This window comes from Callospermophilus lateralis, chromosome 5 (genome assembly GCF_048772815.1).
Source record: "Callospermophilus lateralis isolate mCalLat2 chromosome 5, mCalLat2.hap1, whole genome shotgun sequence".
Classification (NCBI taxonomy): domain Eukaryota; kingdom Metazoa; phylum Chordata; class Mammalia; order Rodentia; family Sciuridae; genus Callospermophilus; species Callospermophilus lateralis.
This window is the reverse complement of record NC_135309.1, coordinates 46,891,893-47,036,071: the sequence shown is the minus strand read 5'-3', so window position 1 is coordinate 47,036,071 and position 144,179 is coordinate 46,891,893. Positions and strand designations below refer to the sequence as shown.

Here is a 144,179-nt window from a genome sequence, read left to right as displayed (position 1 = left end):
CTGATTTCACAAGGTAGTGTTCAATCTGAGTTATGAGAATTAAGAATTTACTCTTCTGACAAGTGAGAGGTCGCAGAAAGACACTCTTGGAAGATGGTTCCCGTAGAAGTTGTAGCACTTGAAGGTGAAAAAGAACCACTTGAGAGAGAAAAAAACAACAACAACAACAAAACTCTGGTGTGCTTAGAAAATTGCCACTCTTCTCTTTCCATGGGTTTTCTCTATTCACACTTTGGATGAGTTTGTGTTGTTACTATTTTAACATAGAAGTGTTAGTTCCTTAGTAGTATACTCAGTGTTCTAGAGAAAAGCAAAATCTTGGTGGAATAAAAAATTAAAGTGTCTTTGATACTGGCTAAAACAAGTGAAATACTTCTCTTAATTAGAAGCCATTTGGGTTACTGCTACCTCTTCTGAAGCTTGGAAAAAGAAACGTAATCAAATGGAATACATTAGCCACATCAGCTCCATTTTATCTGGATGGGCAGCAGGCAGTTCCAAACTAATTTCATTTGGTCACTATTTTAGAGATATTCTGTATATTACCCTTCTAAGAGCTCTACAAATCCTATTGGATTAGACTGGATCTGATTTGATCCTTTGTTTTCTGACAGTTGTGGGAACTTGCGGGAAAAGCAGAAATACTTACCATTACTGAGCATCACTTTCTTCTGTTGACATTGAACACTTCTGAACTTCACAAAATAACTCAAGAACATACCATTTTCAAATTCCAAGGATGTGGGAAAACATGTGGTTTTATCTAAAGCATCTCAACTTTGGAGGAAACCATTGGCATAGTTAAAAATGAGAACACTCTTTTCATGGAATAATCATTCTTCTAACTTTTCCTCAAAAAGTTCAAATAAACATGTTTCGTGTATGCACAGGCATACGCACCCACAGAGATGGCATTTTGTAGTCAAACCACATTGAGAATGAAGACAATCTTGGAATGGACTTCAATGGGATAAAAGACACTAAAAAGCCATTTTTTGAAACACTGCAGAGTATAGATATATATCTATTACTTACCAAAATCACCAAAACAATGCTAAAGGTATAAAAAAGTTAAATAAATTAAAAAAAAATGACCAACCAGAATAAAGCAATAGATGAAGATAGGAACATTCTAGAAGGTGGGGAACAGAAGAATGAGTGGCCACTGACTTGCTCTGGTAATCACTGGCTGTATGACAAACTATTCCAAAACAACTGAAAACAATTATTGTCTTTTTCCTCATAAATTTCAAACTCCAAGAATTTGGAAAGGACATGGCAGGGTCAGCTTGTCGCTTCACAATGTTGGGGGCCTCAGCTGGGAAGACTCAAAAACTGAGGTGATTCCACAACTGAGGACTAAAACAATGTGTAGGCCTTTTCACTCTCGGGTCTGGAGGTTGATTCTGCCTCTTGGCTGGAATCTCAGCTTGGGCTGTTGGCTGGAGAGCCTCAGCTGACCCGATATGGTCCAGACTTCCTCAGAACATGGCAGCCTAGGATTTCTCACACAGCAACTTGAAGAGCCAAAGTCCAAACAAGAGTGCCCCAAGAGAACAAAACAGAAAATGTACCATCTTTTCTGATCTAGTCTTAGGACACTTTATTAGTCAATCTATCACAGGGTTTAGTCTGTATGTAACAGAAGATAACACAGACCCCCACCTTTCTTGGGGAGGGGTGTCAAAGTCTTTGCAGACATGTTCGAAAACCACTCTATTGACTTAGCAGAGCAGAAAGAGCTGGAATTTTGGAGTTCATAAAGGGGGATGCAGATGAAGATGAGGCCATTCCTTTTGCAGAATTCCAGTACACCTCAGGAACTAAGTACAGCTGAATTCATGGGTGAGAGGTAAGGTTGGGGCAGGAGAACTGGGTGAATCTCTGTAACAGCAGCATGTTGACTTCAGATCCTTTCCCCAGTTAACAGAGACAATTCTCCCATTCTCACCCCTAAAAAAGGAGGGAGGTTTGCTCTTTGGAGCAGCAGTTCTAAAGTACAGAGTCCCCAAGACACTTTTAGGTGATCTACAAAGTCAAAACTCTCTTTATAATAATGACTGAATATTATTGCTTTGTGTAGTCTCCTTGGTGTATAGGTGAATTTTCCAGAGCATATGTGCAACAAAAGATATGAAAATCCAACTGCTTTCTATTAAGCTGGACATTAAAAATATTTGCAAAAATGTAAAACAAGGCTACTCTTTTCATGAAATTGTTTATTTTTGTTTATTTTGGAAAATATTTGGATGGGGTCAAAAGAGAGCTGCTTTTTGTTTTATATTATTGTATTATTTAGCCTTTTAGACTATATACATCAATTAATAAATTAAAAATCTGAGGTTATGATAAAATTGAAATATTTTCATTTTGCAACCTCTAATGAATGTAGACATTAATTATTAAAGTCTGCTAATGTTCTAAAAAAGAGACAAACAGGCCATGGATGTTTCCTGGTGAAGAGCAAAGTGTCACCTTGGGAGATAGTCCTGTCCCAAATCCAATCTGCATTTGATCCCAGCCATTACCAATTTACAGAAAATACAAAGGATTTTAAATGACATCATAGGAATTATAATCAGCAAAATCCAGAGTATGGAAAACTACAGAGCAAAGCAATCCAGATTCTTTAACTGAAAAAGAACTAGAGGAGGAAAAAAGCAACTTAAAAAATGTTTATATGTCCCTAAATCTCTAGCAATGAGCTATTTAACTGGCCTCCTAGTTAAAATAAAATAACCAAAAAAGGAGGATTTATTTTAGTGTATAACTTCCCAGAAACAAAGATGCCCTTATGTTAATAGCTCTGTGATGACAAGAGGTTAGCATAGTTTAGTTTCAAATAGTTCATTATTCAGGAAGAGTAACTTCTATAGGAAAATGCCCATATATATGTACCTAAAAGTCAAACCATGAGGTCCCCAGTATGGTGGTTGGGATGGGCCCATTCTGCCTTGTGCGGGCACTGGTGGTGCCTGTCATCACCACACAGGGACAGGTTTCATTCTATGCAGGGCTGGCAACCAAGGGAAATTCCACAATAAAAGGGAAAAATGCCCCAAAGACAAATTTTAAATACTAATTGATTAAGATTAGCAAAATTAAATAAAATTATTCTACCCATAAGAATAAATTATAATGGATCAGAATCCCTAATCATTAAAATTTGACTTTTAGACAGAATCAAACATTCAGGGGCGTCTGCACATATCCAGATACATGCGCCCTTTCCACCAACCTATGCCAATCAATACGTGGAACTCCCCTGACGTGGCCATGAGCTCAGGAATTAGAATCTGACTCTGTTACTGCCAGTGGAAAGAGATTGGATGATACTTCTGAGACAGAAGCAATTGTAGTTGTGAGGACCTAAGATCTGGAACTATTGCTAACTCATCCCCAAAGACGAGAGCTTGCCTCAGAATGGAGCCCAAGTGAAGAGGAGCAGATCTCACAACTGCAAAGAAACTCTATCCCATTCACATTGTTTATTGCCCTAATTAAGATAATGAGCATTCCATTATGACCTCCCTGACAACTGTTTGTTTACCAGTTTGAGGAAAGCCAGTCCCACTTCGAAGGGCACAACTGGAAAAATCCCCCTAAATAATATAAAGGTAAAGGGTATATGACTGAAGAGGTTTTGCTTAAATGGAAAATGGCCTGCCAAGCTGTTACCCCAGCCCAGCTGCCCACAGCGGGGATGTGTGCACCTGTCTTGTGGCCATGATGCATTTCTGGCAAGAGACTAGCATTTATCAATTTTATCCTTCATATTAGCATCTGCTATTACAGCAGCATTTGGTCACATATTAATTTTCTAGGGTTGCCATAACAGATCACCACAAACTAGATGGCTTAAAACAACAGAAATTCATTCTCTTATAGTTGTGGAGGCCATCAGTGCAAAATCAGTGTCATAAGGCTACCTCCTTACCTCTTCCATTTTCTTGTGGCTACTGGCATTTTTGGACATTATTCCAGTCTCTGCCTCCAAAGTCTTATGGCCCTTGTTATGATTTTGATAGGTGGTGTCCCAAAAAAACTCATCTGAGAGAGAATGCAGGAAGCTTTAGAGGTGAAATAATTAGGTTATGAGAGCATTAACCCAATTAGTGAATTATTTTACTGATAGGGATTTACTGGGTAGTAAGTGTGGGTAAGTAAGATATGGCTGGAGTAGATGGTCCATGGGGCATGCCTTTGGGGTATATATTTTGTCCTTGCTGAGCACAGCTCTCTCTCTCTCTCTCTCTCTCTCTCTCTCTCTCTCTCTCTCTCTCTCTCCTCTCTCTCTCTCCTCTCTCTCTCTCTTCTCAGGTCTCCTGGTCACAGCAGAAAAAAAAAATTAAAACATCCCTCCCCTCTTCTCTGTCTCTCCGTTATAAAGATACTTGCATTGTATTTAAGACCCACAGGTAATCCAGGATGATCTCATCTCAAGATCCTTAACTTAATCTCATCTGCAAAAGCTTTTTGCAAATAAGGTATACAGATTACGAATATATCTTTTGTGGGTGGGATACCTATTCAATCCACAACAGGTAATTCATGTCCTTAAAAACCCATCAGAGAGTGAAGCATCTTCTTGAGGAAATTCTGTTTGACATGGTGGTGTCTAAACTCTCTCTCTCTCTCTTTTTTTTTTTTTTTCCAATATGCTAGAATTAAGTGGAAAACTCCTAATACTCAAGTAGCACCCCATGCCAACTAAATTACAATGTTTGGGCATGAGAATCAGCCACCAGTAGTTTCCCAGCTAATTCCAACAAAGCTTGAGATCACCGGTTTCAATCCATTTATTTCTGTACCTTTTCACTTACCTTTGAGTTCAAAACTCTTTGGTTTACTTTTTCTGTTTATTAAAACTCTTAAACCTTTCCCATATGGCTTCTTTATTAAAATGAAATCCCTTTATAAAAAAAATAATATCTTCCTGAATGTTTGCTGATGTTTTCCTTTTGATCCTGCTTACGAGCATTCGGAAACTATTCTCACCCCAGAGACACAAATTTGCCATTCCTTCCCAGTATACGCATCTTGGTCAAATGCAAAGGCCAGATGCCCTAGATTTAATTCCTTTGAGTAAACCTTTGGGTATATTGGATTTCATGTCACTTTCAAAGAACTACTCTAAAAGAAATGATTAAACATTTAAAGATTTAAGTTCTATAAAAATTAACCCCAGGAAAAAAGGGAAGAGATGGAGTTTTGAAAAATGTCAATAAAGACAGGAAAAAGAGATGCTTATATTTCCTGTATTTCAATAGAGATGGTTCAAGATGTTTTCCCATGAGGTGCATGACCTTAGGAGAATCTTAGACTTTGGTCCTGAGACATGTACATTCAGAAAGATGCTAGTTTCCCTTCATGCAAATAGAAGTTCAGGTTACACCATACTACAGGTAAACTAGTTCTGCATACTGAAACATGGCTGACTTACCATTCTCTGTATTAATTTTTTTATCAAAATCTCCACCATTCCAAATATTTTAATTAAAAAGATTTTCCAATGTGCATCTCTCATCACACTGATGTTTTTTTTTCTTTTTTGTTTTTATTTGTTCTTTTTAGTTACACATGAAAGTAGAGTCTTTTGGCATATTTATACAAACCTGGGATATATCTTATTCTAATTAGGATCCCTGTGTTGTGGAGGTACACGATGTTGAGATTCACTCTTGTGTATTCGTATATGAACGTGGGAAAGCTAAGTCAGATTTATTGCATTGTCTTTCCTGTTGCCATTCCCTACCCTACCCTTTATTCCCTGTTGTCTAATCCACTGAACATCTATTCTCTGCACCCCCCTTGCTGATCACACTGACTCTCTAAGTTCTCAGCCACAGCCAAAAATTATTACATCATCCAAAAGCTCACATATAATAGGACATAGCACATATTTGCCTAAAGAAGAATTTTATACCTATTTTATATTACTAATTTTTTCACAAGTAATGAGCTATTTATAAACATAGTTCACATTAATATATTTTACTTGGGCTGGAGTTGTGGCTCAGTGGTAGAATGCTTGCCTGGCATGTGTGAGGCCTGGGTTTGATTCTCAACACCACATATAAGTAAATTAATTAAATAAAGGTCCATTGACAACTAAAAAGAAATTTTTAAATGTATTATACTAAGCTAACATGATTTTTTACATCATACTTTAATATTTGCTAACAATTGATAAACTCCATGTATTGTACTTTGTCATGAGTCAGCCATGGGCTGTGTGTGTGAGCTATGCACATTTGAGTGTATGAGGGGACTGGCCTGACATTACTGCCTGATTGGGCTGTGCACTGTAAGTGTGCCTTTCCTCTTGCTCTACCTGTGATCCCACACAGCACCTGAGATGGATGAGGCTTTCCAAGATGTCAGTCAAGCTCCTGACCACAACACATCACCAAGCAAGACTCCACCCTTGAAACTCAATCTCTTGCCTTATTTGGATGGAACTTTCTCTAATGTCTTTTCCCCAATAAATAGAAGGTTTCAGGTGTGCTGGCTCTCTTGTATCTTCCAGCACTGGAGCTGACCCTTGGGGTCAACAAGCCGTCCTGCCTTAAAAACTTATGTTTGTGTGCTGCATGGTTTCTTTACCATTTTCTTAGTTATTGATATAGCCAGCTCCTTTGAATCCAGTTCATATCGCCACTCCAGCCAGCTGATGATAGTACTTACTATCTCCCTAACAGCTTACAGACACAGGACACAGGAGCCCTCATACCCAACAAATCTTCAAAAACAAATATTTTTTGAGTGCCCCTTTTACGAAATGTATTTTTCTAGCAATGAGATACCAAGATGTTCATTGCCATTCATGGACTGGATAGATTACTGGAGCCTTGAATGAAGAATAAGACTTCGACAAGGAGGGCCTCTAACCAAGAAAGTCAATAGCAGGAAAGGAGCACAGATAAGAAAATATGTCATGGTAGCAGATTCTGGCAGTGCTTAGCTAAGGATCCTTTCCTTCCTTTTCCTTATTACTCTTTTAATCTCAGCTTACCATATCTTACAGATCCTGAAAAAAAGAAAAAGACATTCAACTCCTGGGTCAGAGTCAAAGCACCTGGTTACTCACAGCAATAGCAGATGCCAGAGGATTCATATTTTCTTGTGCTAGTTCAGTGCAAAGAGAGCCAAGTGATACTCTCACGGACAGTGCATTGTGTTATAGGAACCCAAGATTTTACAACCAACAGGAAATACGGCTGCCCTGGAAGTACAACACACTGAACATGTAACCACATGGTTAAAGCTATTAGTAATCTAGCATAATTGAATAACAAAGATCCTATAAAGTAAGGAACAGAATATCTTCATTAGGTGCTGCACTTAAGGAGGACTCGGGAAAGCATGGAAACATTTTGCTGAGAACATTCTGTCCTAGATAATAGTCCCAAACTTCAACTCTTGAGAAAGAACTTTGGGTGTCACAGTCAGAGAGAACTTATAGCCATTTTCAGAAATAATCTTTCCTTTCCTGGGACAGAAAACCAGCTCCTTTTACCTTCTTGTAAATCATTTATTTCATTTGCCAGATCACTTTAAAATTATCTCATTTGAAAGATGAGTGTGCATCATGAAAATAAAAACATATTTTTCCTCATTTCTTTTCTCTGATAAAATAGCAGAGAAACACTTGTATTTGACAGAGGTAAATTTATTACAAATGAAAGAAATTTCTACTTAACCATGTGGGCAACAAACTGAGAGAACCCATTACCTTTAGGAGATAAATTATTCCAGTGAATTTTTTTTCAAAGATTCGGACAAATTTATGAATGGCAAATGTGTGTGAATCAGCTTGGGCTGCTATAACACTATAGCATAGGCTGGAAGGCTTCACCAACGGAAATTTATCTCTCCCATTTCTGGGGGCTGGAAATCTGAGATCAGGATGTCCCAAGGTCAGGGTCCAGTGAGCACTCTCTTTCTGGCTTGTAACTGGCTGCCTTTTTGTTGTGTCCTCACTTCACTGTAAATTTTTCTTCATTCAGACAGCCAGAAAATATGTAATTTTCTTAAATCTTACCAACAACTCTTCTGATTATGTGAGCAAGTACCTAGCAGCTAGCTAGTTACAAGAGAAAACATTGACATTTTAATTCCGTCAAGTAAACTGAGATCATATTGTCTCTTAAGGTGACATGTCTCTTTTGGAGACTGAGAAGGCAGAGTCCCTGGCAAGGACCATGTAGGAGGGAGGTATAGCCATATTTCTACCAGGACTTCCAGGTTGAGACCACTGCCCAGGGTTTCCGAGCTCTGTCCACCCACCACCCCTGCCTTCAGATGGTATGTCGGTGTGGGAGGGGAGTGTGCAGTGGAGAAAGGGATCTGAAATCTGGGACCTGGCTAGTGTCCTCCTGCTTCTCTGACCTCTAATCAACCTCCCTAGTCAGACTGGCCCCTTCTCTCTCTCCTGGCATTTACATTTTCATTTACATATAATTTGTAGTTTGATCCCTGGCTTGTCTAAAACCTGCCCCACCTACCTACAGTTACCACCTAGTGATCCATTCAAATTATTTTTTTTTTATTAGAGCTTTAGGATTATACATAGCAGTTGAGTTCCTCCCAACAAACTTATACAGGGATGGAAATCGATTTCAGTTCATGAGTCTCCCCTTGGCCCTCCTCATTTTCCCTCCCATCCTCTCTCCCTTCTCCCATTCTCTTTCTTCTACTAGACTTCCTTTCATTCATCTATTAATCTATATTTGGTTGGTTCTCTGTGTAATCTTATCCTTTCTCCCCCCTTTCCTTTATTTTACTCTAGCTTCTGCATATGAGAGAAAACATTCAACCTTTGAGTTTCTGAACTTAGTTAATTTCACTTGTTCTTCATTTCTATCCATTTACTGGCAAATGCCACAATTTCATCCTTTGGAATGGCTGAGTAGAACATACTTGTATGTGTGTGTGGAATCTCCGTATTCCTTTCCAGCGAGATTGTACTAGTCTGCAGTCTCAACAACAATGTAAAAGTGTGCCTTTCTCCCCAAAACCTTGCCAGCACTTATTGTTGTTTGTATTCTTGATCATTGCCATCCTGGCTGAAGTGAGATAAAATCTTAGTGTAGTTTTGATTTGCATTTCCCTGAAGTCTAGAGATGTTGAATTTTTTGTTTTAATAAATTTTTTGGCCATTTGTATTTCTTATTTTGAGAAGTTTCTGTTTAGTTCTTTTGCCCATTTAATGATTGGGTTATTTGTGGGGTTTTTTTGTTTGTTTGTTTTTTAGTTCTTTCCATATTCTGGATATTAATCCCTTATTGGAGGAGTAGCTAGCCAAAATTTTCCCCCATTCTGTAGGCTCTCTCTCTTCTAGCTCTTAATTGTTTCCTTTGCCCTGATAAAGACTTTTAGTTTGATGGCATCCCACTTATTGATTCTTGGTTCCATTTCTTGCACTTTGAAGATCTTGTTAAGGAAGTTGGTGCCAGTATCTATATGATGGGGTGTTGACCCAGTTTTCTTCTATCAGATGTAAAATTTCTGGTCTAATTCCTAAGTCTTTAATCCATTTTGACTTGAGTTTTGTGCATGGTGAGAGAGAGGGGTCTAATTTCATTTTTCTATTACAACTATCCCGTTTTCCCACACCATTTGTTTAAAGGCTGTCTTTTCTCTAAGATCTATTTTTGATACCTTTGTCAAATACCAGATGGCTATAGATATGCAAATTTGTCTCTGTGTCTTCTATTCTTTTCCATTGGTCTTCATGTCTATTTTAGTGTCAATACCATGCTGTTTTTGTTACTACAGCTCTGCAGTGTAATTTCAGGTCAGGTATTGTGATGCCTCCTGCTTCACTTTTCTTGCTTAGTATTACTTTGGTTATTCTGGGTCTCTTATTCTTCCAAATGAATGTAAGGATAGCTTTTTTCTACTTCTGTGAAGAGTGTATTGGCATTTTGATAGGGATAGCATTGAATCTGTATATTGCTTTTGGTAGTATGACCATTTTGAAAATATTGATTCTGCCTGTCCAAGAATATGGGCTGTCTTTCCATCTTCTAATGTCGTCTTCAATTTCTTTCTTCAGGGTTTTATAATTTCTGTTGTAGAGCTCTTTTGCCTCCTTGGTTGGATTAATTCCCAACTATTTTTTCTTTTGAAGTTTTTGTTCATGGGATGGTTTTCATGATTTCTTCCTTGGCTGAATCACTGTTGGAATAATGATTAATGAGTATTGATCTTGTAACCTAGTACTTCGCTAAACTCATTTATAAGCTCCAGAAGTTTTCTGGTAGATTTTGGGGTAGGGGGGTCTTATAGATATAGGATCATATCATCAGCAAACAGAGATAGTTTAACTTCTTCTTTTCCTATTGAAAACTTTTGACTTTCATTTTTTGCCTGACCACTCTGGCCAATGTTTTGAGGACTACATTGAATAAGAGTGGTGAGAGTCAACAGCCTTGTCTTATTCCTAGAGAAAATGCTTTTAGGTTTTCCTCCATTTAGTATGATGGCTTTGGGTTTGTCATAAACAGCCTTTATCATGTTAAGGTAAGTTGATTCTATCCCTAGCTTCTCCAGCATTTCTTTTTAAATTTTTTTAAGTTGTTGGTAGACATTTATTTTATTTATTTATATGTGGTGCTGAGAATCAAACCCAGTGTCTCACACATGCCAGGCAAGTGCGCTACTGCTGAGCCATAAATCCAGTTTCTTCTCCAGCATTTTAAAGATGAATGGGTTTTATCAAAGGCCTTTTTGCATCTATCAAGATGATTATGTGATTTTTGTCCTTAATTCTGTTTAAGTGGTGAATTACATTTATTGATTTGCATGTCTTGAACCAAACTTGCATCCCTGGAATGAAACCCTCTTGATCGTGGTGTATTACCCACATTATCTTGATGTGTTTGGAATGTGGTTTATTAATATTTTATTAAAGATTTTCACATCTATGTGGAATATTGGTCTGTAGTTTTCTCTTTTTTCTTGTATTTGTCTGGTTTTAGCATCAGAGTTACACTGGCTTTACAAAATGTATTTGGAAGTGTTCCCTCCCTTTCAATGTCATGGAATAGTTAGAGAAAGACTGGTCTTAGTTTTTCTTTAAAAGTCTGGTAGAACTCAGCTGAGAATCCATCAGACCCTTGGCATTTTTGTTTTTGTTTTTGTTTTTTGTTTGTTTGTTGCAAGGCTTTTAATTGTTGTTTCAATTTCATTCCTTAATATTGGTCTGTTTATATTTACTCTAGCTTCCTGATTCAATTTGGGCAGGTCATACGTGTCTAGAAATTTTTAGGTGTCTTCCACATTTTCCAGTTTATTGGAGTATAAATTTTCAAAATAGGTTCTGATAAACCTCTGTATATCAGAAGGTCTGTGGTGATACCTCCTTTTTCATCTCTGATCTTGTTGATTTGGGTCTTCTCACTTTTGGTTAGTTTGCTAAGGGTTTGTTTTTATTTATCTTTGCAAAGAACCAACTCTCTTGCATTGATCCTGTATATTGTTTTCTTATTCTCAATTTCATAGATTTCATCCATGATCTCGATTATTTTCTCTCTTTTTCTGGTTTGGGGATTAATTTGTTCTTCTTTTTCTGAGGCCTTGAGTTGGAGCATAAGCTTATTTATTTGGGATTGCTCTAATTTTTTAATGTAGGCTCTCAGTGCTATAAATTTGCCTCTTAGAACTGCTTTCATACTGTCCCAGAGATTTTGATAAGCAGTAACTGTGTTCTCATTCATTTCTAAGAATTTCCTGATTTCTATTCTCATTTCTTCTTTGATCCATTCTTCATTTAGGAGAGAAATGTTCAATCTCCATGTGTTAATGTGGTTTCCATTATTTTTCTTGCTGTTAATTTCTAGTTTTATTACATTGTGATCTAATAGAATGCATGGTATTATGTCAATTTTTTTTGTATTTGCTAAGATTTGCTTTGTGGCCTAGAACATTATCTATTTTGTCAAATGTTCTATGTGCAACTGACAGGAAGGTAAATTCAGCTGTTGGGAGTAGAATATTCTGTAGATATCTGTTAGGTCCATTAGATTTATAGTGTTGTTTAGGTTAGAGATATCTTTATTGATATTATGTTTTGATGACCTGTCTACTGGTGATAAGGGTGTATTGCAATCACCCAATATTATTGTGTTGGGGTCTACAATTTAATGTTGTGGAGTACTTTTTTTCCATATAATTGGGTATGTATTCATTTGGGGCATAAATGTACTATTGTTGTATCTTTTTGTTGGAATTTTCCTTTTACTAGGATGTAAAAGCCTACTTTGTCTCTTCTAATTAATTTTTGTTTGAAATCTGCTTTGTCAGATATGAGAATAGCTATTCCTATTTTTTTTTTTGTAGTTTATATACATGGAATTTTTTTGTCATGCTTTACCTGCATGTCTTCGTCTATAAGATGCATCTCTTGCAACAGCATATTTTTTGATCCGTTCTGCTCATCTGTATCTTGTAATTGGGGAGTTGAAATCATTAATATTCAGCATTAATATGGATATGTTTGTGGTTTCCTGCCATTTTGGTTTTTTTTAAATATATTTATTTGTTTGTTTGTTTGTTTTTATGTGGTGCTGAGGATTGAACCCAGTGCCTCACTTGTGCTAGGCAAGTGCTCTACCCCTGAGCCACAACCCCAGCCCCCATTTTGGGTTTTTGCTATATTTTATCCTGTCTTGAATATGACTTAACAGATTATTCTTCTATTGAACTTCCTCTGTTTGGGAGCTTTAGTAATTGTTTTTTAGTTCTTCTGTGTGCAATTTATCTTGGAGTATTCTTTTTAGTGCTGTATTGATACTCATGAATTCTTTTAGTTTATTCTTGTCATGGAAAGTTTTTATTTCCCCCTTAAATTTGAAACTGAGCTTTTCTGAGTATAATAACCTTGACTGGCAGTTGTTTTGTTTTAGGCCTTGGAATATCTCATTCTAGGTCCTCTTTGCTTATAGAATCTGAACTGAGAGATCAGAAGTGAGCTTTATTGGTTTGCCTACAAATATGATCTGAAGTTTCTCTCCTGCAGCTTTTAATGTTCTTTCCTTTCTTTCTTTTTATTTTTTTCTATTTATTTGTTCTAATCAGTTATACATGACAACAGAATGTTCTTCGCTTAATTGTACACAAATGGAGCACATTTTTTCACTTCTTTGGTAGTACACAAAGTGCGGTCCCACCATTCCTGCAATCACACATGTACCTAGGGTAATGATGTCCATCTCATTCCACCATCTTTTCTATCCCCATGCCCACTCTCCTACCTGTTCTTTGCCCAATCCAAAGTTCCTCCACACATCCCCTCCTATTATAGATTAGAATCTACTTATCACAGAAAACATTCGACCTTTGGTTTTTTGGAATTGACTTATTTCGCTTGGCAAGATATTCTACAACTCCATTCATTTATCTGCAAATGCCATAATTTTATTCTCTTTTATTGCTGAGTAATATTTCATTGTGTATATATACCACAGTTTCCTTATCAATTCATATATTGAATGGCATCTATGTTGGTTCCATAGTTTGGCTATTGTGAATTGTGCTGCTATAAATGTTGATGTGGCTGCATCAGTGTAGTATGCTGTTTTTAAGTCCTTTGTGTATAGATCAAGGACTGGGATAGCTGGGTCAAAAGGTGTTTCTATTCAAAGTATTTTAATGAATCTCCATACTACTTTACAGATTGGTTGCACCAATTTGCAGTCCCATCAGCAATGTATAAGTGTGCCTTTTTCCCCACATCCCTGCCAACACTTATTGTTGTTTGTATTCTTGATAACTATAATTCTGACTGGCGTGAGATGAAATTTTGGAGTAGTTTTTATTTGTATTTCTCTAATTACTAGAGATGTTGAACAATTTTTCATATATTTGTTGATTGATTGTATATCTTCTTCTGAGAAGTGACTGTTCAGTTCCTAAGCCCATTTATTGATTGGGTTGTTTGGGGGGTTTTTTGTTTGTTTTTGTTTTTGTTTGGTGCTAAATTTTTTGAGTTTTTTTTTTATATATCCTGGAAATTAGTGCTCTATCTGATGTGTGTGTGGTAAAAATTTGCTCTCTCTTCACCTCATTGATTTTTAAAAAATCTTATTTTTTTGTTTGTTTTGTTTTGTTTTGTTTTGCTGAGAAGAAGCTTTTTAGTTTGAATCCCTCCCATTTATTGATTCTCAATTTTATTTCTAGCACTTTAGAAGTCTTGTTAAAGAAGTCAGGTCCTAATCTGACATGATGAAAATTTGGACCTACTTTTTCTTCTAATAGGCGCAGGATCTGTAGTCTAATTCCTAGGTCCTTGATCCACTTTGTGCATGGTGTGAGGTGAGAGTTTACATTGTTACATATGAATTTCCAGTTTTGCAAGTTGAAGAGGCTATCTTTTCTCCAATGTGTGTTTTGGGTACCTTTTCCTAGTATGAGATAACTGTATTTTTGTGGGTTTGTCTCTGTGTCTTCTATTCTGTACCATTGGTCTACATATCTGTTTTGGTGCCAATACCGTGCCATTTTTGTTACTATGACTCTGTAGTAGAGTTTAAGTTCTTGTATTATGATTCCTCCTGCTTCACTTCTCTTGCTAAGGATTGTTTTGGCTATTCTGGGTCTCTTATTTTTCCAAATGAATTTCACAACTAATTTTTCTATGTCTATGAGCCATGACATTGGGATTTCAATTAATATTGCATTGAATTTGTATACTACTTTTGATAGTATTGCCATTTTGAAATCATTAATTCTGCCTATCCAAGAACACAGAGATCTTTCCATCTTCTAAGGTCTTCTTCAACTTCTTTATTCAGTGTTCTATAGTTTTCCTTGTAGAGGTCTTTCACCTCTTTTGTTAAATTGATTCCCAAAGGTTTCTGTTTGTTTGTTTGTATTTGGGTTTTGTTTGTTTGTTTGATTGTAGCTATTGTGAGTGGGGTAGTTTTCCTAATTTCTATTACAGAGGATTCATCATGATGTATAGAAATGCATTTGATTTATGGGTATTGATTTTATATCTTGATACTTTGCTGAATTCATTTAATAAAGTTAGATGTTTCTGGTGGAATTTTTTGGATCCTCTAAGTATAGAATCATGTCATTAGCAAATAGTGATAGTTTGAGTTTTTCTTTTCCTATTCATATCCCTTTAATTTCATTCATTTCTCTAATTGCTCTGGTTAGAGTTTTGAGGACTATGTTAAATAGAAGTGGGGAAAGAGGGTATCCCTGTCTTGTTTCAGGTTTTAGAGGGAATCCTTCTAATTTTTCTCCATTTAGAATGATATTGGCCTTGGGTTTAGTGTAGATAGCTTTTACAATGTTGAGGTATGTTCCTACTACCCCTAGTTCTTCTAGTGTTTTAAACATGAAAGAGGGCTGAATTTTGTCAAATGCTTTCACTGCATTTATTGATATAATTATAAGAGCTCTTTCATTAAAAGAAGAAAAAAGTCAACAAATAAATGACCTGACATTGCATCTCAAAGCCCTAGAAAAAGAAGAATAAATCAACACCCAAAGCAGTAGAAGACAGGAAGTAATTAATTCAGGGTTAAAATCAATGAAATTGAGACAAAAGGAACAACTGAAAATATTGACAAAACAAAAAGCTGGTTCTTTGAAAAAGTAAATAAAATTGATAAATCCTTAGCCACTCTAATGAAAAGAAGGAGAGAAAAAAAAAACTCAAATTACTAAAATTTGTGATGAAAAAGGAAACATCATGATACACACTACTGAGTTATAGAAGATAATTAGCACCTCTTTTGCAAATTTATACTCCAGTAAAATAGAAAATCCCAAAGACATTAACAAACTTCTAGAGGCATATGATCTGCCCAAACGGAATCAGGAGGATATACACAATTTAAACAGATCAATTTCAAGCTAGGAAATAGAAGATGCCATCAAAAGAAAAACCCTGGACCAGACAAATTCTCAGCTGAGTTTTACAAGATCTTCAAAGAAGAATTAATACCAATATTCCTGAATTATTCCATGAAATAGAGAAGGAGGGAACCCTTTTAAACTCTTTCTATGAAGCTCCTCTCACCCTAATACCAAAGCCAGACAAAGACTCATCCAGGAAAGTAAACTTCAGACCAATATCCCTGATGAACACAGATGCAAAAATTCTCAATAAAACTTTGGCAAATTACTACAAAAACATATTTAACAGATAGTGCACTATGATCAATTTGGGTTCATCCCAGGGATGCAAGGTTGTTTCAACATACAGAGGTCAATAAATGTAATTCACCACATCAGTAGACTCAAAGATAAGAATCATATGATTATATTTTTCCTTATTTTCTGTGTTAGGCATTTTATTATGATACAACTTGGCAAGCTTCTTATTTAACTAAGTCTATTTGGTGTCCTATAAGCTTCCTGTATATGGATGTCTATCTCATTTCTGATATGGAAAAAGTTTTCTGTAACGATCTCATTGCAAATGTTCTTTATACCTGTAGTTTGTGTCTCCATTTTCTCTCTCAGCCTGATGATTCTCAGGTTTGATCTTTTAAAGTTGTCCTAGAGTTCTTATATATTCTGGTCATGTTCTACATTTTTTTTCCTTTATTGCCTTCTGCATACTGAAGATCATATAGTCAGTCTTCAAGGCCTGAAGTTCTATCTTCAAGGGCTTAGGTTCTATTTTCTACACAATCTAATCTATTAGTGATGCCTTCAATCAAGTTTTTAATTTGACTGATTGTGTCTTTTAATTTTAAGAGTTCTGCTTGGTTTCTTTTCACTACTTCTATTTCTGTATTAAAATAGTCTTTCATCTCCTGTAATTGCTTTCTTAATTCCTTTCTTAGATCCTTTATTCATTGAACATTTTAATAATCAGTTTTTTTTAATCTTTCTCTAGGCTTTTATCCACCTTACTATCAGTGGGATCCTTTGCTGGGAGACTGTAAATTTTGCAGGGAGATTTGTTTGCCTGTTTCCTCATGTTTTCATTATGTCTTGGACTTGTGCATCAATTGAGGTTGATTCCCATACCTATTTTTTTTTCTTTCTTTTTTCTTTTCTTTTCTTTCTTTCTTTCTTTCTTTTTTTTTTTTTTGTTGTTGTTTTTTTGCACATGTCCTTTTGTGTGTGATCATCTTATTTGTTCTGGGTCTTCTCTCTTGTTTTTGATATATGAGTAGGTGCCAAGGGGTGGTACCTGAGGTCCCTTTCTGATTGTTCCTTCTTGAATCCTTGATGTTGGTGTGAGGCTTTTGTCTCCTCAGTTCTTTGAGTTGGAGTCATGTCAAGAGGAATGTTTTGTCTAGCAGCAGAGTCTCTAGCTTATGAACTTTCAGTGTCCCTGTAGGTTTCAAGCATCTCACAGAATGGAGAAAAATAAACAATAGTAACAACTATTGCAAACAACAAACAATACACAGTGTTAAAGACTCCCTTCCTACTATGATGTCTTCAACATTAATTGCCACCAATAAAGAGGAATGGTGGAATCAGCATTTGTCAACAGTAAAAACAATAACCATGAACTAGATGTGGCTTTAAAGCAAAATCAAGTGTCAATTATATCATCCACAGCAGTAATGATTATATTCATATTAATGGTGGCAGCAGGAATCATAAAAACCAATTAGTTCTGAAAGATTATAAAATATAGTTAAGTAGGGGAAAATAAAAATGTGTTAGAAATCTAGAAAAGACTTTATAATTTCAAAAAGTGGGCAGAAAGAAAGCTGAAGAGATGCAGTAAGTGATGTTTATATGGATGGAAGAGAAAAAATGGAAGCAAGATATTGGGAGAGAGGGAGAGAGAACAATACAGTTTGACTGGTAGCAAGAAAAGCTAAGAGAGAAAGAGAAATAAATAACTGAAAATAATACAATCCAAAAAACAGAACCCTCAAATGGCAATGCTAGGAAAAAATAATTACATTTAAAAAATGCTAAAAATGAGAGAAAAAGAAATAAATAAGTGTATGCATATATGTCCCTGAACCAATCAGCATAGTCAGAATTCACATGCAAGTGCACAAACACACACACACACACACACACACACATACACACACACACACACACACACACACAAAGAATTTTTAAAAAATAAAATAAATAAAAATTTAAACATTTTTTAAAAATCCAAAATCATAGTGAACCTTCTCCATTTAGGTGGCCAAAATAGTTGCCCAGGTGGGTGGTCACTGTCTATGTTCAACAGTCTTTTCTTCCAATTCTTCTTGAATTATGTACTGATAGAAAGAGCAAGGAATGGGGCTTGTTAAGCCCTTCCTGTTTTTGTGTTGCTCTCTGAGCTGCCAGTTGGACTGGCCTAAGATTGAAGCCATTTGATATAAGATTCAGCTTCCCTTCTCAACAGGGTGAGGTGGGATGGGTTAGGACCTACTGTCAGTTGGTGTGTTTGGTACACTCCCAGGGTACTTCTACTGCATCATACTGATGAAAGGAGTTCCGGCAGGTGGGGCTGAGGTCCAATCAGGCTCGTGGGCTTTGTTGGGTGGTGTGTGCTTTAGAGAGATGAGATCGACCTGCCCCCAGGGGTACACGGTAGCTGATCTCTGATGTGGCTCTGGTTCTCAGGACTCTCCCAAGAAATCCAATCAGGAGGCAGGGAGGCCAATCCGACACTCACTGCTGCCCAGGAGCACAGCCTTCCCAGCTTAGTTCCTGAGTGTATTCACTCCCACCACCCCCACCCCCCCACACACAAGCTCAGCTTCAGCTGGCCATGTGAGCTATCAGACCCAGGAGGGAAGGGAGTTGGGCTCCCCTCCACCCTTAAAACTCAAATTCCCCTGGGTACAGTCTACTGCACACCTGTTTCACTCACAATTCCTCACTTTCTGTCAAGCCCAGCCTGAGTCTCTTGACAGATGCCTGCCAGGACATTGTGGCTGTGTGTGAATGTGTGTGTGTGTGTGTGTGTGTGTGTGTGTGTGTGTGTGTGTGTTCTGATCTCCCAGGTCCCACAGACACCTCAGCAGCATGCTCATCCCAGGACAGCTCCTGCCTCAGCTCTCCATAGACAGTTGAGTTATAGAGCACATTTTTCAACACCAGCACACAGTGCATCCTCTGGATCCACTAATAGTCATAAGCATTTTTTTATCTTAAGTTTCTCTGTACCAAGACTATGTTTCTCCTTCCTCTATCTGGGGTGAATCTGCATAGGTAGTAGGGACAACAGGTTGGTTTCAATGTATGTTTAATTATTTGTTTATTGTACCCCAATTTTTTAATCCCTAAGTTACTTTGTGTGCCCAATATTAAATTTTAGTGCAATCCTCTTCCACCCACCTCACTGAGAAGCTGTACACCTGCCTATTTGGTCCCTTGCAGCTTGAGATGGAGCTCTTCTCTCCTCCTCCACCTTCCATCCAATCCATTCAAATTATTAACCCATCAAATGGATTAATTCATTGATTAGGTTACAGCTCTCATAATCTAAGCATTTCACCCCTGAACATTGCTACACTGGTAACGTGCGATGTTTTCAGGGGACACCTCATATCCAAAGCATAACAAATGAGATAGTACTTGCCTTTCTGGGCTTAGCCTATTTCACTAACCTAATGACCTCCAAGTCAACTTATGTTGTCTGGAATGACAGGATTTCATCAATTTATGGCTGAATAATACTCCCTTGTGTGTATTACCACACTTGTTTTATCCACTCATTAGCTGCTGGACACTTAGTTTGTTTCTGTTTTTGGCTCCTGTGAATGGTGCTGCAATGAGCAAGGGCATGCTGAGATCCCTTTGACATACTGATATACACGCAGTATGGGATTGCTAGATCATATGATAATTCTAGTTTTAATTTATTTTATTTCATTTTTTGTGGTGCTGGGAATTGAATCCAGGGCCTTGTGCATCTGAGGCAAGCACTCTACCAACTGAGCTATATCCCCAGCCCCTAGTTTTAATTTTTTTTCCATACGATTGTACTATGTCACATTCCCATCAACAGTGTACAAGGGTTCCTTTTTCTGCACACGCTTATTTGTCATCTTTAGTCTTTTTGATAATAGCCAATTTACTGGAATGAGGTGATATTTCATTAAGGTTTCAATTTGCATTTCCTGGTGATTAGTAATGTTGGGGATTTTTTCAAATACTTGTTGACCATTTGTGTGTCTTCTGAGAAATGTCTATGTAAGTCTATTGCCACCTTTTAATTAGGTTATTTATTTTTTGATATTGAGTGTTTTTCTGTTTTGTTTTGGTATCAGGGATTGAACCCAGGGGCACTTAATCACTGAGCCATAGCCCAGGCCCTGTTTTTAGTTTTGAGACAGGGTCTCCTTAAGTTGCTTAGGGCCTCACTAGGTTGCTGAGGCTGCCTTTGAATTTACAATCTTCCTGCCTCAGCCTCCCAAGCTGCTGGAATTGCAGGCATATGCCACCACACCCAGCTGTTAATGCAGTGTTTTGAGTTTCTTATATATTCTGGATATTAACCCCATGTCAGATATATTGTTTGTAAATATTTTCTCTCTTCTGTGGGTTGCTTCCTCACTTTATTATTTTGTTTTCTCAATATTGTATTCAATTATTGTTTCTACTTTTTTTTCTCTTGAATTTTCCTCTATTCAACCCTGGAGACATTTTTTGATCACTTAAGCCACTTATGACCTATTAAACTAAACTTTCTCTTGATTAATATTAGGTCTTTTCTACTTGGATAAAATTCCTAATTTTTTACTTAGATACAACAAATAATAATTATATTAATACCAGAAAGTAGCATACTCCACCTTAATTTTATCATTTAGCAACAGTTGGCTTTAGATAGCTCTTTATTTCTAAGACATTTGTACTGTGGCTACTGTGATTCTGATGGCCTATTTTACAGTGCTCCCAGCTCATGTAGATTTACCTGGGGGTGGGAAGAAAGTATATTCATTTTCCCCCAGGATCAACAATAGCAAATCAGAAGCCAATGCCTGAAACCTTAATTCCTCTGAAGATAGTGAGATGCACATCAAAGATAAGAAGACTTGGTTGCTCTAACTATAGTTATAAAATGTACAGAAATCCTTCAATTCAAAGGTGGCCCCTATCATACATTAGCTTTATAAGTCCAAAGAAAATATTCTGGAGGGAAATATACTGATTATGTGGCCTGCTCTTCTCTGCAGGACTTTCACTCAGAATCAACACTTTCCTAAGCATTGGCTTTCTTTTCTAACCACATACAAAAGTCACTTTAATTATTTCCTCCCATCACTTCAGCCTCAGTTCTCTCAGCACAGTGTAGGTGAGTAAAACAACTGAAGATCTTACCTGCTCACAAAGCTAACAGCCCAAGTCAGGAGCTTCCCAACACTTAAACCTAGGCACAGAAACCCCACCTGGTTGCCTCCTGACACTGGAAACCAAGGCCAAGGAGATCAGTCAGGATTTGGAATGTCAAACCAGCCACAACTTGATTGACAGAAGACTAATCTAAGAAAGATTTTTTTCAACAAAAGATTTTTTACACTCGCATTAATTTACTGGTGCTAGCTTCAGGCTATCAAGCTGTGTCCAGTTTTCTTAATGAAATATTGGAGAAGTTCCTGCTTTTCCTGCTGCGACACTGTTCAAAGATTAAAACATGAATGCAACCAGAAATAAACAATATTCCAAACATAAACAAATTGTAGTTATTGTGTGATTATTCAAAATAAAAAACAGAAAGCACTCAGACATTTGTATGCCCCTGTTCAGAGGAGCAGTATTCACAAGAGACATAAGGTAGAAACAACACAAATATGTATTGGTTCGACGAATAAACAAAATGTGGTATACACAAAAACAGAATATCATTCAGCTTTAAAAAGAAATAAAATTGACACATTGCTTTTGGGCTGGGCCACAGTGGATGTTTCAGGGGCAGCTGATCCACCACCACCTGTCAGCCCCACACGGTCTACTAGGGAAGCCTGAGCCCACTGTGCAGCTTTTTCCCTTTGTATCATAACCATGTCCACCAATGAGAATGCTTATTCACTAGCTGCCCAACAGACAGTTCTTAACAGAATCAAGAACAAGGGAAAAGACAGTACACAAATGAGGCAGCACCGAAGAGAGTTTAATGTGGAGCTGAGGAAAGCAAAGAAGGTTGATCAGATGATGAAAAGGTGAGATGTAAGCTCCTTTCCTTATGATGCTACTTTTCCACTCCAGGAAAACCGCAACAACCAGGGCACTGTGAATTGGTCTGTTGATGACATTGTCAAAGTCATAAACAGCAACAATTTGGAAAACCAACTCCAAGCTGCTAGGAAATTGCTTTCTCAGGAAAAACAGCCCCCATAGACAACATAACCCAGGTTGGTTTGGTTACAAAATTTATGTTCTTGGGCAGAACTAATAGTAATCTCATCCAGTTTGAGTCTGCTTGGGCTCTCACTAATATTGCTCTGGGTAGAGGAGGAGGAGCATAGTGACCCCAGCCCAGTGGGCAGAGGAGGAGAGCAACCAGGCACACATGGAGGACGAGAGTGACAGTACTGAGGTCCTGACATGTACCAACGTGTGGCTCTCCCGGCTCGCTTCCATCCAGAGACAACAGCCAGAACCTGGAAGACCGTCACCAAGGTCCCTGCAGGCCTGGTTACACCTACTAGTATCCTTGCTAGCCTACTTCTCTTGATTCCTCTTTTACTCTTCCTATGATACAATACCTCTATATTCTCACCTCCCACCTCATAAACCCCACATCCTACACCCCACCCCACTCCCTTTGTCCACCATTAGAAACTGTAGACCCTTATTCAAACCTACTATTTATATTGTAGATACTAATTAAACACATCATTTCTGTTTATTGCAACAAAACTATAATTGTCTAAATAGGAGTTATTTAGTTTAAGGCTGCATATTGTTCACATTGGTGGCTATAAATATTGATCTCCCCCTTAAAGGTGAGGTATTGGTAACCTGCAGGGACACTACAAGATTATATAATAGAAACTATAAAACCTCAGATCCACACAGCTAGAGAGAAAGACACATGAACTACATGAAAAAAACGAAGGAAGAAAGTGCCCCCAAACAAACCAAGATACTACAATAGTAGAATCCATTGACAGTACAGTAGATGAAATGTCAGAGAAGGAGTTCAGAACGTACATAATTAAAATGATCTGCAAAGCACAGAATGATATATGATATCATATTATATATGACATAATGTTGCTTCTGGGACATCACAACAGACCAAGGCTGTGGTGGATGGAGGTGTTATCCCAGTATTCATTTCTCTCTTGGCATCTTCCCATGTTCCCATCAATGAACAAGACATATGGGCTGTAGGAAACGTTGCAAGTGATGGTTCCGTTTTCTGAGACTCGGTTATCAAATATGGTACAGTGGGCCCACTGTTGGCTCTCCTTGGAGTTCCTAATATGTCAACTTTAGTATGGGGTTACTTATGTAATCTTACCTGAACACTTTCAAAACTTTGTCACAACAAGAATCCTGTACCCCCATTAAATGCTGTTGAGCAAATTCTTCCCACTTTCGTGGGAAACTTTAGTCTCTTGTATCATGATGATCCAGAAGTATTAGTGGATACCTTCTGGGCTATTTCTTACCTTACTGATGGTCCAGATGGATGCATTGAAATGGTTGTGAAAACAGGAGTTGTGTCCCAACTTGTGAAGCTTCTAGGAGCTTCTGAATTGCCAATTGTCACTCCCACTCTACCAGCTATAGGGAATATTGTGACTGGAACAGATGAACACACAGGTTGTAATAGATGCAGGTGCACTTGCTATCTTTCCCAGCCTGCTAACTAACCCCAAAACTAATATTCAGAAGGAAGCTTCACAGACAATGTGAAACATCACTACTGGCCTATAGGACCAGATATAGCAAGTTGTCAATCACGGATTAGTCCCATTCCTTGTCAGTGTTCTAAGGCAGACTTGTAGACACAAAAGGAAGCTGTATGGGCTGTGACCAATTATACAAGTGATGGGACAGTTGAACAGATCATATACCTCATTCATTGTATATGCAATGATGCCAAAGATGCCAAAATTATTCTGGTTATTCTGGATATCATTTCAAGTATCTTTCAGGCTGCTGAGAAACTAGGTGAAACCGAGAAACTGAGTATAATGACTGAAGAACGTGGAGGCTTGAACAAAATTGAAGCTCTATAGAACCGGGAAAATGAGTCTATGTAAAAGGTCTCATTAAGTTTGATTAAGGAGTATTTTTCAGTAGAGGAAGAGGAAGATCAAAATGTTGGGCCAGAAACTACCTCTGAACGCTATACCTTCAAGTTCACGATGGGACTCCTGAGACCTTTAACTTCTAGGCTGTACAACTGAGGCATAAAGTTTGTTGTATTCTTTTTAAATGTAGCTTATAATTGTACCTTTTTTTTTTTTACAACAAAACTATACTTGAACAGTTCCAAACTGTACTGTACGTACTGTATGAAATTTGTCCTCTAAATGGGTTTCTTATTGCTATGTGGAATTTCATATCTTACAGTGTCCTGTAAATAAAGATTAAATTCCACCCTTTTCTTTAAAAAAATGAAGTGAAATTCTGATATATGCAACAATACGGATATCACTGAAGATGGTATGTTAAGTAAAATAAATAGGTTCCAAAAAGACAAATTTTTTGTTACTTTTACGTTTTGATTTTACTTTGTATTTGTTTTTTTTAGTTACACATAACATTAGGATTCATTTGACATAATTATAAAAGCATGGAATATAATTTGGTCTATTCAGTCCCTAGTACTTCCCCTTCCTTCCTCTCCTTCCAACCTGATTCCCTTCCCTCTACTCTTAATAATCTTTCAGTTATTTACTTTCAAAAAAATTAGCATCTTATGGATGGACATGATGGTGCAATTCAGTGTGGTATATTCATATATGTACACAGGAAATTTAGGTCAGATTCATTCCACATTCTTCCCTGATCCTCCTCTCTCCTCGTCAATCCCCTTCATGTACTCCACCGATCTCTCTTCTGTTTTGATAGCATCCTCCCTCTCAAAATGACAAATGTCCTGTGACTTCATTCATATGAGGTATCTGTAATACAAACATTCATAGGGACAGAAAAAATAGTGTTACCAGAGACTGGGGGAGGAAGAATGTGGAGTTCTTGTTTAGTTGGCACGGAGTTTCAGTTTGGGATTGGGTGAATATTTTAGAGAAGGATAGTAGTGATGATTACACAAGAATGGGGATATACTCAATTCCACAAAACCGTACACTTAAAATTATTTAAAAGAAATATTTATGTTACATATAGATATAACATAACACACACACACACACACACACACACACACTCACATACACACACACACACAGCTGTGTCCTTGGTCTGAATATGAAAAGTTTCTCAGTTTTGAACTTGCAAATGTAATACTGAGGATTTGATTTTTGTCTTAAGGTACCAGCAATCTGAGAAATATTGTGACAAGTTCTAAACTCCCTGCCTCCACCAATGGTTAGTGCTTCCTGGATGCACCTTCTGGGCAGCAGCAGCCTGGTCCTGGAGAAGTGACAGCAATGAACCTGAGGCCCTCATCGGGTTCTGCTAAAGCATTTCTCCCTAATGGGAATGCTCCCTATTTACCCCCACTATTTGTGTCAGCTGAATTTTCAGGGTTCCTTGTTCCCTTAGAAACCATCCTAATAGAGAATATCACTTCAGCATTCGTCAAAGACAGACCTAAGTGAAACTTCACCATGTGAAACAAGGAGAGAAGTGAGTCAGGACTTCCCATCCCTCCCTCTCACTGGAGGCTGAAGAGGAAGTGAAGGATCCTCTTGTCCTCCGGGTTCCTCTGTCCTTGTACTAGGCTACACGAATGCCCTCTGACTTTGACCCTTACTGCGTCTTTCAACCTTTCACGTATCATAAGCTCTCTTGCAGTGCAAATGTCTTTCCGTGAGAGTTTAAAACTAAGGCAGTAAGCAGTCTTATCTGTGCCCTTAGAATGCTTTCTATCTGGAATGGGAAAGAGATTAGAAACACAGTCCCCTAGGCAGTCCCACGCGTCTGATCTTCATGCTAGCCTATTAACGTCTCATTTGGATGGCAGACTCAGTTAAGTTTTGGGGATGCATTTCTCCACCCAACCCAAAATATTGTGTATGCACACATGCTTGTCTGTTCTTTCTTGGAGATTTGAAAACAGATTTTAAATTTTAAAAAGGAATCATCAGAGGCTGGGGTTGTGGCTCAGTGGTAGAGCACTTACCTAGCACATGTGAGGCAATGGGTTCAACCCTCCACACCACACAAAAAAACGAATAAACAAAATAAAGTTATTACAAAAAAACATTAAATACTTTTTTTAAAAAGGAGTTATCAAATACAAACTTTTTAGCTGGATCAATGTAATAAATGGACTTTTTACAGTGGTAAGTTGGCCCTGATGTCTTTGCGGAGTTTTTATATTTCAAATGTGTCTGCATTAGTCCAGTGCACAAAGTGACAGTTCCCAGACCTAAGGCCTTTTGTGGGGAACAAAACAACAAAATTTGAACTGGAATAAAAAAGTTCCTGGGATTGGTTTGGCTCAATCTTGAAATAAAACCATTCATTAGAGCACTGCATTTTCTCTAAGCATTTGGCAGCAATTTCACCCACAAAAAGTTTACCATATCAACTTCCCATGGGAATTTTAGGGAGATAACAATCCTAAGAAAAAAGTGAAATAACTCTGTACTAGCACCTAACTTAGTGCCTGTAGTAATTTTAGTGCTTTTTTAAGTTTGAAAGATAATGACAATTCTTTTATTAAGCAAGCTTTAAAGTGTTTTTCTATACTTAATAGCAGTATTACTTGGAGTGTTAGTTTGTGTGATGCTTCATCTGCGTGTAGGCAACCATCCCAGAAGAGTAGATTCATCCCAAATAGACCTAACTCCTTGTTTGGGAAAAGATAGCACACACCAGGACTCCCACACCCAACAAGCAGCAAGCAAACTTAGGAGATTCTGCTGCACTCTCTCTTAAACTTCAGAGTTTGCCTAGAGACAAGTCAAGTCTAAGATTGGCCAACAGATAAAAATAATAATATGTGTCTACTCTCCCTATTCCTCAAACCTTATCCATCATAAGATTAAAGGTGCTAACAAGCATACTAGGCCCCAGGGAAACAGTATCAACCTACTACATTAGGGAGAGATCTGTGACCTCTTTTCATATCCTTGTGCTCTCAGTGCCACCCTGTGAAAGAGAATGGGCAGAGCAAGACATCTGTATTAGCAACTTTTGTTTCAAAGGATTAACCCTTAAATGCCAGGACTGTTTTATGAGTCTTAAATAGAAAAACTTCCCAAGCAGATCTCCTATTCCTCTTTATTTACAACTCACTCCATTTAATGGCATATTTCTTGTGTTCTCTGAACTGCCTGAAAGCTTTTTTTTTTTTTTAATTTATTTAGCCATTTTGGCTTTAACAAGACTTCATTTGCAATATGCTTTCAGCGTTATTTATTTTGCTTGTTCTTATTTCCTAAGCCATTTTGCACTAAATTTTACTTCACCTTGGAGCACATATTTATACTTTAAAACTGATTAGGTGATTTATTTTATTTGTTTGCTTTTGTTTCTTGATTTTATGGTTAGTAAAAATAAAACCTCAGATTAGGGTATATGCCTTATGAGATAAACTGGTAACCATTTTCATTTAATTTTAGAAGCCTTGATAACTACCTTAGATATTGTGCAAGTAAAGAGAATAACCACAATGAAGTCATCAGCTGTGTGGGTTCTAGAGCAAAGACAAACATCGGGACGTGTTCAGAACTCTTTTACTCACCAAAACAGCTCTCATTTTCTAGGTATAAGTCTTCTTTAGTTATCCTACAGTTATAAAACATAAATATCTAGCTGAACAAATTATTATGAAGTGAATCTTTTTCAGAACCGCTGTAAGATTAGAAGATTTGGCCAAGGCTCTGAGGCATGCCTTCAATACTTAGGAAGTTACAGCCTTCACTTCCTATTTGCACAAGAACTCAGAGAAAGAAGTAATGAAGTATCAAGGCTCTCTCAAGTCTTTCTTGGGTCTTCACAAAACCCTGAATATGCATATGACTTTCTGGATTCCAAAGAATATGTCAGCGTTTTTCAAATTCCCCACTTTATATATCTCATTTCCCAGATTCCCTTATACATTTTGAGTAGGGCTTGTTTGCCCTAAGTGGTATTGAAGCTCCAGGTAGTGAGAGTTAGAACAATTTCCCCTGATTGTTCTTGACAAATGCCTTGGGTTAAAGCTTTCCCAATGATCAAACTCTGAATTCAGTCAAATAAGAGCAATACCATCGCTTTCACTAATTGAATTTTGTTTTGGAAAAATATAGTTAGCATTCCATAAAATATTTATTTGTATTAAAATGTAATCAGTAATTCTAAAGGAATAAAATTAAGTTTTCTCAGTTTTAATACCTAATATTAAATATTGATAGATATAATACACATAAATAAAATCTCTTTAGGACCCTCAAAGATTTTTAAGAGTACAAAGGAGTTCTAAGAGTGAAAGTTTGAGAACTAGTGACTTAGCCAAATATAAATTTTGAATTCAAAAGATTTTTTTATTTAACACATTGTTTGTTCTTGTTCCTTCATGGTTGATTTGTCTCCAGAATCCTTTAAGATTTCTTCTGCTTCTTTGTTGTTCTTTAATTTTATTATAGTATGTCTATATATTTCTTCTATCTTTTTTATAATCTATGAATTATTTCTTACTTCCTCACTTTGGGGGAAATTTTCCATCACTATTTCTTAAAATATTTATTCTTATATACTGATTTTTTCCCTTGTGTTTCAAACCTCCTATTTATCATAGAGATGTTAACACTATTCCTTCTACTCTACACATTTTTTGACTTTTTAATATTTTCCATGCATTTATGTCTCAGGAGCTGTCCATGGGTTGCATGGGGATCACCGTGCATGGAAGCCTCATAGATAGAGACATCTGGTGTCTTGGAATGACCAGTGGACATTTCCTCTGGTCAGTTGCCTAGGGATAATGTGAATCTCTATCCCGCTGTGCCATGGTCCACACAGCACCTGAGATGGCTGTGACCTGCCAAGATGCCAATCAACCTGCTGACTACAAGACATCAGGAAGCAAGATTCCACCTCTGAAACCTTATGCCTGCCTTTGATGTTCCTCCTTAAATAAACCACTGGAGCCATTTTGTCTTTGTCTGGTTTCAGAACCCATGTGGACTAGATCTATCAGGGTTTCGCCTTTTGTAAATATATTTCTGAGTATTTGTGTTTTGTTATTCACTAATTATTTGAGATTTTAAGTTTTAGGTGGCTTGGATTCCCCTGGAAAAGAAGAGCCCCCAATGAGACACTGGCTGTCGACTCCCCAATACTTATGTCTTCCTGATTAATAGGCATTTTTCAAGGTAATCATATAAAGTTCTATTTCATTCTTTGTCATTTTTTCTTTAAAACAAGATTTCACTGTGTTGCCCAGGCTACTCTTGAACTCACAGTCCTCCTGTCTCAGCTTCAAGTAGCTGGGATTACAGGTGCACACCCCTCCACCCAGCTGCTTGATCATTTTTTTAAGTTCTCTTTTTATTAATTAATTTCTAATATTTTTATTGTGAAACAGAACAAAAAAGAAAAAAATATATATATATATATTCAAACGAATTATTAAAAGGTGAATCCTCATACAATACCCATCAGGGCTGGCTTCACTTCATATACTACTTCATCCGGGCATGCAATCTGCTCACTTACAGAGGAACCTGCATTTAGACAGCCATGCTTGGTTTAATATTCTGCTGTCTTTGTATAGGGAATTTTCAATAACTTTTAAGCCAGATGCCTCACATATTCATTTGGCACTAACTCCACAAATTAGATAGCCTAACTAATTATGTAGCTACTATCTATGCCAAGAAACAGGAAATTCGTCACACTTCAAAAGCCCCCAACATGTCTCTTACCAATTACAATTTCTTCCCTCCCTAAAAGAAGATCTGTCCTTTTATGATAATTACCTCATTATTTTTCTTATAATTTTAATATCAAGGGATGATCCTAAAACTTAGTTTTATTTTCCCTGCCTTCAGGAATGTCTTACATTCTGACACACTAATAAAAATAGTACACTAAAACCATTAAAATTTTAATTATGAAAATTGTAATTCTTCATTGCTGACAAGATGGCTGATTATCATAAGTTATGACATCTCCCTGCAACCAACCCTGAAGATGGAACACAGAAAAGAGACATAAGTGGAGCTAGGGCCTTAATGTAAAAGGAAGGGGAAGAAAAGGCTTCAATATGCTAGGCACCCAGTTGCAATGGTGTACCTAATAGAATTCCTGCAAAGACACTGAAACAGAGGAAAGGGATTTGGTCAATCCCAGAGTGTCAGAGAAAGCTTCCCAGGTGTAAATTTTGCTCTTAGCTCTAAAATAAATAGGAGTTACCTGCAATGAACCTGGGATAGCACACCACCACTAAAGAATTCTAAGACAATATGCAGCACAGTAAGAGGTGCCAGCTAAGCTTGGAGCGGTGAGTAGGAGCAAACGGGCTTTATCCCAACAGAAATGATTTTAAGATCAGTTGATGTGATCTAATTTGGATTTAAATGATGGGCTGCCTAAGGCAGAGTCAGTGAAGAGAGAGATCTATTTGAAAAATAGTAAAGAGTGAAATAGTCATTTGTGGTTGTGGGAGTTGAAGTAGAATTTATACAGATAAAGAATAACCCCTCAGTTCCTGACTTACTCATCTGTGTGAAGGGTGGAATCATTTACTGAGTCGGGAAACCCAGGAGAACACATGGTGTCCGGAGGATAAATGATGCACCTGGTTCTGTTTTAGACACAATGATTTTAGTTTCTTTGAAATATCCAATCAAGTTGTTGAATAAGCAGGGTGGACCTCAAACCTTTCATACAGTTTCTAATCACTATTAAAAAAAAAAAAGGCGAGAAGACACAAAAATCAATATTTTCTTCATACACACCTTTCTTACTCCTTGCTCCTTTTTCCATTTCTCAAGGAAATTAATGATGCAATAGACACTATGCTTACTGGGATAGTCTCATTTTCAAACCATGGCCCTATCTTACTTAACTCTTCTTATTGGATGCCTAAAATTATATTGAATACTAGGACCTTATTGAGAATAATGAAGACACTATATACAGAGATCTTTTACAGAAAAATAATTAGTGGAAGAATGACTTTCTACAATTTTACAAAGACAATATGTGCATCCCTTTTCCTTAAAAGGCTACACATGTAATTCTGTGTGAATTTAATGGTTAAATGCTAATTATTAATTTAAGAGTTCCCATGATATCATTATACTCATAAAGCAAGCTATAACTTCCATAGCATTAGTGATGGGTGTTTAAAGGAAGGGCACTGACAACAGGGTAGAAGGTAAGGCCCCTAATGTGTGAGTGTGCTGACCAAGACCAAGTCACCCTTCAAACTTTTCCTTTGTTATCTAATAACACGTCCCTTACAGAAGCATATATTCTTACTGTTTCTGTTTCTCCTTTCATGGCACGTTTAAATTCTCTGAGCACCTGTTATTAATTTATTAATTATCACCAAGTTAAAATCTGCTAAAAATGCCCAGAGGATGTGTTCTGTGGGTTCACAGCTGTACATCCAACAGAGTTTATGAGCTAATTGCCAATGATTTAGGAGTCTTCCATATGCTCATAGACCATTACTTGAGTAAAAAGTAAAATTTCTCATTATTTCCACCCGTAACATGTCCAACAGAATGCTATGCTATGCTAATTTTAAAAACATAGAGTAACTTAACAGATGTCACTGGTGGTCTTCTAACTTGGAGGCACAAGTCCTTCATTGAAGGAGGTATTTCTTTTGGCATTTTCATATTTCATTATTTATGAACTCTTATCACTAAGTAAGAAACAATGGTATATTATTGGAGTGCCTTCTCTGCCCCAAATTCTAAATCAGGTATTTTCCACAATATCTTGTTTAATACAGCAACCTTATGAGGTGCATCTTATCTGCCTTTTACAAAAGCAAGAGCTGAACATATTTCAAAAACATTCCCCAAGTCACATAGATAAATAAATGAAGGCATAAATTAATCCCTTGTATTTGGACTACAGAAATAATAATAAGGAACAGTTAGTAAACTATGTGCATTATGAATCCTAGAAAAATAAATCACACATTGACAAAGATTTCCCATCAGGATTTTCACTTCCAGTCAATTCTTGATTCTCATAGGATACAGAAAACAGAAATTACCTACATCATGAAATCTTGGGAGAGGCTCCACATTATTTCATCAGTTTGTTTTTTTATTTGGTGTGAAAAAGCATTTAGGTTGCAGAGAATTAATTACACAAAATCTAACAGTAACTATAGGATAATAATAAGCAGCATTGGTGTAAACCATACATATAGGCAAATGGCCTAGAATTTTTCCCTTATTTCTCTTTATGTTCAATAAAGAATCAGATATTTCTTTAGGGCACAATAGCACCAAATAGAACCACATTTTTATAACTGCTTTCTGTTTGCTCATTTTATTGTCAAAACTAATTACTTTTTCTCCACTACAACCTTCATTTTTTTCTTCGAGTTTTTGGCTTTTAAAATTTTGGGGGTCTTTTCCAGAGAAACCTAGGCTCCCTGCCTATTGTATAAATTTGAATAACTTAAGAGATTAAATGTAGATTTAAAGGTGGTGAGCCCTAAAAAATTCAATCCTTTTTACCTATAAAAAGCTCCAGGATATATTTGACCCTCTTCGGGAATACCAATTACGTATTTATTGGATCTTTGTAGTTGGTCTTCTTGGTAGCCAACCCTAGCGTATTTCTATTGGTCTCTCTTTTTACTTCATCCTCTGTTGTTGTTTTTTTTTTTTTTTCCAAGTGTATCTAATGTTATGGTCCCTGTTTTCAGATGTGTTACTTTTAATTTTTTGTGTTGCTGCTAATACAGTCTTCATTCAATTATTCTTCATTTTCTTGCATTATTTCTGCTCCCTTTTCATTTCTTTCTATTGTCTGATCATCTCTCGTTCAATTTCTTACATCTTCTTCTTTAGGTGTTTTGTATCTTTAAATTCATTCTTTGTCCCGTAGTTTTTGTTTTACTGTGGATAAAGCTCAAATATTCAAACAATTTAAAAGAATAGTAGAAAGAACACCCATACCTACTACCTAGTTTCAAAAATTATTAACATTTGTAATAATTGCCTTACCAATCTTTCTATATGAGCCATTTGAAAATAAAAAGCAGATATCATATAACACTTCACTCCTAAGGACTTCAGAATACAGCTTCTAAGAGTGAGGACATTCACTTAAATGAACACCTTACCATCAACTTATCTTAGCATAATGTTATTTTTAATAAGACTCTATATAATTACTATCCTTGAATAAAAAACAATAGCATATTATTGGAGTGCCTTCTCTGCCCCAGGCTCTAAATCAGGTGTTTCTCTTAATATTTTGTTTATCTTTTTTGCATTCATCTAAAACAAAATCTTTTCATACCTGTTTTTCTCAAACCAGAACCTAATTGTGTCAGATGTTTCCTTTGGTGTTAGTGCCTTCAGTCTCTTATCGAGAGCAGTCTCCCACTTTTCTCCCTGTGCCACTGAGTCTTGAAGAAGCACGACCAGTTTTCTTATAGGATGTCCATTGAGTTCATGTGGTATCTTTTAACTTATTCTGCTACTCCTTTATTTCCTAATATTGAATCATACTTACATTTCTGGATAGATTCCATTTGTACATGTGATATCATTTTTAATGTACTGAAAGGATTTTGTTTTCTAATATCTTATTTAGGGCTTGTACATCAATGTTCATCCCTAAGTCTATAGTTGATCTTTCAGGCATAGAGATGTACGGTGAGCCAGGAAAAAGTCAATGGGTTAAGGCTCACTAAGTCCCATTGTTTCAAACATGAGACATCTATAAAAACTTAAATTTAGCAACATATATATCACTTATGCTAACTTTTGAAATAAATATAATGTTTTTAGAGTTCTATAGTTTTGAGAAGAGTAACATGTGAATTATTATAGCATTTGAAAATATAAATATATATTCTGACTATATATTCTTTAGATTATGATTTCCAAGCTCATTTCATGTACCTGTGTCAATTTTGTTGAATTATCCACAGAATTGAACATATAGGACTTAACAGGTTAATACAAAGTATTTCCCTATAAAGCTGATCCTCTGTTGTGAAAAGATTGGTTCTGTGAGGGTGTCCTTAGGATCCTTTACATTTTAAAAGTTATCCTTGTCTGGGATCAGGTCATAAATGATAAAGGGGTATATAGTCTCCTTTCAACATGATGTTCCTTGCCATTCCTTGAAATAGAAGGTGCCCCAAACAAGGTTTTACCTAATTCTCTTGATCCATCCACAGGCTTGCTTTTTCCTGCATTAAGTTAAAAGGTTATTTTCTAATCCACCAACTTAACATTTTGATCTCTCTCCCTTTCCCATAAAAAGAGTCAACTCTGAATATTCTTTTTTTTAGTTTTATTGATTTTATTTTTTAAATACACAACAGCAGAATGCATTACAATTCTTATTACACATATAGAGTACAATTTTTCATATCTTTGTATACAGAGTATGTTCATGCCAATTCATGCTTTTATAAATGTACTTTTTTTGCATTACAATTCTTATTACACATATATACCACAATTTTCATATCTGTTTTTATATAAAGTATGTTGACACCCAATTCAAGTCTTCATACAAGTACTTTGGATAATGATGTACATCACATTCCACTGCCCCCTCTCTTTCCCTCCCACCCCTCTTTTCTATCTAGAATTCATCTAATCCTCCCATGCTCCCCCTCCCTACCCCACTATGAGTCAGCCTCCTTATACCAGAGAAAACATTCTCACTTCAGTCAGAATGGCAACTATTATGAAAACAAACAACAATAGTGTTAGCAAGGATGTGGGGAAAAGGTACACTCATACATTGCTGATGCAACGGCAAGTTGGTACAGCCAATATGGAAAGCAGTATGGAGATTTCTCGAAAATCTGCGAATGAAACCACCATTTGACCCAGCTATCCCTCTCCTCAGACTATACCCAAAGGACTTAAAAATAGCATACCACAGGGACACAGCCACATCAATGTTTGTAGCAGTACAATTCACAATAGCTAGACTGTGGAGCCAACCTAGATGTCCTTCAGTGGATGAATGGATTTAAAAAGTGTGGCATATATACACAATGGAATTTTACTCAGCATTAAAAGAGAATAAAATGGCATTTGCAGGTAAATGGATGGCATTGGAGAAGATAATGCTAAGTGAATATCTTTCTTTAAGTAATTTGGCTCAAATGATATTGCTTCTAGCAGATTTTCTTTATCTGTGATACGGAATTTAGTTGTTCACTAGTTTCATTATAGATTTATATTTTTTTCCTCTATATTTCATTCTTTTTGTTCATTTCTATAGGTTTTGAAAAGAGGAATAAGGCAAAACTGCTATCATTCTATCATCTTTCCAAAAATGTCTCTAACTTGAATATTTAAATTTTTGACTAATATTTGTTAAATATTAAATATTTATCAAAATATCAATTAAATATTGGATATTTTCATAGGCAGGGGTACTATTATATTTATATAGTATACGATTTAATGTCAAAAACAAGATACTAAAGTATAAACATCTAAAATCTCTTCTGACATTCAGTGTTAAGAGCAGTTATCCAAGCTTTGCTCAAAATATGAATCTTTGACACAGGCTTAAGAAACCATATTACTCACTTTTTAATTATCCTCTGTCTTAATAAGACTGTTGGTCTTCTCCACATTACACTAGGATCCTACACAGAGAAAACAAAGTGGGTAACCATTTAAACTGCACATAGTATAGGTAAGTATCAGCTAGCTAGTGTGGTGAGTAGGTGAGCAAATGAGTTCAAACAATAAGTAGGAACCACAAATAAGTGGTTTCAACATCACCCAGTAAAGAATAACTTAAAGAGTAGCAGCGTTATCTATTCAGAACATGGATTCCATGGGTGGATACAATTTATCAACTGAACCTGGGCCACAATATTTGCCAGCTCCAAGATAGCTTGCCCTGGGTCAACGAAATACTTCATAACTCTCATCACAATGTGCTACATACTTTTCTATACATCTTATAAAAGTTATTTCCCTGGTGGGTGTGATGGTGCACACCTCCAATCCCAGCAGCTGGGGAGGCTGAGGCAGGAGGATCACAAGTCCAAAGCCAGCCTCAGCAACTTAGAGAGGCCCTATGCAACTCAGTGAGACCCTATCTCTAAATAAAATATTTAAAAAGGGCTGAGATGAGGCTCAATGGTTAAGTACTTCTGAGCTCAATCCCTGTACCAAAATAAATAAATAAATAAAGTCCCTTTACCTTCACTTCTCCCTTTCAATTTAATCCATTTTTCAGTTCATTTCAAATGCTTTTAATTCCCAGTACCACAAATATATATGCTGAAAACTCCCTACTGGTTAGCTTATCATTGTTGTGATTAAAATACCTGATAAGAACAACTTAGAGAAGGAAAGATTCATTTTGGCGTTTGGTTTCAGAGAATCCAGTCCATGGTCAGCTGACATCATGGCAGAAGGGCCTGGCAGAGGAAAGCTATCAGTTCATGGCAGCTGGGAAATAGAGATGAAGGGGCTGGGGAGAAGATAAATCCTTCTATAGCATGCTCCCCAGTGGCCTACTTCCTCCAAGTAGGTCCTACCTCCCAGTGGTCCATTCAGCTACCAGTCGATTAGTCCTTCAAATTGATTGATTCCCTGAGGAGGTCAGAGCCCCCATGAATCACTGCCTAAAAACCCCACCTCTGAACCTCACTGCATTGGGAACCATCCTTTCAACACATGATCTTTTGGAGGAAATCTCAGAATCAACTCATAACACTTCCAGAATCTGAGGAGAGATATAGACATCCAGATAAGTAGGTCCTCCCATATCCAGAGGGCACAAGTTCGAATACCCCCAGTGGACACTTGAAACTATGGAATACCTATTTATCTCTATGTGTTCCCCATATATACTAAACCCTATATATACTATGTTTTTTCCTATATGAGAATACCTATGATAAAGTTTAAATTATAAACTGAGAATGATAAGTGATTAACAAAAAGTAATAGCAAAATATAATTATAATAATATGCTATAATAGAAGTTTTATAAATGTGATCTCTCCCTCATAACATTTTTTTTCTGTACTTGCCCTTCTTGTGATGATGTGAGTTGACATAATACCTACATAATGAAGATGAAGTGAATGGTGTTCTCATAATAGTGCACAAAATTTAAAATTTATGAATTACTTATTTCTGCAATTTTCTATATAAAGATTGTCTACAAGCCTATGGACCACAAATGGCAGCAGGTAACTAAAACCATGAAAAGTGAAACCATAGCTAAAGGATGGCCACTGTCATTTAAAAATTTAAAAGTCTAATTAAGTTCAACCCAAAGATACCTTCATCAAGGCATATTGTAATCAAACTGTCAGAAATAAAAAATAAACCGAGAATCGAGAAAGTAGCAAGAGAAAGGGGGCTCTTTAAAAACAAGGGAGCCATGCTGGGCACCATGGCACATGCCTATAATCCTAGCAGCTCGGGAGGCTGAGGCAGGAGGAACACGAGTTTAAACCCAGAGTCAGCAATGTAGTGAGGCCCTGAGCAACTCAGCAAAACCCTGTCTCTAATAAAATATAAAAAGGGCTAGTGATGTGGCTCAGTGGTTAAGTGCCCCTGGGTTCAATCTTCAGTACCAAAAAACAAACAAACAAGGGAGTCACCATAAGGCTATTAGCAGATTTCTCAGCAGGAACTGTGCAGACAAGGAGAGAGTGAGATAATACATTTGAGAGCACCAAAAGAAAAACAAACATCTAAACAAGAATACTTTACATAGAAAAGTCGTTCTTCAAAAATGAAGGCAAGATAAAGACTCTCCCATACAAACAAAAGCTAAGGGAGTTTATCACCACTAAACTACAGGAAATACTAATAAGAAAACATTTGAAAGAATAAGACTTAAGAGCTGAAGTAAGTAGAGTTAATCAGAAAAACACTAACACTGTGGTGTGTAAGTTATTTGTTTTTCTGGTATAAAAGACAAAAATATTAAAAATAAATATAGCTATTATAATTTAATGGATATACTTTGTAAATTATGGTATCAAAAACAAAACTTGGGATGGGAGGATGAAAATAGAGAGGTATTATATATGATTAAAGTTAAGTCATTATCAACTTAAAATAGACTATTATAACTATGTTTTATTGAAACCTCCTGGTAACTACAAAACAAAACCATAAAAGAGTCACAAAAATTAAAGAGAAAAGAATTAAGGTATGCTACTAGATGAAATCATCAAATCACAAAGGAATGTAGCAAGAGAGGGAAAAAAGCAAAGGAGCTACGAAATAGAAGAAAAAATAAACAAAACAGATTTGAAATCTTAACCTATCAATAATTGAATGTCAGTTGATTCAATTATCTAATCAAAAACAGAGTGGTTGAATTAATTAAAACATGAGACTTAACTACATGCTTCCTACAAGAGATTCACTTCACCTTTAAGGACTCACATTAGAATGAAAGCAAAAGAATGGAAAAGATAGTTCCCCAAATGAAAACCAAAAATGAACAGGGTAGCTATACCTATATTAGACAAAATATACTTGAAGTTAGAAACTCTAAAAAGACAAATAAAAGGTCATTATTTAGTGATGAAGGAGTTAATTCACCAAGAAGAAGTAACAATTGCAAATGTGTACTCCTAACCTTGATATTAACAAATCTGAAAAGAAAAATAGACAGCAGTTCAATAGTAATAGGGACTTTAATACTTCAATTTAATTTCAACAATGGATACATCATTCAGATGGAAAACCTAAAAGAAAACATTGGATTTAAGTACAGAAAAGTGTATGTAATAGACATCTATAGAACTTTCCATCCAACAGTGGCAGAATACTCATTCTCAAGCACACCTGGAATATTCTCCCAGTTTAGACCATATGTTAGACAACAAAGCATGTCTCAACAAATTTAAGAAGATTGAAATCATATCAAGTATCCCTAAGGAACCAGAAACCAGTAACAGGAAGAAACCTGGAAAATTGACAAATATGTGGCAATTAACACACTCCTGAACAAATGAGGTCAAAAAATAAATCATATTAGAAATTAAAGAATACCTTAAACAGAAAGGGAGATTCAGTATATCAAAACTGTAGCAAAAATTCTAAGAGGGAAATTCATAGACATAAATGCCTACATGAAAGAGGAAAAAAACAATTTGGAAGATCATTCAGTAAAACACACACACACACACACAGAGAGAGAGAGAGAGAGAGAAAATTATAGGCAGCTATTTACAAACCAAAAAGTCCTAAGAGGGCTCTAGAATGCATTAAAGGATCTCTCTGGGGCATCACAGTAGAGCAAAAACACAGACAATCCACAGGTAGACAAGATCACTAATGAGATCAATATGTGGGATGCCGTAAGATGGCTAGCAAGTAAGAAGAAAGGCCAACCAAGCAGGAACCACTGTGATCTCTACAAGCCTGCTCTACAGAGGACACTGGCTTCTTTTCCCACGAAGATAAACAACAGTCAGAGAGGGAAACTCTGAGCGGGTGCATGCCCTGGACATAGAATTTTGACTTTCATAAGAACTAGGCATCACCCCACCCCAGAGCTACCATAGCTACTTGTCTTACTTCTGTTCTCAGTTCTTCAGGTGGCTCACAACCACCAGTACCTCAAGTACTACTACCAATATGACAAAGGGGATGTCTGTGCACCAGGCACCAGGACTGTTACTGCCCAAGATACCAAAGCCATACTCCCTCTGTTTTCCCTCTGCTTCAAGTCACACAGCACCATAGCCACTCCCAGTTCCACCCCACAGGCACTGGTATCACTGCCACTGCAAGGAGGCCTGCAGACAGGACCCACTGCCAAGAAGGATCTCCTCAGCCAAGGCTGGGGAAAAAAGAGACAGCCACCCTGGATATGCACAGTATTAGCCACTGAGAATTCCTGCATTCTTTTTCAACTGCATTCTAAGTTGATTGCTATGGTTCAAATATGTCCCCCAATGTTCATGTGTTGGAAACTTAATCCCTATCATAGCAGTATTGGAGGTGGCGCCTAATAAAAAGTGATTACATCATGAGGGATTTGCTCTCATAAAAAGACTAATGTTCTTATCACAGAAATGGGTTAGCTATTGTGAGAGTGGGCAAGTATATGTGTACCTCATGGCCTAGGTGGGTAGCAGAGCATGCCATCTGTGATTGTGTTGAGTTCACACTATGAAGTTCACACAATGATGGAGTCACTTAACGAATGTTACTAAGCAGTGCATAACTATACTTTGAATTCTTTGCCAGGCAGTTTGTACATCTTCATTTTGAGGAGGTCAGCTACTAGGAAATTATTGTTTCTCTTGGTAATGGTGTCTCTTTGGTCTTTCATGACTCACTGTCTCACGGTGATGTCTGCGCATTTGGTGAAGCAAATGTCTTCTGGACTTTATGAACTAGATTTGGCATTGAAGATTCTGGAGGCAAGAGGTACCAGGCACTTTCTTGCCAGGGCACATGGTTGGACATTAGCTTGATTATTAGCTTGAGTATTAGGCTAATTAACTTGAATGTGGCAACCATGTTCACAATGTAAGCATATATCAAAGTATCCTGTTGTCATGTGTGTGTGTGTGTGTGTGTGTGTGTGTGTATAATTAAAGACAAATGCATGTCATTTTTATTTGTCAATTAGACCTCAACAAAGAAGAAATTCTATCTTAGCATCTGTATTCTTAGATCACTCCTGAACCAAGTGTCAATCTCACTCTGAGAATATTAGCATGCAGAAATATTCTTGCTATAAATATAATCATGTGCAGCATAATAATGTTTCTATCAATCACAGACTGCATATACAACAGTGGTCCCATTAACTATAATAAATTCAAAAAATTCCTATCACATAGTGGTGTCATAATCATTTGGTGTCATAGTTATATGATGTCATAGTACTTTACTTAGATGTTTGTGGTGCTTCTGGTATAAACAAACAAGTAGCTCCACCAGTAATACAAAAATACAAGACACACAATTATGTACAATACATGGTATGATAATAAATGACTGTTTTGGTTTCTGGTTTTATACTATACTTTTTATTGTTATTTTAGATATATTCCTCTACTTATAAAAAATTTACTATAAAACCATATGCCGTGTTAAGCCTCATACATCTTGTGTTTACCATACATATCTCTTAATTGCATCACTTTCTCTTGCGTGTGCTTTAACCCCAGGTGGTTTTGTTCAACAGGCTATGTTACACATATATACCATAAAGGTGCATAGTAGGCGTCTCCATCTAGGTTTGTGTAAGTACACTGTATAAGGATCACATAATGATAGAATTGCCTGGCAATGAGTTTCTCAGAATCATCCCCATCACTAAACGACTGTTACTATACCTGAAAAAGGGAAGCCAAGGAAGCAAAATCAGAGAGTAAAGATGAACCAAAACACAATCTTATTGAAGATCTCAGCCATCTTTATAGGAAGTCTTAAAGCTGGGAAGAAAAAAAAAAACTTCATACTTAAATTAGGGCAAGAAGGTTGAGACCTTATGCACCAATATCAAATGAGTCATTGGATAAGGGCACCCCTGGGAAAGGGATATGACCTGGGAAGGCATTTCTGTTCAGCTCTGGCAATACCAGCAGAGCTCTGATACCTGAGGACCTCTGCTGGCAGCATACCCAGTAATGGGGGAATAAATTCTCCCATCCTGAGGGAATATCTGGGTGAAATATCACAGTGTTTAACATAGAAACTAAAACTAGAGTGAGCAGTGTATCTTTTACAATAGTGTTTTAAAAAATAAATAAAATACATATATAATATTAAAATGTTAATTATTGTATAAGTGCCTGAATATTTCAACTATAACAGTCTTGATTTAACCTAGAGGGTTGTGATTAAGATTAAGTCATAAGAGAGATCTTAAGTGTTTATGTTTATCATTGAAAATATAAAGGTTATAAAGGGAACTTTATTAATTAAATACTAAGATATGGCTGAGGACTAAGAAACAGAATAGGGAAGTGAAAAGGAAAAGACATAGCATGTTTTTTTTTACAGACTTAAGCACTTTAAGACTCTTCTGGAAGAAATTTGAAAGAAATTATCCTCCAGAAAGATGGGTCCCAAGTAAATGCCAAGACTTCTTTTGGTGCTTTGGTTTAGTGGTCTGACCCTGAGAGATGCTACAGAAATTGACTTCTTTGAGAAGAAAAACCACTACTGCTAAGAGTTAGTCCTGCCACTTTTCTAGAGAGGTCCTCCCCATATGATTTTAGGGTTTTTCTCTCTTCACGCCTACGGAATCCAAACACCAATAGTTACAACACATCTCTTATGTGTCATCAATACTCCTTAGATATACATTGAAGGCTTATCATTGTCCAGGCATAGTGGCCTACACCTGTAATTCCAGCTACCCAAGAGCCTGAAGCAGGAAAATCTCAAGTTTAAGGCTGGCCTGGGCAACTTAGCCATATCATACCTCAAAATAAAAAGAACAGGGGTTGTTGCTCAGTGGTAAAGAACCCCTTGTTTCAATCTCCAATACCACAGAAAAAGGGAAATGTCATTGTCTCTCAAATTAACATATAGTACCTAATTGTAAGAATTATCTAAATGCCTAAAGATGACTGGAAAGCCGGGACAGGAGGTTTATTCGAGAGGGAAGGGCTTTCTGTGCAAGCTAAAATCTTTCTCAGCATTAGCAGGGTGGCTTACTGTACTAGGGAAGAACCGGACCAGGTTTTTGTTGTTGTTTCAGTTTTTTGTTTGTATTTTGGTACTGGGTACTCAACCCAGGGATACTTAAGTACTGAGCCACGTCCATGGACCTTTTTATTTTATTTTGTTTGTTTGTTTTGAGACAGGACCTCACCAAATTGATGAGCCTATCTTTGAACTTGCAGTCCTCCTGCCTCAATCTCTCAAGATGCTGGGATTTTAGGTATACACCACTGCTCTCTGCTTAGACCAAGCCTTAAGTCGTGATCATAACTGAAAATTATGTCTCTGAGCCAAAGAAATCTAAGTCCACAACAAGCACCCTTCAGTCAACCAAAGGCACATACCTAAAGTGTGTTAGGGTCAAAAGAAGAGAGCCTAGGGCCCAAAGGTTCTTTCCCGAGAGGGCATCTTTCATTTTTTAAAAGGGCCTTTCTCCAAAGTTCTTAAACTTTGGGGAATTAGGTTACTCATCTGTAAAACACTGAGAAGAAACCACACAATTTCTAAACTGTCTTGCATTCCTAAAATGATCTTGAGAACATGCCCTAAGATATCTACTGATCTTTTTCAATTGATATTGATGTTTACAATTGTTTGAAAAATACATACAACAGCACCATCTAGTGAACAAAAGGTAGTAATACTAGCAACAAGCAAAAAAGACAAAAGCTAATTAAATTGAATTTTTCAGGTAATATTTCTCAACTTTTTACAGAATGCGTGCCTCTTGGATCTTCTGACCATCACAAAATACAAAAAAAAAAACACACATACACAAAATTTCTTCTTCCCTCACCCCATCCATAGTACTGGGCCCCTGGTGCTCTACCACCAAGCCACATCCCCAGCCCCTTTATTTTTTATTTTGAGACAGGATCTTACTAAGATGCTGAGGCTGACCTTAAATTTTCTATTCTCCTGCCCTTAGTCTCCCAAATTTCTGGGATTCCAGGTATGAACCACCATGCCCACCATCACATACCCAAGATTTCTGCATATAATTTATGGAATACATGATCTTCCACAACTTCCCTGGTCACATGCATGGACCAATTTAAGAACCTCCAGTGGATATATTACTTCAATCTTCATACAAATGAAAATTATTTTAAAATAACCCCAAATCAATAAATGTTATAGCATATCTAGTGGTTTGATTGGTGTTGTTTTGTTTTGTTTTGTGGTAATCTAAACATAACTCAAACTCCTTTCCTATTTGGGGGATACTGGGAGGCAGGGTCCCACCTTTCACAGCAGAAGAGGCTATATCCTGCTTCCTACTGTTTGGCAGTAAGGGAACAAGCCTGAGCAGTCATTTTTGTTCCCATCAAACTTACATTCTTGAATGAATATGGCAAAGATAGATATACAAGGCTGAGAAATAGTTGAACAAAGGAATAAGAATCTAGCACTAAACATCCAGTGGAAGCAAAGTCAGGGAGAAGGTGCTGTCCTGACTTTTCCCTGGCTTGAATTCCACCCACTTACTATCTGCCCATCTTGGTATCTGGTCCTTCAGAATCTATGGATTCTGTGAACTACTTGATATCCTTCCAAAAAAACACCCTTTTTTGCTTAAGTCAGAACGTGTTACTTACAACTAAATAGCACCAAACTTTTTGATTGGTACATGCACCAAAATCCTTTTTTTAATATTTATTTTATAGTTGAACACAATATCTTTATTTCACTCATTTATTTTTTAGTGGTGCTGAGGATCGAACTCAGGGTCCTGCGTGTGCAAGACGAGCGCTCTACCGCTGAGCCACAACCCTAACCCCCATGCACCAAATTCTTAACAGTGACCAGAAAGGTGATTCTCATCAGCTGCAACTTATTTTATCACTTTCTTAATAGCATATTCAAGCTAAAGACCACAACTAGTTACAATTCCTAGAAGCCACATCTCTAAAGAGGCTGAGTGCAGGACAACACATACAGCAGCATGTCTGGGCTTTATCAGTGCCCCTCTCACCTAGAGAACTCCACACTGGTCTGTTCATATCTCCAGGAAGCCACTTTCTGTGTTGTTACTTCCCTACATTTCACACCAAAAATTATTTAATATAATCTCAAATCCTTTTGGAACATGACAGAATATCTCACGTATTTACATACTAATATAATGGTTTCTGATGATTAGCCAAGATGAATTAGAGTTCATTAAACATGTTCTAAGATAAACATTGCATATTCCGGCTCATATGTGGAAGCTTAAAAAAACTGATCTCACAGAAGAGAGTAGAATAATGTTTATTAGAGGCTAGGAAGAGGGGAGGAGGGATAGGAGGTTGGATAATAGATATCAAAATAAAATTAGATAAAAGGAATAAGGTCTAAAGAACACTAAGGTGACTAGTTTACAATTTATTATATAATTTATAAAGAACTAGAATAAAAGGGTCTGTATACTTCAGACACAAAGAAATGATAAATGTTTAGGAAATTATTCCATCATTACACATTGTATATATTTATCAAATTATCACACTCTATCCCACAAATATGCATTGTATCAAATATTTTTTTAAAAAACAAGTAAAGATAAAACTTATCTGGTTATAGTTAAGACCATTTCCATACCCCAAATCACTCTGCTTAACTATATGTTCCAGATACAGCTAAGCATATTTTAAAATAATGTGGTATAGTTGTTCATAACTTCTCATCTAATGATGCCAATCCTGGATATTTGTCCTAAGAATATTATATAAAATTTAAAAATATTTCTAATCATCATAGAGAAAAACAAGATTATGAATTTTACTATAATAAATAAAATTATTATAATAATTGAAAAAGTATATAGTTTGGATGCAGCAGAAAGAGGGAGACATGAAGACAAACAACTACAATGTGGTAATTAGTATAACGAAGATATGCAGACGCAGTAAGGAAAAATGAAGTTAAAAACTTAGGTGGACGAGGAATGTGTCAGATTCATGCTAAACTTCTTAAGAAAGTGTCAGATTATTGTTTAAAGTAGTTGTATCATAGTCCCAGCAGCAATGTGTGAGAAATCCACTTCCTCCATGTCCTGCCAACACTTGTTATGTTTGGTCTTTTTCATTTTAGCCTCTCTAATGGAAGCACAGCAGTATCTCAGCGCAGCTTAATTTGCATTTCCCTAATAATTAAAGGTATTGAGTAACCTGTCATGTTCTTATTTGCCTTCTGTATATCTTTTTTAGTGAATTATCGGTTCATGTTACCTAATGTTTTAATTGGATTGTTCGCTTTCATATTGTTGAGTTTGGAGAATTTTCAAGTATTCTGACAAGTCCTTTATTAGATATGTCTTCCAAATATTTTCTCCCAGTCTGTAGTTTATGTTTGCATTGCCTTGGTGTCTTTTTTTAAGAACAGAGTTTTAAATTTTGATGCAATCAAACAAATCCTTTTGTTCTTTAAGAGATAATGCTTTTGTTGTCATATTTAACAAATCTCTGTTTAAATCAAGTACAGACTAAATGCTTATGTTCCTCCACAAAATATGTGCTAATAGCTAATTGACAGTGTGGTGGTATTTGGAGATTGGAGCCTTTTGAAGGAGATTAGATCACAAGGGCAGAGCCCTCATGCATGGGATTAGTTACAAAAGAGCACTAAGCGGTAAGAGCTCCCTCACACCTTCCATCTTTTAAGGACACAGGGACAAGATAGGCATCTATGAACTAGGAAGCAGGACCCCCACCAAACACCAAAACCATTGGTGCCTAATCTTGAATTTCCCAGACTCCAGAACAGTGAGAAATAAATTTCTGTTCTGTTATAGCAGCTTGAACAAGCTAAGACACCAAAGGAAGAAAGATTTTCTTCTAAAAGTTTTATAGTTTTAGCTTGTACATTTAGAACTATGAACCATTAGGAGTTAATTTTTGTACGTGAAGCATGGATCTAAGTTCACAATTTTGCATATGAACAGTCAATTATTTCAACACCATTTATTGAAAGGGCTATACTTTCTTCACTAATTACCTTTGTACCCTTGTAAAAATCAGTTATCCATAGATAATTAGGTTTATTTCTGTGATCTTCATTATGTTGCACTGATATATTTGTACAACTTTATGCCAAGTTGGTTTATGCCTTGAAGTCAGGGAGCATGAGTCGTCCAAAGCTGTTCCTTTTACAGAGTAGTTTTGGTTGTTCTAGGTTCTTTGTATTTCCATACAAATTTTGGAATCTGCTAGTTAATGTCTTCAAAAAAGCTTGATTTTTACTGGGATTGTGGTAAGTCTATAGGTTTTGCAAAGAATGACATCAACAATCTGGAGTCTTTGAATCATGAACAAAGTAAATCTTAATTTTTTCATTCATCTTTGATTTATCTCATCAATATTTTATACTTTTCATTGTTTAGGTCTTTCACATCTTTTGTCAGTTATTCCTAGGTATTTGATACTTTTTATGCTATTATAAATGGAATTGCTTTTGTGTGTACCTGTCCCATGACTTAAATAACATTTTTTTCCTTACTGTTTGTTGTTATTACATAAGAACACAGTATGAGGCTTGGCATGTTGATTTTTACATTCTATAATCTTGTTAAATTTGTTAATTAGTTCTATTGACTTTTAGTAGTGGCTAATAATCTGCCCTAGAATCCTTTTTCTGATGACTTTGATATTCCTTTGGAGAACCGTTTTTCTTCTACACTTGGTCCACATGTTTGAGGAGATCATTTAACACAGACCTTACTAATTAGCCTAGGACATGCAAGGCCCTGGGTTCAATCCTCAGCACCACATACAAATAAATAAATAAATGTATTGTGTCCAACTACAACTAAAAAATAAATATTTAAAAAGAAAGAAAGGTGCCAATCAAATCCATGTTGTCTTCTTCAGCAAATCTAGTGAAAAGTGATTTCTAATCCTTAATCAGCACAAGGGTGGGTGTGACTGTTGGCACAAGAGAAAGTGCCTCTGTGGGTTAGTCATGTGTAGGGGCTGTCACGGAACTGTTCTTGTGGCTAGGATTGGCTGGAGTCAGAATCTTGATTTCTCAATCCTCTCCTCTTTCTTTTCTTCTCTGAGACCCTCTTCCTGGCTACCTGTGGGTGGTCTATCTTTTTGTCTCATTAGCATAATACAACTTCTTCCACTTATTATTATTTTTTTACCTACTTGTATTTATACTTAAAATGCCTTTCTCAGTCTCCCTCGTGTTTCCTGCACTAAGGTAGCTGCAGCCATTCACCTTCACTGGCTTGCTGGCCCTGGTGGTACCTGGTGGCCTTTAGTAAGTATTTCTTGGCAGAAACTCCTGGCTGGCTGACATCAATTTTGAAGACCTAGACGGCCCAGGAAGTGGTGTCTGAGAAGGTCGAGGTGGACGTGGGCATGGTGGACACCCTAACTGTGACAGCAGGACTGACAATTAAGTGCTTCTGTTTCTGATGGGCATGACCAGAAGCGTTCCAACTTGTGCTTAACTGGATGCCATAAAACGACCCTGGTTCCTTTGTGAACCCTATTGTTCGAAGCTTTTGCATGCTTAAGGATCTCAAATGACTAAGAAAAAATTTTTTTAAATTGTCATTCAAGCCATTCACACCTAAAGACTGAATTTTATCCATTTTGAAAATGAACTTCTCTCATTCTGCTCTCACTACACAGAAGTAACAAATGTGATAGTCAGTTTTGTATTTAGTAATGTAACAGAAGTAGGGATGTTTTCATAATTTTCAAAGATTATACATTCATCATGAATTAGTTTCTGATGATTGAAAATATTCATTTCCAAAATGAAATATAGGTGTGAGCAGTGTGTACCAGTATAAAGCTTTCACTTCATTTGCTTTTTAATTAGAGATTTAGGTGTTTCCCCAATTACAAACTGGTTTTAAATGCTGAACATAATATTGGTTTTAATACCTGCTTTGCATTTTCACACATGACCAGCTGGTACATATAAACTTTGATTTGTTGAATTTGGTGCTGTGTGGAATACTAACTACCTTATGAATTTCAACCTAGTTTTAATATTTTCATTTTGGGGAAAATCTTTTTTCATTTTTCACGATAGCTGTTATATATGCTAAATCTTTAGATACAGAAATATCAGTATTTGAACAAATTCAAGGCATATTGGTTTACTAACCCTTGCCTCATTAGGTTCAATTTATACCTGATTCACAATTTCAACTATATTTACTTTTAATATGTGTGACTTTCCCATTTTAAAAGTCAAATTAGACACCTTATTAATGGAAGTTGTTTGAGCTACTTAATGTTGATAAACACATCCTGTCAAGTGTTAGGAGTGTGAGGTTTCCATTCCACTCCAACAGGGTGGGTGGAATAAATTGATTGGCTAATGGATAATATTTAGGCTTCTGTAAAATAAGTGGCACTTGCTATGATTTGTGTGTGATAGGTCCCCAAATCAAAATGTCATTTCCATAATCAACAATTCTTTAACCCTTCTTGTTCTGAAGAAACCTAAGGGCACTGGTTAGTGTGGGGAGATGGGAGAGTCATTTTAATTTTTGAAAGTTGGAAAGAAGACAGCATTATATGGTTGGACTAGCAGCACCATCCATAAACTATCAGCCAGAAATCTTACTGTTTATGAATTTCCTATATTGCTATTATTTGGTCTTAAGTTGATGGATGAATATTTGTTCTATAGAAGATGGTAAGTATCTTTTTTATTTAACTTTTTTCGATGTATATGGACACGATACCTTTATTTTATTTATTTATTTTTATGTGGTGCTAAGGATCAAACCCAACACCTTGCATGTGCTAGGTGAGGCTCTACCGCAGAGCCACGACTGCATCCCTGATAAGTATCTTTTCCCTCTTCTTTTATTAGAAAATTAGGTAATTAATGGATTTCTTCAACAGGAACATCTCTATCTGTTAAAAATTATATGTATAAGATGATCCATAAACAAAAAATATTTTTATTCTGCCACATTTATTAATTAAATAGGGAAGGAATTTTATTTAAAGTTTTAAAACATCTGTCACTTGATCACCAATTTTCTACTCTGATAATACCTAATTTTAAAAATATTGGAGATCTTAAATTTTAAACATGCCTGCTCATTGTTTTTCACATATACTTCTAAAAGAAAAACATTGTACAGTACAAGAGCTATTCTTTTGGATTCAATGTATTAATCTAACTACCCAGTAGTCTTGACATCTTAGTAAGAGGTGATTGTTTTTTAGGGATGGATAGACTTCTACTGATGTTTTGGATCTTTGATGCTGAGCATGTTATACATTGGTGCTATCTAATATACTTTTATACATATTTATATAATTATATATTTAAACTACCCAGAGGCGAGTTTAATTTACCCGTGTGGATTAATGACTCCTTTTGAAATTGCAACATACACACTCTTAAATCAGTGTATTTAGACTTTCAAAGATCTGACTCATTTCTGAACATATTTATAAACCTCTCGATCTCCAGCAGCATATTATAGAAATCACCTGCTATTCAAAACTATTTTAAGTTCCACTTGCTATCAGACATTGTCACTAGAGAACACACAGAAATATCTGGTAAGACAAGTTTTCAAGAGCCTAAACTTGAAAAAGATGGTCCATTACTTGCATCTAATGGATGTAAATTTGCCTCTTTGTTCACTTTGTGTCAACAGCTAAACCTGTGAACATTTTCCTAATTGGTGGATAATTACTGAAAACAAAGTTTTATTTCATCCTCACTTCTTAAAATGATTTTTTTAAATAAAGTGCATTAACTTAATCATAACTCATTGTAATTGCATCATTTTCTTACCCAATCTAATAAGTTCTTCCTTTTAATTGAGGATTTTAGACCATTACATTTAATAATTAATTTATTAATTTTGTTGTTAGGTTTTGAGTCTGTCATCTGTTTTGTATTTGTTTTTGTTTCTATTTATTATTTCCATTTTTTGCTTTGTACCCTTTCCACTCTTTTCTGCCTCCTTCTGGATTTTTACAAATCTGCCTGGTGGGCACAGATGCTGTTTTTGGTCCTTTAATAGCCTGTATACTCCCTCAGGAGATCTCTGGGGTTCTCTCTATGCAGCCCTCTATCTCTGGTGTTCTATTCAATGAACTCTAGCTGCTAAGGTTTCCTCACTTTCACCTTTGTCTAGCCAATTCAGAAACTATGCAGTTCTGTTTCTCCTCCCTTTCCCTGTGCCATGGTCTAGAAACTCTCTCAAGGCAGGACATTTGGGCAATTATAAAGACTCACCTTATTCGTTTTCTGTCTCTGAGATTACCACCATTCATTGCCTGACACACAGTGTCTTAAGAGCTGTTGTTTCATGTATGTTGTTTTTTTAATGTTATACTGGCAAGAGAGTAAATCTGTATCATGTTATTCCGTCTTTTTGTTGCAAATGTGCAAAGACACTTCAAAAAGGAAAGGGTAGTATTTTTAATAGTCATATTGGAAAAATTGGACATCCATATGCATAAAGATGAACCTCCAATATAGATCCCACACCTTATACAAAGATTAATTTAACATGGATCATGAATATAATTATAAAGCATAAAATCATAAACTGTTAGAAGAAAGTTCAGAGTTCTTACCCATACTATCAAAATGAATATTCATATAATTTTAAAAAATGGGTAAACTATAATTCCTCAAAATTAAAAACTATTAAGAAACTATCAAGGGAATGAAAAGACAAGCCACAAATAAAGAAAAATATTTGCAAATCACATATCTTACAAAGGGCTAATACTCAGGATATATAATGAACAATCAAAACTCAACAGTATGAAAACAACTTTCAAAGTCCAAAGCAACATTTATAACCATTAGAGAGATACTATTTAAACCCATGATCAGATAGTATTGTAAATCTAATAAAATGGAGAAAATTTTAGAAAATACTTACAGTAAGAAGTGCTATCAAGGATGTGGAGCAACTAGAACTTTCAAGACACTGCTAATAAGAATGCAAAGTGGTACAGTCACTCAGGAAACTAGTGATATGATTCAGTAATAGAAGGAAATCAATAAAGCCAGTTATGGTGGTATGCACCTGCAGTCTGAGCACTGGATTGGGTGGGGGTATTAAGTGAGAGGATCACTTGAGTCCAGGAATTTGAGACCACCTGAGCTATACAATAAGACCTCTTCTTTAAAAACCAAAAACAAAAACTATTTTTTCTACATTTTTATTGGTGCATTTAGTTGTACATTTTGATAGGATTCGTTCTTACATATTTGTACATGTACAAAACATAATAGTATAATTTGGCCAATTTCACTTGCCCAGCATTTCTCTTCTCCCTCTTTGCCTCCCATCCCTTCATCTCTTTTCAGGAGATCCACCCCCAAACTTTCTTTTCCTTTTTTTTTCTCTAGCATATTTCTCTCTAGATTCCCCATATGAGAGAAAACATATGACCCTTGACTTTCTGAGTCTGACTTATTTCACTTAACATGATGGTCTCTAATTCCATCCATTTTCCTGCAAGCGCCATAATTTCATTTTTCTTTATGGCTGAATAAAATTCTATTGTGTATATATACCACATTTTCTTTATCCACTCTTTTGTTGGTGGACACCTAGGTTGGTTCCATAGTTTTGCCATTGTGAATTGTGCTGCTCTAAACATGGACCAGCATGTATAATTATAGTAAGATGACTTTAATTCTTCAGGTGAAATACCAAGAATTGGTATAGTTAGGTTATATGGTGGTTCCATGCCTAGTCTTTTGAGAAGCCACCATATTGATTTCCAAAGTAGTTGTACTAATTTACAGTCCATCAACAGTGTAAAGTGTTCCTTTTTCTCCAAATTCTCTCCAGCATTTATTATTATTTGTATTCTTGATGATTGCATTCTGACTTGTGTAAGATGAAATTTCAATTTTGATTTGCATTTCCCTAATTGCTAATGATGCTGAACATTTGTTCATGTATTTGTTGACCATTTGTATTTCTTCTTTTGAGAAGTGTCTGTTTGATTCATTTACTCTTTATTAATTGGGTTATTTGATTTTTTTCAATGTAAAGTTTTTTGAGCTCTTTGTATATTCTAGATATTAATCCTCCAAGTAGGTAGGTTGCAAAGATTTTCTCTCATTCTGTATGTTTCTCTTAACACTTTTAATTATTTCCTTTGTTGTGCAAAAGTTTTTTGATGCCATCCCATTTTGGCATCATTTCCTGATTCTATTGAGTCCTATTGGGTCCTATTGAGAAAGTTGTTGCCTGTGCCTACAAGCTGGAGTATTAAAGCTATGTTTTCTTCTAAGAGTTGCAGTTTCTGGTCTAATTCTGAGGTCTTTGATTCATTTGGAGGAGTTGTTTCTTTCTTTCTTTCTCCCTTCCTTTCTTTCTTTCTTTCTCCCTTCCTTCCTTTCTTTTTTTCTTTCTTCTTTTCTTTTTTCTTTCTTCTTTGCTGAGGACTGAACCCAGGGCCACACATGCTCTAGGCGAGAGCTCTACGCCTGAGCCACAACCCCAGCTCCGAGGAGTTGGTTTTTGAGAGAGGGTCTAGTTTCATTCTTCTACATAGGGATAACCATTGTCCCAACACAATTTGTTAAAAAGGCAGACTTTTCTACAGTGTATGTTTTTGGCATCTTTATCAAGGATCAGATGACATTAGATGGGAGGGTGTGTCTCTGTGTCTTCCACTCTGTCTGTTTGGTCTATGTGTCTGTTTTTATGCCAGCAGCATGCAGTTTCTGTTAATACAGCTCTGTAGTATAACTTGAAATTAGGTATTGTGATGCTTCCAGCATTTTTTTTTTTTTTTGCCTTAAAATTGCTTTAGCTATTCTTGATCTTTTCTACTTCCAAATGAGTTTTAGGGCTTTTTTTTCCCTGGTTCTGTGAAGAATGTCTGGTATTTTGAAATTTTACAGTAATTATGAAAATTTTAAACTAAGCACTAAATTGTGACAAATACTTATCCAAACAGATATTTTGAGAAGAGCATTCCAAAGAGAAAAGTGAAAGCAACTCTGAGGCTGAAAACCTGCCTGGTGTTTTCTAGGTGTAGCAAGGTGGTCAAAGGTAGCTAGAGAGGAATTGAACAGATAATAGTATATGGCCTTTAGTGATAAAATAGGTGAATATGTCACACAGGCCATTATAAGAACTTTGGTTTGAGTGAAATGGGAGGTCACTGTGGAATTTTGACAAAGAAAAGCAATATGAACCAATTTAATGTTTTAAAAGGCTCACTCTGACATTTGTTTTGAAAACAGGTTATCATGGCATGGGATAGGAAGGATGTAGAAGAAAGAAGATGTCTTAGGAAGCTGTATCAGTAACCTAGGTCAGAATGATAGTGGCTTAGTTCAGAGTGGTTATGATAGATGTGATGAGAAACAACTGAATTCTAGGTATTTTTTAAGGTAGACTTAAAAGAATTTTCTGATTGCTGGACTGAATTGAATAACGAGTTAAATAAAGAAGGCAGGGATGATTTCAAGATCTCTGGCCTGAACTAATAAAAGAATTGAACAAGCATCAAATGGAAAGAGTTTTAGATGGAACATGTTGTGGAGAAAGAACAGTAATGCCATTTTGAATACACTTGAGTTTGAGATTTTATGAATCAAGTAGGAGAGTCTACCTTGGGCTAGAATATCAGGAGTGCATCCAGGAGCCTAAAGCATACAGACTAAACAGCATAGTCCTTGGTTACAAGAGGAACTATGAATACAGAGTTCTAGGGCAGAGTGTTGACATGTGCTCTGGTATGCCCAAACTGGAAGGTGTGATCTCTTGTACAGTAGCTGCTTAAATGTGATCTTTCTTCTCAGGTACTGATTCAGGGGTGAAACTTATTCATTCTTCAAGACTTTTATCTAAGAATATAAGATTTTAAATAGTGAATGAGTCTCTGATCACAAATTCTTAAATAAATCTGTCTTGAAGTACTCATCTAAAATTATTCTTTTCTCATTATCTTTGCTGTAATTCGTGGAAGTGAGGCTGGGTTGTTTAATAGATGTTCCCATAATGCAGTATCCTGACATATCAGAAAGTGAGTGGTTGCAGGAACTCCAAGCTGCTCAGAGAATCAGAAGGAACAAATATGAATTATGGGTAAGTTTGAAATAAAGTATCAGGTAATCTGAAAAAGACAGCAACTAATAAATCTGTGAAAATATAAAGAGAGTCTTTAATTTAAGAAGGAAATAAGTAGGAAAAAGCAATAAAATTTAACATTGGCTTCAGCTGCAAATAAGTCTTTATGTACATATTATGAAATGAAAATATTTCCAATCACAAGATGTTTCTTTCTGGTCCTTCTGATCCCCCTACAAAGAAATAATCATCAATAGTACTACTTTGGATTACAATTTTTATATATAAACACGTATATATTATACATATATTATTATGTATAATAGCATTATTTCAAAAAGGTTATTTTCATCCCAATCCTAAACTCAAATAACTACCAACTGGGTGGTTTTGGTGGTATAGCGGTGAGCATACTTGCCTTTAATATAATTTCCAATTAAGTTGTTAGCTATTAAAGACATACATTTCTCTTTTCACGAGAACAAAATACAATGGTTCAGTACTAGATCCAAGGAAATACAATTCTCATAATGAACACTTAGTTAGTAAAAAAGGAAATATAAGGAACTGAAAACCTCAATATCCCTTGTTACATTCATCTGCTTTTTCTGAGTAGTTTTGTGTTGCCTTGTATTTTCTTGAAATACAAGATGAGAAGATATATGTAATTTTTATATAGCATAAAAATTATGACAAAGACAATATCAGTGGGACTTGACTATTTTTCCTTCTTTTGTGCATACTTAACTGATGTTAGAAATAACAAATTAGACAATAAGAATTAAGCTAAATCTTAGATTCATAAACTATGTTCAGCAGATGAAAGGGATAATTTAAATAACATTTACCATTATTCAGACAGCAAGCTGTATTGAGGGGCAATGAAGAGTGGAGAGGGCATTTAGGAGTCCTCCCGCCCTTTTTTTTTTTAGTACAGGGAATTATCCCAGGGACACTTAACCACTAAGCCAATAAAACCCCTTTTTTAAATTTTGAAACAGGGTCTCACTAAGTTGCTTAGGGCCTCATTAAATTGCTGAGGTTGGCTTTGAACTTGAGATTCTCTTGCCTCAGATTTCTGAGTTGCTATGATATCCCATACTTTTTTGAAGCCTTTCATTTCCTCAATATTTAATCATAGAGTAACTGTTTTGCCACTGTTTGTTCAGAATGATAAAAAATCAGGAAATGCTTCCTTGAGAAATTGCTTAGAATAATTTATGCATTTTAAAAGTATTCATTCTCAGTATTAAATTGCCCAATCAAAACAGGTCTAGTGTAAAATAAGCCTCATGCTTTTAAAAAATATTTTTAATTGTAGATGGACATAACACACTTATTTACTTATTTTTATGTGGTGCTGAGGAGTGAACCCAGTGCTTCACACATACCAGGCAAATACTCTACTACTGAGCTACAGCCCAAGCCCCACAAAAACTCTTGATTAAATAAACATTTTTTCTATTCATCCATTCCTTTATATAATCTCTAAGATACTTTTATTTCCTAAAATAGACATTTTCTTATTAATGCATAGTAGATTCTTGTATCTCAAAGCTAATTAAAATATGAAAAATCAGTTTTATACATTCACCAAAAGATTCTGTGCAGGTAACTTAGAAAAGCTTTTATAGTATGCTAAGTTGGGAGCCCATTTCTAATACTGACTGACCATTATAGACAGGAATGGTATTATTTTTCACTATGAAAATGAAACTCCAAAGACCTGTTCCCACTATAAATTTCCCTCTTCTTCATTGTCTCTGTGAGCACACAATATAGGCAACAAGTACATATTTGTTATTCTAGGTTTACTTTCTCATTGATTAATTAGTCATTTTTTTCAACTGGCTAAATGAGAACTATCTGACTTGTGTCAAATACACTGATAAACCATTTTTAATTTTCAAGTTGATAACAGAAGACTTGAAAGTATTTATCAAACATTAATTCTCTGAATTTCAATATGCATGTAAAAGCATTGTTTCAATTAGATAAAGAAATGGAATGTATGTGTATAGAAATACACAGCAGAAAAATTAAAGTATCTGCAAGAGCTTGTCTCCATTAGTGTTCTATGCTCAAATATCTTGATTATACTTCACATATTTCATAAAAAAGTGAGATGAGGGTTTAGCATTTAAATAATCTCCTACTTTGTTTTAAATTTAGATTATCCATTGCTTCCAAAGAAATTGTATTTTGAGTAAAAATCATACAGATGTAGAATTCAGGAAGATTTAAGCTGAGCACACACAGAACCTTCTCCCAAAATAAAAATTCCCCCAAAAGTTATTCTTCCTTCCTTAGAAATTGAAGGAACAGGTGTGACTTTTGAACATTCATTAAATACACAGGTAACCCAAATTAAATCAGGCTTCTTAATAGGCAGCCTTCACACAGTTTTATCATTAGAAGACACTCCAGCCTAACATTCAAAATAACTGAATCTACAGACGTATCTTCTCAGATGAAACATCTTCACAAATCCAGTTTTGTAGCATGACAGATAGGATCAAACAGTTTGATTCCTGTTCTTTGGGATTAGACATTCTGGTTTTCTTCTACTTGAAGAACAATTCTTTGAAAGGTGTGGATACTGTCCTTAAACAGCCCCCTTACCCTGCCAAATTATTGTTTAAATATCATTTCTGTTGATGACTACCAAATATACAAATTTGGGGCCCTTCACTTTCATAGTCTTATTTCAAAGGAACTTGAAGTCTTTTTATTATTGTATACATAGTATACTTTCCTATATAATACAACTTGATTCAAGATAGTCTTAACAGAGATATTTTATTATAATAGAAGCTCCATGAGGGGAGGAATTTGTTCACTTCTATACTCTAGCCTGCAACAGATCCTAGGATATAACTAACACATTGAACATCTAATTATTGAAGAAATATAACTACATGTTAGGGATCTACTACATTTAAGTGCCAACAGACACTGTTAAAATAACACTAAATACTTAATAATTGTGCACTGTACATAGTTTTCAAAACACTCTCATTCGATTCTTTCAATGAAATTCTGTGAAACAGATAGGGAAGATACTATTTTCACAAATGAAAATCAGAGGTCAGAAAGACCTGCTTTCATATTTCCTGTTGAAGTTTGTCCTCAAATGCAGGTATTATGACTCACATCCAGGGCTCTTGATGTAACATGGTACCTCTTACAACAATCTCAATGCAAGCATTAAATACCTCCACTTTTAGTATTCCACTCATCTCCATGGTTTCATTGCACAAGACAAATAATGGTGAATATTTCAGGTTGATGTGATGTGAACTCTAAAATATATCCAAGAACACCTTTGATTTTATCAATCTGTTTCAGTATAATCCATGGTCCATTTGAATTAACAGCACCAGATACATCTGTTAAACATGCAGATTCTTGAGACCTATTACAAAACTACTTATCTACAATCAGACCCTGTGTGGGGGCCAAGGAAGTCTTTTTAACAGGACTATCTGTACACTAAATCAAGATCCCCTAAATTTAATTATCATTTCTTGGCTTTTCTTAAAAACATTATGTTGCACATGGTAAAACTCTTACAAAATAATCTTGTAAGGTAGCTATGATGAACTATACATTTCCTAAAATACCTTTTTTTCTCAAGTCTTCACTACGGTTTTAACTTTTTACAAAATCTCTATATATTCTTAAAGAATATATAGAATACTCTATCGTGAGTTTTTTAATAACTGCCCTCCTCTTAAATGTTTTAACACCTGGTTTCATCAATTTAATGGTGCCACACTGTACCAAATAAAATTGTTACCCACAAGAACATTAGCTCCTCCTCGACAGCAAGAACTGTACCAGATATATCTTAGTATGCCACTGTACATGAAATTAAATACGTATTTATTATCAGTAAAGGGAAATGAACTACTCTCAGTAAATTAGTGAAAACAAATACTGATAGATATAAGGGTACTGTGTTTGGGATCTCTGATAAACTTCATGATTGTGGCATCCTTCGTGACTAGGAAGTTTCTGTGAAGACACAGAATGCCTGGCTGCTAGGAAGTTTCTGTGCAAAGACATGGAATGCTTGGCTGCTGGGAAACTCCTGTGCAAAGACATAGGATGTCTGGCTGCTGTAGCAATGTTCTTCACAAGGAAACTCTTGTGTCGGAGTCTTTTCAGTTTTGACCCTCATCTCAGTCACATAGCTCCTGGGGATATAGGGACTTGTAGTCATTCTGACCATGGAAATGTACAGGGAAGCATTCCTCTAGTGAGCAAACTCCTAGTGGGCAACTTGCACTCCATTTCCCATGCTTGGAATACTCAGCAGTTTCTCATTGAAGCTAGTAAGATCACTGGTGCAGTATCTAGTTTCTATGGTAATGTTCTTAGAGAAAAGGGCTCTGTGTCTTAATCAGCCTGGACTTTGATCTCAATTATCTAGCACCTGGGATTAAAGGAATACTAAATAATAATGTAGTCATAGTACTAACTATCTAATATAACTTTGGTTATATAAATAAACATAGCTGCTTAGAGGGGCAGCCACGTCTTTTCCTGCCTCTGCATCTTGTCTCTGTCTCTCCTTTTATTTTCCTTAGAGGTAGACTGATGGAAACCAAGTGTCTTAGGTACTACTACTACATGAGAAGTATTTGGCAAATAGCAGGTGCTGTTTTCTTAATGGAAAAATACTAACATTTCAGTGCAAGGTACTTAAATGTTATTTCTGAATATTTTACTAATATTTAAAAGATTTTATAGTAAAAAATTTTGAAATTTTTGCCATGGGGCAGATACAGATATAAAACTACCACCTTCTGTATCAATGTAGTATTTATTCTTCAAGGTATCTGAAATTCACTAATATCTCAGGGAATATTATTGATCATTATTATCTGAGTCCTATTAGATGATATCAGAAACGACAAGATCTGACTAATTCAATGAAATTTCATTTAATAAGTATATTTAAATTCATGTCTTTCCCAAACAGCATTTTAATTACATTCAAATTGTATTCACTTTAAATACCAACAAGTCCATTACTTACATATAGAATTAGACATTAGGAAACAGAATATTAAAACAAATTTTATTCTTTAGAAGTCCTTCCAAATTTAGAATACTATGAACTACTAAGTAAATACCTTAAAAAGTATACATTATCAGGAAAACACAGTAAGAAAAGAAATGTAATACACATACACAATAGAACATAATTCACATAGGCTCAATTTACATGTATTCTCCAAGTACAAAAAAAAAAAAACCTAAGAACTACTAATACAGGCAAAAATCACAGCTGACATTCTAAACTAATGCACCAATATACAATGTTTTCCCAGAGAAAGTAGAAGGGTTCTCAAGATTTTATGTTGACCCATGATTTTTCACTTCTTTGTTCTCAAATACAGAAGCAAAGAACTTAGTTTTGATTTTGTTTTTGTTTTTTGCCTTTAAGTAAGATTTATATCTTTTTATAACAATGACTCATAGTACTATCAAATCTGTTGCTATGGAGTTGAGTGACCAAGACATTTCATTCATTTTTTCCTGTACCTCTAAATTTTCCCTTCAAAAAGCCTCTAAGGAAACTTCATCAACACTTCACAAAGACATCAAACTAAATAACTGAGATAGCAAGAAATATGAGATTTGGCATTAGTGCATGTTTGCAAAAAATGGTAAAAATCCCCCATTTATTAAACCATAAATGCAGAAAAGGGAGAAATTGAAAGATAAATGGAAGAAGGCATTTGGAATTGTAGTCCTAGTGAGCTTTAGTTTCAAAGACATATAGTAACTAAACTACCAATAACTGCTGAGCACTTTTTAAAATGTGTATAAATTTGTTTGAATTTTTAACTTGTATAAATCAAGTTTCTGTAACCAAAACAAAGTGGTCATAATTACTGCGCTCCCACAAAAGAGGTATGTGAAGGTTTTTACATGAGAGGAACAAAGGAAGAGGTATGGTGAACATCAGGATAAAAGAGGCACATCCAGGAACGAAACTTAACACTTAATCTGATCTGATCAAAAATAGGAAGGAACTCTGCCTTTCTTCAGATATAACTGCATTCATAATCACAGAAAAAGAATATCCCTCCCTTTTTTCTTAATGCATCTGAGTTTAAAAATGGCAGAATAAATAGCCCTTAATTAACACCCACTATTTTTAGAATTTTGTTGTTTTTATATGATAAATATTAAGAGTTGTCTTCTCTAAAATGGTGCTCACGTGTACTGATATATTCAGGCCTGTCCTGCATTAAAAAGTCATAAGCAAGTGTTGTAATGAAATCATTTAAAGAAATGTTTAGCTTCAAATTAAGTTTTTTAAAAATAATTACTGTTGTGCCAAATAGTTGAAACTACTACTATTTTATTCATTATAAACATATAATTAACATTACATAATCATTCTCAATGGTCACTACAAAAAACTGAAAAGATCCTTTTCTCTTATAAATTAAGATGTTAATTCTGAAGCAACACTCTAAACAAGAAAAACCCATTCATGGCGCACGCACTACCTTATCTCAGTTTTTGAAAGTCAGTGCATTCAATGGTTATAATACGTATGATGTTCTCATATGTATTATAAGAATTCTGGAAGAATTAAAAAAAAAAGATAAATAATCTGAAGGTCATCCTAGTGGTAACAAACATTGCTGTACTTGAAGTCAAGCATGGTATAAACCCAAGTGTCAATCAGTTGTGGTTTTTTCTCCCAATGGAAGGCGTTCCCATAACTGGAGCAACTGTTCACCAACTTGAGGTTCCAGTTCCTAAGTAAATGAAAAGTCAAAATAAATATAAAAAAGAACTGGAATGAAAATATTTTTTAGTCACCAAAATCCATACTAATAAGAATGTTAAAAAGAAATCACTTTAAATTTCATTTTTCTACCAGGAAATGCCAAAATCCTATGGTCCACATTATTTTAATTCTTTGCTTTAAGATATATGAAGTAACCACAATCTGAAAATACCTCAGACAAATGTGACAAAATGGACAAATTTTCATAGAGTTTTCCTAGGATTCTGTCTATCTAGAAATAATGGATTTTGTTTTGTTATTAGAACAGATTTAGCAAAAGCACTCAACTTGAACTTCCAAAGGCTTATTGTAAAATCTAGCCTAATCAGATGTCCTCAGGTCTTTTTCAAGAAACTTTCTTATCTTAGGAACTATTTAAATTTATTTCGATATCATTATTATAAAATATTATGGAAGTGAAAAGAATGTCACTTTATAGTCCTCCAACAGCATGAGTAATTAAAAAAAAAAACTAACACCTTTCCCATGGTGATGAGAAATGGCACACACAGACTCAAATAAATAATTAGCTGTGAGATCTTAGTAGGCAAAACTGATCTCCGAGTCTCTTTTGTTTCACATAAAATTTGACTAATAACTCCCTTTATTTCTAAGAACTAATAAGCTATATAAAGCAGCAAGCACTGGTGTTTGGTGCTATATGTTAATTCACTGGGATTGGCTTAAGACGCTCATAAACAGCATCACCAAGGCAAACAAAATGTAATAAAAACAAAGGTTAGTAGAATATTAAAAGATCGTTTATTCACGTTACATAATTAAAACTGAAAAGAAGTTAAATACTGTTGTCATTTAAGACTTAAATCAAATGACCTCAGGATTACACTCAGCTTTTTTTTTTTCAAGTTTTTCCTTCTGGCAAGTTCTTTGTTGTTGTTATTATTGTTGTTCTTTTTAGATACACATGACAGTAAAGTGTATTTTGACATATTATGCATACATGGAGTATAACTTAATTATAATTAGGATCCCATTCTTGCAGTTATACATGATGTGGAGTTTCACTGGTCATGTATTCACATATGAACATAGGAAAGTTAGGTCCTATTTGCACTCAGTTTTAATCATTTCTTAGTGAGTAAGACAACAGAAACCTCCATGAAATGACTTATGAAAGACTTCCTGTAAGCAATTACAGTAAGAAGCAAAATTTATGAAATGTTAAAAAAGCAATGAACTACATAAGACACATTTTCAATCAACTTTTACGCCAACTCTATTGTATATCAAAATGTTTTCCATGTACACATGGAATATATAATTTGTATTTGTACATTTCCTCCTCTAAGCACTAATAACAAAAGAAAAGAAAATATTTAAATGCCAGTGTATACCTGCCCATCTCTGCTTATCTGTACTTTTTTGTTGTCATTCCAAGGATTCAGTAGATGGTGTGCAAATTGAAAGGGAAGGCTTTCTTTTCGTATCCACTCCACCTTAAATACTCCTCCTAGTCCAGCTGAGCCCCAGTCTTGGCTCTTCTCCCTTCCTATCTCAGAAGACATCCTGGAAAATCCCTGTAGGTAAAATTAGGGGGAAAGGGTAGAGGCAGGATGATATTAAAATATATAAATTTATCTGCTAAGGCTGAGTTTTTAAATTTTAAGGTAAAGATGTAATATGAAAGTAATGTACACTCAAAAAAACAACAAAAGGCCTACTTTGTGATTTTTTTATATACGGATTTATTGCTAAATTTTAGAGGAAAGACCAAGTCTAGCCTAATTCCAAATATTAACAGTTTACAAATAATATATCAATAGTTCTAAGCCCACATTATTATATAACAAATATAATCAAACCTCTTAACTTTTATTTCTAAAAATTATAATGAATATCAAATAGCAAATTCATTATTTTGTAAATTCAGATGTATAGTAAGTCAAGAAGAGTTACAAAACATGGTTTCTTCATTGTTAATACTTTCTTGGCCTATTTAATTTAAGCATAACCAAAAGGTCATGCTTTTCATTATTTTTAATCCACAGAGAACTAGTAATCTAAAATTGTCTTCAGAAGAAAAAACTGTTCATCTAGAAAAGCTGTGATAAGACAAGGCAAAAACAAAGAGATCCCAGTTCTAGCACCCCTTGAAGAGATATAAAACATTCCTAATCCTTAATTAAGAAAAAGGCTTTCTTGCCTCATGATGCAATAAAAAGCCAGAGTTTGTTTTCTTTTAACCTAAAGCCAGAACAAGCTCATTTTACTGTTTCAGGATGGCTCACCTGGAAATGTCCAGATCCTTGAACAGAAAATACCAAGTAAACCATGCTGCTCTCCCAAAAGGCTCGATTTAGCTTCCGCTCATTACTAGGGGTTGTAGACCAGATACCTTTTTGTTGAGAAATTTCAAGGTTTCTCAGATTGCTACTCTTCATTATGAAGTATCGAATAGGCATGTTTGGTCTTGGTGAAGGAGATTTTGAGCCCTATAAGAGAATGCATAAGTTCTTGAAAGGTAAATTGACCTTTCAAAACCAATGGCTCCATTAAGTAACATCTTCAAAAACAAATAAACTAAATATTTTACCAAATATTCAACAAAGGCAAATAGCTCTATCATGCCTGAAAACCTACACAAGGCCCAATCAAATTGAAGTTAAAGAGTCAAAAACAAGTACTCATTTTCAAAGCATACAAAATGCCTTGTCAAGAAAGTATCCTGGATTATCAACTTTGATTTATATTCCGTTTGAATTTCCAGAAAATGCTTTAATGAACTTTCAAATTCTGAAAGCAAAACTAAGATTACTCCAGCTTACTTTTGGAGGCAGTTTCCAGGTAACAAAGAGAAGCTCAAAAGAGTCCAGTAGCCTCACTGAATTGCAAATGCAGAGATAAGAGGTTTATAGACCAAGATAGCTATAACTTACATGGCAATGTATTAGATGGAAGGGAGTTGCACAGAAAGCAAGCTCCAGAGGAACTGCATAAAATTTTAGCCAAGTACTAACCAGAATATAACTGAGGGGAAAAAAAAGATATGCTAGAGCTAGGAAAGCAATCAACCAAATAATTCCCACAACTCACAAATGGCTGGTAATATATCATGTTATCTTCAGCCAGAACAGACACCTCATAACAGACAGGGCACAGATGCACAAAAGGGTCACAACTTAGTACTAGAACTAGATTAATACTAAAATGAAGACTGCTGTGAACCTACTCTAATATTTTTTACAATCAAACCACAAAAGAATTAAATTGATTGAAATTAAACTATATAACAAAATAAAAACTAACACTAAGGGAATACAACCAAAATCTATCAGCCATACAAATCAATAAGAAATAGAAAGAAAATGGAGAGTATGACCAGGGGGGGGGAAAAAAAAACAGAAACAGATATGGCAGATTTAGGAGACATTAATTTAAAAGAAGCTATTATAAATGTGTTCACAATGTTCTAGAAGGCAGAAGAAGTCATGAGCATTACTAAGAGAAATAGAAGCTATTTTTGAAGACCCAAAGGAAACTTCTAGAGATAAAAATATAATATTGTAAAGAATGAAAGGTAGGTAAGACACCAAAATTAAAAATATCAGTAAACATAGGGACACAACAATAAAAATATCCAAAATAAAGCAAAAAGAGAAAAATGACTGAAAAAAACTAAGAGATTATTTCTGACCTGCAGAAAGAAATCAATTGTGTATCCAGAGTTCCCCAAAAGAAGTTTACCCTTTTGGGTAAAGAGATGAAAAATATGTAAAGGTATAGTAGTCATAAATTTCTAAAATTGATGAATATTATGAATAGATAAACTAAAAAACAAATAGAACCAGACCAAGTCATATAAAAAAATCAAATTGCTGAAAATAAGTGAAAAAAAGGAAATCTTAAAAGCAGTAAGAGGGGCTGGGGATGTGGCTCAAGCGGTAGCACGCTCGCCTGGCATGCATTTGGCCTGGGTTCGATCCTCAGCACCACATACAAAGATGTTGTGTCCGCCAAAAACTAAAAAATAAATATTGAAAATCTCTCTCTCTCTTTCTCTCTCTCTCTCTGTCTCTCTCCCCCCCCCCTCCTTAAAAATTTTTTTTTTTTAAAAAGCAGTAAGAGGGAAAAAGACTATACTAACAATAGTAAGAATGACAATCAACTTCCCATCAGGAACTATGTAAAGCAGAAGAAAATGGAGTGACTTCTTTACAGTAATGAAAGGAAATTGCTGTCAACTTAGAATTTTCTACACAGTACAACTATCTTCCAAAAATAAAAAAGACTGATATCAAAACTACACAAAGATAACACAGAAAGATATTATAGAACACTATCCCTTCATGAACAAAACTCACGTAACAAATTTTTGATTTAACAAAATCAAATCCAGTAATATAAAAAAGATAATATCATGATCAAGTGATGTTTAAACATAATCAATGAAATCTACCATATTACCAGACAAAAAGGAGAATCATGCTATCATTTCAGATAACAGATGTAGGAAAAAAGCTCTGAACATAATTCAACACTTATTCACAATAAAAACTCACAGCAAACTAGATCCAAAAGTCTTACAATTACATCATGCTAAATGATAAAAGACTTAATGTTTTCCCCCTAAAGAGATGTCTGTTCAACATTTAATTCAACATTTTATTAGAGGCTCTAGCCAGAAAAAATGAGGTCAAAACAAAAAAATAGAAATCAGATTAGAAGGGAAAAACATATAACTGTGTTTATTAACAGATAGATGGCATTAGCCAAGCACAGTAGCACATGCCTATAGTTCCAGTCATTCAGGAAGCAGAGGCAGGAGGACTGACATGAGCCCAAGTAACACAGGAAGACCATGTCTCCAAACAAAACAAAACAAAACAAAACAAAAAACAGACGGCATGACTATCCATGTAGAAAATTCTGAGACACTTACATAAAAAGCTAACAGAATAAGTGAAGTAAGTAAGGTCTTTGGGATAAAAATACACAAGAAACCTCAGAAATTAAAATTTAAAAAAAAAATCAATCATGCAAAAACATGAAATACTAATAATAAATTTAACAAAGAAGGTATAATATCTGCACTGAGATCTATAAAACATTGAGGAAAATATTTTAAACATATAGACAAACATAACATGCTTCTGAATTAAAGACTTAAAACATGTTAACTGTTGATTTGTTTCAAAGAATCTATAAATTCAATGCAATATCACTTGAAATACTAAAAAAAAATCTATAAAACATGGAAGGCTTTCTTGAATTTACATAAAAAAATATGAAGGACCTAAAATAACTGAAACTATTTTTAAAAAATGAGCAAACAGACAAAATATTAACCAATATCAAGATTCACCATAATGTTATATAATCTAATCAATGTGTTATTAGCAAACGGAGAAAAAAATGTGAGAAAAAACATATATGTGCACGCACGCATACACACTCACACACACACACAAACATATAATCTCAGTGAAACTGAACAGAGTTCAATAAACAGACCCCAAATTTATTTTTTACATAGGCGCCAAAGTAATTCAATAGAAAAAAAGGTAATGTTTTCAACAAATGGTACTGGAACAATTGTATAGGCAAAAGTCAAAACATGATCATAAAGAAAAGTTAACTTGAAATAGATCATATATCTAAATGTAAGAGTACCAACCATAAAACTACAAAATTTCTAGAAGACAGGAAAAATCTTTGTTATCTTGGGTTGTACAAAAAATAGTAATCATGGGGCTAGGGTTGTGGCTCAGCAGTAGAGCGCTTGCCTAGCATGTGTGAGGCCCTGGGTTAGATCCTCAGCACCACATAAAAATAAATAAAATAGCGGTATAAAAAAATTATTCATAAAAAATAGTAATCATAAGGAAAAAGTGATGAAATAGATTCAATCAAAATCAAAAAACAGGAGCTGGGGCTATAGCTCAGTGGTAGAGTGCTTGCCTAGCATGTGTGAGGCACTGGGTTCGATCCTCAGCACCACATAAAAATAACAACACATAAAGTAAAGGCATGTTGTCCATTAAAAAAAAAAATCAAAAACATTTGCTCTTTGAAAGACACTGTTAAGAAAATGAAAAAGCAAGTCGAAGATTGACAGAAATAAAGTTACAAAGGAGATACAACTAAGACTCATACACTGAATATATATAGGAAATTCACTCAACTCAATAAGACAACCAATAAATAATAACAAAAAAATGAACAAAAATTTAAATAGACACTTCCCCATGGACTATATACATAGGATAGCAAATAAGCATGAGAAAAGATGCAGAATATCATTAGTCACTGGAGAAATACAAATTAAAACTACAATGGCTTATCACAATATATACTCTATAATAATCAAAATTACAAGGACTAATAAAGCCAAGTTTTGTCAAGGATGTAGAGGAAATGGAAGACTGCTGAGTAGAATGCAAAAATACCATTTTAGAAAATATGAGATGGTTTCTTGTAAAGTTAAGAATACCTTTACTATTCAAATAAACAATCCTACTTCTAGGTATCCAGTCCAAAATAGAAAACACATTTACATGCAGACTTGTATTCAAATATTACATCAGCTTTATTCATCATAGCAAACAAAAAAAACAAAACAAAAAATTAGAAACAACCCAAATGTCCATCAACTGGACAACTACCCAGAAATAAAAGTAATTAATAATACACTTAGTAATGTGGATGAATTTCAAAAGCACTGTATTAAATGAAATAAATCAGACACAAAAATAGGAAATTCTAGAAAAGGCAAAGCTCAAGGGACAAAAACAGTCAGTGGAAAGTTTCCAAGGCCTAGGTTGATGGGAATGTTTTCTGTACATGACTGTGATGCAGATACACAATTATGCATTTGTTGAAATTCACTAAATTGCAGTTTACATCGGCAAATTTTATTATATGTAAATTATACTTAAAGTATATTAAAAGAAGACAAAAAATTCAAACCCTAAGAATGCAAATTCAGAAAAACATTTCTATTCTTTCCATTGAACGAAAGTGTTTTAGCAAACATTTTCAACAAACCACAAATCCCTAATCAAATACTTACTTAATCAGGTATTCAGGAAAGTTAAAAGTTAACATATTCTGAACATATAAATAAATTCTATTACAATATTTTTAAGTGATAGTTTTCAGTTCCTTAAAAACATCTCATACATTCCTATCCCTAATCTATCTTCTCCATTTTTTTAATTTGTATATTTTAATATAATTATTGAACTGTAAAAATCAAATAATGAAATGAAACTTTTCAATTCTGAAATTATAAACCAAAATTATTTTAAATTAAGACAATCTTTTGTTCTTTGTTTTAACCCAAAAGCTTCTAAAGAAACAATGAGCTGCCTACCTATATGACATTAATGAATCGTTAGTCTTAAAATAAATTATTTGGCAAGCAAGAAACTAAAAAACGTACTCAAACTGTCGCCAGTATGCCAGCCTCAATTTTTCAGAGTTGATAATTTAAAAAATAGAAATGTTTATAATTTTGAAAAATATGTAATATCAGTAGTGCTACAAATGAGTTCCTTACTACATCTACTTTTAGATACTTTACCTTCCCTGAAGATGGAGGAGAAGGACTAGCACAAGGACTGGGGTAACTACTGCTGTCTGTAGATTTCACAGAAGATTGATCTGATCGGTCATCAGTGCTTCGTTTAGGATGTAAAATTCCTCTATCTTTGTACTTTTGAGGTGGGTGTAATGCTGGAGATGGAGATTTCATCAATACTCTTGAGCAAAGAGGAAGCAAATATCAATTATATTTAAGTTTGTAATACAAAGCTGATGCTATTTCAATCAAAAGTCCCAATGACATTATGATGTATGGAATAGTATTTTTTTAAAGGAATCTAATTTTCTATTATGTTTAAAAGCTCAGAAATAATGGAACTTGGCTGTGAAGTATAGTTCAGTAGTATGGTGCTTAACTAGCATGCATAAGGCCCTGGCTGGATCCCCAGCACAGAAAAAAAAGAAAAAGAAAAAGAATTAGCTGGGCTATATGAATATACTTTAAAAAATGAAGTAAAATATGCATTTTAAATGATCTATTAAGATCAGAAAGGTTATTTATTAAGTAAAATAGATTTTAAAAGCCTACTAAAAATTACAGTGTGGTGAAGTGAAAAGAATGCTGGACTAGAGTTAGGAGATACAGATTTCTAGAACAGTACTAAGTTTACAACAAACACCATGTGATCCTGAGCAACTCTCTTAACTGTGGTTTAATTTATCAGCTAAATTAAAGGATTATTCGAAGTAAACTCTAATATTCTTCTAATCAAAAATTCTATGAATAAATGCCACAAACATGTCACTCAGAAATTTTACAATTTTTTTTTTTTTTTAAAGTAAGAGTCTCTGTGGTACAACTATATATTAAGTATTTCCTGGTCACAATATAAAGTTCACAACATCACCTATAAAATATTCTTGACAAAACAGTGTATCTAATCAAGCCTTGACAGATAGCTTCCAGTTTACACAAAATACACAGAGTATAAGAATAAATGATGCCAAGAGGAAACAAAGAGACAAACCAAGAATGTGGGGTATCTCACAGTGTCAGCGACCTTGACCTGTTTCTTCAAAAAGGTTGAGAAAAAATGCTCTAGATCACAACAGACTCAAGAAACTTGAAAACCTAGTATAATCAATTCCTGGATGTGGATTTAAATAAATCCATAGTTTGAGATAACTGGGGAAATGTTAATTTTGAGGAGATTGGTGGCTACACTTCGACTGTACAGAAAAAAAAAGTCTCTATTTTTAAGAGATGCATATGTAAACATAGAAGGGTAAAATGGCAAGATGTGTGGGATTTACTTTGAAATATGTAAAGCAAAAAAGAAAAGAAGCAAGAACAAAAAAGCAAATTTTTTCAAACGGGAAAATCTTGGAAATTGTTCAAGCTAGACTATGGAGTTCACTGTGGAATTTCTTTTCTGTGTTTAATGATGGTTATAATAAATATAAAACCAGAAATATAAGTCTTCAATAATTCATAAGCTTCACTTGTCTTAAAATTATAATTACTCTGTCTTCAAAACAAATTAAAGGAGCTTATCCCCATGTTTGCTTCTCTTAAAATATCTTAGAATAGGATTCTTTAACAAATGAAAGAAAATGGCTAAAAGCCTAAAACATTAGCAATAAAATATATAATGAATGTACATATAAATTATTAACAAAAAAATATAAAGTATAAAAACAACTCTTCAGGTATATTTTTCTCTAGTTAACTGAGGTCCAATGAATCACCTTGTTACAACCATCATTCTTGCCCTGGTAATTAATGGACCTGAAAATTCAGTGACAGAACCTAAATGAAGGTAAAATCTTATTGAAATTAAAATGGTGGGGGCTGGGGATGCAGCACAGTGGTAGAGCGCTTACCTAGCATACTCAAGGCCATAGGTTCAATCCCCAGCTCTGCCAAAAAGAAAAAATTAAAATGATGTTGTCAATGGAACTAAATGCCTAGTTTTGTGATTTTCAAATTGGTCTTGTGCTCTGAGAAGGATTCTAGCTTTTCTCTCATGTGTGTTCTTTCCCCAAAAATTTCATTCAAGAAGAAACAAAAAGTTCCCACCAACCTTTCACCTAAATTTTCATTTAAGAAGATTCTCATATAGATACAGTGGCAAAATTATTAACTTATTAATAGGAAAAAGGTTTGTCCTTTATCACCAAAATATTATTTATAAAATGACATTTTAAAAAATAACATTGGTATAATTTTAGGATGAAACATTGGCAAATGCTATTATTTAACAGTTTCCACATCAAGAAAATTTCATTAAAAGAAATTGTTACCTAATCTGTTACTCCCTTATAGTGAAAAGTATAACTATAAATACCTTTTCCTAAGAAGCAATCCCACTAATTTTATAGCTTTTCCCTTGAAAATAAATATTCCTAGAGTAAAACAGTGATTACTAGAGGCAAGAAAGGGTAAGGTGGGGGTGGGGTGAGTGTAGCTTGGAGGGGTTTGGCTTACTGGCACCCGAACAGATATTAATTATAAGTTCTAGTGTTCTACAGTACAGTAGGGTTGACTGAAGTTTATAATAAGCTATTATATATTTTATAAAGACTTAGAAGAAAGGAGTTTGAAGGGTTCAAACACAGAAATGATAGGAGATACAAATACTAATTACCCTGATTTGATCATTATATACATGGTTTCAATGTACTGAAACATTGCATTCAAAGCCCAAAATATGTACAATTGTTATGTTTTAATTAAAAAGAAAAAAATGCTTGGAAAACCAAAAGATGAAATAAATCTACTTAAGAGTCCTCACTCTATTATTCACCATGCTACATGAACTCAAGGTCTTATCTATTAATACCACCAAAAGTCAAAAAAAAAAAAAAAATGAAATCCTAACTGGTAACAGAATGAAGAGTGGCAGGCAGCAACTTGCAAAGAAATGAAAATGGTTGAGGCTAATAGCAATATCACATTTAAACAACGAATTTATAAAATAGCCAGTTTCTAAATTATACTTTCTAATTTCACTTATTTTCTCTATTTCCCTATTTTTATTAAAATGAGCATGTATTGTTTTTATAAATGAAAAAAGGAAGCTTTATATATAAAGCTTCTAAGCTTAATTTCTCATGTCTAAAAATGTATGTGTGCCAGTATACAAATGCATTTATATACATATACTTAAAAGTGCTGCTATGGGACTAACAAGTTTTTATAAGGATAACAATGCCACATAACAATTTCTATGGGAATGATTTCCCACATCCTAAACAACCAGTCTTCAAGAAAACTTCAGAACGATATTTTCAAAAAGTGGGAGTGTCTTAAGTAGAAAATGCACTTTTTGAGTCTTTTTCTCAGTAGGGTCTAGACCAGAGAGAAAGGTTCAAGCTTATACATTGTAAGGTTTCTTAGAAAGTGGCTGAATTATTCCTAAACAACTTGGAAATCAAGTTTTTTTATTTCTCTTTCACTGAAGTCTTAACAGACAAGTTTTATGCAAATATGCAAAATCTAATCAAAAGAAGGTATTAAAAACTCCACCTGAGCCTTGAAAAGTGTGTAAACATCACATTCCATTATTTATGGTTTCAGTTTTTTAACTATGAAATCATATTCTTACTACAGAGACTTTCTTCAAACAATATCCAACTTTGCCTCATCAGTAAGATTTATTTGTCAAATAATCAAATCAGGACAGAATTTTTTTTAACTGATATAAAAGTAACTAAAATTTGATACCAGCAAACAACTCCATAACCAGAAATATTTCTGAATCATACCCAATGATCATTATAAACACTATTGTATTACTAAAATGCATTTTTTACATTAAGAACTTCTTTAGTGTGTGTGGTGCTAGAGATCAAAAACAGAGTCCATGCACACTAGGCAAGCACACTACCACTGAGTTACATGACCAACCCAAGAACTCTCTTAGTAACAACCATTTAATAAAATCATGACACCTTATTAACAATCATTTAAGAAATTCGGCACACATAATTGCAAAGTACTAGAAGCAACAAAAGAATCTGGCACATGTAACATGAAAACAATTTTTTTTCACGACAGTAAATTTGTAGCTTATTTATTATAATGCCTTTCCCTATAAAATGCAAACTCTGAGAAGAAACAGATCTTATCTGTTTTGTTCTCTGCTATATACCTTACACCAAGGACAACAGGCATTCAATATGTCACTGAATGAGTAAATTAAGTATTTTTATGTATGCTAGTCAGCAATACTCTTACTAGGTAAGGCTTACGGGAAAGTTTTTCTTTAAATGGACAGAGCCATTTATTTCTCACTGTGGAGAACAAGAAAATGTCACTCAATGTGTATCAACTAAAATATATAATTTTTAAATGTTGCTATCATTTCTAAGAAATCTTAAATTTGTGAATTCCAGAAATAAAACATTTGGAGTTTTTCCTGAAAAGAATAGCCTTATTAGATAACTCATAAGTGTCAGTAGCTTAAAATCCTTTATATAGCTTAACACTTGTTAAAATTATATTTTACACGTATAAAACTCTTTCAATCATATTATAATCCTTTTATGTAACCTAGATTTTAAGAAAACAATTATTAAATACTATAAATAATTCATTTTCTTGGAGAAAATCTCCTATTTAGATAGAATGTCATAAACTTACCTTTCTGCAGTAGTAGACTCATCGGAAAATTCATTATCTGCTGAACTTTTCCTACTATTATTTGATCTCCAAGATGATGCCAAAGGAAGTTCTTCTGAAGACATAGGTCTTGGCCTTTGGCCAATCCCAGATGGTTGTTGTAAACCCGCTGACTGTTCTTCAGTACTTAGAACTGCTATAATCGCTCTTATGGTAGCTTCATCAACTTGAGACCAAGGTTTAGACGGAGCTCTCATTCGACGTAAAAATAAGCTATGCCACTTCTGTCTCAGTTGCAGCAATAAACTGGCTGCCTATAACAAAAGTTTCCTCCATTCAAACAGATATAAGTAAAATTCATGTAACATATGCAAGATACTTATTAGCTAAGGTCTACAACTGTTTCCAAAGAACATATTTTATACTTCACGTAATTTACTAATGTCATTAATTTTGTTGCACGAATGAAGTGAAATCTCTCATTCATCATATTCTAAGCTTTTAAAGACACAATCAAATCAAATAGTCTAATAAAAGAGACAGTAAACATTGGTTATGGTATAATGTAATCATTACTGAAAATGTAGTAGCAAAGCAAATAAAGAAAAATACACTTAATTCATACTTTAGTGTCTGCAGAACATCCAAATGATGGTGCCCACAAGGCAGCTGGATCATTGAAACACTTAAGCTAGAAATACAAACTTGGGTACATCAGTGCATACACGGTTACTAAAGCTACACATAAAGATAAGGTTCGCAGGGATTGCGTAGAGAGTAAGAAGAAAAGAACAAGGCACAGAGAACTAGAGAATTTAAAGTTTAAGGTACAAACACATATGTGTATATGTACAAACACATATAGTCAGTGAACATCTTTAATTAAGTATACTTGGCATATAATAAAAGGCATATACATAAAGCATTTTTTAAAAAGTCAATGAAACAACTCCAAAAAGAATAACAACAGAGGAAGAATTAAAGGTTAATGTGACACTAACTAATGATTAAAAAGTTGAGGCAGAAGTGAGGAAGGAAAAAACTGGAGAAGGTCAGGTTAACAAAAAGGAGTTATTAACAGTGTTGATTATTAACGGTTATCAAAGACATACTGGTTTTGACAACATGGAGAAGACAGCTGACTTTGGCAAGTAACATTTCAGTGAAAAAAAGGTTGGTACGAATGGGAATGCGGGTTGGAATAATGAATGAATGCATGGAAAATAAAGTAAACCTAGCTCATGTTAATCACTGTTCACTTGGTTGAGCCCCAAAACAGATATAGAATGAGCTTTAAAAGTACAAGTGGAATTAAGGAAAGCCTTTGTCAAAAAATTTTCTAATTTGAAAAGATATATTTATTATTCCCTATTCAGAAGTATATGAAAAAAAGAAAACAGAATGATCTCATTCAGAAACAGAGTTGTCCAAAATAAAGGAATTCTCATGTAACCAAATGCTCAATATTTTCTTACACATATACAAATATTCAAATATTTCTAATATGGTTTGAATGCTTTTGTATCCCCCTCTAAAAATTAATGTTGCATTATTCACAATGCAACAGTATTTGAAGGTGTGGAACTGAAGAGATGACTAGAAAGACATGCTCTTACAAAAGGGGTTGATGAGACAGTTTATCCCTCTTGCACTTTCACCTTTTGCCATGTGAGAAAACAACATTTTTGTTGTCATTTTGGAAGAAGAGAGCAGCCCTTACCAGCACCTAGATCTTGGACTTCACAGCCTCTAGAACTATGAAAAATAAATTTCTGTTCTTTATAAATTATCCAGTAGTAGTATTTTGTTACAACAGCACAAGTGGACTTAGCCAATAACCATAAATACTGAGCCATACCTAGGTTTTTCAAGTCCTTTGCTGGGGTGGGTGGGGAGACCTGGTACAGAAAACCATGCACGAGTGCCCTCTTAAAACTTAAAAAAAAAAAAAAAAGCTATATTCCCTAATACTAAGGTCTCAATATTAAAGTTTAAATTTTTATCATACTGTAGAGCAGAGTAGTTCACACTCACTGAATGAAGAAATTTTTATTACTTATTAAAAAGCAACTTACCTCTGGCTCTAGTTTAAAATTGAGCCACTCATCAAGTTTTAAAGCCGCCAAATTAGCAGTAGTTCTATCTTCCATTTCACTGTCACTACTGTCATTGGGAATGCCATCCGCTGCTCCAACACATATTGAAAGAATAAATAATTTTTACCATCTTATACCACAGCAAAACAGTAAACAGAATAAATACTCTTTACGTGAACAAATCCTCCTGACATACTAACAATTTGTATGAGAACTTCTCCAAACCAAACAGATCATAAATTGAGTCACAATATTTGAAAAAAGAAAACAGGACATTTTAAAGATTAAAATTTCTAATCACAATGTAACAAGACAAAATTTAATGACATAAACTTAAAAATTGAATCACAATTTTTAAATAACAACTGGATGAAGAAAGAACTATGAACATAAAACAGGTATGAAAAAATTATATATAAAAAACTATAGAAGATAATCAAAGCAACTCATATAAATTTACAGGGTGCAATTTTAGAAAAAGAAAAAAGAAAGCTACATTGTAGAAAAACAGCATAAAACCCAAAGAAAAATGGAAAAGAAAAAGACCAATGCATAAGAAAGACAAAATAGTAGTAATAATTAATATAATAGTTAAAATTTTACTCCAGTTATTTGAAAATATTAATGCACAACCCTCTGTAGATTTAACAAAGAAAGCACAAATCCTTCTAAAAACATCAGCAATGAGAAAAAATCATAAAATACTAGATTATTCAATAATAACGTAAAAAAATATACTATGCATAATTACAGATTTTAAATCTTCAAAGAAATTTATTATATTCTTTTTTAAAAACCACTAAACCCAAAGAACAAGAAATAGAAAAACCCAAATCTACTTGAGGAAAAAATATTAAATATCCTTGAACACCAAGTCTCAAACACTCAAGGAAGCAAGTAATGACTAGTTCATTTAATGAGACAAATCTGAACCTAACCCTAAAACCTGATAACACCTAAAACCTAAACATACCTGAATGTACAGAAGCACACACCACACAAATCCTATATATTTAGCAATTTTAAATAAAATGCTAGAAAAATATTCATCAATGTAATAAAGTCTACTTAGTCCAAGGAAGGTTTATTTTCAGAAAAATAACAAATTCAATGAGAAAAACCTATATACCATATCAGCAGGCTAAACTAATTCTAACTCAAAAACTATTTTTAAAATTCAGCACATTTTGCTAGGCACAGTGGTGCATGCTTGATATCCCAGCAACTCTGAGAGGTTGGGGCAGAAAGATTGCAAGTTCGAGGCCAAGCTCAGCAACTTAATGAGGCCATAAGTACCTAAGTGAGATGCTTTCTCAAAACAAAATAGAAAAAGGGCTGGGAATGTGCCTCAGTAGTAAAGCACCCCTGGGTTCAATCCCCAGTACCATGCCCCCTCAAAAAGGAAAAAAAAAAGGAGCACATTTTTATCAAAAAAAAAAAAAAAAAAAAAACACAATAATTCTACCCTAATTTAATAAAATACTATTAAGGCAAAACTCAACATTATAATCAATGGTACAAATTTAGAATTTGAACCTTTAAAATTCAATAAGACAAAGTCAGTCATTAATATGGTTTTTCAAAGTCTGGAAAAGAAAGAAAAGAAAAAATATTGGTAACAAATGAATTACCAACCAAAGGTGATATAATTTAACAAACAGAAAATCCACTGGGTTATAAGAACTTTGTGAATAACAAGGCAAACAAAACATATTAATGTCAATAACAGTATTTCTATTAAGAAAGATCAGCAGGAAAATGACACAGAAACCTATTAGCCATAACAAAAAACACCAAAAAAATCTTCAGAAATCTTCCCATCTCCTGAAAAAAGTTACCTAAAAAAAAAAAAAAAAAAAAAAAAATGATATTGCTAAACTTAAAACAAGGTACAGCTAAATAAAACACTCTCAACTTCCTGGAAACAAATACTAAATAAAAATCACAAAAGAATTGTTGCTTGAAGAAAGGAGCACAAGAAGATGACTAGCAAATATTCACTCAAAAAACAGCATAATTATAAAAGAATAAGCTTAATAATGAAAGCAAAGAGTTACAGGTAGATCCTCCACTAATAGATACATAACTTACTAATAAGTAAAAATACTAAACAAAACATATAATGCACATGTTATTTATTTATATACAGAAATGTAAAAGAACAAGAACCTTAAAGATGCCAAATTTAATACACAATCATGCAAATAAAAAAGTACATAAGGATACGAAAAGAAAAAAAAAAGGATCCATAAGGATTATTCAATAAATGGCACAGATAAGGGGAAAGCACTGGGGCAGGGGGCTACATTTTAAACTACAATCAACCTGGTTAAAAAAATAGATCTTAAAATTAAAATTATAGAAAACAAAACAAAACAAAACTTATTACTTCAATAGAGGAATAAAACTTTCTTAGCTTTGAAAGCAAACAGAAAAGACTGTTTAATCTGAATATAATAATTAAAATACAATATATATAGTAATATAAATTATATATACTATATATAGTATTCAAAACAAAAAAAACATACATAAGGCTAAAATGTATACTAGACTGCATTAAATGTAATAGAAAAAGGGCTAATGTCTTTAAAATTATAAAACTATGATTCAAATTTTTAAGAAAATATCAATAATCAATAAGTAAATGGACAAAAGGTAAAATACTCAACTAAAGGGAAATAAACTAATACATGGAGAATTCTTTCTTTGGGCAGAAACAGAATTAAAAGTAAAAACAAATCTTTAAATATTTCATTTTTAAAACAAGTACCCAAAGATGGCATAATTGCAAGAAAATTCACTTTTAATGGCCCTAATATGACTGATATAGAGGAAGAACGACAAATATTTATATGCTTTTACTAAGCAATTTCCACTTCAAAAATTTTAACCCAAGGAAAATATTAAATGAATGAAAGTAGGATATTCAGGTGAAGGTGTTAAAGTACCAGTGCCTCCACTTTGTATACATTCTAATGAGTTACCTCCCATGCTATTCCTACTCTTTTCAAACTCAAACCATCCAATGAAAATGTTATTGTCAAAGTCAATAGTAACTACCACACTGCCAAAAAAGAAAATACTTGAAATTTTCAGTCCATATCTTTTTCAATTTCTCAAAGTAACAGTCAACCACTCTTTTCTTCAAACATATTTACATCCATCACTGGGCCATTATTTCTTCCTCTACTCTAATTTACACATTCTCTTCAGAAAACCCATTCTCACATCTTTAAATACCATTTACAACCTGATCACCTTCAAATTTGTATTATCTAGTCCTTTTTCCTGAGGTCCAGGTAATTATATTCAATTACCTTCTGAAGAAATTTCACTAAGGATGTTTTTTAGTCATCTCAAACTCAACATGTCTAAACAGAACTCTTGGGCTTTTTCCCTACACAACCTGCTCCTCCCAGTTTTTTGAATCTCAAGTAAGTAGCATCTTTATTCAGCAAGCTACTACAGCCAAAGACCTAAGAGTTATACTTTGATCTTCCCTTTCTCTTGTCAGCTACAATCAATCCAGCAGTTACTAGCATCTCCAAAATAATTCTGAATCTACTTTTCATATTAGTGGTCACCACCCTAGTTCCCAGCTATCATGTCATAAGAACACTGCAAGGGGCTGGGGTGTGGCTCAGTGGTAGAGCACTTGCCTTGCACACATGAGGCACTGGGTTTGATCCTCAGCACCACTATAAATAAATAAACAAAATAAAGGTGTTGTGTCTCTCTATATATATATTTAAAAAAAAAAAAAACCACTGCAAGAGCCTCCTTCCCGCCTCCATTCTTCCATTATTAGCCCTTAAGCAACGCTTCCACTCAACCAAGATAATCTTTTAAGAAAAACTTATCATGTAACCCACTTTCTTACTTAAAATCCTTTAATGATTTCTCTTCCACTGACTACAAATCCATGCCTTCCTTTCAACATTATCTCACTGCCCTCTACCACTGATCACTGTGCCCCAATCACATTGTCTTTTTTTCAGTTCCTAGATCATTTTCTAGTGTAAAATCTTGAGTTTTCCATCTTCCTCTACCTGTAGGACATTTCTATTTCTTCATATGGCTGGATGCTTCTCAAATGTTAGGTCTCAGTTTAAATCTCATTTCCTCAAAGTAACTTACATAGGCTCCTTCTAAAGGAGGTCACCCCTAAAGCAGTCCTCTTTTTATTTCCCAGATAGCACCATGAAGATTATCATTTATTGTCTGTCTACCATGTCTACTGTTAAGTCTGGAGGACAGAACAATCTTGTTTTCTATTACAGCTTCACGATTAGCACAGTAACTGACAAACATTTACTGAATCACTATATATAAAAAAGTTCAAAACCCTCAAAAGGCCCAATTGTAAATGAACCTTTTATATTCACTATGCCACTTCAATGAAATAAAATATTTTATAGCCATTAATATGAAATACTAAAAATGTGTTAAATATTCTAATTCAATAAAATAACAGAATACCAAAATAATAGTCTGAGGAAATAAAATTTATTAACAATTAGAAAAAATATAATATTAAAAAGCATTTATATAGAGATAATGGGATTATTAGTAATTAGGCTTATTCTTTTTAAAATTATTTTGTTAAACTATCATTTAAATTCAAATGAAAAACAAGCTTCTTCCCATCAGCAACATTAATAAAAAACACACAAACTGATGTCAAGTTATTTCAGAAACCAATTTAAAGCATAGTGGTATATTTTAGTATTTCCTAATTGTCTCACTATAGCAAAAGTGAGCTGCTTCTACTACACCAATTTTTGCAATTTCACAATTTTTATTTTAGTAAAAAAAACCTTTCATTTCAAATATACATTTTTATTTCCTTCATAATACACTTACCTCTAAAGGATGAAGGTTCCTGAAGAGCATTACTTGCCAACCTAGCTGGTCCACAGAATACCAACACAGTGACAGGTGTCACTGCTGAACAACATCTAATATTAGCTATTCTATGAGCTCTAGTCATTTCATCATAAATAAGCCAATCTGTGGGAAGTGCCTGGATTGCTGCAGCTTGACCATTAGCTGGAGGAATCTATTTGGAAAGTAAATCAAAACACTGTTAATTGTATTACCTCTTAATTTACAGGGAATGCTTATAAATGTAAAAAATCCCTTGATGAAATAGATGTATGTTAGTACTGAAGCAAAAATTAAAGCTACTCATTGATCATGTAGTTTTTAAGTCCTCATCACTGTTGCAATTCTAAGATTCAATCAAAATTTTGTTGCAATGTTTATACATATATAACTACTTTCTTAAAGCAGGCGGGTATCTGGAGTATTTTTCACTAATTTTCAGTTACCTAAATTAGTTTAACTCAAGGCCTAAGAGCATTAAAAAATGTTTTACCTTTTTATACTGAGGCTGACTGAGAACTGAAGTAGGATGAAATCGCACTTTTTTCTCCTTTGGCCCTGTCAATAATACATTCTCTCTGTCCACATGGACTAAATTAGGATACATGCCTGCCACCAAAGCAGCTTTAACAACAGCCCAGTTCTCAGAGTTTGTATTAACATCTCGAATGTCACCACCACCTCGTGCTCTAACAAAACCTAGAAAGAGGAAAAACACCACACCAAATTTTTCTATGGTGCAAAAGATACTTGAAAATTTGTGGGGTTTTTTTACATAAAATTATACAGCTCATATAAATTTAATGGTATGCAAATAACACAATTAACAGAATCTGTTCTAGAAAGTCTAAAAATACAGAACCAATATAGAAAACTTCAGATCTTCTCAAGTTAGATTAAGCATAGTATTTACTGGGGCCTAAGGGATTTCTTAAACTGCACTATCTTGCAATAACGTTCTCTATCAGCTGCTATTAGAAAAAACTAAGCTCACAGATGAAAACCCAAACTATTCTCCTGACTAGTATTAATGTTTTGATTATGATAAACATTAATGTGGAGGTGAAGTTAAGTAATTATATAGTATTCTAGCTTGAATTTCAAAATTCTTCATATTTTCTCATCTCTCTCTCATATGTAATATTTCCAACTCTAAATCCTTTGGCTCTTTTCTTATATTATTTGGGCACTTCGGCTAATTTGTGAATCTGTCTTTTGACTATCACTTGCCTTCAATGTACTATGCTACTCAACAAAAAGAAAGAAAAAGGGAATTCAAAGAAATAATTCTAAAAGAAGATAGAAAAATTAGAATCTTTTTGAAAAAAGATTCAAGTACCTTCAAGTGATTCCAATTGTTTTGGAATTTCAAAAAAATAAAAAACAGCACTCATATTTTTATAATTTCTATTTCACAGAGCTAAAATAATTGTTTGTTAATAAAAACAAAAGAAAATATAACAACTACAAGATCTAAGTTGATATTTGCCAACAAATATAAATTGCTCGTTACTGACAGTATCAAAAGAATATTATTCTGTCTATATGTTTTTCAACTATAGTTTCTACAATATTTTTCATCAAAAAGCAAAAGTTGAGGTCAGGTAGAAATAAATCAACTCATAAATATAAGATGTACAACATAATAATATCATAAAAATAATAGGAGTTGGCATTACTTAACACCAGAAATAAAATCATGTATGAGGTATGGGTGTGGTACTCTAAGCAACTTAAATAGATTCTTTAGGGAAAACTTACCTGATGCTCTAAGCTGACCAAGCAACTGTGTTCTCATGCCTATAATTATTTCCATGGTAGCTTGTGAAAGAAAATTCTTCTCACAAAAGGCTCGCTCCCACCCATCACTTCGTGCTTTCTGCCAAGCCTATAAAAACAGAATGATTATATAACAAGACACATTTAACAATCATTTCTATTTTTTCCTTTCTTTTTTTTTTGGAAATTTTTTCATTGGTTCTTTTTAGTTATACATGACAAGCAAAATAAGGGGCTGGGGTAGATTAAAAAAAAGAATAGATAAGAGGAGTAAACAATATGGAATGAAAGGAAGGGAGGAGGGATTGGATAGGTAAAGTCCCTAGAATGAATCTGACCTAACTTTCCTATGTACATATATGAATATACCACAATGAATCTCACCACCATATACATCCACAAGACATTAATTAAAAAAAAAAAAAATATATATATATATATATATATATATATATATATATATATATATATATATATATATGTAAATAGCAGAAAGATCAATAGAGTGGAGGGAATTCAGCAGGGTGGGAGGAAAGGAAGGGAAGAAGAAATACTGGGCCATGAATCAGAACAAATTATATTCAATGCCTTTATAGTTATGCCATAGTAATCATTTCTTGATGAGGCAACAAAGTAATTTAAAACCACTACACTAATCACAAGGTCAATTCTTAGTTATTCTATAAAATCAAAGGCTTTGTTATCAAATAAAATTTACCATTAATTTATACTCAAATGGTATTATAGCCATTAATTTATAAAATCCCAGTGAGAATTAAGTATCAAGTAACATAAATGAGCAGCTTTGTAAGAACATTTATCTTTTCAGATGCATTCGCTAACTTTATTTCACAAACATGTGAGAAGTTTTCAAGTAAACCACCATAATAATACTTTTAATGTCTAAGAATCTTGTCATTCTGATCCTCAAAAAATAACCTGCATATCAATCTCCTAATCTAAGACTGGTAAATGGGATTTCTAAAACTCATCTATTTATAGTATAAAAAAGCTATCCTTTGAAAATGAGTTCTCTTGCCCCAGAATATAATTATATATATATATATATATATATATATATATATATATATATATATATATATATATATATATAATTATATAAGTATATATATAAATAAATAAATAAATAAAATGGACTATTACTCAGCACTAATAGATAATAAAATTATGGCATTTGCAGGTAAATGGGGAAGTTGGAGAACATCATACTATGCAAAGTAAGCCAATCCCAAGAAACCAAAGACCCAATGTTCTTTCTGATAAGTGGATGCTGATCCATATTGGGAAGTGTGGGGCACATGGGAAAATGGAGGAGGAACTGTGATTGGGTAAAGGGAAGGGAGACAAGGGGAGGCAACATGGTGGCAGAAAAGACTTGGAATGAGATGGACATCATTTCCCTAGGTACATGTATGACTACACAAAAGATGTGACGCTAAATTATGTACAACCAGAAAAATGAAAAGTTGTGCTGTAATAATGTGCAATTAATCAAAATGCATTCTGCTGTCATATATACCTAATTAGAATTAATTAGCTAATTAAAAAAGAAAAACTTGGCTATAAACTACACTAGCTATGTAATTTAGGACAGGATAATAACCTTCTTTTAGACTTTGCTTTCTTATATGTAAAATAAGGGTAATATTTCTGACCATGCCAAAACTATAGAATACTTTGGAGATAATGTGTACAAAAAAATGACAGCAAATTATCAGCACATATTAGGTGCTTATTAATGGTAATTCAGACACTAAATTATATTAGCCTACATATGATTATTGCCATATGATTATATTTCATAAAAAATGTGTATTTATAGCCTACATTCAAGAGAACTTAAGGATAAAGAAGATGTCTTCTTTTCAAGTAATAACACACTCTTCCCCACATATCTGAATTTCCATGTTATTTTCTCAATTTCTCATATTATCTTAAAAGATTTTAAATGATATTGGAATTTTTTTAGGGAATTAAATTCTCGGCAGAGTATCTTGAGCACACAAGTAAAAGATGCACTCTTAAAATATCCAATAAATAGATATTAAACCCTGAAAATTTTCTCATAAGCACTGTTCTATATACTTTAATAGACAATGTTTCTTAACTAAAAATTTGGAGTATTTCTTGATCAAGACATGATTGAAAGAAACTCAATGTCAAAAAAAAATACACATACTTATACAAACATATAATATCCCTAACAAGGAAAAAATGATGGGGAAAAAAAAAAAAGAGCAACCAGGCTAGGGTGGTTTAGCACTTGTCTAGCGTGTATGAAGCACTGGGTTCAATACTCAGCACCACATTAAAATAAATAAATGAATAAAAATAAAGGTATTGTGTCCATCTACAACTAAAAACAATCTTTTAAAAAATCATGATAATTTTAACATATTAACAGCAAGAAGATATTTTTCTGGGCTTTTCAGCTTGGTATATAAATAAAGTTCCTATAAATCAAAAGAATAAGTAATTATGAAAAATTAAAAAGAAAAAAATATTGACTTATTTTTAAAGAAATCATGGGAAATATAGTTCCCAAACACAGACTAGAAGAGTCTCAGGTTAGAATGACTAGTAGAAAGAACCATCTCTTTCTATGAAAGGCAGGCTCACACTTCATTCTAGATGTCAGAACCTTAATAAACACACCAAAATTACCAAAAATCTGTGATGTAGTAAATGAAACAAAATTAATGGGATTATTATTGTTAATTGCTATACTTGCTCCAGAAATGCATTTACAGCATTTTCAGAAATAAACAACAGTACAGATACCTGGAATGCTCTGAGTAGTGCCATATGGTCACTGAAAGTTCCTGCAGTGAATCTTTTCCTGCAAAGCATAGCTGCACGCTTTTGCGAGGCCTGGGTAGGCAGTACAAAAGGATCTCGATAGGCCAGTGTGCAGGCAATTGTAAGGATAGGGTCCAGACACTTTAAAACAACAGCACACAGGACCATTTTACCAAGATGTGGTTCCACTGGCAAGTCGGCCAAATGATATCCAAGTTCAGTCAGATCTTCCCATGCATCCATTGCATCTATTGTCTAAACAAAGGAGAAAGAGAAGAATTTGGCATGTCCCAAAACTGTTTAACTCAAAAACCCAAACAATATAAATTTTCTTAAGCTACCAAAACTAATAAAAATATATTTTGCTTCAAATATATATTTAAAAATACCTATAATTTTGTCAACTATTAATTATAAGAGTTATGGTTCAAAGTACATGATAATCTACAATAAGATAACTATTTAGTTGAGACATGTTCTCCTTTAGTTTAAGTTTCAAGTAAGAAAAATCAGGTAAAATAAAACTATTAAGACACCAACCTTAAGCATTTGTACAGCATTTCTTACAATTAAAGCTGGTGGAGGTTCAGGAGCTTTCATAAGGAAATCAGCAATGGTACAATTAACTGGGGCTAACAGCTTGGTATGTAAACAAAGTTCCTATAAATCAAAAGAATAAGAAATTATGAAAAAATTAAAAAGAAAAAAATCTGACTTATTTTTAAAGAAATCATGGGAACTATAGTTCCCAAACACAGACTAGAAGAGTCTCAGGTTAGAATGACTAGTAGAGAGAACCATCTCTTTCTATGAAAGGCAGGCTCACACTTCGTTCTAGATGTCAGAACCTTAATAAACACAACCAACTCACACCAAAATTACCATTGCTTGCTCTGGTAATGTCTCCTCACATAGTTTTCAAACATAACACTCAAGAGTCATTACCCAAAAAATAAATTTTTTCTCCCCTCTTTATGCTTACTACATTCCAGAATCTTTTTTGCAATCAACAAATATTTAGGTGCTTTCTAGATACAAGGTACTACTATGCAGCAGGTTGGAGAAAAAGAAGACAAATGTCTTACTCTCATGGAATATACACCGATCCTGAATAACTAATTATTTAATTAATTATTTGATCACAATTGTAACAAATGCTTCAAAGGATACAGGGAGCCAAAGAGATAAAATGACATTTAATCAAGTTCAAGAAAGAGCAAGAGAGGGAGGCCATGGAGAAGTCAAAGACAGTTTCCCAGAGGAAATGACACTTAAACTAAGATGTAAAAACTGAGTAGGAGTTTATCATAAAAGAAATAAGGGGTAAGAATTTATGGAGAGGGGACAGTAAATGTTAAGGTCCTAAAATAAAAACAAACAGAATGTATTTGAGAAACTAAAACTTACTAGTATGAGGAGAAACAGGCAGAATAGCAAGAAATAAAACTATAGTCGTAGTCAGGAACAGGTTATTTAGGCTCTTGCTAAGAATTTTTTTATCTATCCTTGCACAACAGAAAATCACACATAGGCATTGGGAAATGGGAAATCATCTTAGACATATGAATGCCAAAAATATGGTTCTACATCTAATAAAGGCTTGGAAACCATTATCTAGCCTAATTCACTAGAAACTCAGTTAATGTACTTCTGATAGTTTTCCCTAGAAGCTACCCAGTGTATGGTTGTTCTGCGAAGTTAGAAAACTGTAAGAGAAGCAAATAATAAAGTCCAGGAAATCAGTTTCAAAATTACCAATGTAATCTCAGCATCCTACACAATTTTGGTATTATTTTTTGGATCTTAATTTGTTGTTTAAATCTATTGGGAATTCTAAAAGTGAACAACACTATGTAGTCAAGATAAGTAAAACACTACGTACACACACACACACACAAATATGCTTATAAACTCACCCATAAACACACTGAAACAATTCTTTAAAATTTCAAAGAATTGTGAATTGTTTTCTTACATAAAAAAAATCTTGTTATAGATATATCCATCCTTCAGAAGATATTTTAAATTTTTACTTCATAAACTGAATTTTTGAAAGTCAAATTAGTAGAAGTTGGCCCCTCTCCTTCTTCACCCTCTCAAAAAAGGCCTTTTAAGATTAAACTAATTTCTACCTGTAATGGCATTCTCAAAAGTTCTGGAGTCTGAAATTCCAACATATTTTGGAATCGGAGTCTACTAAACAGACGGAAACAAATTCCAGGTCTACATCGGCCGGCTCTTAAAAACAAAATACAAAATTAAGAATAAAGCAAACAGTAAAGATTATAACAAATAAACTGTAAAAGCAATGTTGAGCTAGGAAACAGAAAAATAAACCAGGATTAAAACATCCTTACTCATCCTCTATAAATCCTTTTAGAAGGCATTTCACTTACCTTGGACTCAACTATTTCATTTATTGAGGGAGATTCATAAATGACACCTATCTAATATACTTGCTAGGGTAATGATAAAAATCAAAAGAAATAATAAGCTTTTGAAAGCAAGTAAAAGTCAAAGCATAAATAAATAGTAATTTAAATTTAATCAGTTTTACTGAAGTGTTATCAAGCATTGTGTTTGGGGCCCCTTATTAGAGTTGTATAAATTATGTATTACACAATTCCAAGGAATTATCATTTATTTATCATAGAGACTATAATTTTCTGGGAAATAGCAGAAAAATATCAAAAGGAAAAGTAGTCTCTTCTCAGTCACTAAGTTAGTTATCTTTTTATCACTGTGAACAAAATACTTAACAAGAGTAACTTAGAGGAAGAAAAAGTTTATTTGGGCCCATGATTTCAGAAATCTCAATCCATGGTCAGACAAATCACTGCTCTGTGCCTGAGGAGAGGAAGGCCATGATGGAGGAAAGTTTCTCAGATCATGGCCACCAGGAAACAAAGAAAGAGCAAAAAATTAAGCAATTTTAATATCATGTGACCTTTATCTATAAGACCATAGTTTATTCATCACTGTATTGCTAACATTTACACAATGAAGGATTCAATAAATATCTCTTGAAACATAACCATGAAAATGTCTATGATTTCTTTTACTTCCAGTTATGTACAATTAACAGTATATAAACGCTAGCTAGATACAAAAAGCCACACTTGGTCTTAAGAGAACACCTGAGGGGAGGTTTCAAGATGGTAGAATAGAAAATGTCACTTTCCTGGCTGTTCTATGGCAAGAAACCAGACAGGCAGTTTCTCAGCAAGGTAGGTGAACAAAAAAGGGGAAAGGGAGCTTTACTGGAATTTAATACTGGACATTCAAAGCAGATCAGGAAATCAGGAGGTTGGATATAACAAAACTAGGAAGAAATCCCCAGCGCCACAGCACAAGCATCAGCCATAGTGGTCCCTCTGTGAACACAGAGGAGAGATAAGGGAATTAGAGAAACCTGCATTTTTAGGAGGCCTGAGGCTTGTATGGGTATAGAGATTTTAGAGATCAAAGACACTCCCCAACAAAACTGAAAGTTTTGCTGCATAATATCCTTGTGTGGGAAAGAAACCCCATCTTTTCTGGCTGCATGAAGAAGACAGTGGAAGGAATCATTTTACAGCTGCAGCATGTGGGCCTGCAGGTGAGACAGCCGATTGCTGGAAAACCCGAGTGTGCCCCAAAATACAGGCCTGGAAAACCCATATTACACAACATAGAGTGTGCCTAAGTGACCAGGAGAAAATCAAACGTGGAGAGAGGTTTATACAGGGGGCAACTGGTTGTGAAAATGCAACTGGATTTACCCTCTCTCCCTCCAATCTGGCTTCTTGCAGGATTGGCTGGGAGAGAAGTACCTGTCTGGGAATTTGAAAGGGCAGGGGTAGGAAAGATTGAGTTTGGAGACTGAACCTGAGACCAGGAAACGTGAGGTCCACAGGTGAGGTAGTGAACTAATAATTGGCTCATCCATCACATGAGTGAAACCCAGGGGAGCCCCCTGGGGTGTAGTCTTTCACCCTGGACTGGCAACTGCTGGGCCCTGGAGGTGTGCTGATTTAAAATCTCCAGACCAACTGGAATTCAATGAAGAACCTGGAGCCTACCTAAGCCTAAACCTGCCTCCTGGAGTTCCACCTACCAAATTACCTCGCTCATTCCAGCAATCCACACAGAGGGTGGAGCAGCATTACACTCCAGACAAAACCACTTAACACTGCTGAGAAGGGAAGCCGAGAAACTTTTCAATTCCAAAAGAAATAATTCTTTAACTTTTCATCAATATTTTTTTCTTTTCTATGTTTAATTGTGACCTTAAAGGTTCGTGGACATTATACATATTCATATTTGGTTTTTTTTCTCATTTCTACCATTTTTTTTAAAGAAGGTACTTTTATTTTTTTTTAAGAGAGAGGGAGAGAGAATTTTTATTTATTTTAGTTTTCGGCAGACACAACATCTTTGTTTGTATGTGGTGCTGAGGATCGAACCCGGGCCACACACATGCCAGGCGAGTATGCTACCGCTTGAGCCACATCCCCAGCCCCTCATTTCTACTATTTTTGAAGCCAGTTGTTTATCATGGGTCTCATTTTTGAAAACTAGAATGTTTAATTAGTATATTTCAGTTTTGTTTTGTATTCTTTTAATTTTTAAAATTTTTACTTTATGTATATTTTTTCTCTCACCTGAGTCCCTTGATTCTCTATTTTCTTCCACTAACAGCCAGTCTCTATTGTTCTTTCACTCTTCCATTAATTTTTTACTTCTATCTTCTCTCCTCCTTCTTCATAATCCTATATCACAAGCCATATCACTTCTGTTCTCTCCCTGTTCACCATTTGAAATTATAAACACTTTTGCAAACATACTGTTTTTATTGTAGGCAATAACTGGTCATTCCCGTTTGTTGTGTAAGCAGCATAGCAGGAAATACTTGGTTAAATGCTGTATACTGTTTGCACTGATAGTTGTTAATATTTGTCTCCCCCTAAATGGTGAGGTACTAAAACTTTCACGAACACTCTAAGTACACAGAGTAGAAGCTCTACTCCCTCAGATTCATACTGTTAGATGGGCAGAAACACAAACAATATGAAAAGGCAAGGGAACAAATCACCCCAAACAAACCAAGATACTCCAATAACAGAATCCATCGATACCACAGTGGAAGAAAAGTCAAAGAAGGAGTTTAGAATGTACATAAACTGATCTGCGAAGTAAGGATGATATAACAAATGAAATCACAGAGAAAATACAGGAAATGAAAGATCATTTAAAAAATAAAGGGACAGAGATTTTCAAGAAAAACAAAGCAGGAAATCCTCAAAATGAAGGAATCAGAAAACCAAATTAAAACTTCAATGGAAAGTATCACGAACAAACTAGACCACTTGGAAAAAAGTTTTAGGCAATGAAGACAAAATATATAATCTTGAAAACAAAGTTGACAGTGGAGAAAAGAGATTAAGAGACCATGAACAGAATGTCCAAAAAATATGGGTTAACCTAAAAAGACCAAATTTAAGATTTGTCAGGACAGATGAAGGCACAAGAGATACAAACTAAAGGAATGTACTATCTTTTCAATGAAGTAATATTAGAAAATTTTCCAAACCTAAAGAATGAAATGGAAAATAAAATTCAGGAGGCTTACAAATATACAAACTTGCAACAGACTCACACCAAGACACACTGTTATGAAAATGCCTAACATACAGAATAGGGATATAATTTTAAAGGCTGCCAGAGAAAAATGAAAAATCATGCTTAGAGGGAAACCAATCCAGACCTCAGCTGACCTCTCAATCCAGACGCTGAAAGCTAGAAGGTCTTGAAATAATATATTCCAAGCTCTAAAACAAAGTAGATGCCAGCCAAGAATATACTACACTCAGCAAAATTAAGCTTCATAAATGACAATGAAATAAAAACCTTCTGCCAGGAGCATTGGCATAGGCCTGTAATCCCAGCAGATTGGGAGGCTGAGGAAGAAGGACTGAGAGTTCAAAGCCAGCCTCAGTTAAAGCAAGTTGCTAAGTAACTCAGTGAGACCCTGTGACTAAATAAAACACAAAATGCGGCTGGGGATCTGGCTCAGGGATCGAGTGCTCCTCAGTTCAATCCCCAGTACATAAATAAATAAATAACAATGAATTAAAAAAATTAAAACTTTCCATGACAAAAAGTTTAAAAAATTAACAGAAAGTCTGCACTACCAAACATACTCAATAAGCTATTTTGGAAGAAGAAATAAAAAATAAAACTGAAAACCAGCAAAGGGAGGAACTACACTAAAAGAAGAGCCAACCAAAGGAAAAACTAATCAAATTAAAAAACAGAAGTCAATCAAAATGACACGGAATAAAAATCATTTCTCAATAATAAAATTGACTGCAAATAGCCTAAACTCATCGATCAAAAGACACAGACTGGTGGACTGGATTAAAAAACAAGACTCAACAATATGCAGTCTCCAAGAGACAGACATCATCAGCAAAGATATCTACAGACTAAAAGTAAAAGGACAGGAAAAAACATATAATTCACATGGATTTCATAAACAAGCAGGGGTTCTACCGCTTACCAGATTAAGTGGACATCAAGCCAAAGTTAATCAGAAGGGACAAAGAAGGACATTTCATAGTACTTAGGGGAACTATACATCAACAAGACATAACAATTATAAATATTTATGCACCAAACAAAGGAGCATACATAAATCAAACAAACCCTTCTCCATTTCAAGAAGCAAACAGACCCCAGCAGCCTAGGAAGCTGGGGCAGGAGGATCACAAGTTCAAAACCAGCCTCAGCAAAAGCAAGGTGCTAAGCAGCTCAAGTGGGACAATGTCTCTAAATAAAATACAAAATAGGTATGGGGATGTGGCTCAGTGATCAAGTGCCCCTGAGTTCAATCCCAGTACCCAGCCCCCGCTAAAAAAGAAGTAGCAAATAGACGGACAACACAGTAATACTGTGTGACTTCAACACACCTCTCTCAACACAGAACAGATCATCCAAACAAAAGCTAAATAAAGAAGCTATAAAACTAAAACACATAATTAATAATTTAGACTTAACAGACATATAAACAATATTTATGCATCAATGACTGAATATACTTTCTTTTCAGCAGCACATGGATCCTTCTCTAAAATAGACCATATATTAGACCACAAAGAAACTCTTAGCAAATACAAAAAAACAGAGATAATACCTTGCATTCTATCAGATCAAAATGGAGTGAAATTAGAAATCAATTATAATTTTAAAAATAGAAGTTACTATAATACCTGGAGACTAAGTAATATGCTATTGAATGACCAATGGATAGCAGAAGAAACCAGGGATGAAATAAAAAAATACTTAAGAGGGAAACAAGAATAGCAATACAACATACCAAAATCTCTTGAGACACTATGAAGGCGATTTTAAGAGGAATGTTCATTGTGCTGAGGTCATTTATTAAAAGAAAAGAAAGTTGGGTTGGGGTTGTGGCTTAGAAGGTAGAGTGCTCACCTACGATGTGTGAGGCACTGGGTTCAATCCTAACATCACATAAAAATAAATAAATAAAATAAGGTCATTGTGTCCATCAACAACTAAGAAAAAAAAAAAAAAGAATAGAAAGTTGATAAATAAATGACCTAACATTACATCTCAAAGCCCTAGAAAAAAAGAACAAATCAATACCAAAAGCAGCACAAGACAGGAAATAGCTGAAAGCAACAAAATTGAAACAAAAGAAACAATTCAAAAATTTGACAAAACAAAAAATTGGTTCTAAACCCTTAGCCAAGCTAACAGAGAAAGAGAAAAAACCAAATGACAAAAATTCATGACAAAAAAAGGATGTATCACAACAGAAATTAGTGAAATATAATCATCAGAAACTATTTTAAAAATTTATACTTAATAAAATAGAAAAACTTGAAGACATTGACAAGTTTCTGGAGACATATAACCTACCCAAATTGAATCAGGAGGACACAGAAAATGTAAACAGATCAATTTCAAGCAATGAAATTGAAGATGCCATCAAAAGACTACCAACAAAGAAAACCAAGGACCAGATGGATTCTCAGCCAAGTTTTACCACACCTTTAAAGAAGAACTAACACTAATCCTCTTCAAACTATTCCATGAAATAGGAGGGAATCCTTCCAAAACTCATTCTATGAAGCTAGTATCACCCTAATACCAAATCAGACACACAAATGAAAGAAAACTTCAGACAAATATCCCTGATAAACATAGATACAAAAATTCCCAATAAAATTCTGACAATTCACATACAAAAACATATTAAAAAGATAGTGCACCACGATCAAGTGGGGCTTATCCAAGGGATACAAGGTTGGTTCAACATACAGAAATTAATGAATGTAATTCATCACATCAATAGACATAAAGGTAAGAATCACATGATTATCTCCATAAATGCAGAAAAGCATGACAAAATATAGCATCCATTCATGTTCAAAATACTAGAAAAACTAGGGATAGTAGAAACATACCTCAACATTGTAAAAGCTATATATGTTAAAATTAAAGGCAATGTCATTCTAAATGGAGAAAAACTGAAAGCATTCCCTTTAAAAAACTGGAACAAGACAGGGATGCCCTCTTTCACCACTTCTATTCAACATTGTTCTTGAAACTCTAGCCAGAGCAATTAGACAGAAGAAAGAAATTAAAGGAACATGTTAGGAAAAGAAGAACTCATACTACTCCTATCTGCCAATGATATGATTCTATATTTAGAAGATCCAAATATTCCACCAGAAAACATCTAGAATTCATAAATAAATTCAGCAAAATAGAAAGATACAAAATTAACACCCATAAATCAAACTCGTTCCTATGCAACAATAAACCAACTGAAAGAGAAATTAAGAAAATCACCCCATTTACAATAGCCTAAAAAACAATAAATATTTGAAAATCAATCTAACAAAAGAGGTGAAAGACCTTTACAATGAAAATTATAGAATACTAAATAAAGAAATTGAAGAATACCTTAGAAGATGGAAAGATTCCCAATGTTCTTGGACAGATAGAATTAATATTGTCAAAATGACCATAATACCAAAAGCAATATACATATTTAATACAATTCCTATTAAAATTCCAACGACGTTCTTCATAGAAATAGAAAAGCAGTTATGAAATTCATTTGGAAAAATAATAGGTCCAGAATAGTCAAAGCAATTCCCAGAGAGAAAAGTAAAGCAGCAGGCATCACAATACTAGACCTTAAATTATATTATACAGTTACACTGACAAAAACAGCATGTTACAGCCACAAAAACAGACATGAATACCAATGGTACAGAATGGAGGACACAAAAACAAACCCACATAAATACAGTTATCTGATACTAGACAAAGGCACCATTTTTCTCATTGGAGAAAAAATAGCCTCTTCAACAAATGGTGCTAGGAAAACTGGAAATTCATATGTAGCAAAATGAAATTAAACACTTATCTCTCACCCTGAACAAAATTCAACTCTAAGATGACAAGGACCAGAGATTCTGCACCTACTAGAATCAAATATAGGCCCAAGTCTCCATCAAGTCAGCTAAGGAAACGAATTCCTCGACAAGACTCTGAAAGTACAAGAAGTAAAATCAAGGATCAATTATATCAAACCAAAAAGCATCTTCACAGCCAAAGAAATAATCAATAATGTGAAGAGCCTACAGAATGTCATGTACATCTCAGATAGAGCATTAATCTTCAGGACATGAGATCCACTCACACTGACCTCTGTGGGACCCAGGCTCACATCAGGCCTGGTCCACCCCTTCCTCAGCGGGGCAGACACTCTTCAGAGACCAGACTCTGGTGCAGGACTGCCCCTTCTGACCAGTGGAGTACCACAGGAGCCGAGATCCAGCCCAGACTGCCCACACCAGCCCATGTGGGATTCAGGCTCTCCATAGGCCGGTTCATCCCCCAACACTCCCTGCTCGTGGTTCATCCCTCCCCCAGCAGGGGAGACACTGCCAAAGCCTAGTCTTTGGCACAAGACAACCAGCAGACCATGGCAGGAGGTCAAGTCCAGTGGCCAGATCAATCCACACTGGCCTCTGGGGGACCAGGTGCACAGCAGGCCAGATCCATCCCTCCTCAGGCAGGGCAGACACTGCCAAAGCCCAGCCTTTGGCACAATACCACCCCTTCTGACCGGCAGACTACCATGGGAGGTCAAGCCCAGTAGCCCAGATCCACCCACTCCAAGTTACACAGGACCCAGATCCAGGATGCAGTAACATTCATTGAGGGACACCAGTAGGGTCTGGAAGACCAACATCAAGGTGAGGTACAGACAATCTGCACGGGTACTACAATAATATAGGGAAGAAACTGTAATATCTCAGATCCACACTGCAAGAAAGGAAGACACATAAGACAACATGAATAAACAAGGGAGGAAATTGCCCCAAACAAACCAGGACACTATAATAACAGAACCCACGGACAGCGAAGTTGATGAAATGTCAGAGGAGGAGTTCAGAAGGTTCATAATTAAAATGATCTGTGAATTAAAGACTGACCTAATTGAGCAAATACAGACAAAAATTGATCACTCCAACAATGAGATAAGAGAGCAAACACAGGTAGCAAAAGATTACTTCAAGAGAGAGAGAGACTCTGAAAAACAGTCAGTCAGAAATCTTGAAATGAAGGATACAATAAATCAAATAAAAAACTCAATAGAAAGCATAACAAACAGGCTAGATCACTTGGAAGAAAGAATGTCAGATAATTAAGACAAAGTATACAATCTGGAAAATAAAGTTGATCATACAGTGAAGAAAATTAGAAACCAAGAACAGAACATCCAAGAATTATGGGACAACATCAAAAGACCAAATCTAAGAGTTACAGGGATAGAGGAAGACACAGAATTTCAAACCAAAGGAATGCACAATCTCTTCAATGAGATAATATCAGAAAATTTCCCAAGCATGAAGAATGAATTGGAAAACCATTCAAGAGGCTTACAGGACACCAAATGTACAAAATTACAACAGATCTACACCAAGGCACATTATAATAAAAAGATCTAGCATACAGAATAAGGATAGAAACTTAAAAGCTGCAAAAGAGAGGCATCAGATCATATATAGGGGGAGATCAATTCGTATTTCAGCAGATTTTTCAACCCAGACCCTCAAAGCCAGGAGATTGTGGAACAACATATACCAAGCCCTGAAAGAAAATAGATGCCAACCAAGAATATTATATCTAGCAAAGGTATATTTAGATTTGAGGATAAAATAAAAACCTTCCATAATAAGCAAAAAGTTAAAAGAATTTACAACTAGAAAGCCAGCACTACAGAACATCCTCAGCAAAGTATTCCAGGAAGAGGAAAGGAGAAGCAATGATGAAAATCAGTAGAGGGAGGGATTACAAAATTTAATCAGAGGAGAAATAAAGTCACACTAAATACCAAAAATAAAAAAAAAAAATGGCTGGGAATACAAATCATGTCTCAATAATAACCCTGAATGTTGATAGGCTAAACCCACCAATCAAAAGACATAGACTAGCAGATTGGATTTAAAAAAAAAAAAAGACCCAGTAATATGCTACCTCCAAGAGACTCATCTCATAGAAAAAAGACATTCACAGACTGAAGGTAAAGGACTAGGAAAAATCACCACTCAGATGGACTGTGGAAGCAAGCAGGAGTTTCCATCCTCATATAAAGTACACTTCAAACTAAAGTCAATCAAAAACAATAAAGAAGGACATTAAATACTACTCAAAGGAACCATATACCAATAAGATTTAACAATTATAAATATATATGCCCCAAACAATGGAGCAGCTATCCATCAAACAAACACTTCTCAAGTTAAGAGTCAAATAGACCACAACACAATAATTTTGGGTGACTTTAACACACTTCTTTCATTATTAGATAGACCTTCAAAACAAAAGCTGAACAAAGAAATTATAGCACTCAATAATACAATAAATAACTTAGACTTAACTGACATATATATCCTTCAAAGAGAAAATATACTTTCTTCTCAGCAGCACATGGATCCTTCTCTAAAATAGACCATATACTATGCCACAAAGCAACTCTTAGGGAATGTAAAAAAGTAGAGATACTACCCTGCATTCTATCAGATCATAATGAGAATGAAATTAGAAATCAATGATAAAGTAAGAAATGAAATCCACCTGGAGATTAAATAATATGCTACTGAATGAACAATGGGTTACAGAAGACATCAAGGAGGAAATTTAAAAAGTTTTAGAGGTGAATGAGAACACAGATATACATATCAAAATCTCTGGGACACTATGAAAGCAGTTCTAAGAGGAAATTTCATTGCATGGAGTTCATTCCTTAAAAGAAGAAAATGTCAACAAATAAATGACTTAATACTACATCTCAAAGCCCTAGAAAAATAAGAAAAAAATCAACACCAAAAGCAGCAGAAGACAGGAAATAATTAAAATCAGAGCTGAAATCAATGAAATTGAAACAAAAGAAACAACTGAAAAAATTGACAGAACAAAAGTTGGTTCTTTGAAAAAAATAAATTAAATTGACAGATCTTTAGCCATGCTAACGACGAGAAGGAGAGAAAACTCAAATCCTAACATACATGATGAAAAAGGAAATATAACAACAGACACTACAGAAATACAGAATATAATTAGAAATTATTTTGAAAACTTGTACGCCAATAAAATAGAAAATAATGAAGGCATCGACAAATTTCTAGACTTATATAATTTGTCCAAATTGCATCAGGATGATATACACAATTTAAACAGGTCAATTTCAAGTGACAAAATACCAGACTCATAAAAAGTCTACCAACCAAGAAAAGCCCAGGACTGGACGGATACACAGCCAAATTCTACAAGACCTTTAGAGAAGAACTAATACCAATACTCTACAATTTATTTCAAAAAATAGAAAAAGAGGCAGCACTTCCAAATTCATTCTATGAGGCCAATATCACTCTGATTCCAAAAATAGGCAAAGACACATCAAAAAAAGAAAACTTCAGGCCAATATATCTAATAAACATAGATGCAAAAATTCTCAATAAAATTCTGGCAAATCAAATACAAAAACATATCAATAAGATCGTGTACCATGATCAAGTGGGATTCATCTCAGGGATGCAAGGTTGGTTCAACACACGGAAATCAATAAATGTAATTCATCACATCAATAGACTTAAAGATAAGAATCATATGATCATTTCAATAGATACAGAAAAAGCATTTGAGAAAATACAGCACCCTTTATGTTCAAAACACTAGAAAAACTAGGGATAACAGGAACATATTTCAACATCATAAAGGGATCTATGCTACTAAGCCCCAGGCCAACCTCATTCTAAACGGAGAAAAATTGAAGGCATTCCCTCTAAAAACACAGTTCTTGAAACACAGGCAAGAACAATTAGATGAAAGAAATTAAAGGGATACACATAGGAAACGAAGAACTCAATTTGGCACTATTTGCTGATGATATGATTCTAAACCTAGAAGACCCTAAAAGCTCCACCAGAAAACATCTAGAACTAGTAAATAAATTCAACAAAGTAGCAGGATATAAAATAAACATCCATAAATCAAAGGCATTTCTGTATATCAGATACAAATCCTCAGAAAGGGAAATGAGGAAAACTACCCCATTTTCAACAGTCTCAAAAAAAATAAAATACTTGGGAATCAACTTAATAAAAGAGGTGAAAGATCTACATAATGAAAATTACAGAAACCTAAAGAAAGAAATCAGGGCTGGAGATGTGGCTCAAGCAGTAGTGCGCTCGGCTGGCATGCGTGCGGCATGGGTTCGATCCTCAGCACCACATACAAACAAAGATGTTGTGTCCGCCGAGAACTAAAAATTAAATATTAAAATTCTCTCTCTCTCTCTCTCTCTCTCTCTCTCTCTCTCTCTCTCTCTTTAAAAAAAAAGAAAGAAAGAAAGAAAGAAATCAAAGAAGACCTTAGAATATGGAAAGACCTACCTTGCTTTTGGATAGGCAGAATTAATATTATCAAAATGACCATACCTCCAAAAACACTATACAGATTTAATGCAATTTCAATCAAAATTCCAATGACATACCTCATAGAAATAGAAAAAGCAATCATGAAATTCATCTAGAAAAATAAGAGACCCAGAATAGCTAAAGCAATCCTTAGCAGGAAAAGCCAAGCAGGTGGCATCACTATACCAGACCTTAAAACTATACTACAGAGCAATAGTAACAAAAACAGCATAATATTGGCACTAAAACAGACTGGTAGATCAATGGTACAGAATAGAGGACACAGAGATTAACTCACAAAAATACAATTATCTTATATTAGACAAAGGTGCTAAGAACATGCATTGGAGAAAAGAGCCTCTTCAACAAATGGTCCTGGAAAAACTAGAAATCTATATGCAACAAAATGCAATTAAACCCCTATCTCTCACCATGCACAAAACTCAACTCAAAATGGATCAAAAACTTAGGAATAAAGCCAGAGACCCTGCATATAATAGAAAAAAAGTAGGCCCTAATCTTCATCATGTGGGATTAGGCCCCAGCTTCCTTAATAAGACTCCTATGGAGCAATAATTAAAATCAAGAATCAAGAAATGGGATGGACTCAAACTAAAAAGTTTCTTCTCAGCAAAAGAAACAATCTGTGAGGTGAATAGAGAACCTACATCTTGGGAGCAAATCTTTACCCCTCACACATCAGATAGAGCACTAATCTCTAGAGTATATAAAGAACTCAAAAAACTAAACACCAAATTAAAAAAAAACCTAATAACCCAATCAACAAATGGACCAAGGACCTGAAGAGACACTTCTCAGAAGATGATGTACAATCAGTCAACAAACACATGAAAAAATGTTCATCATCACCAGCAATTAGAGAAATGCAAATCAAAACCACTCTAAGATTTCATCTCACTCCAGTCAGAATGGCAGCTATTATGCATACAAACAACAATAAGTGTTGGCAAGGATGTGGGAAAAAAGGTACACTCATACACTCTTGGTGGGACTGTAAATTGGTGCAGCCAATATGGAAAGCAGTATGGAGATTTCTTGGAAAATTGGGAATGGGACCACCATTTGACTCAGCTATCCCTCTCCTCAGTCTATACTCAAAGGACTTAAAATCAACATACTATAGGGACACAGCCACATCAATGTTTACAGCAGCACATTTCACAATAGCTAAACTGTGGAACCAACTTAGATGCCCTTCAATAGATTAATGGATTAAAAAATGTGGCATATATACACAAAGAAATATTACTCAGCATTAAGAGAATAAAATCATGGCATTTGCAGGTAAATGGATGGAGTTAGAGAAGATAATGCTAAGTAAAGTAAGCCAATCCCCAAAAAAACAAATGCCGAATGTTTTCTTTGATATAAGGAGGCTGATTCATAGTGGAACAAGGAACAGAAACATGGGAGGAATAGGCGAACTCTAGATAGGGCAGAGGGGTTGGAGGGGCAGGAAGGGGGCATGGGGTTTGGAATGTGACAATCATTATTATACAAAGTACACGTATGAAGACACAAGTTATACACTGTGTATATAACCAGAGATATGAAAAATTGTGCTCTATATATGTAATATATATGTAATAAGCAACTCAATTCACAATAGCTAAGCTATGGAACTAATCTAGGTGCCCTTCAACAGATGAATGGATAAAGAAAACGTGGTACATATACGTAATGAAATCTTACTCAGGCATAAACAAGAAAAAATTATGGCATTTGCTGGTAAATGGATGGAACTAGAGACCATCATTCTAAGTGAAATAAGTCTATCCCCAAAAACCAAAGGTTGAATGTTCTCTCTGATATACAGATGCTAAGTCACAATAAGTGGAGGGGGGGCTGGAATAGAAGTTCACTGGAATAGACAAAGAGGAAGGAAGGGAAGGAAGGAGGGATTGGAATAAGAAAGACAGTAGAATGAATTGGACATAACTTTCCTATGCTCATACATGAATACATAACCTGTGTAACTCCACATCATTTAGAACCACAAAAATGGGAAGTAATACTCTACGTATGTATGATATGTCAAAATACACTGTACTGTCATGTACAACTAAAAATGGGCCAGAAGTATGACTCAGTGGTAGAATACTTGCCTAGCATGCAGGATACCAGGGTTTGATCCCTAGCATCACAAATAGACAAATAAATCCTCACTCTTAAGAGCCAAAAATCACTAATTGCTATTAATATATTTCTCCCAGATTCTTGCATGCATGTGTTGATATATATACATTGATGCGCACATGCGCACACATGCACACACACACATATACATATGCACATACACATGCACATATATATATGAAAACTCATTTCACATAGAAACATAGATCTCTGGCCTTCCTTTTAACAGGTACCCAGCATGACATTGTGTAGCTATAACATAATTTATTTTTTTATTATTACATATAATAGTGTAAAGAATGTTCTTAAACATATATATTTGCACCCATGTGCAAGTATAATCAGGACAAATTATGAGAAGTGGAATCCATGGTCAAAGGATAGATCCAGTAAACAATTTCAATTTACCTTCTGAAGAAGTCAAACAATCAATAAAATTATGAAATTTTCTCCCATCAATAAATTATGAAGGCCTAGTGTCCCATGTTTTTGCCACTATATTTTGTACTATAAAACATTTTTACCAGTGTCAATCTGATAAGCAAAAGAACCATTTCATTAATTCGCATTATTTTGGTATATATGATGCAATATACAGGGCATACATAATCTTTAAATATAACCTAAATACAGCTTTTAAAAAAGTTGTAAATGGCTGGTTTTGCAATGATAATATACAAATTAAGACTAACAGGAAAACTAACATTTTACAGAAGGTGGAAAATATGATAGATATAGAATACTTATGAAAATATTTTCATTTTATAGGCAATTGAATGAATGTACATTAAACACACATTACCTGCCTTTTCGTTGTATGGCACTAGCTTTGGAAATCCACACCATTTTTAACATTGTAACAAAATTCAGTGCATCAAAGGATTTCTGTAATATTTAAATTATCTTTATGTTAAAATATGAAAGGCATTTAAGAGGAAAGAACAAGAAATATTATCACCATATCTTAACATGCCAAGATTAATTTAATGTTCTCTTCTTGATTACATAACTAGAACAGTACATTGATTGTTAAAAACCCAGATGTTCTGGTTACAAACATTCTAAGGAAAAAGAATAAAAACCAAACTAAACTCAAAAGAGCTATAAAACATCTCCATTCTGTGTTTTGCTGCTCTGTGCTATAGGTGAATAATGGCAACCAATTCTCATAGGAAACAAAAATAGAAAAAAACTGGTCTATTCTCTTGATCATTTTTCTATTACATTTACATTATAAAGAATATAAAGAATTATGAAGAATAAGAGTGATCTGGTAAAATCATTTTCTGAAATACTTTACAGGGAGCAGATCTTGTGGAATAAAAATAATTAAATCCCAAAGTGAAGAATTTTTAATCCCTCCACTTATCTCTTGCTGAGCTACTAACAAAGTTAGCCTATCCTGAATGCTACAAATGAAAAAATAAAAACAGAACCATTACTAATGCCATACTACCTCAAAAAACCAAAAGTGAAAACATGCTGTAAAGAAACACTTCAATAAAAGAATATATTCATACATAGAACACATACTTCAATCAGTGACTTATGTTTTCCCTTATACAAAAAAACAAAAAGAAGTCAGGCATGGTAATGCATGTGCCTGTAATTCCAGCAACTTGGCAGGATCACAAGTTCAAGGTCAGCCTCAGAAACTTGCAGGAATCTCAGTACCTTAGTGCAACCCTGTCTCAAAATAAATGGACTGGAGATGTAACCAGTGTTAAAGCGCCCACTGGGTTAAATTCCCAGCACACAAATAAATTAAAAAAACCAAAGTAAATAAAAATGTGTCTCATAATAGTTTAATTATGGTATTTTTAGAAAACATGTTGCTTAGTTTTTAATAAAATGTTTCAATTGTCAACTGAATGTAAAATAATGTATGACACTGCCACCACATTTAAACCATGATATACTTCACAAACAATATCTAACAGAATTAATTTCTAAATTTTTCAAGGTCCACTTCATCAACTTTTTAGAGCAATAAAATCTGAACTTTTTTGGCTCACCAGAGTTTTAATGATAATATTCACTACTGTTCTATTACAAAAAAAAAAAAAACTCACCCTCCTTTACAATATACAACTATAATGACTATGACAATATTCTATAAGAAAATTTTATTCTCTGTATGACAGTTCTAAAAGCTACATGAAAACCATTAAATGTTCTCACATAAAAAAATGATCACTTATATCCACTAGACAAACATGTTTCCTTACCACAATATGAATAATATCTCCTCCCTTGGAAAATCAATTACCTCTACCACTTTCAAATTGTTCAGTGAATGGATCCACTATGTGTTAGGAGCACTGAAAATTGCTAGGCATTCCAGTACCAAAAGGAATAAATATTACCCTTTATTTATATCAGGGGTTGGAAAAGGGCAAAGAGCCAAGGAGTAAATGCTTTAGGTTCTAAGATGGTCCTTGCTACAATTACTCAAATGTCATCACAGTTATGAAAGCATCTATATCCAATAGGTAAAAGAGTAGATGAAACTTTTTACAAAAGCAAGTAATAAGTCTGATTTGACTGCTGGTAATTGTTGAGTCCAAGTTTATGTGTTTTTGTGTGTTTTTTGTTTGTTTGTTTGTTTTTTGTTTTTGTTTTTGTTTTTTGATTCTTCCATCAGGTCCTCTTGAACCAAGTTATCATCTGAATATCTACTAATATGTAAGGCATTGGAGGTACAGCAGTGAATAAGAGGCACATGGTCCATGACCACATATAGGAAGAAAAGAGAAAATATGTAATAGAATTCCCACACTGCAGAAAATTTTCACCATAACTAGCCAAACTTTTAACTTTCTTTTTGTATTTAGTGAGTAGAAGCTAAACTCTTTGTCTAATTTGTTGAAATAACTAAACATCCTACATACTGATTTTAAGTAAAATATTCATTTTAGTGAAAACAGCATTTACTATTTTAAATTCATCTAGAAATAAATGTTTCCACTAAAGTGAATTCTGTTTATATAAGCATTTCTTGGAATGGAACTTCATTTAAGTAAAAATGCAACTTGTCCAAACATACCTCTTTCACCTTTCCAGAATCAATAACAAAGACAACGTCATTGACTGTGATGCTAGTTTCAGCAATATTGGTGGAAAGGATCTGAAATAGGATATTATTTTATAATTAATATGAAAACAGAAAAATGACTGAAAAAAATGGAAAAATAAGATTTTATGAAGCTTACTATTTTTCGAACACCTGCAGGTGGGTTTTTTAATACTTTCTTTTGATCAGATGTTTGCATATTTGAATGAAGCATAAAAACTTGATATCTGTTGACAATCGAAAGAGAAAATATACTATAGTCCCTGTCTGTTATTTTAAGCAACAAATAGAAAGTTTAAAATTTTACCTATGTGTATTGTCAGCGAACCGCTTGTCATCAAACAGGATACGATCTCTCAGACCAACAATTTCATCATATCCAGGTAGAAAAATTAATACCGCACCTGAAAGAAGAATATTTTTCAATACTGACCTTATGAAATCAGAGACAATCAACAACTAAGAAACTACATGATACAGTTTCAAGTATTAGTAAATTACCATAATATGATAATTTTCATTTTTACTATTAATGCAATTATATAAAATTTTGTACAACTAGCATTAATTTTTAAATTCAGTTCTTTTAGACGATACTTATTTACCAGCATCACAACTATGGCAGATATTATATAGAAGATGCATGATTAAATCCAAGTCTACTTTTTCATCATCAAAACTATGGTGATAAGCTTTCAGGAGCTCTCTGTCTTCTGCACTGAGGTCACTTCCATTTGTTTGAACCAGAGAACTTTCATCCAGATTTCCAAATTCCAGAGAAGCACTAAAACAACAACAACAACAACAAAAAGCTGATTCCCATTATGTCCTTTAAATTTCCAATATATCCTAAGGAAGATAGCTGACACCTACTGTACCAACTTTACAGTAAGTACAAAATTAAACATATAATTCATGTTTTGGTTTCAAGCACATTTGTTCAAAGCAAAATTTGACAAGAAGTGCCTTTAGAAAATCACACCCTGAAGACATTTCTCCACAGGAAAAAAAAAATGACCTATAAACACATGAAAAAATGTTGTCATCTGTCATCAGGGAAATACAAACCAAAACCACAGAGATACTACTTCACATCCAGTAGGATAGCTATCATCAAAAAAACAAAAAGTAAATATTAGAAAAGGTATAAAAAAATCAGAATCCAGGGCTGGAATTGTGGCTCAGCAATAGGGTACTCACCTAGCACAGGTGAGGCCCTGGGTTTGATCTAAGCACCACATAAAAATAAATTAATTAATTAAAGATATTGTATATAATTACAACTGAAAAATAAATATTTTTTAAAAACTTAGAACCCTCCTACATTCCTGGCATATATGTATTATGGTGCACCAACTTTGAAAAACCATGTGGCAGTTCTTCAAAACATTAAACAGAGTTACCATATGCCCCAGTAATTCTACTCCATTTCACAAAAGAAATGGAAAAATAAATCCATACATATCTGTCAATTAAAAAACTGTAGGCAAATATTCAGAATTATTCACAGTGATCTAAAAGTGGAAAGAACCCAAATGTTCAACAGTTGACAACTGAATATACTCTGGTATATCCACAGAATGGAATATATTCAGTAATAAAAAGAATGCTACAACATGGATAAACCTTGAAAAGATTATGCAAAGTGAAGACAATTACTAAAAACCAATATCAGGTGATTCCATTCATATGAAATGTCTACAATGGACAAATCTATAGAAACATTAAGTAGATCAGTGATTGTCCCAAGCTGGAAGTGTTGGGGGAAAAATAGGCAGTGACTGTTAACAGGCACAAGTTTCTATCTGTGTTTATGAAAATGTTCTAAAATTGATTGTAGTGATGACTACATAAGTCTGTGAACTTACATAAGTCTGTGAACATAAAAAAAAAATCACTGAATTGTACCCTTAAATAGATATATTATAATCATATGTGAATTATCTCATTAAAAATTAAAAACTTGTCCTGGGGTTGTAGCTCAGTGGTAGAGTGCTTGCCTAGCATGTGTGAGGCACTGGATTTGATTCTCAGCACTGTATATAAATAAATAATAAAGTCCATAACATCTAAAATAAATACTAAAAAAAATTAAAAACTTTTGGTCATCATTTACATTTTATTAACACATTGCTTCTAATAAATAATATTCTAATGAACTCTCCACATTAAAAAGAAATTCTGTAGGTAATTTTATACAAAAATCAAGTTAATTATGTTATTTTTCAAGAGCTCAGAATCAGTATAAATTACTGAAATCACTTGTCTTCTCATCCTATTATGTAAAAATATAAACTACTGTCATCAGTAATAACTATCAATAGAATTTCTAGGAAGTTCAATTCAACCCAATCTCAAAGAGCTTAGCAAAAAAATTATAAGACTGTTTTCAATAAGAATAATATTAAAGGGGCTGGGGTTGTGGCTCAATGGTAGAATGCTTGCCTAGCATGCATGAGGCACTGGATTTGAACCTCAGCACCACGTAAATATAAAATATTGTGTCCACCTAAAAAATAAATATTTTTTAAAAATAATAACATTATACAACTTTATAACTGCAGTATCTTGAATTTTATTCAAGTTCTATTTTAAAATATTCTATTTTATTGTTTCTTACTTTTTAACGGGTTAATGAAGAAAACATAGTATTTGTTTAAAGGTATAAACTTTAGCTATCACTAACAATAATTCTGTAAGTATAATTTTTTTTTTCCAGTACTGGGGATTGAACCCAGGGGTGCTCTGCCACTGAGCTACACCCCTGGCTCTTTTTCTTTCTTTATTTCAAGACAGGGCTGGCCTCAAATTTGTAATTCTTCTGCCTCAGCCTCCTGAGTAACTGGGATTATAGGCAAGTACCACCATGCCTGGCATACATTTTAATTGATAATGTCATGATCTATAGGATTTAAAAAAAAAAAAAAAAGCCCAGCTGGTCAAGACATAGTATCATCCAGATAATTGCTTTGTTTTGTAATCTGTAATTTGGTAATCTATTGTGTCTAGAATACTTAACAACATAAGAATATCTAGAACATTCAAAGTAGTACTACTAAAAGGATTGTACATTCTAGGAACTATGTATTTAAATGGCAATAAAACCTACTACATCAGAATTAACATTTGGACCTATCAAGAATTTTGAGACTCTGTAACCTATATTATCATTTTATGAAATATAAACAACAAATATTTTCATACTTCAAACATTTACTTATAATGACTGAGACTTACATCTACAGAATTAATCACAAAAACTCAAGTCAATGAATCATTTATATATTCTTAAATGGCAGATTTTTTACTCTATTTTAACTTCAGACTCTATATTTTTTTTTCTAATTTAAGACTCAGAGGTTGAAAACAAATAAAAACTATCAATGTATTATAATGTATTATACAATGTACTGTTTCCTTTAAATATCTAAAAATATAAATAATTTATCTAGCTATCTAATTTAAACTTATCTCAAATCCCTAATAAAAGATTAGGGGCTGGAGACAGAGCTCAGTGGTAGACTACTTGAGGTCCAATCCTCAACACTGACCAAAAAAAAAATAATAATAATTAAACTGGTTCCATAGGATTTTTAAAGTATCTGGATTGCCCTTCTGATTTTTCATTTTTAAAAATAATATATATTCACAATATTAATACACAAATAATTTCATAAAAGTTACAACAAAAACCATAATCACACAAGCCTTAGTCATACTACCTAGGAACATTTTAAATTGTTTTAGTCATTTTTTGTATTTACTGCCCCATTTCTAAGTAATATGTACTTTCTTTTAATAATTAACAATTTAATCATTATCTGTGAGCCTCTAATTAATTAAAGATGAGGTTACCACCTCACTTCCATAAACTTTCCATATACTCCAATACTTACAATTTTCCTCAGTTCTTCATTCAGCCTTGAGTTTACTATGACTATGTAAACATTACCTACTGCTGAGTCAAACAATGCTCTTTACTTTTGGCCTTTTTACTTTTCCCAGGGAAATCACGTTTTAATTTTATTTGCTTAGCTTTATGTGAACTTAACCACTAATTCTTCTCAAATTTTCCAAAAGATTTATAAAGCTTCTTAATATACTCAAATATATTAGTTGATTATTTTTTCCTCTTAGATAACACCCTCCTGGAGCCCGCCATCTTCTGTTCCTATGGGACTAGGCCTGCTGGACAATTGTTGTCCTCACACTCTTCTGTACCAATACCAAACCTTTCCTTTCACCTAACCTCTGTGTTGGATCTACTATATTTTCCTGTCATTTTTTGTTTGTTTTATTTGTTTTACCTCTTTTTTATGGAGCACACCTTCTAACAGTTTCCCAATAAAGGGTGCAGAGAATAAATTTTCGTATCTTGTTCTACAATTCTCCATCTTTTATATCTTCTTCCTACTTTTTAGTAATTTTCTCAACTTCATCTTAGAACACTTCTGAAATTTTTCTATCACATATTTAAATGAACTCTTTCTTGTTTTTTCATTCATTCAATAAATATTCACTAATCAAACAGTATATCAGGCACTTTTCCTGAACAAATGAAATAAGACATTTACTAATTTCTAGTGAAAAGAAGCTAAAGATAATAAACCAACAAAAAGAGTAAATAAGCAAATTATGTAATATATTGAAGAATAATAGGTTCTGTGGACAAGAGAAAAAAGAAAAAGCAGAAAAGGTTAAAAAAATGAAGTACAGGGTTTTAAGCTGCAATGTTAGGGTAAATTTGAGTAGGCCTCATAAAAATGAACTGTAAACAAAGATTTGTGTCCTATTCCTTTTTTATAGCACACTACTTTTGTTTCATGAAAGCAACAATAAAAGAACTGTATTCTTCTGTGTAAGTACCAGGCACTAACCAATTGTGTCTCTGAAGCATTTGAAATACTATATTCTTCTAATAATAGAAAAATTATAGTTTTGTTTTTATAAGTTTTTTTCTGAACACTGATGCTTAGTTTCATCTAAGTTCCAGAGGTTATTGTGCTAATGTAAATCTGTCTTATTTCTCTGGTTTATGAGTGCTTTCCTCTCAAAAGTCTAGTGATCAGTCCTTGGAAGTCTGTTCATTTTAAAAGCGTAAAGCACCAAAAAAATTCCAAGTACACATGTAGAGATTACAGTCATTTGATTTAAAGATGGTCATTTCATTGAAGAAACACTAAACCTCTTATAAATCTAAACATTTTCTCTAGTCTTTGGTCTATTTTTCCAAGAAAGAAATTGTCAAGTTTTCTGCCAAAGAACATATATACTTCAAACAGGAAAAAGTGACAGTGGATGGCATGGGAAAGGAGTAGATGGTATTTCAACTATCAATCTATGAACTTTCACTTAAACCCCTTTGTTGTTTGATACCTTGCCCTCACTTTCTTATTGCACCTGGTAACCCCAAGTCTAAAGCTTCTATGGCTAATTTTCAATAATCTTAAGTTCAAAGCCTCTCTGGCTTAATTTTATTTAATACACCTCCCATTTCCAGCCAAGGTGTATCATCTGGCGGCAGAAAAGAATGTGATGTGGAGCTCTAAAATGTTCATTACAAAATATGTCACCCAGTTCTGGTGTATGTATGTATGTATGTATATATTTATTTATTAGCTCTTCTTTCATTGCTTCATTCAAAGATATTAAAGAAGTTTGTCTCTCACTGACTGGCTGAGATTTCTTAATTCTGCTAATTCAATGATCACTAATCAATTAGCTACCTGGCATCCATAAATTTTTAACATCCTCCATCAGTTGTTGCATCCTCTCAGTCTCTTCAACTTTATCATTCTACACCTCTCATATTCTTTTATTGTTATTTTAATATGGAAAATGCAGAGATAAATACATGTGTTCTGTCTACTATGTTCTAATGGCAATCTCCTTTCTAATTTTTTTAAATAAAATAAAAAATAAGATATTATAATACAACATTTTGTGTGTGTGTGAGATTTTTTCCCCATTTTTTTTACTGGTGTATTATAGTTGTACATAACTAAGCCTGATCTTAAGCAAGTTCCTTAACTTTTCTAGGCTTTGGTTTTCTCATCCATAAAATAAGGACAATAAGGACTGGGACTGGGGCAAAGCGGTAGCTCACTTGCCTGGCATGTGTGAGGCACTGGGTTCAGTTCTCAGCACCACATATAAATAAATAAAATAAAGGTCTATCAACAACTAAAAAAAATATTTTTTAAAAAAGGGGGGTTGGGGTTCTGGCTCAGCAGTAGAAAACTCACTCGCCTAGCACGTGAGGCCCTGGGTTCAATCTTCAGCATAAAAATAAATAAAATAAAGGTACTGCATCCAACTATAACTAAAAAATAAATATTAAAAAAATAATAAGAACAAGTACCTATCTCTAAGGGTTGTTTTGCAGATTATGTACAAGAACTATGCTCAGTGGCAAGCACCCCATGTGGCGTGAGCCCTCAATGCAAGATGAACCCTGAGTGCGGGGGAAGCAATTACTGAATGTGGGCAAATACCTATTGTGGGCTTGACATACCCCACAGGGTGAGCACCCAGTGCAGGAAGATCTGGTGAACGCTCAACACCATTCAGTTCATATTAACCATTATACAGGGAATCAGTTTGCCAGGAGGTAGCTTTCCCCACCAATGACAGCTCTTAATAGTATAACCTCTTATCAGCAACTTTAATAAGTCAGAAAGAAAATTTTCTTATAACCACAGAAAAAAATTATCTGGATAAGAGAGACTACAAATAGCCTACATTTATATGTTCTATGATTTACATAGCTGGGTAGTTTTTAAAAAGAAGACAAGGTTAATTTTTAAAATAGTATAAGGTTTTACCTGTAAGATTCTAGTAGATCCACAATTTCAGTCTGCCCAAAGTGTTTAGCCCAATCTAAAGCCATCCTGTCAAAATTCAAAGATATTAGACTAAGACAGAAAAATAATTTGTTCTCAAAATTATAAAAACTATTCATTCAAAATTATATATTTATCCACTAGAAATATATTAACAATTATAACTCAATCTTGGAGGTTTTTTTTCCTTTTGGTGGTACTAAAGATTAAACCCAGGGGTGCTTCAAAACTGAGATACATCATACATACTCAGCCCTTTTTATTTTTTATTATGAGACCAGGTCTCACTGAGTTGCCAAGGCTAGCCTCAAACTTGTGATCCTCCCATCTCAGCCTCCCAAGTAACTAGGATTACACCCACTTTACAATTGTTTTCAATTTAAAGACAAACATAAGAATCAAAAAAAAAAAAAAAAGATATGTGCAGCTACACAAAGACAGAAAGAATGGATGTAATCTAAAATTACCAGCCATTTGATGCTTTACTATGGACATTGGCTCCCATGCTAATTAACTGCTCTACTTGACTCGTGAAACCTCGTCCTGCAGCAACCATCAGAGCTGTTGCACTTGTTTCACTATGTCTGTAATCAACTAAAAGAAGAAAAGGAAAAATGAAATTATTAAATTTACAAAATAATTAAAACTATTTTGTTTTTTAAATTTAAGTGGCAGAATTCACATGTTCCTTCACTTTACTTAATACATTATATAAGCATCAAATCACATCATCCAAGGAAATCTGCTAGGGATAAGCCCTAATATAAATAGGATGGAATAGAGTGTCAGTTTTAAGGTAAAAGGAATGATGGCTATTAAACTGTTTAAAGCTCACCTATATAATTAAAACAGAAAAGGAAAGTTACTAGCTTGTCAAACCCTCAATCATCTTAAATCTATATATTGTCATCAAATGACAAGATATACTTAAAGAATTAAAAAGTTAATCCTCAGGCTGAGGATGTGGCTCAAGCAGTAGTATGCTTGCCTGGCATACACAGGGTGCTGGATTTGATCCTCAGCACCACATAAAAATAAAATAAAGATGTTGCGCTCACTGAAAACTAAAAAATAAATATTAAAAAATTTTCTCTATCTCTCTCTCTTAAAAAAAAAGTTAATCCTCATTAGTGACTGATAATAAATGATTAAAAGCTTCAAGCAAAGTCCATGACAATTTTTTTGTTGGTTTTGCTTTTAATCCCCCTTATTCAAGACCACTATTTCCCAAAACGCTTAATAAGAATGTTTTAACCCATTTGCTATTGCTATAACTACAGAGACTGAGAGCTTCAACCTGAGACTCAGTAATTTTTAGAGGAAAGAGGTTTATTTAGCTCACGGTTCTGGAGGTACAAGAACATGGTACCGGCATTTGTACAGTTTCTAGTGAGAGGCAAGAAGTGCTCAACACATGGAGAGAAGTAGTAAGGGGCCAAGCCTGTGGGGGTGGCCTCCCTTACTAATAACCTCTTAGGGTATTCAATCCAATCTTGTCAGAGCAAGAACTCACAGTCTTGAAAAAAGCACTAATTCCTCTTAAAGACCTAATCACTTCATAAAGGTCCCAACACCTCTCAACACTACCAAACTGGGGATCAACCTGAATTTTGGTGAGGACAAACCATAGTAAGGAACAACACTGGCAGAAGTTTACTTCTCACAGAAGCCCTCCATAGGAAGATAATTTAAATTCCATTACAAGTTCCTTCCAAGAATATATTCCTAAAGCAATTCAAATATAATTGCTTAGGATTAGTTTGCCTAAATTACAAATTGATATTTTCAGAAAGAATTCATCCCTAGGAACAAACCTATTATAATTTAAGAAAGTTAACAAAATAAAAAAATTGATCTTCCATACATACCCAATTATTTTCATTATTTAATTAATACCCTAAAAAAAGTATCCATTATCACTATAAACCATAGGTTTTTAAATGGATAGAGAATATACAAGAGAATTACCTCAGACTTCTGTTTTTTATATTTTTAAAGAAGGTCTAGGTCCACTGCAAAATTGAGAGGAAGGTAAAGAGACATCCCACAGACCCTCTGATCCACAATGTATAGTCTCTCACATTACCTACCAAAGTGGTAAATTTGTTAACAACTGATGAACCTGTACTGATACCTCATCACACAAATTCTACTGGTGTTATACATTCTTTTGGCTTTGGACTTGTATTTTTATTTTGCTTTTTATTTTTGGAAGATAGATAGACAGACACTTGATTTTCACTATTAGAGAAGCAAGTTACTAGATCATGAGGAGAATAAGACAGCCTAGATAGCAAAGAACCGGGACCTTCTGGTAATAGCATCAAACTGAGGTTTCTTGCCAACAGCCATATGAGTGAACCTTCCTAGAAGCAGATCATCCAGCTCCAATGAATCTTTAGATGACTACAGCATTCCCCTCTACACCAACTGCTTAAATGTACGTAATGAGAGACTAGGAATCAGACTACTCAGGTAAATTACTTCTAGATCCTTAACTCTCAGGAAGTATGCAATAAATGTTTTAGACTGCTAAGCTCTGGAATCATTTGTTATGCAGCAAAAGGTGACTAATATGGTCAGCACAACATAGAATGTCTAGTCTTACTAATTATTAGCTACATTTACAGGAACACATGGGGAAAATGATGGTACTAAAAATAAATCTATAAAGCTCACAATTTCTGGGATCACAAGAAGAAATCCAACTCTGCTGCCAAATAAGGGTAGGGATATTAGAGATTAACAAAAAGTTGGAAAATGAAAAACTGTTCATACAGCTACTGTTACATTTTTTGTTTTCTTCATATGGCTAAAGATATTAGAATATTAGACTCAGGAAAATGTATAAACTATACATTAATAGACAAGGAGTGTGAGACCACAGGATGACCATTACCAAAGAAATCTAGTATTTGCTTAAGAAATATCTAAAAAGAGAGCCCAAGAATAACAAATATTTAAAATGTAATATATCTCAGACTTTAAATCTTGTAACTTTCAAGTAATATTGCTTAATTTTTCACAGTAATATATTTTCAAAATGGAAAAAAAGAGAATGCCAGAAAACTGAAGATTAACAAATATATACACTTTCAAAAAAATCATGAGCTTTAAAAAGTACATCAATATGAGCCAAAATACATTTACAAATAACAAGAAAATGACAAAGGATCCTCATTTATTTTAAGAGGTTTGCCAGACTAATAAGTATACAGGATTATAACTGTTTAAACAATCACACCTAAGTATTACCTAAAGTCTCTTGTTGCATATCACAATGTTTGGTCTTTGACCCAATCCCATCAACTCAATAAACTGAGAAAGTCTATTAATAAAATAAACAGTTGGATTTTTTTTAGGTTGTTACACAGAAACAATGGGCCAAATCAAAAGATAAGATAAAATTTAAAAGGAATAAATGGTATGTCTTAAATTCAAAATAAGTTAGAATAATAAATACAGGATTTTCAGAGACATAAAAATCAATAAGACAATGTGGTTGACAAAGAGGTAGACCGAATTAATATAGAGTAGAGATTACTTAGGCTAATAGACCTACTCTATCCTAAGACAGTAACTAAGAGATTAAACTGAGAACTAGATGCTGGGCTTTTTAGAAGGATAAACTAAAACATGTCCAAAGAAGGAAAAAAACAAAACAAAACAAAAAAACTTCTAGGAAAAAGAATAACTGTTCATACCTGCAAGTCTGTCAGACATAAATACATACTAAATTTCTTCATTATCACACTATAAGCAGAAAAGGGTAAAAGCAGATGGGTTTCTCTTCAACATATTACAAAATTATAATTAAAACAATCCAAATTTGAAAGAACATCCTCAAGAAAGTTAGTGAACTTACTGTCGTTAAACATATTCAAACAATTTATCATTTGGTAAAGATATCTAAAAGTAATAGCATTATTGAACACACATTTTGAAGGACTTACTATGAACTTCTAGAAACCCAGAGATGAGTAAAACAGATAAGGGTTCAGCCCTCATGCAGTGTACATGAAACAGGGAAAAATTAAAAATATATGATGTCAAGTATTGAAAGTACAAAAGGCAGTCAAAGATGCAATCACAGAAAGGACTTTGATTTTCCTTCACAATGTAATAGCAAGCATGGGAGAGTTGAGAGTAGGACAATGGCAGTTTTGAAAGAATAAATATGGTTGTTTTATGGAGAACAAAATGCAGCAACATAAGAATAGAAGGAATCAGTGGGCTACCACAATAGTTCAGGAGAGAAATGTGGGCTTGGACTAGGATGGTGGCAGGTGAAGTGAAATGTGATCAGATACAGATTTATTTTAGAGAAGCCAACAGGACTTGCTTTGGATTATATATGGTTTATGAGAGCAAAGTCAAGGATGATTCTACATATGCTTTGTTGCCTTAGCAACTAGGTGAATGGCAATGCTGACTTAACTAAAAAGGAAAACATGAAGGAAAGAGCAGGTTGGGGAGGAAAGTAAATAATGAAGGAATCAAAAGGTATTTGGGACATAGCCAATTCTATCTACCTAACAGACAAGTAACTAGAGATGGCAAGTGATCAGGTATATTAATGTCAGCGAGGAAGTTAGGATGCCAACTATAAAAATTAGAGGTCATAGGGCTGGGGATGTGGCTCAAGTGGTAGCACGCTCGCCTGGCATGCGTGCAGCCCGGGTTCAATCCTCAGCACCACATACAAAACAAAGATGTTGTGTCCGCCAATAACTAAAAAAAAATAAACATTAAAAAAAAAATTAGAGGTCATTTAAATATATATGTACTACATGACTAAATGAGATCCATGTAACAAGTAAATGTAAATAGAAGTAAGGTCTAAGGATCAAGGTCTGGGACATGCCAAGTTTAGAGGTCAAGAAAAGGAAAAAGATCCTCTCAAGGAAACCAAGAAGTTATAGTTAGGAAAATGAAAGAAATTAAGCTAAATATGAAATATCAGATGTTGATCAAAGATGGTGTTTCAAAAAGGAAATGATCAATAATAATCGTAATTACATTAATGCTGAGAGGTTTAGGTAAGGAGATTAACTACTTGACATTTATATCCTTTCCAACAATTCACTCTGCCTTTTGCCTAGAAGCTTATAGAGATCTGAAAAACTATCTAACAAAATGAGGATAACTCATTAGTGGAAATTACATCACATGACATAAAGTATGTCTATATAGCAAAAGAAAATACTAAAATTTTTCATTTACTAAATGAGCAATCTAGAGCAGAAGTTACTACCCATTGTTTTCTTCTGTTTTTTGTTTTGTTTTCTTCTTTTAAATCAGAAACCTCTTTGAGAACCTAAGAAACAACTTTCTAGGGGTTAGGGGATCAGAATGTACATATGTGTACAAAACGTATACATAAAAGCATTTTTGTAAACAAGTATCATGTACATACAGATCTCATAAAACTATTCTGAAGATACTAGGTTAAATACTTGATTTAACATAACACTTACTGATTCCACTACAATATGATAATAAGATCCTGATTTTCACATGAGACATAAAATAAGTACTCCAAAAGATCACCGGGTGTGAACAAAAAATGTAGTATATACATTTTGAACTAAACTACAGTTATACCATAAATAACTGCAAGAGTAATTTACAAATTCAAATAAACTTACCACTAACGTTTTCAGTTAAAATAAGGTGAAAGACCTGAGCAAATGCATCAACATCTTTATGTAACCATATGTCAGAAAGACAAGCATCCATTTCCTTGATTAACCATGGTTCAAGGCAATTCACATCTTTTTCTGTCTTTAAATTAAAAAAAAAAAAGATTATAATCACCCAACAACATTTGCTTGCAAAGAATGGAAAACGGCCACAATGGCTACAAGAACTACTAATCATATGACCATATGACGTTATATATTATATGTATTTTCGCAAAAGTTCCTCATTCCATCTTACAAACTTTATGACACACAATATTCTTATCTTTTTCTTACATTAATCTTTTATCTGAGAATGAGTTTGTCAATAAAGGACTATAATCCAGGCACAACATTAATTATACTTCTGATAGGATTTTGCTAAATGTATCTATACATCAGTGATTCCCTCTTCAGCTACAGGTTAGAGAAAGCACCACCTGATGCTTTCTAACACTGATGCCAGGTCCCACTTCAGAGCAAGAACATCAAAATCTTTGTTGTAAAGGACCAGGTTCCAAAGGACTTTTTAGCTCACTGGTTATGTAACTGTCAGCAAGGTCACTAATTTACATGGTCAAAATGCTGTTCAGACTCAAATGGATCTTTCCTATACTAAATAACAATTTTAAAACATTCTTTGGTCTTATTTTTTTTATTGGTACATTATAATTGCACATGACAGTGGGATCCATTATACCATATTCATACATGCACATAATTTGATCAATTTCATTCTCTAGTACATTCTCTTTCCCTCCTTTCTTCCCTCCCCTAATCCACTCTGTTAAAACTGAGTGAAGTATTTTTTTAAAAATACTTTAAAAAGTATTTTTAAAAGCTAATGTAGTTCGTTTGGATGTATTAGAATTTAAACATTGATGAAAAAAAACTGCAAGTATCTCTGCATTATGTTATTTATCTTCTCATGCTCAAAACAGTTAGATTCTTTTCTAAAAAGAAACTTCAGGGTTAGGGGTAGAACTCAGTGGTAGAGTGTCAGCACCCTAGCATGTGCAAGGCCTTAGGATCAATCCCAGCTTTGTGACAAAAAAAAAAAAAAAAAAAGAAAAGTTGTTCTTGAAAATATGCTGTCATCTAAGATAAACTAAGAGAACTACCCTTCAATTATGTAGTAAAAAATAACTAGTTCAAAAAATATTCCTTAACCTATATATTTTCATTCAAATGTGTGAAACCAGTAAGGTCTTACCAGCTGACTAAAGACAGCATCACCACCATCATCCAATAAATCATACTCTTCAGTCACATTTGGAACAGTTCTCTGCCTCTGAGATTCAGGCTTGAAAGTATTCTCTTGAGCTGAGTACCATTCTGTAAGGGTGGTTTGTTGTTTCTCTTCTAAATTGATTACCAAAGAAAAAATAATTAAATAAGTCCTTTCCTTTTTAAATGTATTCCTTTGTTTTAAAAATATTAAGTGAATCTTATATCACATAAAAAGCTGGCCTTATTTTGCAGTTACTTTTAAAACTATATCAAGAATATTTAGTGAAATGTATTATGCAAAACCATAAAGACACGTATAACTGCTTAAAAAACATCTTCATCTATTGGTAAGAAGCTTAATTCTAAGTCAGTCCAGAATTAAGAGTATTTTTATCCATTTGATACATATTGTTTAAATCAGTGACTAATATTCATATAGCACTTTAAAGAAAACCATTTATTAAACTCCTACCAGCTGTTTGACATATGATTATGTATAATTCAAAAGTTTGAAAAGTTTCAAGATCTAGGAGTTTCACAATTTACATATACGTGATTCTGCACTGCCTGGCAAAATAGGAGCTGATTAATTAAACTTTTGAAGTGAAGAATCCAAATGAGTTGATATTTGTCTATTATTGTACAGAATAAACAAAGGAATCAGAGCTTGAAACCAATATCATAATGACCAAGGCAGCTAAACGAAAAGGAATCTAAACCCCAATTCAAAAGGTGTAATATACTATAAATTATTACAAGATGTTTTAATAGGCAAATAATGTTATATTTGAAATACAAATATAACCCCAGAAGACTATCAAGATTTGTAAATCTTCACATTTTTATAAAAGATAAGCCCATCTTTGCTCAGATGCTACTCTTTTTACTCCCTCTTATCTACTTCCCACTCCCACTTAGGAGACAGGTGGTATGCAGCCAGCATACACTCTTTTTCTTCCTTAGAACAATGGTTGAATCTTTGGATATAAACATACTCAAATTTCCTCAATTCTGGCATCCCTTTTCAATTCCTTTTTATAGATTGCCACTTTGAAAATACAAACCACAATGCAAAGGTATATTTGCGATAATATTCTAACATAATTTTCCACAAATATATGCAAGAGAATAACACTTTGAAGCATCCTTATACTTCCATAGGATAAAGATGGAGTACTCCAAAAAAAAGACATTTTAAATAGTAATTTCTTTTATATTTCTTTGATAAAAAATTTACCTCGCTGTTTTTCTTTTTTGTACTTTAACATTTCTTTGTTTGTATATCCAGTAGTTCTTAAAATGTCTTCCAGAAACATTTCTTTTACTTCAAATGGTCTTCCCTGTACTAAATAATAGAAATTTTTTAAAAATAGTCAATTTGCAACTCAGAGATACTTGACATGAAAACATCAGAATCCCAAGTTAATGTAATATTCAAAAGCAATGCCAAAGCTCAAGTGATCCACACAATATTGTCTTTCAAATATAACTTCAGTTTTTAGACAACTGGATATAAGACAATTTGCTTATTTTTTCCAGTGTTTACTATCTACCTATCATGTGTCCAGCATCACATTAGAAACCACAAATACAAATGGCAAACAGAAATAGAGCTACTTTTGTACCCTTCAGGCACACCAGCAGGGGAGACAGACATTGATCCAATAGTCCAGAAAATAAACAATAATATAGTTGTCCTATGAGAGAGAAGTACAAGATAACATGACAGTACATAACAGAAGGATCTAACTACACCAAGAAAATCATCCTCACTGAGAAAACAAGGAACAAGAGAAGCATATAGACAAAGTAATTATACTCTTAAAAAGGAAAGAGTGTGCAATGAAGAAAAATAGCTGTGTAAATTCTGAGTAGTAGAAAGAAGAATGTTTTCAAGAAACTAAAAGGTTAACCTACTTGGAAAATGGTGGGAAACAAGGAGCAGAGAGAGAATTGTAGTTCAAGATGAGGTAAAAGAACTATATATCAAGGGTTTAAGTCTGTCCTGAATTAAGAGTATTCAAAAAATTTAAGCCCAGGAAGTATTAAACATCATAATTCCACTTCAAAAAAATGATTCTGGCCACAGTGTGAAGAACAGATTTAAAAAATAGTTGAATGGGGGCTGGGGATGTGGCTCAAGTGGTAGCAGGCTCACCTAGCATGCATGAGGCACTGGGTTTGATCCTCAGCACCATATAAAAATAAAATAAAAGATATTGTGTCCACCTAAAACTAAAAAATAAATATTAAAAAAATATATTTAAAAAAACAGTAGAATGGAACCAGACCAGATAGGAACAATTTTAATTCATCAGAATAACTTAAATGAGACTGGAGATGCTGAAGAAGTAGTAAGATTTTTGAGAGAGGAGGTAAACTATGCAGAATTTAGCACTACACTGAATATGACAGAATGATAAAGAAGTGTCAATTATAATTCTTAGATGTCTGGCTTGCAAAACCAGAAGGATGTTACTCTGATATAATGAGGAATGTAGAAAAAAGAAGCAGGTTGGGTATTGAGAATGGAGGTATGGTTTCACCCACATCAAATGTGCAGTGCTGAAACAAGTTTTCCATTAAGAGGTTTAGATTTTATGCTCCTAACCACCCAAGAAAATATTATGATAATGTACGGGTTTGTGATTTACGTGACTAGGTTAACAGTAGTATGATTAACCCAGACAGGCAACACAAGAAGAAAAGCAAATTTTGTAGAATAAGTATTTAATTTGGGGCATAGTAGAAGTGAGCTGCCTGTCAAGATATCTAAATTTAAAACTCTAGAGAACAATCTAAATTGAAAATAAAGATTCAGGAGTCATCAATATATACCAGAAAACAGAAGCAAACGGCACAATGAGAACTTCCAGAGAAATTAAGTATACATTTCCAATAGCTAGTGAAGTGTAATACAGAGCAGGGAAGAAGGAGGAAAGAAATCTAATGATAATAAGAAAGGAAGGGAGAATGAATAGAAAGAAAGAAATGGATCAAGGGAATAATCCTAGCAAATGCCATGACTTAGGCACTCTGCAAAGGAAGAAAAACCCATATAGAAAGCACTATAATGTAGAGTAAAAGCCAGGAGACAGTAGTGCTAAATATATGGGATGTGAGCATTTCAGAAAGAAAAAAAAAAAAAAAGAGGGCCAACTCTGAGAAATAACACAGAAAATTTAAGTTAAGATTGTTGACTAGAGGCTGGGGTTGCAGCTCAGTGGCTGGGTGCTTGCCTCATATGTATGAGGAACTGTGTTCAATCCTCAACACCACATAATAAAAAATAAATAAAAGTCTAAAACAATTTTTTTTACTAAAATCTGAATATTAGACTTGGTAATTACAGCAGTGTCCAAAAAAAAGTAAAAACTCATAAGTGAGTAGCCCTGTACACTTCAAAAATATAAATAATTTCAGCCTTTTGAAAATGTAAAATGGCAAAAGCTATTATTATTGAAAGTCATATAGACTTTTCCTACTCAGCAATTTCACTTTCAAGACCTATCTCTAGAATTAAGAGTATATAAAGAATATACTATAAGCATGCTCTTCTTAACATTTTTTATATATGGTGAGGGTTGGGGAAGGGATCTAGAACTAATCTGAATGTCCAAAAATAAAGGAATGGTTAAATAAGCCATGGTACATCCATATTATGAAACTCTAAAGCAGCTGCTTAAAATAATGAACGAGACTCAGAGCTACTGAACTGGAGAACTGTTCATGATTTACTGTCATATAAATAAAGCAAATTACAAGTAATATATCAGGTATGTACTCAATCTTGTAAACCTTATATACATGCATATGTTTGTAAGAGGCTAGTCAACCTTAGTTGATATATACAATGCTTTTAAAACCCATAGTATCAAGAAATAAGAAATGGAACAAAAAGAAGACAGGGGAGTTTTTCTCTATATATGAAGAAAACCCATACAACTATACAACTTCTGTAACTTTTGAAAAGGAATTTATAATTTTTTTTTAAGAATTGGGGGTACTGGGATTGTGGCTCAGCGGTAGAGCACTCGCCTAGCATGGGTGGGGCCCGGGTTCGATCCTCAGCACCACATAAAAATAAAGGTATTGCATTGTGTCCATCTACACCTAAAAAAATAAATATTAAAAAAAATTGGGAAAAAATCAGTTCTTATTAAAAAACAAGAGCAAAAGTTAAATGTCACAATATTAAGAAATGAACGAGGAGTACACATGGGAGCACAGACTAGTTTACAAAGGAATCTAACAATAAAGGGAAGAAGCTGTAGGTCAGAATTTAAAGGGAAACACAGGATCAAAACAAGGCATACTTCTTTTGTTTATTTTTTTACGTTGTAGGTAGACACAATATCTTCATTTAATTTTTATGTGGTGCTGAGGATCGAACCTAATGCCTCACATGGGCTAGGTGAGTACTCTACCACTGAGCCACAACTTCAGCCCCACATATTTCTTTTTAAGAGTACCGAATTGGATTTACTACACAACACCAAACAGCTTTAGAAGGAAAAAGAGAAGTATGAAACAGAGAACTATGATATCTATATCAGAGGAAACAGAAATGGATACCCTCTACTTCTAAGCATTTTCCAATTTCTGTTAGAAAAATATATACAATCATACCACAAACTGTTCTTTCATAAAAATTATAGATAAAGTTTATAATTTAACTTACTATAAATAACTGGACAACTTCCAAAATATCTTATAAAAAGATTTACATCCAAGGCAGCACTAGAAAGAATTAGTTTCAAAGTTGGATGCTTTTGCAACAAATCTCTTAACTTTGTAAGTAAAAAATCACTAAATCGATCCCTTTCATGCACTTCATCCTGCAATAAACAGAAATAAAACAATGGAACAATTAAAAGATTATGGAGGACTAAATCTTTAAAATATTGGCACTACAGGAACATTAATTCAAATTAAACGTGGACAAGGCCAATCATTATTAGTGGAACTTCTGGGTTATGGACAATTCAGAAATAATTGGACATTAACAACTTACTGTGGATAATAAAAAGTACTGCCTTTTATCGCACAGAATATGACTATAAAAACTATAATGAATTCAAATTAGCTATGTTTCTGTTAACATCAGTCACAGGTGCATTCTTTGGTTTTCATAAGTTTCCAAGAGCTCTTATTAAAAGCTTATAGATTAAAAACTTAATCTAATATTTTTATAACACAAACTGGTTAAGGTTAGAATTCTTTAATAAGAAGGTATCTCATCTTATTCCATCGGTGGCTAATTAACTTAATAGCTTAACCATGAAATTAAATGACTATAAAATATACACTTACAACTGGGAAATAAATGATATTAAAGAGGGATCAGATAACTAAGTATACAGATAAAACTTTCACAATTTCTGAAGAATTCTAATTACTTGCATTATTTTTACATATGAAAATTTTTACATTTTTAAAATGTCCTATTTTACCTCATAAGATCTGATAGTACAAAATACTTACTACCAAGTATTTACTTCTAATAATTATAGACACAAAGTAACTTGATTGAAATAGTCTTTTCAAAACAAAAAATTAGCTTTCATTTTACCCTGTTCTATAAATGTAATTATGTACTTAAGTATTAAGCAACCTGAGTTATATATCCCAAATTCAGCAATATTCTTACCACAATAACATGTGTCACAGTTGACAATGTACTATCGCCTGCCATCAGTGTACGAAGCAATACTCCATTAGTGCAAAATGTCAGAAGTGTCTTTGGAGAAACCCTTTTTACGAAATTAAAATAAAGTACATAATTACAAATCTTGTATGTAATTAAAACAGTTATGTTAAATAATGACCTTATATGTACTTTACTCAGTATTGCTAAAATAATAGTATACTGGTAAGTACAGCTTATTAGCAAAGTTATAAGAAATACATATTTTATGTCTAAGAAGCTCACAAATGTATTATTACTAACAGTTTTCTATTAACTAAGTACCTTGTTAAACAAGTTTAAAAAAAAAACTTAAAAAAACTTTTTGCTTGGAGAAAAAACTGCATCACAAATGAAATCAACCTTTTTAATCTCTACTGAAAACAAAGAAATGGTACTTCTTTGTAAAGAAAGTATTATTAGCTCTACTGGAGGTTGAGCATCCTTAATTCAAAAATCCAAAATTCAAAGTGCTCAAAAGTTTTGGATTTCAGAGCATATGGGCTAAGGATATTCAACCAGTACAGTTTACAAATACTCCAAAGTTCAGAAACCTCCAAAATCTGATATACTTCTGCTCCCAAGTATTTAGAATAAGGAATACTCAACCAATACTAATGACATTAAAACAGAGTCATTAACATTCAATGAGAGCTTACTATAAACTTTACATCAAAGCTGTGATTTACAGGCCTTTATTAGCCTTTTTTTATAGAGAAAATTGAGGTTCAGAGAGGTGAAAAAACTTGGCACTAGATTATGAATCTATGAAATGAGATTTGTATCTGTAATCCATAAACTCTTTTTTTTAAAAAACTATTCAAAACCTCACTAAGTTTAGGCATGACTTCGATATCCTAGTATAAACTTTTCAACAAACACATTCTCTATTTTTAGTGAAATACATACATTTAGTCTTTTCTAAACATTAAAGAAGATACAAGAACTGTCTTTACCTGCTTTCTAATCGGATCTGATAACCAATTGTTTGACCAATCCTTTCCCTTCTTTCTGCAGCAACTCTTTCTGCCACAGCAATAGCTGCTAATCGTCTTGGTTGAGTACAAAATATACGGCAGGGGATACCATTTTTAAAGCAATCATCTAAAAGGAACTGAGGAATCTGAAATGAAAATTTTAAAATACTGATATATATTTTGCATACCCTGAAAATCCAAATAAACCAACTGAAACACCAATAGAACTAAAAGTTCAATAACATGTTCAAATAAAATAATCATAAAATCAACAATTTTCATGTAACTGGTAATAATTAAAAATATAATTTGGGCTGGGAATGTGGCTCAGTGGTAGAGTGCTAGCCTAGCATGTGTGAGGCACTGGATTTGATCCCAAGCACCACATAATAAAAGAAAAAAAAAGCTAAATAAAAAAAAATAAACAAAATAAAAAGTATTGTATCCATTGAAAACTTTAAAAAAAAAGAAAATATAATTTAAAAGATCTTATTCTTGTTTTTGTTTCTGTTTTAATTCAGGGGCACTCGACCACTGAGTAATATCCCCAGCCCTCTTTTGTATTTAATTTTTTTGGGGGGGGGATTGAAGTATACTCTTTTATTGGTTGTTCAAAACATTGCAAAGCTCTTGACACAGAGACAGAGTCTCACTGAGTTGCTTAGCACCTTGTTTTTTGCCGAGGCTAACTTTGAACTCGCGATCCTCCTGCCTCAGCCTCCTGGGCTGCTGGGATAACTGGTGTGGGCCACCATGCCTGGCAAGATCTTGTTCTTGTTAGATATTAAAATTAAAATATTTTAAATTAAATTTATCAAAAATATTTAAGGATTATATGAAGACAACATAATGCTGTTGAAAAATAAAAGACCCGAATATGTAAAGAAATACATTATATTCGTAGATGGGAATAATCACTATTGTAAAAACTTTAGCTGTCCCCCAAATCATTCTAAGAATCAGTGAAATAATAATCTAAATTCCACTGTGCTTTTTTAAATAGTGAAAAGCATAAAGAAGACAAATAGCCTATAATCCCAGGGCTGCAAAGACTTTTCTAAGAATAAAATTCAAGCAGGTCATAAAGATTTGAAATGAAAAGTCTTACCCAGCCATAGCCATAATGCTCTCTATAAACTACTTATAGTTTCTCATGAACTATTTCAAGAAAAATAATTCACAAAATTCAGGATGTTTATGTATACAAACATTTTTATTAAAAGTGATTACTGTATTTAATGTTTAAATTTGCATTTTCTTTTCACCTATCAGATATACCTAATGCATTTTAACAGCTACACATTCCATCTTATAGATGTGCTATAATTTAACAAATATGACTACACATTAAGTAATTTTCAGTTTTTTAACCTGTTAATGGTTTTATAGCTTGCTATTAAAAACAATGCTGCAGTGAAATCTATTCTCATATACTTACGTAGATTTATGTATTATAAATTACTGGAAATAAAGATTTCAAAGTGTGTACATTCATAACCTCAATAGAAAAACTATCAAATTGTTCTCCAAAACAATTGATACTCCTACCAACAAAGCAAAAAGGCTATTTTCCAATATGCAAATACAGAATATCACCAATTTTTAAAATTTCTGCCAATGATAAATATATTTTGGTTTTTATTCTTCAAGTATGAGTAGGAAAGATCTTTTCATATAAACCTTATTAGCCTCTAGGATGAACTTTACTTATTCATCTAGAAGCATAAATGTAAAAGAACTGTCAAAAATATTTTTAAAGAAAAGATAAATATATCATTTTCAAACTACAGAAATTCAAGATAAAAGAAAAACTTCTGAAAGAAAACTGGAAAAAAATACTTTACCTACAAAGAGGCAAAAATAAGAATTACATCTGACTTCTCAATAGACACCATGCAAGCAAGAAAAGAGCAGACTAAAATTAAATGTTGAGAGAAAACAGTCAACCAACCTAGAATTCTATGTTACAAAATTTCCTTCAAAAGAAGTAATAATGAGTTTGTTAGGTGAACAAAAATTGAGAGAATTTGTTGCCAGTAAACATGCCTTGAAAGAAATGTATTTTTTTAAGTTCTTTAAAGATATAGAAAATAATATAGGGCAGACACTCAGATCTTCATAAAGAAAGGAAGAACAGCAAAGAATGAAAAGTGAAGGTAAAATAATTATAATTTCCCCTTATAATAACTATAATTTTTCATTATTGACCTAATGGAAAATAATAGCAACAAAAATGTATTTGATTATGTATGTTTATATATATATGTATATACATATGTTTAATCTTGTGTTTATATGTATATATGTGTATGCTTATATACAAGTGAAATGAGTGACAGTGACAATACAATTGACAGTACAAAGGAATTAGAACTAATTTGCTATTTAAGTTATTCACACTGTGAAGTGGTATTATTTGAAACTGAACTTGGATTAGTTGTAAATGTATATTGCAAATTCTATAGAAACCACTCAAAAAAGTAGAAGATAATGAAGAGAAGTGTTTTGCTATATACTGTAAACTACAAAAAATAAAAAAGCAGACTCTTGGTGCAGGAATAGATAATGAAATTAGAGATATATAACAAAAATTCCAGAAATAGACCCAAGTACACAGAAACTTAATATTTGATCAAAAACTATATTTTATAGGGGAAGAGGTTATTAGACAAAGGTTATATTTGAACATGTAGACATTGACAAAAAAATTTCTACCTGATATGATACAATAAATTCCTAGTGAATTTTTCAAATGACAATATGAGCATAAAATATTTATAGGAAATGTTTTTTAATTTGATGGTAAGAAAATTCCTCCTTTAGCATGGTTCAAAGTCAAAGATTGACAGATTTTATTAAATAAAAATTTTAGATTGCCAATATGATAAACATTGATTTTTATTTCTTCAACTATAAGGGAAATATAATATCTTTTCATACATATTATATAACATAAGCAAAGATACCATAAGTAAAACTAAAATCAAATTTAAAATTCTGAGAAATTAACATGTTTAACAGACAATAGGCATATATCCTTAATATATAAAGTGTTCTAAAAATAAATTCAAAACTTTCAATACTGTCAATACTGTTTTAATGCTAATTCTCTTCAGAGTTATTACACAATAACTAGTTAATCTAACTATTAAAATTTTTAATACGGTATTCTTAATCTGGTATTTGCAATTCTAGGAATTTATCTCATTGAAGCTTCCACAAATAAGCAAAGAAACATTAGGATACAACATAAGAAAGTAAATACAACACATAATACCAAAATTCCTGCTCTATTTCCTAGTTATATTAACCATGGCAGCTTAATATCCATAAATTCTAGCTTTTATTCCTTATCTCTAAAAAGATAATTAAATAAATCTACATACTTTGAAGTTATTGAAAGGCTGAACTAAGACAGCTCTTGTAAAAACTCAGCACACCATAAACATTTTTTTAATCATTGTTTTTTATCATTATAAAAATATTCGGGAATACTATATGTAGGTGTTTTTAAAATGAAGTATATCTCTAGATAGTAACATGGAAAACCTCCAGTTTCTGAGATGAAAAAAGTAACATGCCATTATCCCATGTTTGTTTTTAAAAAACATCATCACATATCAATGCTTATAAAGAGACCTTTGGGGTTTTTTAATATAAAATAAATCAGTGCTAAGAGAGATAAAAAACAAAACATACATTATCCCCCACTTCTTTCCCCAAAGAAAAACTGAAACGTATCCAAAGTTTCTCACAGCAGGTAGTGAGTGTGACGGGAAAATTATAATTCTGTTTTTCACTTTCTCTGTAATATTTTCCATAATGTTTGAGTTTTATAAAACAAATATGAATAAGGGGAATTACAAATCAATCAGACATTCAAAGAGATTCTTCAAAGTGACTCTATGGAATTTCACTAAGGCATACAAGGACTTATCCTGAAGAAAAAACATATTTTGTCTTCAGACAAAAATGAATTATTTAGCTCATTTTAAGGTTCAAATGACTAAGTCCTACAAATAAATAACTGAAAAAGTTTTTAGATATAGTCAACTTCTCTGTTATGGTTTGAATGTGTCTCCCAAAAGTTTGTGAGTTCAAAACTTAATATCCAAATTCTTATATTAATGGTGTTTAGAGGTGAGGTCTTTTCTGATGAGGATCAGATGAGGTAAAGCAGGTAGGGCTGCCATGACAGCATTACCAACTTTATAAGACCAGAAATCCAAGTTAGCATATATGCTTTGTTTAGCCAAGGGATGCCCTGTACCACGTTATGATTCTGAAAACCATCACCAGTGACCAGTGCCATGTTCTTGGACTTCCCAGGTTCCATTAACTAAATAAACCTTTATTCCTTACAAACTGACTACTTATTAAGCCAACCAATATAACTATAAGAAATGTTGGGCTGGGGTTATAACTCAGTGGTAGAGTGCTTGCCTAGCACGTGTGAGGGAATGGTTTTGATCCTCAGCACCACATATAAATAAAAACTATATTAATTTTTTATTGATTTTACTTTAGCTGCTATGTACAAAACGCCATGTATGCCAAGTGCTTTATAGAGATAGCCTCTCTAAATCTTACCCTTAAAAAAGTAGCAGTTAGTCTCATTTTATAAGTGAAGACTCTACCTCACAGAGATTATAAAACTAGCCTAAAACTTCACATCAAATAAGTGAGGAACTGAAATCTGAACTCCAGATCTGAGCCCATGTTTCTTCCATAATAACAATCTGCATTGGTATTATTTTACATTTAAGATAAACTACTCTATAGTTATAAAATAAATAATTTATAATATTTCCTTTCTATAAATTCTCAAAATGTACTCCCAGTAGTATTTCTGAAATAACCACTAGTATAATAACCATAATTCTATTTTTCTGTTTATAAACACAAGTAGAATAAACTTGATATAAAACTACAATATGGGATAGAGAAACAAACCTGTGTGGTCTTTCCAGACCCAGTTTCTCCTACAATCAAAACTACTTTATTTTCCTTAATTATTTTTACAATTTCTTCTTGTTTCTCAAACACTGGCAAAGACTGCCTGAATGAGTCAAATTCAGATTCTCCTCTTTTCACTGGAACTTGAGGTATGCCATTGTTGAGTCGCCCACTTGTTTTACTCATTTCCCGGTTTTCTTTTGAAAATGAATGGAAAAACAAAAAAATTATAATCAACATTGAAAAAGAAGTGTTCAATGCTTCATGCTTTTCTCCTATACTTACTATAGAATATACTACAAATTTCAGTACCAACATAGATGAATAAAAATTGATTCTTTAATAATCATTAAAAACACAATTTTGATAATCTAAATTATTTTCAGGTTTACCATAAGTTTCCATCAGTAGTATCACAGAAAATTAAAATTTTATAGTAGGAAAGAATGTGCATTATATTTATAAGAATTGTGACATACAATATGAAAACATATTACAGAAAAAGAAAAAATAACCTATATATTATAAATTTATACATGTATGATTAAGTGAGAAACAGGATTACATGTGTAAATACAAGGTTGGAATGCTTCACAAATTTCCTAATTGAGCCTTTTAGCAATATCCACATTTAACATAAGGAATAAAAAAGATGTTTTATATTCTCCATATAGCTCCAAATAAATTTTGTCTGCCTATATTTAAAACAAGTTATTTGATATTGAAGACCATATATTTGCTGCAGACCTGCTCCAAAATACAGCAATAATTATGCAAATCTGTCACTATAGGTAATAAAATAAATGTCTCACTTTGGGAGTTATTTTTCCAAATAGTAAAATTAACAACTTCATTTTCTAACCAAAATAATAATTTTTCTACAGTGGAACAACTTAATGAAATAAAGAGTCTACCAATCCATTAACAGATACTAAAGCCCCATTTCAAAATTTTATTCATTAATGCATCAAGGCAGTATATATATCCCTGTTTAGTTTGCTGGCTGGTTGAATGACTTTAAACAAATCATTTAACTCTTCATAGGGCAAAGGTTGCCATGAGGCCTTTTATAATGGGTTAGTATACTGCCTAGCACACAATATATGCTCAGTAAATGTTAGCTATTACTATAATGCTTAAAAAAAAAAAAAAAAAACTTGGTTCAACTCCATGACAAGCCTTAAAACTGCATTTTGTTGCCAAATTTTCACAACTCTTAATCATTTCTAACAAACTATTCAAACTGAGAAAACTTATTTCTTATAAGTTTTTAAAAATAAATCTAAATGGAAAAAGAATAGTCAACAAATAACAGGGTAAACAAGGAAGCTCACCAGAAAATACATACCAGCTTCAACTGCAAACACATTTCCTCTTTCTGTTTTAGGCAGAAGTTCAGTTCGCTCTTTATTGGTGACAGGAAATCTCTGAATTAGGCTCCTAATAGCATGCTTTGTATTATGAGTCAAATTACAGGTCATCATTGCATGAGCTGTTTCTGATCCATCTTTCTTCTTCACAGTTAGGTATCTATTTGCTCCCTTTCTGAACATTAATAAAAATCATTTGTTAACTACATACAGTCAACTAGTTCACATATCATGATGCCTACTTTTCTCAAGCAAAACATTTTTAAAAAATCAAAACACTTTTGGGATAAAATGCTAAACATCCTCCCAAAATGCAATAAAGAAAAATTTAGGGCTAAAATGGCCACAAGACTATTTTCAATTAAAATTTCAAAATGTGGCAAATTTAATTTGAAATCAGAAAAAAAAAAAAAAAGGTGGGGGGAGGCTTACTTATCCAGAAGTGTTGAAATTTTGTCTTCAGCAGACTTTATGGTAGACTTAAACATCACCAGTTAATACATGCTGTGAAGCATATAGAGCGGGGTGGGGTTGGGGTGGGGTTCTAAACAAAAGAACCTGAAAGTGACAATGAAGAAGCTATGGTTGACTGTTCAGATTAATGTGTCCCATTGAATGGTTCCACAGTATGTTGGTAATGTCACACTCCCATGAAAACCTGTTAAAAGTGCCAGTTTTAGTGGCTGAACCAAAAATTCATAAAACAGCATTTCTGGTAACTATTTCAGATACATTTTTTCTTAATAGAAAAAATTTTTCAAAGCTTCAGGCTCTTTAATTAAAAGGTAATGATGATCTATAACTATTCAAGTTATTTCCTGGAAATTCATTTGTTTCTTTATATCTAGTACAGAACTGACCATGTCTTTTATACTTCTGTAGCTCCAAAAACACTAGGTTAAATGCTATACACATAGGAAATCCTCAAGTGTTTTGAATGATTTAATAACACAAGGCTATTATCTGGCACTAATTGTACTGAGAGCTCAGGCCCTGAAGGCTCACAAGATATGGGATTGAATCCCAGTTCTATCACTTACTGGCTGTGGCGCCATAAGAAAATTATTTAATGGCTCAAGTCTAAGATTATAATATCTATTTCAAAAGAATATTATGTGATTAAAATGATATACTGTCGAGTACATTTCACTAAAAGTAAACATAATAGTTACAGATAAAAATATCTGTAATTTCCATAGTGTAAAAGTAATCATGTCAGGAGGTTTTACTACGTTCCACCTTCAGCATGGTCTCTAACATAAATGAAAGTTATTATATAATTATCAGAGAAAATTTTTACTTCCTTTTTTTTTGGGGGGGGGGAATGGGGATTGAACCCAGGGGCATTTTACCATTGAGCTACATCCCAACTCCTTTTTTTTTTTTTTTTTTTTTAATTTTGAGATGGGATCTCACTAAATTGCTGAGGTTGGCCCTGAACTTCCCATTCTTCTACCTCAACCTCCCAAGTTGCTGAGATTAAAGGTGGATGTGCCACCACATCTGGCTGATTTCCTAAATTTAAAAAAAAAGTTACCCAAAATATTTTACAAAATGCTTTACCATTTATTAACATCACCAGCATATTATAGAAAAAAGCAACAGAGTCATAAATACAACAACTATTACTTACTTTGATAATTTTTATGATTCTAATTAGATTTAAATTTTGTAATCAATATCTTCATTATAAAAACGATATTAAACTAGAAAACTGACCTATACAGTTTTACCTATATAAGGCTTCTAAATGAGGCTTTTATTTTACAACAATTTTAAATTTCTGACAATTCCTTACTAAATACTAAATATATGGTTTCTATCATCATATATTAATTGAGCACCTACTTTAGGCCAGGCACTGTGGTAGAAACTAGAATTACAATGTTGAGTAAAATATACTCTCCTTCTTCAACAATCCTACAATCAAATTAATAGTCAAAATGAAACCTTCCTAATACAGGTTGCCTAACAGCTTTTATTTATAGAAACAATTCACATTAAGCAGGTACAATGACATAGCCATTACCATTTAAAATGTACTGAATTCAGATTTAGCACAGATGGTAGGGCAGAAACATAGCATAAAGTTGACAGTTTCTATGTTTAATAAAAGAGTCCACCTGTGGCTATTAGTGCTTGTTCCTACCACATTCAGCATCACAGTGACAGTATCACAAAAGGATCAATGAAATTTTTGGTAAAATATTCACCTCATCATTGAATGAAATATTCAGTATAGTACAGATTACGTACTGCTACATTAACTGAAACACTAAAATTTTATCAGGTATTCATTCCAAGGCTATTGATACTATGTTTTGATGAAAAACATAAAAATCCCCTTTCTAAAGAAAAATTAACTAGAAACTAGCCACAGAAAATAATGCTACATAAATAACTTCACAAGAATTTTGTGCCAGGGATTGAGCCCAAGGGCACTTAACTTACTGAGCCACATCCTCTAGCCCTTTTTTTATTTCTTATTTTTTTACTGTGAGAAAGGGTCTCACTAAGTTGCTTAGGGCCTAACTAAGTTGCTGAGGCTGGCTTTGAACTTGCAATCCTCCTGCCTCAGCCTTCCACGCCTCTGGGATTACGGAAGTACACCACCATGCCCAGCTAGAATTTTTTAAATAACAAAATGCAACCCCCACATGCAGTTTTTAAGCATAAAAGCAAATGCTCAATGGGGATGGCAAAAGGGGAGACTTTGGTCAACAGGTCCAAAGTTATAGTTAAATAAGAAGAATAAGTTCTGGTGTTCTACTTCACAGTATAATGACTATAGTTAACAATAAGGCACATTTCAAAATAGCTATGAGAGAATTTTTTAAAGTTCTCACACACACACACAATTCTCACCACCAAGAAATGATAAATATTTAAGGTGATATATATGCTAAATTACCCTGATTTCTACAATGTATACATGTATCAAAACATCACAATGTATTCTATAAATATATAAAATTATTAGTCAATTAAAAATAAAAATTAACTAAAACTAATGTAATAATATTATAGATAAGAATTTCTTATCTGTAATTTCAAAGTGTAAAAATAACCAATGCATGCTATGGTGAAGTTGTGGCATTTCAATGGCTTCTTCCTTTGGAAGAAAAATGATGGGAGTTAAGAACTTAGCTCAATGGTAGAGCACAAACAGCATATACAAGGCCCTGGGTTCAATCCCTAGTATCCCATCAGCACCACCAAAAAAAGAAAAATGATGCTATAAACAATCAAATTTGATACAATTTTTTTATTAATCCATTTATCAATTTACTAAACATGTTATTAAGCATTTAACATAAACAGCCATATGCCTTAATATTCTCCACTTTCCAAATCTGAAAACAATTTAAAAGATCATCTAAAAGAGGCTGGGGGTATAGCTCAGTGGTAGATTATTTCACATATACTACCCTGGGTTTGATGCTCAGCACAAAAAAAAAAAAGAAAAAAAAAGAAAGAAAGAAAATTATCTAACAAGCCAAAGAAATGACTACTTAAAAAGATGACAGCCAGGCCTGGGATTGTGGCTCAGTGATAGAGTGCTTGCTTAGCATGTGTGAGGCACTGGGTTCAATTCTCAGCACTGCATATAAATAAATGAATAAATGTCCATCAACATCTAAAAAAAAAAAGATGACAGCCATCAAGGAGTTAATGCCTCTAAAAAAAAAAAGACATTCATTAGATGCCTACTAAATATAAATACTTAATTTCTTAGACCCTATATTTATACTTCCCTTAAGCAGGGAGATAAAAGATCTAAATCATTTTTACCCCAATACTGTATGTAATACAGAATTACAAATTTATTAAAGTTTAACATATTAAACTTTAATATATTAATATGGACTTTTTTATGACTAGTTAGAGACTTAATAGTTTAATAACCAACCAAATAACTTTGCCACTAAAATGAATACAGCTGCTTTCATGCTATATCCACAGTTTGTAGTAAATTTGTTCTTAGTATGGCCTTATTGGACTATAAGTATCTGGAAAATGAGACCTCCCACACATTATTTTTGACCTAACTTCTTGGAGCACCCAGAACATTGCTATAAACTCACAATGAACATCAAATGAATTAACTAAGCAGGGCATACACCTGTAATCCAGCTACTCAGAAGGCAGAGGCAGGTAGATCACAACTTCACAGGTTTGTAATCTCAGAGACTCCAGAGGCTGAAGCAGGAGGATCACCAGCTCAAGACCAGCCTTGGCAATTAGTGAGACCCTATGCAACTTGGGGTGGGGTTGTACCTCAGTGGCAGAGCACTTGCATAGCATGCATGGGGCACTAGGTTCAATCCTCAGCACCACATAAAAATAAATAAATAAAATAAAAGTACTGTGTCCACCTACAATTAAAAAAAATTTATTTTAAATTTTTTAAAAATTAAAACAATAAAATAAAAGGGGCGGGATGTGTTTCAGTGGTTAAGTACTATGACATATTTATCCCTTTTTTTGATAAATAATCTGTTTTAAAATAAGAAAAACTATCAGCTTACCCTTTACTTTTAGAAACTAAACCAAGAGATTGACTCAACCGATGAATAAAGGCTCTTTCAGTACTGGTCAGTGAAGAAGGAAATTCCATTTCTACATTAAAAAAAAAAAAAAAGTAGTACCATTTGTGGATGGACAATTTTCTTTCAAGTAATATATAAAAATGCAAATTACAAAAAACACATAAGCATATAGTCAAATTATATTTTGTGAAAAGTAAGTATTAATTCAATAACCACTGAATGCTTACCAGAATTCTGATATTAATTTTTTTGAACCATGTAATGAACCTAAATATGATAAAGGACTCTGATGCTTACCAAAGACTGCTGGAATCTTGAGCTGATATAATGACTGATGAACATAATTTAGTATTTTTACTTAGTCCTTACTTGCTTTATTAACAAAATGTTTATTTCCTTCAACAATGAGAATATGCAAGCATTAGTTCTCAACATGAAACTCCACTGTCTTTGCTTTCAAAACTATACCGAATTTATATTCCATTATTCTGGATGAGATTTATTGTTACATAGTGCTGATACTTTACGTCTGTTTTAATAGAAGTTCAAAATTACTCTTCCAGGTCACCCAGTTTGGACTGAAACTAAAAAGTCTTCTATTTAAGTCAGCAAAACGGAGGGAGCATTCAGTGATGCTGTACAGACACCACAGGTGAGCTGCTGGTCCTGAATTATAGGACCCAAGACAGAGTCTTCTAAGGTGTGGAATAGCTTCGTAGGCCAAGAGAAGTTTAATTTGTCTAAGTGTTTAGCATGATGTTACTAAGATTTAAACATTTTGCAAGTGCATTTACTTATCTGTTTGACTTCCTTCTTTTGTAGCTTAAATGTTAACTAGTTAAGGCTAAGCCTGCTTTTAAATAACGTAAGTGTAGAGGCTTACCAATACCCAAAAACCGCTGCCCTAGCTGCCCAAGACTGCTCAAAGTCCTGGAAAAAGAAAAACTTCCCGCTTGGGAGCAACTTGACCTTCCCGCCTTCTGATGTCAGGCAAGTGCTGGTCAGTAACCCAGCTGACCCGCACCGCAGCTTGCGGTTCTTCACTTCCCACCGTAGGGGCACCACCGCGCTCCAACCCGGGCTGAGCCTCGGAGGGCTTCCAGGTGGGCGGCCCCGGTCTCCCCTCCTGTTCTGGGGCAGCCACATCACTCAGGGGATCCAGTTTGCGGGCCGGGGGCGAAGGGCCGTCGGCCCGCGGGGTCCCTGTCTGGAACCGCACCTCTCTGGTCCCCGTATCGGAAGCGCTCCAGAGCGATATTGACTGCGATCTTCACCTCCTCGTCGATACGAATGTCCTTCAGGCCCTTGGCCCGGCCGCCGCCCCCAGGGCCACACGGAGCGGGGCCTCCCCCTCCGCCTCCAGTCCCACCGCCGCCGCCGCCACCGCCCGGAGCCGGCGGCCGCGGGGAGACGCTGCTCGGCCTGGACATGGCCCTGAGGAGATGTTCTCCCCGCGCGGGAGCGGCCAGGCCTGCTGCTGACAGCCAACGACAGGGAATGTGGGCCTCAGGGGCAACTGCGGGAGCCCGAGGTCAGCCGGCAGCCGCTCTTGGGTCAGAGTCGCCGGAAAGCTAGCATTCACCACAACAAGCCAAAAAGCGCCGGCGCCACTAAAGCCCCGGAGCGGCCGAGTGCGCGAGCGTGATGACGTCACCAGGCCCGCCGCAGCCCGTGACCTCAGCACGTCAGCGGTCCCGCTAGGCGGCAGCTGTGCAGACCGAAACTCCCACCCAGGTGATGCAGAGGTTTCCTCTCGCCACCCGCGGAGGTGTTCTTGTTCATCCTTTTACTCAATTACTTATTAGTTGGCTTAATCGTTCGCTCCTTCCTTCAGAACAGCTTTCTCCTGCCCAGCAGTATGCTACACTCTCGATGTGCATTAGGAAATAGACAAAGATTCCCGCCCTCGTGGGGTTTATATTCTAGGGGGAGAGGCTGCCAGATGAAGCAAATAAAAATAAAGAGAATAGAGTGATTTGAATTTCACATGAACAAAGAATAATGTTTTCGTATCCATCTTTCCTATGCAATATTTGGAAACACATAGTGGAAAAAAATTATCCGTTATCCGAAATTCGTATTTAACTGAGAGTCTATATTTTATTTCACAACCTTAAATGGGGTGACAGACAAAAAATCAAGTTAATGATTAAGTCATAGTTAGATATACTATAACTATTTATTGATTTCATATTTTGGGTATGATGGAATATGGAGGTAGGACCCTTTAGTCTGGGGGTAGTGAGGGAAGGTTATGAGAATTTACACTGATTTGCAATCCCACTAACATAAATTTAATCCTTGCCACTCTGATCTTCCTCTGATTATCCTCCAGACAGCAACCAGAGTAATCTTTTTTAAAATATAAGGCAAATAGCATCACACCCCAATATAAAGACTTTGAATTGTTCTGCACTACAATTAGAACAAACCTTAAATTTGTACCATGACCTCAAGACACTTTGCGGCTGCTCTCACCATCATGATAGTGTATCCTGTTCAGATGCACTTCTCTTCCCCCCCCCCCTTTCTCTCTCCCCCTCTCTCTCCTTTCTCACACAAAGCTCCTTACCATCTGGGGAACTTTGCACTTGGATAATTTTCTCCTGCATAAGGCTATCTTCCTTTGAAAACTTATCATCATCTAAAGCAGAATTCCATCCCTTGCCTAGGCATGCTCTCTCACATCAATCTGTTTTCATTTGCCACTTTTTGAAAATATTTTATTTGCTCTTCTCACTAGGATATAAACTTCTTATAATCAGAAACCTTGTTTATAGTGTTTGTCACTGTTTTGTCAGCACACAATAGGTGTTTTAGAATCTAGAATTAAGACTGGTTATCTCTGCCCTCAGAATACATTCCTCATAATACTTAAACTCCAAATATCTTTTATTGGCTCCTAGAAAGAATTCTGAACAAGGAAAGATAGGTCTTATATTCTGCCCCTTGCTAAAAACAGGTGACTAGCTTTTAGAATGAACTATCCTAATATCCAGAGATGTATTACAGACTTTATAAGAGAGCAAGCCATAGATAGATAACAATAAGGAGAGCAAGCCATAGATAGATAACAATCATCTCACTGCAGACATTATAATATGTCTATATAATAATCCCTACATAGCTATAAATTAGCAACTCATCCTGAAAGAGTTTATTATAATGCCCACTATGTTAATCACAGTCAACTGTGTTGCAATGCTTAACAGGATGTCATATCTTACAAATAATGATAATTTGGGAACTGAAATATACACACAAAAAAACCCCAAGAAATAGATGTACATTAAAACACTCATATATTTACTTGACTTAGAGATTGAGGTCAAAATTATGTTCTAAATTGGAAGTTTTAGAGCTACTTACTACAGTTCCATTTTGGTATTTTTCCACTGACTTTATTACTTGCATAACAAAAATATTTCCAAATAATAATAATAAAGTGGTGTTTAATCCTAGAAAATATAATTTAACTGGAAGAAATCTATCTGCTTCTTGATTTGAGCAAGTCATTTAATCTTTCCAGATTAGTGCTTCCTAAGCTTTTCATCTCATGGTACACGTAGAAAGTGATATTTGCATGACAGACTGAGTATGGCAAAGAATGCTAATGCTTATAAATTTTCATGTTTCTCTTCTTTCAGAGATCAACATTAGACCACATTCCTCCCATGTTTCCCCACATTTTACTCCTATTGTAAAACTATGTGGCTGAGTTCTTCAATAGAATGTAGATACAAGTGATGTATGGTATGATTCTTTATCTTTTCTGGTCTGCAGCTAGATGTTGAAGAAGGAATTAGTTGAGAATGAGCTCTGCGATGTTGGAGTCGAATCAGTGGTATCAGTATCAACTCTTGGAAATATGTTTATATATGAATGAAAGAGAAAGAACGAGAGAATTAAAAATAGGGCTAGGAATGTAGGTCAATGGTAGAACACTTGCCTGGCATCTGTGAGGCCCTGGGTTCAAGTCCCAATACTAAAAAAATAGAACTAAAAATAGATGTGTAAGTATGTATTTGTGAGTATAAATACTGAGTGAGCCTAAAAGCAATTACAAGGTATCAGTGAGTACTCCTAGTACCCAAATCTTAGTTTGTGTTACTTTCCCATAAAGAGAACCAAGGCCCTCTAGAAAAAAGGTTGAATCCAGGGCTGGAATAGGACAAAGATAACATGAACCTGAAACATCTTCAGATGTCAAAAAAAGGAAATTGTGTAAAAGAGCATGTAGACTTGTCAAAAGAACACAGGAGTCAACCTCCGGGTTCTACTAAGCATCAAAGTTGGCATAATTTAAGTAATGCATGAGTAATTATAGTGTTGCTTTACAACCTGTAGAATAAAATAAATATCCATGAGTCCATTATGATATTAATAAAAAATGTTAGTTATTATTATATAATATACAACATAATATTATTATATTATTAATATATTAATAAGAATTATTATATTCATTCTTCTGAATGAATGAATAATTAAATAGGAGAAAGGAAAGCTCTTCCTTAGAGAAATATTTTATTTAATAAATATAGAAAGGATGATAAAAACAGAATATCACCATAGGAAACAACACATTCATAATTATGTTAGGAAAGAATCATTTATAGATGTTAAATAAAAATAGTGAGCAAAGGTATGAGAAGAAATAGAATATTTGCATATTCTGTGAATATTTCTCTATAATTCATTAATTATGAAGGGAACATAGTAACTTAACAATGAAGAAACTTATGTCACTTTAGCCAATTGATCAAGTTAACATCACATACAGTTTATCAACACCATTACCTCCACATACATTGCATAATATCATTTCTGTGGTATTCTCACCACAAATACAAAATATCAATCTGATCATGAAAAAAATTAGAAAAATTCAAAGTGAGAAACATTCCACAAAATAGCCAGTAATGTTCATAATTGTCAAGATTATGAAAAACATGTACTTTTCAGAGATTGGAGGAGATTAAGAAAACATGAAAACCAAATACAACAAGAATTTGGGGAACAGAACATGGGCCAGAATAAAGACATTAGTGGGAAAACTAGCAAAACTTAAATTAGTTGTTCTAGCTTTCTAAACTTAGTAATTGTATGATAGTTAGGTAAGAGGTTTGTGTTGTTTGCATCTGGAATGTTCCCCAAAGCTCATGTGTTGGAAACGTGGTCTCTAATACAACTAGGTACAGAACTTTTAGGAAATGATTAGGGCTCCAGTGTCATCAGTGGATGAACCTTTTATTGCAGTAATCCATTGACCACAGTAGCCAGAGGGACTACTGGGTGGTGTCCGTTGGCAGGTGGGATGTGGCAGTAGGAGGCAGATCACTGAGGTTGTGGCCTTGGACTATCTCTCCCTGGTCCCTTCTCTATTTTCTGGCTGTCATTAGCTTAGTGGCTTTCCTCTGCTGAGTCCTTCAACCATGATGTTCTGCCTCACCTCAGGCCCAGAGCAATCGAGTTGACTTACCTTGGACTGAACCTCTGAACGAGTGAGCTCTAATAAAAATTTACCTCCTGGAAATTGTTCTTGTCATGTATTTTGGTCACAATAGTGACACAATTTGTATTAGCGAAAGCTGAAACAAGGGTATAGAAAAACTCCCTATACTGTTTTTGTAATTCTCCTACAAGTCTAAAATTATTTCAAAATAAAAAGTATGTGTTGGCCGTCATTGTCTGTATCTGGTAAATGATTACGTGAGAGAGATGAGTTCAGAAAATAATTTGCAGAAATAAAAAGAATTAGAGAGTCTAGAAATACAGATCCTTGCAAGTTTGAAAACTAACTGCTACTAAATTTTAAACAGTAGAACAAATGAGATTTTAAAAGACTCAAGGAGCAAACACAGTAAAACTTCTCAATAAGTAAATGACCCAACTCTATTGAAAAGATCCGATGAAAGCTCAGATCTTCTCACTTGTTGTTTCAGATAGCCAAAAGGTAGCTGACTTTAAATAGAGGAAAAGAGGCACAGAGTGAGGAACAAAGAAACAAATGAAGCTAGAGAATTATATTTAGGAATGAACGTCAAGTGTAGTGTTGGTGTATGAAACTGATTGGAAATAAATAAGTCAGAAGCCTGTAAATATGTTGAGGAACTTGTATTTATTTACAAAGAAACATGAAGTCAAACAAACAAAGCTTTTGATGTATTGTTTAAATAGTAAAGCCACCTTTGCTATTGCCTTTTGGTGCTTGCTTCATCAAGAGGCAGACCTTAAAAGTTGTACAACCATAAATAGGATATTCTTCACCATTCCTGTGGTTAAGGAGGACCATGGACAAGTAAGAACCTGCAGAGAGTGGGGCCAGGGAACATAAAGAAAAATATACAAGGATGTCCCACTCTGGAGAACAGAATTAGGAATTAAAAATGAAACAACTTCTCCCGTCTTCCTAGAAGGTGGCCTTCTCAATGTGTGCCCAGGGGTACGTCATGTCAGGATCACTAGAGACCAGTGAGTAAGTGCTGTGTGTCTTGCAGTTGTCCTTTATGTAAACGGAACATTTTATGGCAAGTATACGAGTACTGCTCCAACACTTTACATAGGGTGGTGGAAGGGTATGGAAAGAAACATAGAACATATTTACAAAGTATATAAGTTATCACACCTTTGGTACCACATACAAACCTGATAAAGAGAACTGTGTGTCAACAACAAATGCTAACTTTGGGCATGTCAGGGAGATTATATGTATATTCTATGTGTTAGAAGAGAACAAAATATTTGACATTTGGTTGGTGGTCAGGATATTGTCAAAAGACAGTATTATGACAATTTTGTTAAAAGATTTTAATTGCAGGTCTGGGGATGTAGGTCAGGGGTAGAGTACTTGTCTACTATGTATGAGGCTGCAGATTTGATTCCCAGCACCCCAAAACAACAAAAAGATCTTAATTGACTTTATGATTCTAGAATTGTCAACACTTCTTTTCATAAAATAGAATGGGTTCCAATGAGCTAGGCAGAGGAGGTCTGTTTTATACAGGTAAGGGCTAAAGAAAGCTAAAACACAGAATAAATGTGGGTAGGTTATTAGCATCATTAACTGTGTCAAAGATATTTATGTTTTCCAGTAAGTAAGTTTCTCCGCTTCTTCCTGGGCATTATAATATTTCCCAATTCCTTTGCATTTACTATTGGTCATTGGAATGTGGCTGAAACTGACATACCACTTCCAGGGTTGGTCTCTAAAACCTTCCTTCAATCCTCCATTGTCTTCCTCTCTGGTCTGCTATAAGTTCTAGAGAATGGTAAAGCAGTTAGATAAAAGGGTTGTGGTTTCTTGAATGGTGGTAGTAGAAATCCCCTCACCATCCTGCTTTGAATTGTGACATGGGTAAGAAACAATCCACGATTGTAGTAAACCACTGAAATGTTTGAACGTGTTTATTATAACAATATGGTAGATGGTCACTTTAATGGCTCTGATGAATTGCATTTCCCTGTATTCACATCCTTGTATACTTTTCCTCCTACCCAGATCTGTCCTTTGGTTCTGCACCTTGCTTTGGCCACTGGGAAATAAGCAAAAATTACTTAAGACTGTATCTGTGCATTACAGTTTACCCTCTCTTGCTGGTGAGAATTCTTCTTCCATCAAGTAAAGAAGTTTCACTGCAGAAGACATACAGTCCAGCCTTTGGTACCAATGGCTAGACATGTAAAAGAGGCTAGATCAGTGAAAGAGGCCATACTGGAGAGTCAAGCCTCAAACAAGCTGCCACATCACTACAGCTACATAAGTGACCTGAACAATCTTAGGAAAAGAACCTCCTAGCCAAACATAGCCCAGCTTTTTTCCCCACAGAATACACAAGCAATTAAAGTGCTACCCTTTGAGTAATAAGGTGTAGGTTCAGTTTGTCATAGAACAACAGATAACTAATACAAAGTTAGCTTCTACTGACTAATATATTGGGATAGAGATAAGACTGATCTTAGCCAGAAGTGACTGGGCCAAGAGAACTAACTTCAGCTCTTTTGGTTCCTACCCAACTGCCCAAGGATTGGGGACATGGACGATTATATGCTTGTAAACAATGTGTAGCATACCAGCATGACACAGTACAGTGCTCTGGAATCTACTCCAGGTGGCTCTCACCTATAAAATTGGCACAGTAGAGTGATATACTATTAAAATAAGACCAATATGCTTTTATTACTGCTATTACAGATAGTTCTTTCCACCCTTTGCCCCCTAACCA

General features: G+C 34.2%; 1 protein-coding gene and 1 pseudogene across 2 annotated transcripts; one reads left to right on the top strand and one right to left on the bottom strand.

Annotated features, from left to right (window-relative positions):
• Nucleotides 1-21,948: 21,948 nt before the first annotated feature.
• On the top strand, nt 21,949-24,295 carry LOC143399155 (importin subunit alpha-1-like; annotated as a pseudogene).
• A 35,584-nt stretch (nt 24,296-59,879) lies between these two features.
• On the bottom strand, nt 59,880-137,541 carry Ythdc2 (YTH N6-methyladenosine RNA binding protein C2). 2 transcript variants are annotated; one of them, XM_076856652.1, is made up of 29 exons: nt 137,174-137,541; nt 135,934-136,024; nt 131,383-131,579; nt 130,032-130,231; nt 125,058-125,224; nt 124,066-124,168; nt 123,097-123,253; nt 119,653-119,760; nt 118,399-118,547; nt 117,153-117,288; nt 111,972-112,098; nt 111,487-111,552; nt 105,268-105,446; nt 104,970-105,066; nt 104,802-104,889; nt 104,636-104,716; nt 102,392-102,474; nt 87,559-87,664; nt 85,967-86,086; nt 85,409-85,681; nt 82,589-82,715; nt 81,321-81,526; nt 80,807-81,002; nt 75,920-76,032; nt 73,866-74,158; nt 69,261-69,438; nt 63,967-64,170; nt 63,073-63,255; nt 59,880-61,685 (listed from the first exon to the last, which is right to left on the bottom strand). In XM_076856652.1, exons 1-29 carry the CDS (start codon nt 137,382-137,384, stop codon nt 61,605-61,607), a joined length of 4,320 nt encoding a protein of 1,439 aa, XP_076712767.1. In that variant the 5' UTR covers nt 137,385-137,541; the 3' UTR covers nt 59,880-61,604. The 2 variants fall into 2 exon arrangements, with proteins under 2 accessions (XP_076712767.1, XP_076712768.1); XM_076856653.1 differs by having other exon boundaries at nt 75,920-76,029.
• Between the last annotated feature and the right edge of the window lie 6,638 nt (nt 137,542-144,179).

What these genes read in the sequence shown, in the direction of transcription:
- Ythdc2 (XM_076856652.1), bottom strand. Translation starts at nt 137,384, where the DNA reads ATGTCCAGGCCGAGCAGCGTCTCCCCGCGGCCGCCGGCTCCGGGCGGT. An exon ending in TGGTCAGCTTAGAGCATCAG is followed by an intron (nt 81,527 to 82,588) that starts GTAAGTTTTCCC and finishes TCCTCTTTCTAG; the next exon opens with GTTTTGTTAGAGCACGAGGT. An exon ending in ATTTTAAACTAGAGCCAGAG is followed by an intron (nt 74,159 to 75,919) that starts GTAAGTTGCTTT and finishes CTTTTGTTATAG; the next exon opens with GCAGCCAGTTTATTGCTGCA.